This window comes from Crinia signifera, chromosome 19 (genome assembly GCF_055691185.1).
Source record: "Crinia signifera chromosome 19, ASM5569118v1, whole genome shotgun sequence".
Classification (NCBI taxonomy): domain Eukaryota; kingdom Metazoa; phylum Chordata; class Amphibia; order Anura; family Myobatrachidae; genus Crinia; species Crinia signifera.
In genome coordinates this window covers 130,567,171-130,701,897 of record NC_139226.1, presented here as the reverse complement: position 1 = coordinate 130,701,897, position 134,727 = coordinate 130,567,171, and the positions used below count along the sequence as shown (strand labels likewise).

Below are 134,727 nucleotides of genomic sequence, written 5' to 3'. Positions count from 1 at the left end.
TAAGTATACTTCCCTGGCCAATGTCAAGATTCAGGATGTTGGCATCAGTATTCATTCTGAAATAGTTGTGACAATTTAATTTATTGGTGCGATCAGTGGCATAACAAAGGCCTGCAGACCATCCGGTCACGGGGAGGCGCTGAGTGTGGGCGCTGGGGGTCTGTGGGGCTATTGATGCGCTGAACTGCCCTGCCGTACCCTGCTGCTTCCTACCGCCGAGACCTGCAGATCTACTTGTCTGCGGTCCCGGCTCTCCTCCTAGCTGGTCCCAGCTAATGACCCACACAAAATGAAAACAAGAAATATGTTCCTCCACCAGTGCGCTGAGCAGCCTTACTAGTGATGTATGAAGGGTATTCCCTTTAAAAAATAATGGTGCACAACAAGAATGTATACATAACTTTAGTTCAGGCGCTGGTTAGTTCAAGATCACTCACTCCTCCCATCAATGGTTATTAGGGCGGTATCATGTGAATAAAAAACTTAATATAGTGAAGTACAGTCAGACAACACTTTAATACATAAAATCACTGGTAAACCACAATTCGATTTCCAGTGAAAACAGGTATATTACACAGGTATTTTCTACAGGGCGTTCCCTGCAATACATAGATAAAATTTCCAAAGTGTGCATAAGACGGTCAGTGTCACAATTACCGGAATTGGTATCAGCAGTTCTTAAATGCGCAGGAGAAATTGTCCCAGGGCAACTCACTCCCAGTCAGCTTCCACCGTCCGGCACTTCATTCTCGATCCGTCTGTCTGCTCACACTGATGACCAACGCGTTTCGACTTCAATATGAGTCTTTTTCAAGGTCCAAATGTTTAGATGTCTTACCGCACTCCATGCGGCTATATAAAGGCTAAGAATTATTCCATAATTGACCTCCGGTGCGTCTCACCACGGAACTACATTACCCAAGGTCCTCTGAACCGGAAATGCTGTCGCATCTATCCCGAAACGTCACTTCCGGTCACGATGAAGTTGTATATCTTCTCCGGCATCTACCTCAGCCATTGAACTCAATATCCCATAATCCTCCACCTGGAGGTGTGTCCCTGTTGTCCCGTCACTTCAATCCTAATAGTCGCGACACTATAGGTACTTTCTGACGCGTTGCCATGACAACATATGCTGCAAATCCTATTCCTACAGTAAAACAGTCCTGTACATCTTTCTGCAGCTGTATGGTGTGGGGAAGGTTATAAAAACCACATATTAATTTCATTAAATCATCCTCATATTTATCAGGCAAATATAAAGTGACAATACTTTTAAAAACACTTAAAACAGTTAAAGTGCTCGTGCAAAAAATGTAAACATGCTTAATTAATAACTTAATCTTCCGACTCTAGATACTATGGTACCCAATCAAAACCTTATAAAAAGAATTTAATTTCGTAATCAGAATTCAGGCCCTTTCAACAAAAGGGAATAATCACAGATAAAGAGGCAGCATTTCTCATTAACAAAGAACCGGTGACACCGGTAATGTACATTTTACCGAAAATGCACAAAAATAGTGAAAATCCACCCGGACGACCGATAGTCGCCGGTGTGGATTCAGTGACAGCAAACCTTTCGGCTTTTATTGATTATGATTTACAACCGCTAGTGGGGAAAAACATCTCTCATCTCAAAGATACAAAAGACTTTATTCTTTATTTGAAGGAGTGGACTCCAGATATGTTCCTAGTGACCACGGATGTTCGTTCCTTATATCCGATCATCGAACACAAGGAGGGGATTAATGCGACAAAAAACTTTTTAAAACAAAGTAACCTTTCCAATGGATTACAAGAGTTCCTTATAGAAGGGGTTAAATTCATTCTCAATAACAATTATTTTATGTATGACGATACGTTTTACTTGCAGCAAAAAGGAACAGCCATGGGCACCAGGTTCGCTCCGAGTTATGCGAATATTTTTATGGGCCAATGGGAGATTGACAGTGTTTGGAATAACAACCCATTTGTGTGTCACTGGTGTCATGGCGGTGATATATAGATGATGTTATTTTTTATTTGGAAGGGAGAAGAATCTATTTTAAAGGAGTTTTATTCATTTTTAAATGCCAATCTTTTAAATATAGAACTTACTTTCGACAGCAGTAACTTGGAAGTGAACTTTTTGGACGTAACGGTATACATTTAAACAAAAAATTATACAAAGCCAACAGACTCTGGTTCCTTTATCCCTGCCTCGAGTTGTCACCATCCGGATTGGCTTAGGTCAATTCCGGGGGGGAAAGGGGGCAATTCAGGAGAATTAAAAGAAATTGTTTGGAACAAAATGTTTTTTTACAACAGGCTGAAAATCTACAAGAAAAGTTTTTATGTTCTAATTATAATGAAACACAAGTAGAGAAATATAAGAAAGAAGTGACCGCCATTCCCCAGGAGGCATTATTAAAACCCCCCAAAAAAAGTATAACAGAGAATAAATTTGAGTTCGCTTTTATTACAGCTTTTAATAGCCATTACAAACAAATGGAACACACTCTAAAAAAAACATTGGAATATTGTACGTAAGGATCCTGTCATAGGAAAATTATTACCCCCAATACCTAAGGTCATATATCGCCGTGCACCTAATTTAAGATCAAAATTAGTACATAGTGCACTTCCCCCCACTAAAACTTTGACAACAGTTAAATCAAAAGGTTTTTTTAGGTGTGGTTCCTGTATGGGATGCAAAAATGTATCAGGGTCATCGCAAAAACTTAATGAAATTGAGATAAATGGTCATTCTTTTAAAATATTGGATTTTATTACGTGCAATACTAAAAAGGTTGTATTCAATGTCAATGTGGGTTCTGGTACATTGGTCGAACCTCGAGACCACTAAAAGTTCGTTTAAGCGAGCATATTCGCAATATCAAGAAAGGGCTTGAGACCCATGCCTTACCAAATCATTTTAAAAAATGCCATTAAAGCGATATAACAAAAATTACCAAGTTTTGTGGTCTGAGATGGGTAAAGGGCCACTGGAGACAAAGGGATCTAACAACCCAGCTGGCAAAAACGGAAATGAAATTAATATATGAATTAGGTACTCTAATACCCAAGGGCCTGAATTCTGATTATGAAATTAAATGGTTTTTATAAGGTTTTGATTGGGTACCATAGTATCTACAGTCGGAAGATTAAGTTATTAATTAAGCATGTTTACATTTTTTGCACGAGCACTTTAACTGTTTTAAGTGTTTTTAAAAGTATTGTCACTTTATATTTGCCTGATAAATATGAGGATGATTTAATTAAATTAATATGTGTTTTTTATACCCTTCCCCACACCATACAGCTGCAGAAAGATGTACAGGACTGTTTTACCGTAGGAATAGGATTTGCAGCATATGTTGTCATGGCAACGCGTCAGAAAGTACCTATAGTGACGCGACTATTAGGATTGAAGTGACGGGACAACAGGGACACACCTCCAGGTGGAGGATTATGGGATATTGAGTTCAATGGCTGAGGTAGATGCCGGAGAAGATATACAACTTCATCGTGAACGGAAGTGACGTTTCGGGATAGATGCGACAGCATTTCCGGTTCAGAGGACCTTGGGTAATGTAGTTCCACGGTGAGACACACCGGAGGTCAATTATGGAATAATTCTTAGCCTTTATATAGTCGCATGGAGTGCGGTAAGACATCTAAACATTTGGACCTTGAAAAAGACTCATATTGAAGTCGAAACGCGTTGGTTATCAGTTTGAGCAGACAGACGAATCGAGAGTGACAGTGGAAGCTGACTGGGAGTGAGTTGCCCCGGGACAATTTCTCCTGTGCATTTAAGAACTGCTGATACCAGTTCTACCAATTCCGGTAATTGTGACACTGACCGTCTTATGCACACTTTGGAAATTTTATCTATGTATTGCAGGGAATGCCCTGTAGAAAATACCTGTGTAATATACCTGTTTTCACTGGAAATCGAATTGTGGTTTACCAGTAAATTTATGTATTAAAGTGTTGTCTGACTGTACTTCACTATATTAAGTTTTTTATTCACATGATACCGCCCTAATAACCATTGATGGGAGGAGTGAGTGATCTTGAACTAACCAGCGCCTGAACTAAAGTTATGTATACATTCTTGTTGTGCACCCACAAAAAATGGCTGCCCCTTACAGCAGACACTTTTTGAAGATGCTAGTTGAGGCAGCAGCCTCCTCTAGCATCCTCAAAAACGGTCTGCTGTTAGGGGCAGCCATTTTGTGAGGGTCATTTTTATTAGCAGGAGCTAGCCAGGAGCGCCGGGACCGCAGACAAGTAGCTGTACCAACAGCGGCAAGCAACTGGCTTTAATTTAGGGGAGGGGGGGGGGGGGGGGTGTACACTCCTCTGGGTGCTATTATTATATTAATGATGTAAAAAACACATCTATTGTCAAAATTTGCTATTTAAGCTGCTTACACATGATGTTCCCAACAATTTCCCTTGAACTGCCTGTCACTGGCTGACAAACGATTTATGGGAGCATGCATCCTTAACAATATAGTATATGACTAATTGTTATTGAGCATATCATGTAAAATATCTAATGTGTATGTAGCTTTAGGGGATGGGTTATAGGGCGACATCTAGTGGTAGTGACCTACACCTACCTTACTATCTGGCGAGACTTCAGTCAGAAGAACTGTGCATTACAAGGGTAATTTATTAATTACATTTTTAAAAAATTATTTTGTAGAGGGTTCATGTGCCAATATCATATACACAGAGAAGCGATACTGGTGGTATTAATGTATGCCTTAAGACATGATCAAAAGTTTTTCATTATTTTTTTTCTTTAAACGGACTCGTCCATACTTTACCATCCCAGTGGGCATAGAAGGAAAATATAAGTGTGTCGAGTACACCGGGGCACCGTACCCGAAGCCTAGTGAGGCCTGCAAGGGGATGTGGTACACTTACAATATAGTCTCCATGTCAACAGACACCCCAAAAAAGTGAATAAAACTCATGTTGACCTTAGCCCATGTCAACCCTTTTCATGTGTCCACCTTTTGACTGTCAAAATAATTACAAAGACCCCTTTCTAACTTGTGATCCATAGCTAGTGGGCATTAGTGGTTCCTAACTTCTTAGAACAGTGGAAGTGAGTAGAGTTCACAATCCTTGACTCATAGTCCTCATGGGTTGTTCCAGGGGTTTAAGGGTTGCAAAATTAACAGATGTTGGATGGTGGCTTCCATCAGCATCATATAAGGTGCCGCGTGTTTCCTACATCTCCAGAAACAAGTTTCAGCTGAGCTTCGCTTTTTAGGGACTCATACATACATGTACCTCTCTCATGGTATGATGTCTTTTAGATTAAATTGGTGGCACTTGTGCCCTTATTGACACATTCAAATAATATTCAGTCTCTCATACTACAGGGTTGGCTCTTGGTTGGAGTCTGTTAGAGGTCACTGAAAGGCCTTGGAATATGAGCCAAAGTTGTTGTCTATTGCGAAGGTGTCTGTATATGAGAAGACATCTGTTTCTCATGTGCCTTAAGATGTATACACACGCTTCAATTTGCTTTAGATTTGATTTTCCATTAGATCTTTGCATTCAATTTGGTATTAGATCTGTACTTTTGCATTAGATATCAAATTCGATTTACATTCAAGGTACAGTATACACATTCGATCTACTGGATCGAATTCGATATTTCCTTTTCAATATTAAGAAAACGGAAGCGCGCATCGAACCAAATGCAGATCAAAAGCGTCTTTAAAACCATTCGATTTCGATTCAATTTTGCTTCTATAAGCAAAATTGAATCGAAAACCTGTCAAAATCGAAGCGTGTGTACACCCTTTACTCGTGTCCTGCAAGATCTGCCTCATTGACACATAGAGCCCAATTCAGACCTGCTATCTGGGCTGATAGTGTTTGGAGCCCTGAGCATGGCTACAACTGCAGCTGAGCATGCAGGGGAAAAATCATTCACCAACAAATGATTTTGACCCTGGTCTGCAGCACTGAGGCCCTTATTCTAATCGGCACGGTACGGCCCGCGTGCGGCCGTACCGCCGATGTTTGTGGTCTGCACATGCGCAGAGGTCATTCTGCGCATGTGCAGCCCCCTTCGCCGCAGACGGATTTCGTCCGCCGCAAAGGGGGCGGATAGGGGCGTGAGAGGCATCATGCCCTCATTTCCCTATGTGTACGCCCCGCGTTTCATGGGCGTTCCCATGCAAACGCGGGGCGTATGCATGGTAATGAGGGCATGACGCCCTCATTACCATGACATGGGGGCGGAAAGCTGACGTCGCCGGATGTCAGCTTTCAGCCCCCATACAAGCTACCACACGGACGATTGTCCGTGTGGTCTTAGCTTGCGGGAGCTGCCGCGGCGTGCGGGCCTGCCTTCGATGGTCGTCGACCATCGAAGGCAGGGGGCAGCTCCCACCATGGTGGAGGCGTAGCCTCCACCATTTTTGTGCGGATCGCCAGCCGTCCGTGTATGGACGGCCGTGGCGATCCGTCTGGTGGGCGGCCCTTGGTTTGTGCGGTCGGAGCCCCGTGTGCGGCTCTGACCGCACCAACCAGAATAAGGGCCTGAGTGAGCCAGAACTTGCTCTGCGCTGCAACAGCCATGGGTAGGAGGCTGGTGATAACATCAGCAGCCCTCCCTCCCACCTAATGGCTGGGGAACGCCCAGAAAGTATCGGTGGCGTGCCCCCAAACAGCCACCTGTTGTCAATAAAACAGCAAGTGGCTTGTAAACACAGAGGGCTTGCACATGCGCAGTTCTCAGATTATTGCTTGGGCTGCTAGTGGGTTAGAATTGACCCCATCGAAGATTGTGTCAAATTGCGCATGAAGTTTGCAAGAGTCCCTCAATCTTTTCTTTCACCATCTTGGATGGCAGTAGCACCAGCATCTGCTACTTGCTTTCAGGGAGCCAACGATCGGCTCTAGAAGGAGCACATTTGTTCATGCTGTACATACCCTGCTCATTAGAATGGGCTGTCCAGTACGATCATTATCCTGGAGCCGGCTGGGGAAGAAGATCCCAGGCTGGTTGTCAGTGGAAACCATTCAAGCTGATGCCTTAGCTTAACCTGGGAATGTTTATTGCTGTTCTACATGGAGTGTCTGCATGGTGACCCGGGCTGGCTGCTTAGCCTACGGAGTGTTTACCTCTTGTTTGATTGCCCCGGGGAATTTATATAATTCTCTAAGTAGAAAGTCCACCTCCAAGTTAAGGACAACATAGCAGAGATTGCCAGGAGAGGAAGAATGCTTCTTTCCTGATGATGGCCAGACTTTAGCAGCCTCCATAACGGTTGAGGTAAGCAAACACAGTCACATTGTCAGGCTGGACTTAAACATGCTGGTCAAGGAGAAGATCCTGCACTTGAGTGAGCGTTCTGTACACTGCACTGTCCAATGACTGGTCACTGCTCCCCAATCACAGAGGCTGGCATCCACAGAGTTCCCAATCAAGAATCCAAAAAAGGATGATTCTTTTTCAAGTGTAACATAAGTAGCCAACCAAGAGAGGAATAGCCAAACCTCCAGTTAGAGGCCAATTGTTTGAGACTTTGTCAAATGCTGCTGCCCATTCCAACAGGACAGGAGTCAAAAGGGGCAGGACTTAAATTGGGCATACTCCACCCTGTCGAAGGTGGTGGTCATAAACCCAAAGTTGTTGAGTGGCTAAACAAAGCCAGCTGAAGTTTGTGCGTAACTCCGGAGACGGTGTCAAAAGCAGGTGGTCCACCGAGGAGAATCTAGGAGGACTCCTAGAGGTTTCATCCTCTAAGAAGGAGAATGTGAGAAGTTATTGCAGTTGATAAGCCAGCAGTGTGCTTGCAGGAAGGCAACAGCCAGCTGACATTTGTGCGTAAGTACCTCCAGAGACTATGCCAAAAGCACGTGGTCATCCAGGTATGACAGAGCTTTACCGCCATAACTGCCAATATTTTGGTAAAGATCCAAAAGGTCTGTAGAAAAAGGGAAGCACCTGAAATTGATAATTCAGCTGAAGGATAGCAAATCAGTGAGATTGCTGATGGTTTGGAGTTATAAGCACATGCAGGTATACATCATCAATGTCCAAAGATGCCCTAAAATATAAAGGCTTGAATGACAGGAAAATTGAGTGTAGAGTTTCCATGCAAAACCTGGGTACACAGATAAACCCGAAGAGTGTCTAGAGGTTGAGAATTGGTCGATAAGAACCATTCAGCTTCTGGATCAGGAAAATGGTAGAGTAGAAACCTGTTCTCTGAAGTGCTGGAAGAACCAGTATAATAATCCCACATTGTAGCAGAGATTGAATAGCTCCTTGGAGAACTACAACCTAAATTTGGTATGATGGAAAACCTGTACCCCCCAAAAAAACAACACAACCTATTGAGAACGTCTCAAAAGGTGAGAGCATACCCAGGCTTCATCGGTGGTCTAACTATGGGTATCGAAAAAGAGTATGCCTCCCACCTTGGAATCCTGCCCTTCCGTCAGGCGACAGGTTTGTCATCAGGTTTTCCCGCTGGACGTCTGGCAGCCAAAGCTTGTTTCATGCTCACAAATCTGCCAAAACTAGCTAGTCTGTCTTTGAAAACCTAAATTTAAGCTTTGCCCTAGTGGTAAAAAGGACTGAAAAGGAGGATGTCCAAGGCTTTGGAGGAGCAGCTGAGGCCAAAAAGACAGATATAGAAGAAGCAACCATAGCCTCAATCTTAACCGATTCTGCACCAAACAGTGTCACCTGCAAAAGTAAGAAGCGATTCCAGTGCCTTTCTCAAGTCTAAATCCATGCCCCAGGAATGTAGCCAGAGTACCCTCTAGACATTGGCTTAAGGACCAAGGTTGAGAACCTCTGCTCTAGGCTATCAGAAACTGCAGACACTTTAGAAGCAAGGAATCCGGTATCCAAAGATGAATCACCCTGATAAGCCACATATCGAATATGGGAAAAGTCTATGTGCTTTGGCTGCTAATGGTCTGTTGTCTTGTAACATTTACTGAAAGGCAGGAGATGTGCAAACTAAAATAGGAGTTGAATGTGTGTGTGTGTGTGTGTGTGGGGGGGGGGGGGGGGAGAACCTCCAGTGAGACTGCATAGTGGGTACCAGGCCAAGTCAGTTGTAACTACTGAGGAAAACGCATTGTTGAAGGCAGAATGGGAGCAGACAAGCAATTCACTAACTGCATCATAGCTCGCAATAAGGAACTTGGACCAGTGATGGTGTGGTGGTGGGTAACATTTAGCACACATACTGTCCTGCACAGGATCCTGAGGGGATAAACCCATCGAACAGCAATGCAATGTAACACCTCTTACAAATACAAGTAAGGTGAGGTACTAAAAAAAAAAAACAAGAAACAGTAGCAGGGATAGCTATAACTAGAGGTTAAGATGCAGAGACTAGAATCACGTCACATGCAATGCATATATATCTCAATGAGCACTAAATCAACTACTCAAGCCTCAAAGGCTGGTAGGATCACTGCTGGAAAACATGGCCCTGGGGAGATACAGGGAGGGATCACTCTCTGAGCTGGGGAGGGGCAATTAGGGGAAAACCTACCGTCTGTGCTTATATTGACCCAGGGCAAAATGGCCTTTATTAGGTGTCCCAGATACCAGTAAATGCTCTGGTGGCCTAATCAGAGCTGAGGACAAACTGGACACCCACATCAGTGCCTCCGGTGAGCACTGCACACAAATCAGTAAAGTCTACCAAATAAACAAGATTCCTCACAAGCAGGGAACCACCTTACCAGCCGCTCACTAGCCATATGCAGCCTGGGTCCCCAGAGAAGAATGCTAGTGGAGCTCAGCTGGCAACCGCCAAGATTACTGGACTGTTCACCAGTGTTACAGCACTAGTGCTGCATACTCGGAGTTAAAAGTTATTAAAAATAAAATCTTGGGGCTGCTGAAAATAGCACCCAGTCTAAAAGGTTTTTGCCGCACCAAAAATAAAAAACTTGCTGGCCAGTGCACAGTCTTCCCTAAACAACTACACCCCATGGTAATCTCTAGGAACCCTGAGGAACATATATTGGTGTATGGGATTTAACAAATAAGGTCCTCATTGCCTAAATAGAGTCAACTTGTACATATAACTATAAATCAATAGCATGGCTTTGGTACAGATTATTTTTCACATGGACCTCATACTTGTCCAAGCATTTGTTTTCATGGTACACCAAAGGCATCTACCCCAGCATAGAAAAACCAGTGTCAGACACTATGGCTTGATGAGCTTCATCATTGGTTGCAAATAGACTCTATGCCTATTTTTTCAATGGTCCAAAGAGAATAAAAGCAGTCTGTGCCAAATCAGGGTTGTAGAAAGGATGGTACAGCGCCTGCTAATGGTAACGTTGTGACATCTCACGTGTACATTTTGCAGAGTGGCCTGGCATTGTTGTGCATGAATGCGCCTGTTCACACCATACACCACCAAGTTGGAGATGAAGGTCCGTAAGTGATGCAGAAATCTAATCACATTACACCAGTGGTTCCCAAACAAGCTACCCCAGTCCAGGCCTTGTTGTGCAGATGGTATAGTCAAACTGATTGAGGTGATAAGTCATCTGTAGCTAAGTAAGGATATTCTTAAAATCTGTGCTGTTGCAGTGCCTTGAGGACCGCATTTGGGAACCACTGCACATTAGGTCCTACCATCTTACGCCTGATGTTGGGACAGAATGACAGGTGAGGCAAACTAATGGCAGTGAGGGGAAGCCGCAGCCTGCCTACCTACCTCAGCCTAGCTGGTAGTTTGTCTAGTCCAGTGGTAGCCAACCCTAGCCCTCGAGAGCTACCAACAGTTCACATTTTCCAGACAGCCTAGCTGCTGCACTCATTAATCAATGACACATTTTAAAAGGTACACAGATGGAGCTAATTAGCTCACTTGCGATTCTGTGAGGAGACCTGCAAAACATGCACTGTTGGTAGCTCTCGAGGACTAGGGTGGGCTACCCCAGGTCTAGTCTAAGCGGATACACCAATCACATGTTGTGTGTGGATTCTGCATTATACACTTTAATGCTTCATAAAATCATCAATTTTTAAAAGGAATAAATTAATATGCTGATCAGAACCAATAACAAAACAATACATTTGATTACCCAGTGAACAGTACATTTACATTGAGAAACCTCACTAAAGGCGTTTCTCAGCTGGTGCAGTATATGCTTCACACAACACTTTGCTGCTCCTCCATCTGTCTAAGCAGCAGTTCTTTACAGAGAATATTTTTTAACAAGAACGCTAGTATTAAGGCCCCAGGAGCACACAGATGGCAAGGAAGGAGGGTCCGCAGAGAATGAAGTCATTACACACATGACCTTATTAATAAAAAATAATAAAAAAACAGGCAAATACTATCCTTTGTTCTTAGGTTAATTTAATGGCCCCTACACACAGGGCAATCTCTGATTGGTCTGGTGGACATAAAGACAGATTGCTCTGGGGACCGCTGGCAGACCGTAGCTGAATCCCGAGTGTGACCCAGGATTACACTTGTATTCTTTTGTCCATTTGAACGGTTTTAGGTTATAATTCACTACCATACGATAATTACTCTCAATACACTCTGCATACATTACGTTATATGCCTGTATGTCTTTGCATTTCTGTTTGGAGGATTGTAATGGGTTTTTAATGAATTTTTTTGGGTGTGGATTCAATACTGTTTTACACTATAATACCCCATGTTCTCTACCCCCTCCCCCCCACATGTACTACCCATGTGGAATTTGGAATAGAGAACAAGATCCCTGTCTTGTATTGAGAGTACAATAGTAATTGCAAGGGTTAGTATTATTTCTTTATTTTTAGTGCTGAAGAATAATATTTGGTACTTATGTAGTATCTGGGCGCCCGAGTTTTTGATTGTATGCCTTAACTTAAAGCATACAATCAGATGCGATGGTCCCGATTTTTGCGGAAAAATCGCGTCTATCGCATGCAACCAAATCGCATGCGATGCAATGCGACCGACCCGATTTTTACATTGGATCCAATGTTAAATGGTCCATGAGAGCCGATTTTACATTGGGTCCAATGTGAAATGCCCCCCAGACCCCATTTTCTATTGTATACCCTCCCTGTTCATACCCCCAACTATCCAAGCGGGCATGGAGTTGATTTTATATAGTGTGGCGAGCGCAGCGAGCTCGAAGCGTGGCGAGCGGCCGCAGCATGTATTCCACGCCCGCTTGCCACGCTTCGGGCTCGCTGCACTCGTCACACTATATAAAATCAACTCCATGCCCATTTGGATAGTGGGGGTATGAACAGGGTGGGTATACAATAAAAAATGGGGTCTGGGGGGCATTTCACATTGGACCCAATGTAAAAATCGGCTCTCATGGACCATTTTACATTGGATCCAATGTAAAAATAGGGTCGGTCGCATTGCATCGCATGCGATTTGGTTGCATGCGATCGACGCGATTTTTCCGACCCGATCATAAAATCGGGCGCCCAGATAATACATAAGCACCGAATATTTTCACATCTGTCTTACACCTTTTCAGTTACTTTACCAGTAGTTGTGTGATAGATTTTAGTGGCGCTACACAAACCCCAATTGGCCAATACCATCCTACATTCAAATTAGAGTAGTGGAAATGTTAAGGTTTTCAATAAGAATCATTCTGGATCCAACAGGGTTTGTTAGAAGCCACTGACCGCCCTCATGACAACTGCCTGCTATAAAGGCTGAGTGTGTCCGAAGTTGCGATCGGATATGTGAGCAATACACTGCTACACACTGTTTGCACATCATTAGCTGGCCACTATGGCAGTCCACTACTGTAAATCAGGGGTAAATGTATGATGCTTGGAGAATGTTATGTGCAACGTATAATGCTCCAACCAATCAGCTTTTAACTGTCATATACACATCGCTCCATAACGAAACTAGATTCACGCCAATAGATGCGAGGGCTCCAATGACTTTACGTGGCACACCCCAGCCTATGAGTAAATAACTTCTCACATGGTCTGGATTCTACAACACACCAGACTGTGATGAATGCAAGGTGCTTGTGTGGGTTTAGTTCAGGTGGTAACAATATCAACAACATGAGCAGGTTACCATAAGTCTAACCGTTTCACATACAATGTCATGTTACAGTGGATGGCAATAGACAAGTGATCACATTTTACTTACACCTTAATACACACACTTCTGTATATAGATCATTCGTTAGGCTATAGTGAAAAGGCATTGTGCGTATTTTTTTTTTTTTTTTAAATAGATCGAAAATTCAAATGATACTTATTATATATGCACCTTAATACATGGTCAGGACCAGGTTTAGTGACCAAAAACATTCAAAACTAATCTACAACGGTCAGACACTACATAAAAAAAAAAAAAATGATTGAGTTGGATGGTGAGCCGCTTGGATGAATAATGTATTGCAGAACCTTTGTTGGTCTTTCTTTGCCATATTAATCTGGGGTGATCCCCTGCTGCTGTCTGACCTTCGCAATGCTTAGAACATGAGCAGAAGGGGGCATCTGCAACTTGTCCCCGTCACAGCAGTCTGCTAGAATCTCACCAAGGCGGTTATTATTAGCAGGAACAGTATACTATATTAAGAAACAAAAACTGCTGGAAGCACAGGAAATACGCAGTTTACATAAATAACTGAAGGTGTACGTTCAATAGAAGATTGAAAAGGTTACATTGAAAAAGGTTTATGATATAAAAAAAAATTTCTTCAATAATCCTCATGACCATAGTTACAAGTTACTAAACTGGACATGAATGGGTTTGACAGAAACAATGGCTTCTACACTTCGAAACCTGCGTAACAAGAAACCAGTCTGACCGCTCACTTGGCTACAGTAGACTGACGTGGTCACAAGTAGATGTTTTTAGCATTTGCAGGTAATTCTGTTGCTATGCAAAGCACCACCCTAAACATTAACATTTTGGAGATACTGCGGTAATTTGGAAGCCGCAGCGCTGTTCAGATGGAGTCACACTATGGAGATTCTTTCCAATCTGACTGGCTGGAATGAAAATCTGGCCATTTCTGGGAGCAATTGACAATTTACCGTTTGCTCCCAAGAACTGAAAATAGACAAAAAAATTTTAGTCAAATCTTTTTGATTAAACCAATTTATGAAAATGAACATTTTTTTCCCCCCAGCTTTTCGGAGCAAATGTATGATTGTAGGTTCTTCCCAGACATTACAATATTCATAGTGCATACGCACTGCATATTTTGCCCAGCGTGTATGCACAGCGATGATGGGGAAATCACCGGGTTGAAAAATCCCAGAGAACTTTCCCAGGGGAGGCAGGTTTTTATAGGACACTATGGAAAGCCATCCACCCTGAGAGTCATCTGTTGCCAAGACCAACAGATGAGCGGCAGCCACCGGCGATAATGCGGTAGCACGCATCACCGCTTACAGCTGGGCCATACACACTGGACTGCTTTTGAGCTGAGAGCAGCTCAATGGCAGAAAAAAGCTGCTTTCAGCTCAAAATTGCCCAGTATGGGTATACATTGGCTATATCCAGCTTAAGAAATTTGCTGGTTTGAGGAGATTTTAGTACAATATTTTACAATGCTGGTCCTCAGGAAAGCCTAACACTGCATGTTTTCCAGATTATCTAGCTAGAGCACAGGTGTTAGATATGCAATCAGTACAAATTAACCCCGAGGATGCCTTTAAAACATTGTGAAGCTTGGCACAAACTACAATTATTGGGCCAATTGTCCAATAATTGGTTGATCAGCTTTTGTCAGCTAGTCATAAGTTTTTTGGGTTATGGACCAGAAAAGACCACAAACACTCAGCTTCATATATAAAGTCATGGGGTAAAAAACAAAACAAAAACAGACATTGTCCTCGGGGTCCAGATATTGCGCAGTGTCAGCATTCTCAACACTCTGCCCATAATGCCTACATTTGAACCCGATTAGCTGTGCGGTGTAGCAGACAGTATAAAGAATTGCTTAGCATGTAGCTATGACTGTCCTTCCACTGGAAAAAAAAAAAAAATTGCTCTCATTGAACCTTACAGCTTGGGACATACTATTGATGCAGAGTTTCTAAAAAAAAAAAAAAAAAAAGTCTTACACTGCTCCACAGGGGAGAATTCAAGTGAGTCACCAGCCAGCCAGCGGCCACTAGATGGCGCCTGGAGTAAGTCCAGCATTGCTCTATTTGGGTGTGCTGACATCACGGTTATTTTTGTTCTGGTAAATGTATACAGAATTAGACATTTCTCAGATTGCCATTGTATTTTAAAATAAAAATCTTCCTATTGAAACTTTGTTAACAAAAAGCATAAAACAAACACAGACCATATTCAATTACCAAAATAAGAAACTTTCATTCATCATGTAATATAGGATTGGTTTACAAAAGGCTAAATGTGGACAGGCAGCAATGGGTGTTCAGTGTACATTTTCTGTTTAGTTTTATCCTCCGGGCTAAACGCTAGTGTACGAGGAGCTTTGTAAGGGTGGACGTAACATCTTCGTAACTTTTGCTCAGTTACAACTTCAGCACAACAGAAGGAAAACGGTCATAGCATAGTCACTTGTTGCATTTATTAAAAGGTTTATGGACATTTCTCAGTTTAAGCCTAAAGCCGACATTTAGTTTTAAATTGTGTCCAAATTATAGAAAAGAAAAAAAACAAATTATTAGCTTTACAAGGCAGTGACATTTCTTGCAATGGAATATGATTACATGTAAAATAAAATGACTGGTCATCTGATAAGTCAATTCTACTGTAAGTATCAGCGCACCAGGCACTGAATCAAAGTGTGACAGGTATCAGAATCCCCTAAACCAATGCCATTAAATGAGACACTAACCACAAGAAATAAACTCATGTCAAACTGCTTTATTACATCTTAAATAACAGTACATTTTAATATAGTATCTATCTTGCATCCAGCGTTCTTGTAGTACACGGACTTTAAAATTAAATACAAAAGGTGAGGGGGAAGAAGGGGGTGCAGAGAGCTCTACAGAGTAATTTATGCAAGAAGTGGGCGGGGCATCTCGTTCTCTGACAATTCCCGGCCTAATGCACAATTACAGTACTTTTGTATAGAAAGAAAAATAAAACAAAGCACCTACTGCTAAGGTTGAGTATCATTCATATACAATTAGGAAGAAGCTAATTAAATTATAGTAGGCTACTTTTTTTTACTGTACAGACCTGTGGAACAGTAGGGCAGTTCCTGCATATTAGTTTACAGATCTTTACAGCAATAAAGAAGCAATGCTCAGGAGGCAAAAGTAAACTGCAGGGAAAGTCGTTTTCGGAAGAGCAAAACAAAAAAATCAGATGCAAGATCCATTATCAACAAGAACAGGCTGAGAAGCATCAATTTAAACCAAGTTTAATTTCACATTTCCCAACCCTTCCTGTAAAAAAACAAAAAAATCATTTTCTATGCGATTGAGTAGGATGTTTTTTTTTTGTACATATTTGTTAAAAAAAAGTGAAGTAAGCTACCTTCTAGTGCTCACTATTTCGCACTGAACTTTGAAAGTGTATACAGAGTAGCCGTGAGTATATAAAATGACCGCACAACCGCAAATTTATTCTTAAACAAGTTTTCTTAAGGGGCGGGGGCAAAAAAAAAAAAAAAAAAAAAAAAAAAAAAACAAACACATCTAGGGACTCTCTATTTGCACATTATGAAGCAACTCTACAGCATGCAATCTTAGGAGGAAACCCATCCCTATGGCAAACACACCCCCCCTCCCCGCCAACATAATAAAAGCTTTCTTAAGTTTTAACTTAGAAAGTTCAAGATCATTATTTCCAAAAACATTTAAATTTGTACATCATTTCATACACATCTGACCGTATATCCAGCGAGTACAGACATGTACTTCTGTTCACGGCTGCTCCTAATCTATCAATATGGGACTAGGGTAGTGTTTATGAAAGATACCCTTTGATTTTTCAAAATCTATTCCCGGTTAACAGAACAAGTTTGCATGGAAACTGGAACTGGAATAATTCAGGTCTAGAGGAATAAAGGTTTTGACAGTGAAGTGAACGGACGTGAAGACAAGGGAAAAAAAAATTGATATATATATTAAAAAAAAAAAAAAACCTGTCAGGAGCATAAAGCACCAGTTAGACTAGAGCATCATCTATTTCACAGATCACGTGACCGGTGCTTCCCATTATTAGGCGTGTGTGTGTAAACCATTGCTCTGAAACCTTGCATACACTCAATACCTGTAAGAGTTAATGTCGTGGTACGTGTAGAGGGAGAAGGTGGGATAGTGTATATGCATTTTAGAACAGTTCATTGGTGTTATAGAGCACTGCACACTTAACCAAGAAGTCCTTACAACACTCAGTCAAATCTTTTTGCAGGGTCCAAATGCAGATTCTGAAGGCACTCCAGGTATTGTGTTACTACATTTCCACAAACAGATGGTGCTCAAAAGTAACTCAATTACTGGAGCTTCCTAGGGTCAACAGATTTTTAACATGACCATCACACGAGGGCAAGTGGATGGCTAATTCGCTCTTTAATGTTTGTATGGTTCTGTATCTGTGCAAAAGAATTTCACAAGACAACACAGGGATAGTTACAGCATAAAAAGTCCCTGACACAGATCTAACACATCCCACCTTCACTTAATGGATAATTGGAGGAAGAAATTAACATAAAAATAACCCACACACCTGTTAACTGTTCTTATTTTACAATCCTGGTACTGCTGCAGTTCTCACAACTGCTATAAACATCTGTTTTACAAAAAAAAAAAAAAAAAAAAAAAAATTATAATAAAGACCGACTCTGCTCCAGAAACCTTTGAACAATCATGAAATGGACTTAACGCTCAAAATAGCTACTTACTGGTTATGTCTTACTGCGCGCGCATAGTGTTTTGTATCATTATTCAAGACAAATGAAGGTGAAGAAACAATTTAGAAAGGAAAAAAAAAAAAAAGTTTATATATATGGAAAAAAAGAAAAATGGTCCCAAAAGGAATGCACAATTCTCGGTTTCAGAACCGCAAAACAATTCTTCCTATAGCAAATAATTGTGCTCTTGTTTTCAGCAAAAAAAATAAAATAAATGAGAGGAGAGGTTCTGCCCTTTGATGTACGGGAGTAGGGAGAGTGGGTGTCCACGTTAGTATGGTTGGATCGGATATGCTATGATTTAAAATTTCGAAGGTTGGAATGCTCTTCCAGTCATGGAGAAGTCAGCTGGGAATCTGCGGAGAGAGGGGGAAAAGGGAAAAATATAACACAAAACACTTCACACATAACAATGAGCAATCTTAAACTGCTTATCCTTAACTTAAAAATATTTAACTTTGTATATAGCCACCAATGGCACCAGATGTATCAAGCTTAAAAAAGTGATAAAGTGGAGTGTGATAAACTAGCCAATCAGCTCCTGTCTTTTTTAAACCCAGCCTGTTTCATGGCAGTTAGAGCTGATTGGCTGGATGTTTTTCACTCTCCAATTTATACATACATCTGGCCCAATGTCACTATAAGTATATATTCCAGATAATAGTTGATCACATGTAAGAAACTATTCAGGCTTCCAGAGTCTAGATCTGTGGTCTCACACTGCAATTTTTATTGGGGCTAAAATCATTGACGCAGATGGCATTTATATAATAGTCCACATCCAGAAGGAAGCTACTGTTTGGTGGACTGCACAAATGATCCAGGACCATCCTTCTGTGATTATAACGACAGACCTAAAAGAGGCTCTGCGAGGGATAGGCTCTCTGATTTTGCCAATAAATGGCTCTTTTCCTCAGCAGATTAATACCATAAAAATGGAAGACGCCAATTGCTGATACTCACAGACTTTAATTCCAAATCTTGAGGAAGCTGTCCCATGACCCTGTTGCCACTGCCATGCCATCATCTGTTACTCCCAAGCAACTTACACGATTATCGTGACCAGCTAGGACCCCTGGAAATGAAACAATGGAATAAAGGTCAGCATGGCCTGGCCTAAATTTTTTTTTACAGAGTTTGGGAAACTGTGGAACTAATTTACAATGCCATTATAATTATTTATTTACAGTTTGTTATATAGCGCAGCAGATTCCGTAGCGCTTTACAATAGCAGACAGTGATAAAACAAACTGGGTAACAGACAGACAGACTTGGAGGTAGGAGGGCCCTGCTGCAAGCTTACAATCTATAGCAGTGGTAGCCAACCCTAGCCTACGAGAGTTACCAACAGCGCACAGTTTCCAGACAACCTAGCTGCTGCACAGCTGCACTCATTGCTCACTGACACATGTTAAAAGATCCACAGATGGAGCTAATTAGCTCACTTGTGATTCTGTGAGGAGACCTGCAAAACATGCACTGTTGGTAGCTCTCGAGGACTAGGGTTCACTACCCCAGATCTATAGGGATATAGGGAGGAAACATAAGGACAGGCACCAGTAATAGCATAGCAGTCCCACCAAGTTACAAGTCCAGAAGGGAAGCTATATAATACATAAGTGCCTCAGAGGGTTATGTGTGTGGTATATAAATATGATAGGCTTGCCTGAAGAGGGGAGTTCTCAGGGAACACTTGAAAGTTTGGAGGCTAGTGGAGTTATTGGACTAAGGGCATTATAATGCTAACTCTATGCCACATTTAGGGGTGCATTGTGACAGCGAGCAGTGCTGCCTGCATTCAACTGACCCCCCCTGCATATGCCGATTCCCTCTCGCTCTATCTTTGGTGCGAGGGGGGGGGGGGGGGTGTGTGTGGGGGGAATCATCGTATGTGGCCACAGAAACAGCGAGACTCGCGGCTAAATGCGGCAGGCCTCGCTGTTTGGGGGAATCATTTCCCCGGAACATAGATTAGGGTGAGCAGGGGGGGGGGGGGGGGGGGTGGTGGTGGTGTTTTCAGGTCATAGTGTCGAACTGCATCAAACACCTTTCCCCACAGGCCTATAGCTGCAAGTGTAGCTGGAAGCCAGACCACTAGTAGTCCACTCAATCACAGGCAGTGTCATCAAGCATCACTCGGCTGCACACCTTACTGGGATGTGGGTAAAACTTACACTGTTCCAGAACAGCGGACTGTGCATACTACCTGTACTAGCATCACTCCAATACAGTCCAAAGATCAAAATTATACACTTCAGGCATTCTCCCATTTCCTGTTCATATTCTCCAATATATTACAGATATTGCCCCATGATATCTTGCGAAATCGGTAATCCCTGGTTGCTACATCTCAGGAATATTGACAGCTGAATAAATACCAGGCAGAGTACAACAAGGTTTATCTGTTCATAATGGCAAACTTATAAGTCGTCCCTTTCCGGAGACTCGGCAGAAGAAACGTAATAATGGTGGCGGTCTTTCTTTAAGGATAATGACACTTGGGCTTTGAGTATCTGCATTTTGGGCTTGATTTAGAGTTGATCGCAAATGCTAAATTTACGGCACTGCAGGTGGGGCAGATGTAATATGTGCTGAGAGTTAAATTTGGGGGAGTTTGGTTCTCTGCAGGGTAAATTCTGCCGGCTTATTTTTACAAGAACACAGAGCAGGTAGCAAGGGGCGCTGAAGTGAAATAGAGACTCAATGTACTTTAGTGGAATTTAGTAAAATTTAATGGTACACAAGAATAATTATTGGTTAATGCACACTCAAACCTAAAAAGTTTGCATATATTGACACAACCTATATATAAAAAGAAAAGAGCATAAAACTAATGAAAAAAATTATAAAAAAAAAAAAAAATGAAAATAAATGGAGATCAATATTAAAAAGAAATAAAAGTAAAAGTGAAAATAATGGGGGGGGGGGGGGGGGGGGGGAATGGGCAAGCAAATTAGCAGCACTGAGCTTGTCAGCCTGTGTTATGCTGGGTACACACCAGGACGACTAGGGCCCGATCTCCTCAATCTAGATCCAATTCCGACCAATTGGATGTAGATTGGGCCCTTTTTTTCCCTGTTCTGGTCCAATCCCGATCCGATGTGCGGCCCTGCCGGTCGTTATTCAGATCCTACCTGCTGCAGGTAGGATCTTAAGAACGACCATACAGCCGGGTGCGGGTCGCCATCGGATCCGCTCACGGTGCACATCGTGAGCGGGTCGTGCCCCCCTGCGTCACCGTGAGCGGGACGGACGAGACACTGACGACCCGCTCACGATGTGCATCGTGAGCAGGTCGTCGTGGTGTGTACCCTACATTAGGCGCAATATACCGTCCAATTGTGTAATAAATGTTACCCGCGTCCGGGTGTACAAGTGGGTTTATTAGCACATTAAGCTTTGCTTAGGGATATCCAGATTTAAAAAGATACAATTGTTGCTGAACCATTGGGCATATCCAGTAATTAATAGTCAGGGCCAGGTACCCAATGAATCGCACCGTATAGTATAACAGCAGTGAATTTGTATATTACCAATCCTTTGGACTGGGCAGACGCTGGTGGTGTGATGTATCCTCACTTGGACTGAAAGCACGGAGACCCAGTGCGGGTGATGCAGCTTTAATGCAGGTGGCGCCGCTGACACGGGTGAATCTCCGGCACGTCCGACAGCGTGTGGACAGTCTGACCTTGCTGTTCCCGGCGGCTCCTTGCCGTATGTACAACGTACCAAAAAGCCAACCTGTCTATCCAGATGGACACTAGCAGCACCAGCTCTCTCTGGCTTGCTTTCTTCAACACAGACTGAAATTTAGATTTCAGTTTGAACAAACCCCACCCAAAAATGCAACTCTGCACGTTCCATTTGCCCCACATGAAACACCCAGGTTTCCATACACTATTCAGTACACATAGCAGGCAATCTAAATGCTAGCAAGAGACTTCATAAAATAAAAAATAAATAAAAAATGAATAACCACCTGCTCTGTCAGCCTTAAGCGTGTCCCAGACATTGCAATTGAAGTCGTCATATCCGGCTAAGAGGAGACGTCCACTCTTGGAAAATGCTACTGAAGTGATGCCACAGATTATATTGTCATGGGAATAAATCATCAACTCCTGGTCTGCACGGAGGTCAAAAAGCCTGCAGGTGGCATCGTCTGAGCCAGTGGCAAAAGCATTGCCATTAGGGAAGAACTGCAAAAACAATGTTAAGACCAGGTTTAATAAAACAACGCCTCAAGACGTCACAGGTTACAAAAGGTATGCTAAAGTATACCAGAATATAGGGGTGTTAACCCTTTGTGTGCCAACATCTGTGAGCAATGAGCAAAATATCCGCTTAAAACTGCCGGCGTTGCTCACATTTGTTACATAAATTCAAATAAAGTGTGTCAAAATGATTTCCGGTCCAGTCGTGACTTTGTTCAGTCACGGATTTAGAAATAGTCATTACCATTTACCGAAGCCAACAAGTTTGTTGCATATAAAACAAGCTACATTTTTTTAAAATAAATCTATGGCCACATCCGGTCAGTTACTTAAACGGCGCACTGAGTACAATTATCTAGATTAGTCCGTAAGATCAGAAACGTCCAACACATGTAGGGAAGGAAAATAAATACGTACACAGATCGCATTAATATCAGACTCATGTCCGGTAAAAGTCTGTCGGCACATTCCTTCTCGGATATCCCAAAGTTTGGCTGAGGCATCGCAAGCCCCAGACACGAAGCATCTTGAATCTGGAGCAAGGGACAAGCTCATGACATCCCCAGTGTGTCCGGTGAAGGTGGTCGTCTGTTGGCCGGTTTCTATGTCCCAAAGAGCGCTGATCACGGGTGAAGAAAAATAAAAACCGCATGCATTAAGAAGAGTACATAGATACAGTATTATCATTTTCCTTGCCTGGAGGCAGATTTAAGCTCTACATGTGACTGAAGACAAGAACTGTAGTAAGGTCTTTATCACATTTCAAATACAAAAGCATTTGGAGAATGCAATCAGTTTTACTAGGATTTATAGGAATGTAACCTACAAACATTCCGGGAAACGCTGCCGAGTTCATCTTTCACACACGAAGATGTGAAGAGGACACAGTAAGTGTAAATAAATAAACAGTTATGATGGAGAATATACTAACCAAGTGGTATCTCCAGAGCTGGTAATAATTTGGTTATCATCCAGAAAGCGACAACAGGACAGGTAGCCTAAACAAGAAAAAAACAATTATCTTCAACTCTAGCTTCTTAGTTTTGGGGAGAGGTGTGGGGGTTATTCAATTGACGCAAAAAAGTGAAATGTTGTGGTGTTTACATTTTAAAACAAGCTCATATTGCACCCTTCACCTGGTCAATTTCCGTCCCCCCATGGGGAAGTGAACACTTGACAGCGATCCCGCTACCGCAAAGTGTGGCTACTTCTACACATTCTGCCGGGGAAATCTGTTCACCCTTAAGTGAATTACAATTCCCAGCTAGATCAATACCTGGGCCATAAAAGTACAAGCGGTTGCGGTCACTCACAGGTGATGTGCCCCCAAGATTTTTATAGGAACAGGGCACTACTTTGTTATAGAAAAAGAAAAAATTCCACCGAAAAGCAGGATCTAAAGTTCCATTTACACCGCGCTCTCTGTAAAGCATTAACGATGTAACAAAGCACACACAGCTCCAACCAGACTCACCTGTGTGACCGGCCAACTCACGGCTCACACGCACATTTCCTTCACGAGTTTTAAGGTTGTAAATTGAGCAAATGTTATCAAGACCACCACAAGCCACGTAGTTTCCAGATGGGGCATATGCGCATGTCATCACCCAGGAAGAACGCAAAGGAATCGCATGAACCTAAAACAAATCAAAAGTAGCATTGTAAGAAAGGGAAATATTTAAGCTTGTATCTGAATTCAAAAAATAAAATAAAAATGGAACATTTGAATCCTATTTTGTTTCACCGAAATTGTTTAATGACAAATATTATGAACGAGTCATTCATGGATTATACAGAACTATTTCTATTCACTGTAATGAGTTGCTCATATTGCTCCCCTTCCTTGCTTTGCTTAAGTAAAGTAGTAATTTCAACAGACTTAATAGGCACTTTTAAAGTCAGTCTACGAGGAGCAGGGAAACCACCAAAAATGAAGCTCAACAGGTTCTAGTTACAGGACACTCGATTCCTGACGTGTTGCCGGAAAGAGTAGAAGTAAAAATATCTGTAGTAAGTCACATCACAAGTATGCAATTGTTTTTGGTGTAGGTCAACTTGGTTCATACATCCAGAGCATAGAGAGCCATGCGAGGGGCCTGTGCAATTAGTGTCCACTACAACCTATGACAACATAGTCCCCAAAAAACGTGAAAAATTAATGTGGAAAATTAATCACGCTCCCATCGATCAAACACTTGACTTTCATTACTGTCATTAGGCATCTAACATGAATGGTTAGACTTAAGCCGCGTACACTGTCGATTCTAACAAGAGTGCATATTGGGTGGCTGTTGCCGGGAGCACGGTCCTGCAACCAGCCCTGCAATGGTCGCACATCAGCTTCCCCTGGCGATCAGCGACTTCCCCTGGCATTGAGTTTATCAGCGACCAGAAATAGAATGCTGAGCAATTTTATGCCAATTTTGCTCAGCAAACATATTGTTCCGTGTGTACGGAGCTTACGCCTGGTTGCCCAGAACATGGTCGATCTGCTATACAATAAAAATCAGACAACACTTGCACCATTTCAATAATGACAAGGCTCCGTCAAATTTAAATGTCGAGAATATTTATCGATCTCCTAATTTTTCTTTTCCCCGTTACAAGCTGGTTTGCTTGTTGTCACGTGCGGCTTTCCAGGCCTATTTCTTATTAAAGTAAAGCGTCAGAGGATGTTGTGGTGACTGTCACTACCTTCCCTTTTTTTCTGATCTGCTATACCATAAAATATTTTATTATGGGGAAAAACGATTATATGTTACAATTTGGAACATTGGGTTTAATAAAAGTGGAGTTACAAAACCAACTTTAGGCAGCTTTGGGATGCTCCCCTATGCAATCACTAATACAATTGCAGACACAGCAAAATCGAAGAACTTTCAGCGTCATATTCCACCTACTGTATGCAGCTTTAAGAGCTAAAATGTGCTGAGACAGGAAGAAGCTACAAACTACAAATGGAGGTCAGGAACTCTCACCAAGTAACCCAATCACTAAAGTCAGGAAGGGAATAAAAAAAGCAGATAATCTAGAAAGACTACATTAGAGCTGCTGCGGCCGTGGCTTCAGATTACAAGGGAGCCATTGTCTGCAGCAGCAGCTTCCTTTACATAGAGTGTGAACCAACACCAGTGAAGGCAGATAACCCCCAATACCGAACTATTAACCCATCTATAAAGAAATAGGAAAACCAGGATGACTTCTTTGCAGAGGAGACCGATTCTTTTACACCCCCATTATAAATTGATGTTTTGTGTTTCAGAGGAATGAGCGAGCACATCACTGTGCGCCAGAGTTTACACAGCCGCAGGTTTACTTTACCACACTGTTTCCTGTATCCTTCATAAATCCTGAGCCCTGCTGCAGCGAGAGCTGATGGAAGGCAGGCTGCTTCCAATTCTGCCAGAAGGCTCCACATGACATCAGTAGTTATCTCAACACTATGTCCTTCAATATAAACTGCCTCAATATATAGTATGCACATTTAAAGGGGAAGGTTCAAATGACTCAGATTAGCTCAGCTTTTGCCGCCACATTGCAAGTTCCAATGTTTATGATTGGCTATCGGCTGTCACGTGTTTTGGATAGCCGATAAAATTCCGCTTTGAGAACACAGTATATCTCAGTAACACGAACCCACTCATCTCCAGTTCAAATATAACCTATTTAATGGCAGCAATGTTAGTGGGCAACGCAAGGAACAAACATCTAATGAAAGATTTTACATTTGTAGAATATTTTTTATGTGCAATTAAGATTTCAAATGTTTTAGCTGAATGCCTGGATAATGCTGAAGCCAAGGTGGCACTTACTCTTTCCATAAGAATGTTATTTTCAATATATTGGGTGAGAATCTGTTTTTATTGCACCTGATCCAGTCTTAACGGGAGATATGGGGGAGGGGGGTATAAAAGGTGCCCAACAGAGCTCCGCTCGGACACACCTGCTCAGCATGACATGGCTCCCAGCCTCAACCTATATGGTGCTGAGGTAGTCCAAGGTCATTGTTTCAACACTCCTTTTAACCTCAAAGTGTGTTTTTTCCTCACATGTAGTGTCGGTACTTGTTTCCTAGCACTGCGCCCATCGCATGCCATCGCGTACCTTTAGTGGTATGCGATGCTTGTACAATTCATGCCAACAAACAAGATGCAATTTGATTTTTAATTGTACAAGCACCCATGCCATGAGATGTGTGCTTACAATGAGATGTAACCCCCAGTATCCATGCCATCCTGAAGCGGTACGCGTCCTCTGACTTTTTCATACCCCCCCTATCCACGTCGGCGTGGAGTTGATTCTAGATAGCGTGGCGAGCCCCACGAGGGGACGTGGAATACGAGCCCGAAGTATGGCCAGCGCAGTGAGGACGCGAAATACATGTAAAGTAATCCGTGTCCACTCGCGGGGCTCGCTGCGCTCACCACGCTTCGGGCTCATATTCTGCATCAGCTCGCCACCCGTCGGGCTTGGTGGCTCGCTGCGCTCGCCACACTATCTAAAATCAACTCCACGCCTACGTGGATAGGGGGAGTATGAAAAAGTCGGAGGACGCGTACCGCTGCGCTCGCCACGCTTTGGGATGCGGTGGATACTGGGGGTAACATCTCATTGTAAGCACCCATCACATCTCGTGGTGCTTGTACAATTAAAAAATCGAATTGCATCACATGCCGCAATATTCCAGGGGGATGCGATGAGATTTTTAGGAGCCCATACGATGGAAATCATGGGCTCCGTTCTAGGAAACAAGTACCGTACAGTCTAGTTATTTAATAGCCACATCTTATAATTTCTGGTTGTTATTTGCAGGTGCACACATCCTTAGCAGTGTAGAAATTGAGCATTATCTAGAATTGGGCACTAGCAGTAGCTCTGAACCATGACAACTAGTGGTGGAAACACAAAACAAATTCCTCTGAAGGCAGAAGGTACACAGCAATGTAAAATGCACCTGTTGTGGCTTTTTCAAAAAGGTAACACTTACAGCCCTACTAAAATCTACATAAAAAAAAATAGCATGGGCTCTGGAGAAAGCTATTTGTGAAAGCTGAAACTCTGTTGAGCCCATGCAAGAGGAAAGCTGTTGCTATCAAGCAAGTTCTCTGGCATGGATTATGCACCTTCCAGCTGTACAACCCACAAAAGGTGTGTGCATCAATTGGCAGCGACCAATATAGATGTCAGTGGGTTTGGTCAGCAGGGCACTCGTTATGAAATACTAGACAGACTGTGCTGCTCGGGATCAGATGCGGATTGACACGGATGTAACCTACCTGTATTTTTACTAGTCAAAATCAATAGCCAGAACACACCAGAACTCTCGCCCAACAAATAACAGCTGCCCGGTAAACGACAATGAATTTCCGATCTGTTTAATGCACAGGTGTTTGTAGAGAACACATTCTATATTTAGGCACGCCCATGACTTTTTACACTCAATATCCATAACTAAACCATTTTAAAAATGTTTAAGAAACCTGAACAACCTAATTGAAACTAAGCAAACAAATGACAAAACATGCTCATCAATAGCGAATTTCTGATGCAGCAGGAGAACGTCATTAGGGCACATTTCTGTGTGAAGGATGAACTAGGTTATATAGGCCACAGACTGGCTTCAGGTCACGCACCTTGTTTGTGGTGTAGCTGTCCCAGATGATAAGCTTGCCATCCTGGGAGGCACTAACTAGCAGCCTGTAGGGAACAGAAGAAAAAAACACAAGTCAAGAAATGCAACAGTAACTACAAGTCATTTCTTCTGAATTTTGTCAAACATGCAGCAGCCCCAATCCTTTGGGTAAATTGTATAATACCTTGAAATCTGAGTACATTAAATTAGCAGGGAAAAGCCATCTGATTGTTCATTGGTTAAGAAATATGTATACAACTTTTGTTGTTTGTTTCATACTACGTGGAGGTTGGCTTCAAAGTGCTAAAAATCCTGAGTGGGTTCCCAGGGACACGCTGCTCCGGCCAGGGAAGCAGAGCCCTGACACTTATGCCTCTCCCTCTTGTTCCATTTTTCCCTGCCACTTAGGAGTGCGTGAGCAGAAAAGCCGACATAATGGCATTCGTGCCCATCGACAGCAACAATTGAATTGCTCCTTTAAAACCTACCTAAATGCTCAGTGAAGTCAAATTCTTCATGAGAGGATAAATTCTACATATTTTCGTAACAGTTAACAAAATGGCCGGAGTATTAGTTTCCCAACTGAATCTGTTCCTATAAGCTATATATTACATGACACCTACCTGGAATCTGTGCCCCAGTGCATAGCATAGATTTTAGCAAGGTGACCCCGCAGCGTACGTCTAGTGCGCATCTGAATTCGTCCTACTGGATCAATATTGGCCGTGATCTAAAAAGGGATAAGACAGACATGATTCATTGGAGGGCATTGTACTATAGAAGTTTATTTGGTGAGATGCAAGATCTACAGAACAATGTTCATTACAGTTTTCACCCTACAATTTATGGAACTGCTTTAAAAAAAGGAAATGTAAATATAATACACAAAATATAGATTGTATTAACGCAGCTCTCCAAAGTGATAGATATTTACCTGAGCCAGAGTGGCATCTGCACATGCTTTCCTGGCATCCTGTAAAATAAGGAGTTCAACATTTTAAAATTCAATCAAATGCACAGTACATGGCGCGTCATTTTGTTTAAGGTTAATACATTTAAAAAGAACAAAAAGGGAAGAGCAGAAAATAACTTTAAAATCAAGAAGTTTAAGCTTGACACATCAAAACCTAAGAAGCCATTATTTTATCTCTAGTGTACACCAAAAGGACACCATTAAAAATAAATGTTCTGTACTATGTACAGCTCTATTAATGATGGCAAAGAGATGCATTTTACTTCTAAAATGCACATATTAGTCTTAGTACCGTAATACGCACACTACGCAAGTATAACAGACATGAATAAAAAAAAAAAAAAAAACGACGTTACAAACTTCGAAACAGCATATCCTTTCTAAATAATTCACCAAGGGGTTTACCATTACTGCCTCACAGCACTGAGGTCACAGGTCCGATTCCCACCACAGCCCTATATCTGTGGTATGTGCATATTCTCCCTATGTTTGTGAGGGTGTCCTATATAAATAACTAATACTCCTTTCATTTGATTTCACATTTGCTGGGTCGCTGACATCAGACAGGGAAGCGATGAGTCATCGGAGGAGGTGGCAGCGCTAGGAGTGGATGCAGCCTCCAATCGCTGCCGCCTCCACAGAGTCAACAAGACTCAGGTCACTTGTTCACACTGCAAAGCAACCCGGGAAATTTGGAAGGCCCATTCACATCGCACAGGAACCTGGGACGACCTGGCAACAACCAGAGTTAATTTTTCGATGTGAAAAGGGTATAAGATAAGATTACACACTTTGTGCCATTCAACTGTTTTCGCACCGGTAGCCACTAGATGGCGCTCAACATAGCTATTCAGATTAGCTCTGTTCAGGCACCTCTGACTGTAGGCATTACAGGGTGTTTAGCTGAAATATGCAAAAAGGTCATCCGTTAGATCACTGAAAGGATTTCTCGTGGCACGCCCATTAGTTTGGTCAGGTTTAGCAGCAGGTAAACCAGACCATCACAAAAAAAAAAAAAAAAAATGCTTTTGATAGGAGACCAGGCGTGATATGGCAGTTGAAAATGGCTCATTGTAGTGATCCCGCTAGTATGTGGGTAGGGCGCACGGGTAGCATGTGCGGTGTACACACTCAAAAGGTAATGTGGCTGACTGGGAGAGGGGGCATGGCACAGCTGGCATCACTATTGTGGGCTGGGCAGACCTATGTCTGAGGGTATGACCAACCAGTATGCAGTCACTGTATAGACCATATCTTAATCCGTGGTAGCCAACTCCAGTCCTTGAGAGCTACCAACCGTTCACATTTTCCAGACAACCTAGCTGCTGCACAGGTGCACTCATTACTCACTGACATTTTAAAAGATCCACAGGTGGGGCCAATTACTTCAATTGCGCTTCTGTGAGGAGATCTGGAAAACATTAACTGTTGGTAGCTCTCGGGGACTGGAGTTGGCTACCCCAGGTCTAGGTGGACCACTCATGGAGAACAGTGACTAGGTCGACACCTTGAAATAGTGACTAGACCCAGCTGAAGGCGTGCATCCTCCGTGTGTGTCTCCGGCATATTGTAACATGTTCAGCGAACCCAGATTATAGCTCTTATAAGGGCTTGCATCATTTGGTATCACTATTGTATTGAGCTCCTTGCAGCACAGCTGCTGACCATGCTGGCTTGGGGTGTTTAACCCTGGAAGCGGCAAAAAAAAGCGATAGTCACCACTAATAGCCACTATACTGCATTCACTCTGTGGCCAGTGTAATGGCAACAGTCTCCATGCTGACCTTATTGGTTTAGATTTGCAGTATCTTACCCACAGAGGTAGCGTGTGCAGGGAGCCATTATCAATGCTATAGTCAACTGCATCGCCATTAATCCTGAATTTAGCTTCATTCAAAAGCCCTGTCAGTCCTGCTTAAGCGGTGTCTATGTAGCGCCAGGCAGCAGAAATAGCCAAATATGCTATAACATTTCTTGCATTTTTTTTTATTCAAAATACCGTTCCTGTAACCCAGATTATTTTAATCAAGATCTGGCGATCTAAACCTGACCGTGTATTCTGCAAAATGTCAGAATGGCATGTGTTTAAATTGCAACTAATTATATCCTTCTATAAGAGATACATTTCTAACCAATTCTGCTTGATACAAATTTTTCCCCACACAACAGGGGAACATGAATAATATTTAAGTGTATCAATAAATACAAATATTGGGACCAATTATGTGATACAGTTTATACACATCTGAACATCATTTTTACTTAAAAAAAGGGAGCTAATCAACCGACAAACGGCTTCCGGCACAGGCTGTTTTTTTAACACGCACTATTGTCACTTGTTTGGTCTTATGTGTTTTCTTTAAGTTTCGCTCTTTTATGTGAAAACCAAGTTATATTTTATGACAAATGTCTCTTGTTGGTGCACCACACAGACAAAACGTCCTTCTTTCAAAATATAATGGAGCGAAAAGAAAAAAGTACGCGATTGGTTCCACCGGTTGCAGAAGACCAAGCGGTGGTCATCAGGCTGTGCTAATAGAGAGCAGCGCCACAATTTGGGCTACTGTCCAAATGGTTATGTTAACTCTGTTCTACAAGCCCTGCATTTGTTTGCATGACATCTCCTTCAAAGTGTTCTCCTGAGATTTCTATGGATAGGATAACAGAATAAACAATTGGAGCTAGAAGAGTTATTGTTAATCCAATCAGTGTTTAGGAAAAAGAGGAAAAGTGTGTGCCAATACCCACACAGGCTGGGAGAAGCTCACAACACAGATTCAGGACAGATACCACCTAGGGGCTATACACCATACAGATGCATCAGAGGATACAATACCCCTTTCACATTGCACCTCAGACACGGGTTATTGCTGATTTGGAGACATTTGGACCCAGGTTAAGGTGCGGCGTTAAAAGCACCACAGCAGATAACCCGAGTCAAAACATACAAGGTTGCAGAGGAAGCACAATAAAACTGCCGCTGCATCGTAACACTTCATATACAGATTCTATCACAAAGATCTACAAATGTCACCATGATTTCCATTAAGGGGGGTACCTGGAGATGGTATATGGGGGTGTGTGCTAGAGATACTATGAGAGTGCCCAGCAACAGTGGGAACTGACATTTTGGTTTACAGCCTTCTGGGGTGGTGTTCAGAAATGTACAAAAAGGGTCCCATTTGGGAGCCCAAACTGGACTATATACATTGTGGGCATTACTTTCATTCTAAAACTATGAGTGCCAAAACGTATGTATACCGCTCCATCTAAAATATAGGCACATAAATATTTTGATCTCTCTTCAAGTACTCAATGCCCAACAGTGACACCTGGGCCTCCACCTGTACACATCTATAGGATTCTTCTGAGATTGGTTTGTAATGGTTTGTAATTCTCTGTAACAGAATGGAAGAAGCAGCCCATCTGTGAGTCATCCATGAGGCCCATGCAGTTAACCAGGTAGCTCATAAGAGTTTAATGCCCCATAGACCAGGGGCAATAAAGAGATATCACACATTTTATTTTCCAGTGTGTATGAACCCAGCAACGGCCCATGGGAGCCCCCTCAGGGCGTTAGTGACCCCCTCCGTCATCTGAGCATGTAAAAACGAGGAGGTAGATCATTAACGAGAGCCATGTCCCCTGCAGCAGAATGTGTGTATGCACTTGCCGATGCCCCTTGTAATCGCATGATGTGTATGCTCCCTTAGGAGTTCTGGCTTAGCAACTCTGAATTCAGACCTAAAGCATACCTCTGTACCAGACCCAGCATTTGGTGTTATGCCACCGTTTAATTAGAGCTAAAACAAGCTGGCCTCCAATTTCTCACAGTACAACAGAAGCCGACTTTGAAGGAGGAGGAAGAAAAACGTACATAACTAATACATGTCAAAGCTTTGCAAAAACAGACCTCTTAACGGATACACTAAGCGAAAGACATCCAGGAAGTCTGGCCGTGGGCTGGAGCCAAGCTTTTGTCACTGTTTAAAGGAGTTGAGAATTAATGAACTATTCTCTCAAAAAAAAGGCTGATGTATACAGAAAGCAAGCCAGCAGCCCAGGACTTATGGAGCCATCTGCAGTAGTTACCCAGTAATACAGTGCCGCACGCTTGCCAGCACAGGCCTTCAGAGGTAACCGTCGTTGGGGATGACAAAATACGGGAATTGTTAAGTGATCTAACTTTGTATAGTTAAGTATCTAAAGAGCTCGTTTTGTAACTACCACCTGCTTGGTTTACAGACACGGGCAGTTATGGACCGTGGTTTTGCAATGTTACCTATGTATGCAAGTGTAATGGTAATCCACAACACAATGCACCAGTCTCATGCAATGTGACCAACGAGTTTCACGACAGTACTGTGACCCAAGAGGCAGGTTATCTAGATCTGACAGTGGTGCGATGTTTGCAGCATGCCTATTAGGATTGGTCGGGTTTGGTCACTATGAACGTCAAAACTCGACTTTAATTAGTACGATTAGCACTAACACACCAAAAACTTCCCTCATACCCCATCGAGATGTGAAGGAAACATTGCAATGTTATTATTTATCCCCGGCCATTATCTGTGGAGAGGCCTCGGATACTTTGCTTGTATATAGAAAGCACTCTGCTTTTATGAATGCTACTTCAGTACCTCTAGTCCAAATAACATCCTGACCATAAAGAAGTAGACTAGAATTTTAGGTTTAGTCTGTCCTCCAAAAGCACTTGCAAGGAAAAATGTTGAAATTTCACCTATGTCAGAGCTACAACATTGGTCTTAAAATCATTACCCTGCTCTAAAACAAGAAAGATGTTATACCACACAACCTATAAAATCTGCAATCAAGATGCTGTTTGACTCAAAGCTACAAGAACAGGACACATATACTGCACTTTGTGATGCGATGACAACCCTTCAGTCATGATTCTGGACAGCGTGTCAAAATGACATTTAAAATAAAACAAAAAACTTAGCATCTCTTATATTTGTTTCATAAGAAAAGAGTAAAGGGAGTTTATATTTTTTGCTGCCATGTAGTTTACAGAAGAGTCATTTCACAAACTGGCTACCGGCATCTCTGGGGAATGCGGGTGGGTGGGTTGTCTGCAGAAATCAAATCTACAATACACACTGTCAGACCTATAGAAACAAACCTAAATCATGCAGAACCTTCAATTCAGACTCTTAAATGTAGTACATTTCAGGACAGGGACTAGTAAGAGCCGCTACTTAAACTAAAGGTGCCCATACACTAGTAAGATTTATCTTCCGATCTGGCTGGTTGGAACAAAAACATGGTTATGGATGAGTGACAGTTTGTCAGTTTTCCAGCATTTCCAAGCAAATGGTCAACTGTCATTTGCTCTCATCCATAACCATGTTTTTGTTTCAACCAGCCAGATCTGAAGATAAATCTGCGTGTGTATGGCCACCTTAAAATTTTTGTAACAAGAATATATTAAATTAAAAAAATGGATTAAAAAAATGGATTAAAAAAAAAAAAAAAAATTAAAAAAAGGTATGAGCTTAATGGATATTCTCTATAGAACAGAGAACATTAATCTAAGGAAAGATCCCGTTAGAAAACACTAGGTATTCTTGGCTTTTGGAGTCGCCTATATCCTAGCCTTCTCGGTTTGTATCGGATGTGGAGCTCTCCTGAAATGAATGTACATTAACGTTACATTATACTCACTCTGATTTGGTTCTTGAGTTGCTCAGCCTCCTGGCGTAGCTGATCGAGTTCACTCATCTTTCCTCTCTAAAATGAATCTTCTCTACCACCAACAATCAGTTCTGTAAGGAGAAACCACATATAAAACTTGTCAGCAGGAAGGTTCTAGAGCCATAAACTACAGAAAAAAAAAAGGTATACTTTGATGAAGGAGTTGAGGATTTGTCTGACCCGCTTTAACCTTCCCTCATATGTAAGCTGCACAAGTTCAGCCAAGAACTGTGCATGGAAACTAGTGCTATGTAGTACATGCACCCTTTCACCCAAAACCTACACTGAATGAACTGATCTCAAACCCCCTCATTATGGCGCAAAGGCAAATCTCCCCATAGGACATCTGTTCAAGCAATTTTAGAAGATAAAACCAGGTAACATTTTGAGTCAGAAAATTAGACAGACAATATCCAATTCACACTGTTACAGAACCGCAGGATAACACGCCATTTCAAACCTCGATCCTCGAGGTGCGCTAACATTCCAGGGCTCAGAGGACATACATGCTTGCGCTCAGATGGTTAAAGAAAAATAAATGAGGAAGTAGTTCATGTGCTTAAGTATAACTATCCCTAAAACACCGGTGTGCCTCGAGAAGCATGGCTGGAAAACACTGGCCTAGGGCAATGCAAACCATTTCACCGCAACATACTAAGCAGCAACACTTTAATGTCATTCACAATTTGGCACCAAATCATCTTAAATGCATTCGCTTCCCGGAAAATAATTTCAAACTCCTGATGCAATAATGGGTGTTAAAAATAGAAAGGTTTTAACAGTTTGTCTCCCACGTTATACTTACAATTCACCTGAAAACCAGAACTGGATTGCAATTTGCAAACTTGGAAAGTCTTGGTACAAAGCGTGGCTATGTGTTTCTCCTACAGCTACATCCCTTTCACCCGTCCTCCGTGCAATGTCATCTTTAAGCCCCAATAGATCAGTTACTCATTCAAATCCGGTTAAGACAAAACCGGCTGAGAGTCTTAAATAGTCCACTATCCTTCTGACCCTAATCCAATGGTTGGTTTGCTTTAGGTGTAGTTTTCAGACCAAGGACAAAACTGCCAAAAGCGCACAAGCGGTGCGGCACTACGGGTGGAAACCCAGACTAATGTCTATTAAAATGATTCACACAGTAAAGAACTTCTGCCAACAATACAGGTTAGAATTGTAGTACATCCACGGAAGGGTTGAGTAAATCTTACAACAGCAGCAGATTGCGCAATTCCCTTTCAAGTCTGCTCAGGAGAGAGCTAGAAAGAATTTCTTGATGCAGGTAGTTAGATGTCTGCCTTCCATTCTAGACTAATATACTTAACTCATTAAAACCAGCGAGATAATTGTCTTAAGTGCATACTAATGACAAAACCCATTAGCTTGGATGTTTAAGCTATTAAAGCTTACCCCACTGTCTTGCTTTAACTACAACTGGCTGATGCCTCTCCAGAGCAGAAAAAGCATTGCGACACAATTTGGTAATTCGGCAAATCCTGCTCATTGCGTACACAGGTTAGCTACAAAACGTGGTTCGTATCCACAGCTAAAGCACACTACTATACAAACATTCTCCAGTAATAAGATGGTCTTTTCAAAGCAATCACTGCTAGGAACTTCTCACCTTCATACTCCTGTCTCACCTCTGTTATCCCTGCTCATATCAAATGCAGACCCAATTAGTAAAACGCACCCAAGTGCAAATCCCGTTAATCTTATTGACAATAATATTCCTCACAGCTAATACTCTTGGCAGAGAGCAGAATGGCAGTAGCTTCACATCCAAGCACTGTGTGCGTGTACTGCACAGTACTGTCCCAGCTGCCCTACACACAACAAAACAAACTTTATTTATATTGACTTGTTCATGCAGCACGGGGCACCAGTGTCAGAAAGACAAAACATAACTGCAACCATGAAAAGAAATACTGCTTTCACATCGACAAAATAACCCGGGTAATTGCCGGGATGCTGAATTGTCCATACAGGTCGAGGTACGGTGCAAAAGCACACCTAAATAACCTGTATCAACCGATTCACCCAGGTTATAAGTGTTAAACCGGTGTCTCCCTCTGTATAAGAAGTGACCTAGGTTTAATGTGAAAGCGACGGACATTAGAGGGCAAAGACTGAGCAATTCAATTATTGAACCATTTGGATAACTGTAGCTGCAGGGATGACATTATGACAATTGCATTCAACAGGAAAATAGATGCCCAAAACAATAGACTCTCCCCCAATATTACATGCAAGCTCCCACTGCAAACAGATGGGCATGACAGAAATAGCCGGGTCTTGCAGCTTTATGTACTACACATCTCTGATGCAGCAAAAAGAATCAGCAAGTCCAGAGTTGCCTTAAGTGTGGTATAGACTCTTGAAGGTAAAGGCAGTGAATAAGGGATTGAGGCACAATTGTGGTACAGAGTATGAAGTGCTGGGATAACCACGTGGATAGTGAGGATATGAAATTCACCATGTGATGTTTCAGAATTACATCTACAGAAACACTGCAGGATCGGTTGCAGACAAGCAGAGTTCTGTACAAGTGTAGCTGCTACCTCTACTACGCACAATGGTCCATTATTGTACATTATTCACCGGAATCTATGATGTTATCGTAGGCAGCTTCCATTCTTATCTCATTATATTCAAATAAAAATGGCTCTTTACAATCTAGCCTATGCGGTATGAATATGGTTTAACTTGAAGACCAATGCAGCAAAAAAAAAAAAAAAAGTAAGTATAAAGACACATATATACACATTTTATAGTAAATTCTAGAGTTCCCGCTAGGCTGTTTTAGCGGGGCACTGCGCCCTGCCCGATTTTTTAAAGGGCAAAATGCGCCCTGCTAAAACAGCCTGCCTTCCTCCCTGCAGGCCCGCCCCTTTTGGGCACACCCCTTTTGTGATGTAGGTGGCCCAGGACTGCCCAAAATAGTGACTTCGGCAGGCACGGTCCACCCCCTTTACAGCGGCGCCCTGCCCACCAAAGTTCCTAGAAGGAACACTAAATTAAATTATGTGTAATCAGTCCCCATTTTCACATTCTATATGCAAATTACCAGTTCACTTCTCTCAACTGCATAACAGCCTTTGAGATGAAATTTACAGCAAGGCCTAATATCAGTTGCTTCTTGATGCACACTATGGCCTTTGTTCAGATCTGATCGCAGTACAAATTTGTTTGGAAAATGGGCAAAACCATGTGCACTGCAGGTGGGGCAGATGTAACATGTGCAGAGAGTTACATTTGGGGGCGTTATTTTGTTTCTGTGCAGGGTAAATACTGGCTGCATTATTTTTAACCTGCAATTTAGATATCAGTTTCAACACACCCCACCCAAATTTAACTCTGCACGTTACATCTGGCCCACCTGCAGTGCGTATGGTTTGACCCATTTTCCAAACAAATTTGTACTGCAATCAGATCTGAATAAGGGCCTGTGAGCCATGTTTAAGTGATATAACACGCCGATCTCCCGTCTAAAGCGACGCACGTTTGAGGGCAATTTTTAATTGATGTTTTTGTTCACGCTGCTTAAGGTCAGGTTAGCCGCGCATATTTGGTATCACCCCAGCTAGGAACATGCCAAGGATTATGCTGCTTTAAAGAGGATTAAAAAAAAAAAAAAGTTTTATGCGTTACAACAAAAGAAGATTATACTTTCAATGAACCTTGGGGATAGGGAGTGTTTCATTAGATAACTCTTGTGGAGCAAAGTGCTATTCAATTAGGCCACAGTTTCTGCAAGTCACATTCACCCACAAGGGAAATAGGGTGTAATTTGCCATTACATCAGTTTAGATGGAATATCTGCTAATGAGTAAAGGCCCACACACTGGGTGATTTTGAGCTGAAAGCAGCTCAGTTCTGTCGTTTGAGCCGCTTTCAGCTCAAAAGCTGCACAGTGTGTACGGACTAGCGATGAGCACTGATGCGCGCTCCCGCATCAGCCCCAGCGGCCACCAATCTGCTGGTATTACCAGCAGATTAACAAAGGGTAGGATGGCTTTCCATAGTGCCCTGTTTGGAAAGCCATCCCATCCCCCCCCCTGGGGAAAACTGCTTAGATGGGCGAATATCGCTCAGTGGGTATGGACCTTATGTGCTCTACCAATTGATGGCATCTCAATGTAAATGCTTGCAATGTAAGAATAATACAGTAGCTCAACAACAGCTACACACTACAAACTACAAAACCTACCACATTACAGAGGACCCTTTATGTCTAATTTGTAATCATTGGGTGGTGATGCCCAGACAATAACTACCAGGGAGCACATTGATAGTGGGGAGTACCTGGTGTCAAACCATGTCTGATCTGGCCATTGTGGGGGAACTCTCCCATTAATCATTAATGGAAAACATCTTTCTTTGAAAGGCAGGGTAATCCAAAACACATGGAAAATTGAAATCTTAGCAGCAGAGCTATTCAATTGTTGCTCTATTCAGATGCGAACGGCTGCTGGTGCCAGCATTTCAGCTTACACCCATGTCATGTTTAACTGTTCTATGCAGCGAAATCAGCCGTTAATATAGTGTAGATAAAATTCTATACCGCGCCACAATCTCATAAAGCTGGGTACACACACACACAAAGATTTCTGTCCAAATCTAATAATGTATGGAAACATGAGAATCGAACACTTGCTTCCAAACACTGGAAAACAGACTATGATGTTATTAAGACAAATTGGTTAAATGCATTTGGGTTAATCCAAACATTTTCCAGCATTTGGGAGCTACTGGCTGATTAACGTAGGGGAGCACATGACACTTATCAGATTTTTGTTCTGACCTGATCGATTGGACAGAAATCTGTAGGTGTGTATCCAGCTTTAAACTTAGATGGAGATTGAGCATTATAATCCAGTTTAATTCCCACACAATAAGTAGCAAAAGGCCCTTCATTTTTAAGCAAGGACTCCCCCTTTCTAATGTGGACCACACTTAACTGAGGAAAACATTCCCATCCCTGGACTCTGTAGTGTGGTCTGGTGATCACACTGGACTTAAATATTACACATTGGTGATGCACATAGGTCTTGACATTTAGGCAACATCAGTTGCCAAAAGGTAACCATTGAGCATCCATGATTTGAGCTGTACCCACCTCTGCAGAAAAAGAATTTGGCAACCTGAAAAAGGAAGGAATCTGGTCTCCTGAAAAGATTGGTCAGACTATGGGGTGTATTCAATGTGGCTGGCGCAGGGGTTAAACGGTGGGGATCACCCAAAAAAGGGGGATCCTCGCCGATTAATGCCCGCACCGGCCACTCACCTTACTCAACATTACGGGGTAAGCTTCGCTGTCAGAGGACGGTGAGGACCCCACCCCCCCCCCCCCCCCCCCCAAAAAAAAACCCGGCAAGGTGCTAATGCAGGGAGCCCGCTACATTTAGCTGTAAGTCTCGCTGTTTTAGGAAGCGAGGGGGAAGCTGCGTGTGGAGGTCAGTTGAATACTAACCCTGCTCCCAGTCACAGCTCGCCCCCGGCATGGAATACTGCCCTATGAAGATCATGTAGCACAGCACACACAACATTGTGGCCAGACATACAAGCAATCAGGTCAGTAGCACAGGATATTCACAAGCATGACCTTTCTGTATGCAGTCTCTCGAAGTCGGTTAGAGAGCAAGTTTTCACTGCGGCTGAAAGAGGAAAAGGTGTGGTAAAATCAGCCTTGGGTGTGGGTTCCTCATGAGCACAAATATTTGCTGCACCAAGACAAATGGCAAAACTCTGTCCAAGCTAGTTTACTTGCAGTATATACAGCATTTTTTTTTTAGCAAAAGAAAACCATTTGGTCCATTATTTATTTAAATCATATGATGTAACCGTGCAGAGGACTGATCACAGAGTACAATGCAACCCCCCCCCCCCCCCTTTAAAAAAAAACAAAAAAAAAACATTATGCCAGTTTTAGGCTGATGCAGTTTCCCTTTTGTGAGAAGTACAAACTACATTGGTGGAAAATAGTCCAAAACAGCTGCATTTCCCATCATCAGGAGGATTGGCAAGTTATTCGCTGATTCGCATGTTTTCTGTCTGTGCCAATTTTTAACTCATACCACACCCGACACATACAATCACCGTTAAACCACCCAGCAGCTTCCCAGGTGGCAGAATGTCATTAGATACACCGCATGAGGTCCTTTCCCATAGGATGTATCACATGCGATCCAAGCAAGCTCCTATAAATCTATAAAACAGGACCTGCAATCTCCGGCTAAGTTCCAATGTGCACGGGAGCGCGTATTGGATCAAGCTGGAACACATGCAATTGACACTTCATCCGATTTAATGGACCTATACTTTAGAACTGGACGAAAAGTGCCAAAATTGCACAAGTGTATGGGCACCTTTACCCCAGTATTCATTCCAGCAGCTTCTGCCGTTAATTGAAATCGGCCGCTATCTGTCCACGGACATCGGTGTTTGACCTCAGAAGCAAGTTGGTTAAACCACTATGCTAGCCCTCAACTACAAAATGCTGAAACAAAACTGGACCGGAACAAGTAGAACTGAGACTACAAACAAAGATAGGAGTTCTAAAGCTACAAACCAGACTCGTCTCTTTAAAAATACTATATTACTTTGAATATTTTTGAATCTGTGATAATCTTGCAGTTCCCAAAATATTTATGCTGACTCATGTGCATATCGCTTCAAAATGTAAAAACAAGGTAAAACCAGAAAAACTGAAACCACCAAAAACTACACCTTAACCACAACATAAAGAAAAGCATGTTTGTTGCTTTAGAGTGGTAGAGGGGTGACTTTATATCACTTTCAGACAAATGTCCAGAAAAAGCTGAGATTTAGGGGCTATTCTGAGTGCCAGTTTGTTTTGCAGGTCCCAGTCTGACCCCACTAGCACAATAAACAGGCCGTTATTGCTTACACTTCCATAGCAAATAGTTGAAATAATCTTGATGTGGCTGTAGGGTGTTACCAATGCTTTCTGCAAAACAGAAGAGAATACACTGATCGTTTTAGCAGGTGCCGGATCACGCTCTGACAGTCGGTATTGGTGGTCGTTTCTCAGACATCGGAATCCCAACAGTGAGATCCTGACTGACTGGCTATTTTTCCTTGTGGGGGTCCGCTAACCCCATAGAGAGAATAGAACCTGCGGTGATCGCAGCGAGGGGGGGCTCCAATGAGTTGCGCCCCCCCCCCCCCTCCCGTCATACTACTGACAGTCAGCATACCCTTTATAGCCAGGTACCAGCCCCAAGGCAAATGAGCACATACAAGGCCAGATGGTCATCACACAACGGCTTCTTACGTCGGTCACTATGGACATCTGAATGACCCTGGTCAGACTACCCATCCTGATCACATCTACTTGGCTCACAGGTACAGCAATTCAAGGCTAATTAGTACTAAAACAGCAAACTTGGCCATCCTATAGCTAGGAAAGTGTTAAGTTGACCATAAACTGCAGCCTGCTATGTTCACAAGGCGCTTGCACTACCATGCGCACAAACCTGCTATAGGAAGCACTGCAATTACAGTAGAGAAAAGTAGGCGTCTTCGTTATTCTGGGTACAATATAAAGGAGATCTAAATCTTTATTATTCAGACACTGGGGGATCTGACAGATCAGCCTCTAACCAATTATAAGGCAGATCACAAAAAACAAAAAGGCAACATAAGTAGATGGTCATTTGAAAAGATTTTATTTTAAAAGTTTATATATCAGATATCAATTAATTTGCACTGTAGATATATGTTCACTATGACCAAAATAATTCTGGTTTACATGCGGCTTTCTTCCGATTTACAGGAAGGCCGGCACAATTCCTCAGCAATGATGCAATGTGATCATCCAGCTCAGCAGATTGCCTCAACCAGAATGCTCAAATATTCTCTGTCAAGTGTTGCCGTGCTCCATACAGAGAGAGACACACACACACACACTGTGCACAATGAACAATACACTTCTCAAGTCATCTGTGGAACTACACAACCAAGCATCACCAAACTGCTAGCAGACCAACCACTGGCTGTTTTACTTGGTCTCCTCACAATGTGATCAGCATTTCATTTAGTCAACCTGCACCTAAAAGGGGCAGATTCAAGTGATTCGGCGCCCCTTTATTGGCTACCGGCACGCAATGTAGGACTCGTATGGATGCTGGCGCAGTCATTCAAGCGTGTACTCCCCAGGGCTGGTAAGCTATAAATGTACAAGTCACGAATGAAGAGGACTTTTCACCCTTTAGTTTGGTCAGAATTAACTGCTAAACCAGATCTTAAGGCGGGGGAAAAAAACACACAACCATTTTAATATCGCCCCACTCACTATCTCCCATAACTTCAGATGGAAGATCTGGTGCAACAAACATCACCTCCAAAAACTGTTGGGGCCCTCTTCAAATCTTTTCTTACCGGTAGCCACTAGAGGTCACCCAATGGAGCTATACAAATGAATCTATGTTCAGACGCATCTGGTTGCCAGCAGATCTGCTCACAGCCGGGGGCTGGCGAGCTGAAAAATAAACGGTCTAAGCCAGTGTTTTTCAACCAGTGTGCCGTGGTACACTAGTGTGCCTTGAGCTGTTCTCAAGTGTGCCCCCACATCTAGAAATGCCCAAACCCATTTACAGCCACCACCAGTTCAAATGTTATTTACTGGTCTCTTCTTTTCATGTAAAGGGCCAATGTATTTTATTTTTGTTACCTGTGGGGACCAGTGTGATTGTTTTTAATGTGGGGGCCAATAGGTTTTTTTTTTCCCTGTGGTGGCCAATGTATTTTGCCCTGTGGGGATCTTAGGGTGTGCCTTGGCAATTTTAAAGTCTTATTAAGTGTGCCGCAAGGTAAAAAGGTTGAAAATCACTGGTCTAAGCACTTAAACTGGACTTTTCACAGTGCACCTATTGGTTTGGTTGGGTTTAGCCTGACCTTGAAGAGATAGTCAACTCATCAATTGCTTATCACCTCTTCTGTTGCTTTAGATGGATGCCATGTGACAATTGAGTACAGCCCTTAGAATTCTATAGATCGACTAATGCTGGGTACACACCAGGATGACTAGGGCCCGATCCCCTCAATCTAGATCCAATTCCGACCAATTGGATGTAGATTGTGTGGTGATTGGGCCCTTTTCTGTCCTGGTGTGGACCGATACCGATCCGCGGTCCCGCGGGTCGGTCGTTATTGAGATCCTACCTGCTGCAGGGAGGATCTGAATGACGACCATACAGCAGGGTGCGGGTCGCCATCAGATCGGACCCGCTCACAGTGCACATCGTGAGCGGGTCGCGCCCGTGTCACCGTGAGCGGGTCGGACGAGACACTGACGACCCGCTCACAATGTGCATCGTGAGCGGGTCGTCGTGGTGTGTACCCTACATAAGAGTGAAAGGGTGCAAAAATCTGTAAAAAAATGCATTAATTCTGGCAGCGGTCCCACACAGGGCAAAAATCACGTAACACAATAGGCTGTATAAACCAAAGTATAATACACTTGTACAATCTTATAAAGGACGATGACTGCATGGAAGTGTCCATTACACACTGTTCTTCTGCCAGGCCATATCCCTATGCACTTTGTCACAACTTCAGAGGGCCCTTGAAAGGTCTGTATACACACGGTGCGATTCCGTATCACTTTCGATTTGAACTATGTAGTCCAAATGGAAAGTGACCCTAAATCACAGTGTTAGCTGCATTCGAAGCAGATTCGTTCCTGATCCGCGGCATTGGGATCGAAAGCATTGCCATGCTGCTCAATGCAGCATCGCCCCCCGCACACCATCCTCCTGTTATCCATCCGTTTTGGCCAATGCGGACCGCCAATATCAAATCTGTATCGATGGCTGCCGGGTCAGTCCGTGTGTACACCCTATAAGAACTATGCAAAATAGTATCTGCAGGAGAAACACTGGGAGGTTTTAACTCTCCAGCCAAAATCTAGCCATGTACACAACCCTACAAGTTCCGACCTACAGGGCATGTAGGAATATGAAAAATGAGAGGGAATGCAGTCGAAATCTGGTTACTTTGAGGTGGACTTCAATGGGGCCTGAATCTAGATCGCTCAGGAAGTGCCAGTGATGTGCACCAGCAGTTAAGCATGGGAGATTTAAGGTAAGCAGGTTAATGCTGATGGCTATCGCCTGCTACACAAGACACAGGAGATGTTCAGCCTCTTGCTAAGCAATCTGACTAGATTATTTCCAGCAGGCTGGTAATACATCTCCCGGGCAGATCTGCGTATCACTATGGGCGACACACACACACACACACAATGTGTGTTTAATTTCTAAGTGATCTAGATAAATTAAGTTAAATTGCTTAGAAAATATCTCTATATTGCCAAGTGTACAGGCACCATTAGGGCCGATTCATTTGTTGTATTCCATGGCTACCACTAGGGGGCACAAATGAAGCAATTCAATTCTTGTTCCATTGAGAAGCCTGGCAGCTGCAGGGATTACATTTCTTCTTGCAGCCTCCTGAGGATCAAGAAAACAAAATCCTGCACTGTCAACATCCACACGAGTTTGGACACCCCAAGTATTTAAGAAGAATGTTGCAGTTTTACGCAGCTAAACACTTTGTTTGACCCGGACATGCACGAGTGCCCAAATAAATGCATCCTGACAATGTTTGGGGCGTCTATACTTTCCCATTTAGACAGAAAAAATAAACCGCGAAAACGGAATTCCTCAGAACAACATATCAGCGCAAAGCCAGTAAGTAATAGAACTGTATTTTTATATAACTACAAGTAAATGATTTAACGGAGACAAACGATTCTGATGTTTTCCTTCACCACCTTTACAAGCCGATCTCCAGAGATTTAACAAACGAAAACAAGGCTCTCCTGAGGACCTTGCCAATTAATCCAAGACCAAACACCTGGTTACCAACAACTAATCAGCAAAGTTGTTTATGCACCTTCTGGAAACTTCACACTACAGAGAATCCAGTCCACACAGTTCTCTGTATAAAAAGTAAATTTTATTCATATCCTGACCATCATTGCTCTTATTTAAGTCTTTGCCAGCAGCCACTAGAGGGCACCTAACTGAGGTATAGCTCTATTTGGGCAATCGAATTTAGGCTTGCATCCACCAGGCGGATCCAGCCTTAACAAGCGCGATAAAAATTCACCCTGTGATCTCCAGTTGCTATAGATGGGAGAAACCACAAAAACCTACCACTTGTCTGCCTCGATAATACCCCACAAAAACAATCTTTGGAACTTTTCCCACACTAATGGGTTATAAAACACAAAAAGCACCTCTATAGTCCTGGTGGGTAAGTGCGGTCAAATAGCTTATTTTTCCAATATGTTTTTTGTCACCTCAGGAGGCTGTACAAAAAAATGTGCCGAAAACTTCCCCTCCCAAACCTTCATTACCTGCTACTGCCAACATGCCTACCCAGCAGCTGGGACAGGGGTGTGCAAGCGTATACAGCAACTGCCTAAGCTGCAACTCCTCGCCGCCAATCAACCGTTACATAAATGATATTACTCACAGACCTGGCTAACTAAACACCGCTCATATGCAAATACACGTGGCATGCACTACACCACCTGTTACACAGAACGCAGGATGCCAGCACGACCAGGTACAGGCATTCAAAAAATCCAACACCCAAGCTTTTACTACGCAATATCTTCCTGATTCGGGTTTGCTCTGCTTCATGTTATCGAGACCAGCTTTTGTTGAATGAACACTCACTTTTGTCTGCGCACATGGAAGGGTCCCTGAATGTCAAATTTACTCTTATGTGAACAAAGCAAGCGTCTATAAATAACTATTCTGTAAAGTAGTTCACTGCTTTCCCTTGGGGTGATTAGAACAAAGGAATGTAGGGCACAAGTAGAAATTCCTCAATGAAGTCAATATAACTTTTTTTATTTCATACTCGCCAATGGCCCTAGATGTTGGTGATTCATTATACAGACCTGTAGCCTAAATGCTATTTGTGGATGCAGCCGCTTCACAAACATTAGAATTTGTGCCCGAGAGCATTACAACTGCCAGAGTGATTTTCAGTCATTGCTCTACATAGAAGACAAGTGCACAGCCTAAAATCCCACCACTGTTATTAAGACAACCAACCGGAAATGTTACCATATCTATATGTGCAATATAAATATGAGCTTTTAGATAAAGGTGGTACCAAAACAGAGCCCACTGACACAAATTGCAGTTTATGTGAGATCAGTGCTGATGAAAGGTGGTGAGAGCGCGACATTCATATTTTAATAGTTGCCCAGTTAGTTTGTTGGGTGCATTTGAGGGCAGAGATCTCCAATATAAAAGTTACGGGATATTGTTGGGTGCATTTCAATTGTTTTGATAATGCAAAGACAGACCAGGTTTAGCCATGTAAAATGGCTCAACCCAACTGGATTTAGAGGATGCCTGCTGGCAGCAATCACCCCAGACATACCCACTGCCTGTATTTACCTAAAGAAATGTTGCCGTGCTGATCTGTGGCGGGTTGCCCGAGAACTAAAAATGTGAAAATAACAATTGTTCTGGGGAGTAGATGGAATAATTCTTCATCCAGTCAAGTTGAATTATTACATTGGGGTATGAGAAAGGAAATCCACAATAAGCAATTACTTCATGACCCACGACTATACAGCTACGCATAATGAGCAAACCAATGACCGTGCCGGTAAGTCCCATTTAAGGCGCCAAAACAGATGGCTTTTTAAGCACTTTATTTAGGCACCCACTTTGGTGCGAGCAGAAATGCTGGCAACCTGGCAGCTGGTCATGCCCAAATGGAACACCTGAACTGTCACACCAGGCTCCATCTAGTGGGCTACAAGCAGGGGAAAACGATTGAACACCCAAGGTAGCAAGGAGCCAGACAAAAAAGGCATTCAAGGCCAAAAAGGATCATTTATAATGAAAACCATGTAAGTTTATGGTGTGAAGACCCACTGGAAAACAATCTATAGGCAAATAAGTGTTTCAATGTTAACACATAATGTAATATTTTCCTTTTCTGAGTTTTCCCATCCTGAAAGAAAAACCTTCTGAGAAGAAAAACAAGTGCCCAGGGGACCTTCTGATAGGTTGAGGTATTGTATGCAAATGAAGCTATAAGCGCATGATCCATATCTGTTTTTTTTGTGTTTCAATGGGCATATCGGGTGTCAAAATATCACGCTCCATATCATGTGACTGAATTGGCGGAATTACACAACTAAGATGGCACAGACATTCTCTGGGGGAAACCTTAATACAGGACTGAGACCAGCAAAAAAAGTGATAGAACTTCAGGAACTCTTTACATAAACGACTGTAGTAAAATGATAGCAGAACTCACATTAGCCGGTATGTTTGCATATTGCTATTTTGCATCTGAAGTCCCAATACATTCTGGGAAGACACATTCAGAAGCTGCACAGATGTTCCCTGAAGTAAGGGGTAACACATGGGGAGATAGATTTACTGCTGCAGTCTGCCTCACATGTCATTTACTCTTTGCATAGGTTTAATGTTCTACCACACCTTATCATGAGTCACATGTATCATGGAGGAAAACCATAAATAAAGAGGTGATCATCCTTCCTGGCATTTTGGGGTTAGATCTAGATCCCACAACGTTGCAGATCTTTTTCTACAGTTTTTATTTTAGCCACTTTCTTTTGTTTCAAACCTATCTTCATTAGAACACTGCATCCCTTTACTGTATGGTGTGCAAGGGGGAAATGTGTTATGCCCGCAAACTGCTATGTGGGAATGGCACATCGGTGAATTCAATTCCCGACTTCAATGCAAATACCTTATTGCGTGCACAAAAATAAATTATGGGCCATATTAAAGTGTCAAATCGCACCCGATCTCCCATCTAAATTGTCCCGAGATTGCAGGTCAATATGCAACAGATTTCACCTCAGCACCCCCGGGCAGGGTGTGCGGAAAATGCCGGCGACGGCATACAGACGCGCCCTAATGGAGCTACTATTGAATAGCTCCGTTGGGTGCTCTCATGGCAGCTAACACATTTTAATCTGACCTTTTGTAAGTACTCAGTGTATTTTTATTTATGCCTGAACCATTATGGTGCTTTTCCATCCTATGGGGAGTGCCTCTAGAATGGGCCAAGCAAGCACAATTCAGCATTGTAGCTTCACCCATTTTTAGTTGCAAACGGGAAAGGAGTGGCTGCATTTATCCATGTTCCACAGCACTTTGAGATTACAGCCACAGATAGTGCAGGCTGACAGGTTCTATTTTATGTAGGGGTAATGAGGCTTTAATGTGTGGCTATCTTATGCGTCTCCTGACTGGTTACTCTGTACCCATTTATATAACATGATGTCATGTGTGTGCACATTAATTCCAAATCTCCCTGTACTAAACAGGTTTATGCTGGTACTACATGAGATCAGTCCTGTCGAGTGCAACAATGTCCAATATATTGTGCTCCGGAAGCGTACAGGAGGCTCTTATTGTTACAATTATTGTTATTATTTCAGTTGTCTCCCCCCACGCCCCCTTTGCTACTACTAGATGGCACAAAATGGAGCAATTCAAATCATTGCACCAATTAGATCAGGGGTGGGGAATCCTTTTTGTGCCAAGGTCCATTTGTATGAGGAAAAAATCCTTCAGGGGCCATATGTAAAAATTTCTCTTAATTACGACATGCCAGATTTGTAAAGTATTACATTGGTGTAGTATTTGTATCAAGTACTCCTACAGTAGTAAAAAAAAAAAAAAAAAAAAAAAAAAATTCTATGCCATATTCAGAGTATAATATTTAGATCAGTAGGTTGGGAACTAGCGGGATCATTACTGTGAAACAACCAATGCCATCTAGTAGTGGCTATTGTGACTGCAGGCACCCTGCAATGGTGTTTGCCACAGTAAGGTCTGCCATATGGTTTTGAGGGGATATCAAAATCGAGATTATTAATTATCAAGATAGTAATACAAAAAGCCAAAAATCCAAGGATGGTAAGAATATAATCCAATTCAGAGGCTAAACCATGAGCCAGAATCCATATTACAGAATGACCTTTGTTATTTTCAGCAAAGCTTAGCAATTACATTAGCATAACACAGTATGGAGAGATTAGAACTTGCATACAAAACATCTGCTCATTTCATAGAAATCATGAAACATCTACCTTACACACAAGCACGTTACCAGAACGCAAAATCTGTAATTTCTAAGTTTAAATGGACAACTAAAAGGTTCAGAACACATTTTTAAAAAAGGGGCAAAGTTAGTTTTGTTATTTTGGGCACTTTACTGTAACGGGCACCTAACTGACAATTAAATTGCTGCACCGGCTCGGGTGCAACTGTCGCTGAAGTAAGGCTTAGGAAGCCCAAATTGCTGGGCTGTTCAATGATTTCTGAAAGGCTCTTCAGGAGGGTGTCAAAAAAATAATGGCCACCCATGTTATCCGCACTCATTGCCAGAGACAATAGAATAGTACAACAGGAACAGCGGCCGCACTTAAATAATTGAAATACCCCCTAAAATACCATTCCATTATCTTTTATACTGGGATAAAGAACATAACTGGAGAGCCAATAAGGTCACTAAGGAATCCACCCCCCCCCCCCCCCAAAACACATACAAAAACAGACCCTTTAGCCAAATACGCACTATAAGATTAAAAGCTCTATTAAAAATATTTATTTGTAGGATTGCCAAAAAAAAAAAAAAAATGACAGCAGCTTTAAAGCCTATGCCTACGGTGATGCATTATCGGTCCAGCAGAACTGAAAGCCCTACACAGACTAATATTAATAACACAAAAGTGGAGCTCAAGTGTACAAAATCCAGAGTTGGGAGGGTGGTCTTATACATAGCACCTAACCCATTTACAGTGTTGTGGCTGACTGGAAGTCCCATTCAGGAATGGCAACACAGGTCTCCTCCAAACAGCTCATATACTGTGCAGTCCTTTGCATGTGATATCACATGGAACCCCAGCCAAGCCTGCCCAACTACTAAGCAATCCTGCAGGCAGTGCGACTATTGGCCACAGGACCGCACATCGCATCAGATCCGCTGTTAATCACATGTAATTTGGAAGTTTTTCACACGATTGATCACCAAAATTGCATGAAAAAAGCCCAAATTGCATGTGAATTGCTGGAGCCTAGATATGCAATGTAAGCATCTAGTATTTAAGACCTTAAAACCACCACAGGGAAAACACAATATAAGTACCACCTCAAAGCAAAGCGCTGACCAATAAGCATTGCCCTCTTTCTTCACAACACTTGTATTGTCACTATATCATTTAATATTAAGAGGGAATGCAAATGTACTGGTATTGCTTAAATGCAATGGGGCAGATTTATTAAGCTTGGAGAAGAGATAAATTGGAGATAAAGCGGAGAAAAGGTAAAAAGGTAAAAGGAGATAAAGCACCAGCCAATCAGCTCCCAACTGTCTTTTTCAAACACAGCTGATTGGCTGGTGCTTTATCTCCTTTTACCTTTTCTCCGCTTTATCTCCAGTTTATCTCTTCTCCAAGCTTAATAAATCTGCCCCAATATTACTGTGATCCACACAATGAACAATTCAAAAACGGATATGCACATCTGATCTACCATTTAGTGACACCATTCGGGTGGGCCTTTTAATTACACCAAAATCCCAGATCCGACACGGTATTTGGAACACTGTTCCAATCTGAGTTGGACCCATGATTTGCCCCATTTACACTGCAGTGCGGTCCCAGAATATTCCCGGGCCAGCACAGTTTACACTACGCAGGGGTCAGCTCTTGATGACATTTCCATGTGCTGGGACCACTGATCGCCACGCTGGGGTCAAGCTCAGCACCAGGGTAAGCTACTGGGCTGCCTCTAGCCTCTGTGCACCCCTAGCCCCCGTCCACAAGGTGAATGGATGCCGTACACAAGCATCCATTCAGCTCCTCCCTGGCTCCACTGCTGTCTGCACAGTACAGCAGCGGAGGCTGTGCGCCAGCACCCAACCTTCATACTGATCGCAGGGTGCTGCAGTCGGGATGTTGGGCTCCCCCATTGGTGTAAACGGGACCCGGGTCGGACGAGTCCAGGAGTTATACATACGGATATGGGACATTTGCTTACAGAAAGGATACATTGGGTCTCTAATTTTACAATTAGAGTTTAGACATTACTAGCTCGGATACCTAAGCATCTAACAATGCACTACTAGTGCAGGGAACACTTGTGTCAGCTGTTCAACGGAACAGCTGATAGAGGCAGATTGATTAAGCTGGTGAAGAGATACAGAAGGTGATAACGCACCAGCAAAACAGCTATGTTACTAAAAACAGATATGTACATATAATATTGGAGCTCAAATAGACACATAAAAAATGTAGATAAAAAATAGACTTAAAGTGAATATAGGATCCTGAAGCAGAAAATAAGGGTATGACCTTTTCTGTGCTTCTTCCATCTTTGTTCCAGAGCAGAGCTAGCACCATTGTGGATGTGAACCCTGCCGTTTCCCCTGTTTTTGCCTATACACTGACCATTTCAGACAGAGGGTGATTCTCTCACTCCAAGCTGGGTATCACACTGGAACTTTCCACCACTGGTACACGCATTTCTACCTACCTTTGATAACTCACAGAGCATAATATATTAAACACTGAAATATTTCCTCGGCCCAACACAAGACACTAAGGCACTAAACCCCTAATTATGCTTCAGGATGCTATATTCACTTTAAGTCTATTATCTACACTATTTTATATGTTTTTATTTAAAGCTCAAATATTATATGTACACACACACACAGACACACATAGTGTTCCTTCTAGGAACCGGGGCAGGCAGGGCGCCGCTGCACGGGGGCATCGTCAAGGGGGCGGACCGGGACCGCCGACGTCACTGTTCTGGGGTGGTGCCGGGCCGCCGACGTCACAAAAGGGGTGGGCCCGGCCGTCGTCAAGAAAATGGGCGGGCCCAGCTGGCATCGTCATTGAAATGGGTGGGCATGGCCGCACCGAAGGCTCTCCGCTATATACTGCGGCGCCGGGCTTCCCCGGTATCACGCTAAGAGTAGGAGACAGGCTGTTTTAGCGGGGCGCTGCCAGAGGGGCAGGGCGCATTTTGCTATTTAAAAATCGAGCAGGGCGCAGCGCCCCGCTAAAACAGCCTAGCGGGAACACTAATACATATATCTCAGACGCACGGTGCCATACGGTACTTGTGTAGTTTCACGGCGCCACTTACTTTTTTTTAACAGTTTGTGGCGAGCGTAGAACCTGTGACAGTGCCGGCCGCACCATTCCCCCTCCTGTACACAGTCCTGCACGTGGAGCGGCGGCACACAAACACACAGAGTGGATACGCAAGATGACAACTCACCCCTGCTGGCTGCCACTGTATCAGATGGATCAGTTCCGCGGCGCAGCTATTTCAATCTCAAGGCTTCAATCGTAGCTCAAAGCTGGCAACCGATTGGCTGCCGAACCGCAAGCCAATCGAAGATCTCGTGGTTCAGCAGCCAATCGGGTGCCGCCAGTGAGCTCCGATTGAATCCTTGAGATTCGAAATAGCCGCGCTGCAGACCTGAAATCGGCAGCCATTGGGGGTGAGTTCATCTTGCGCTCTGTGTGCCGCCGCTCCACATGCAGTACCTTGTACAGGAGGGGGGAATGGTGCAGCCTGCACTGTCGTGGTGGAGGAGCAGTTCGAGGCAACCGCTGGAGTGATGCCTGGTGATCCCTGTGCCCCTGGGTCACCTGCACAAAGCGGCCACTCTCCCTCCTGAAGAGGGTCATATTCAGATGTATGCAGTGTGTTTGTACCACAGTTTATATCAGTTCTGTATATGGGTGTTTTGGGGGACTCAGTGGGGCTGTGTGTATATGGGTGTACCACAGTTTATATCAGTTCTGTATATGGGTGTTCTGGGGGACTCAGTGGGGCTGTGTGTATATGGGTGTTCTGAGGGACTCAGTGGTTCAGTGCTGTGTGTGTATCAGTGTCATGGGGGTACTCAGTGATTCAGTGCTGTGTGTGTGCGCATGTGTATCAGTGTGCCGGGGGGGGGGGGGGGGGGGGGCCTCAGACGTGCAGTGCCATGTGTGTATATCAGTGTGCTGGAGGGGGCTCAGTTTGGGGTGGGGGTTAGTTTGTCCGACGTCTGCATCTCCCGTTCATCCCGGCTCCTAGATTTTTTTTAAAATTTGTTGAGCCCTGCCTTAAACATTGTGTTAACTTTAGCAAAAAGAAGAAATTTTGTGAGAAACAGGTGTTAATATTGAGGGTAGTCTCAAACCCTGTATTAACAGACCCTTAGCGAGCACATACACATACAGAGATTTGTGCTAAGCAATTTTGCAAAAAAAATAAAACGCAGGGTGGTGGTTAAGAATGAGAGATCTCAATCAGTATCTCTCAATCTGTAGAGAGAGATTTGCAGTCACCTGCTAAGCAATTTGACTAGATTTTGATTGCATGCAATGACTTTGTTAGCAGGAGATAATTACATACACACGGCATACACACGGAGAGATCTGTGCTTACTTTCTAAGCAAACTGGTCAGATTGCTTAGAAGACAGCACAAAATCACTGTGTGTATGTCCTTAAGACCTATTCCCCTCAAAATTATTATGCAGCATATCAAAAAATCACTTCACTTAAAATGTGCACATATTTAACAGTCAAATCCCCGAAGTAACATTTGCAATTTTATTATCTTAAAACCAAGACTCTTCCTAAATGTACAATAACAATTCCTGACATCCTGCCTGACAGTTTAGCTTAGTAATTTAATATAAAGCATGATTTTTTTTTAGGCAAGTCTAGAATAATAAATGACCTATTTCCCTTAAGGACCACAAAGGAGTGGATTCAATAGTGCTAGATATGAATAGAGCAGAGGTGGTGGTCCTGGAGCCTGTCAACTATCATTGATGGTCAGGAAATTCCAGTTCTTGTGCCTTTAACCGCTTGAGTGGTATGCCAGGAAATGTTCCAGGCTCAGCTGCGCTGCCCTGGAAGATTACCGGGCATAACACTAATATCAAGGTGTGCGCCAGTGGTGCATCACCTGTCTGGGCACCTCTCTGCTCTCCTGCCATTAGTTGCAGGCGGCAGGGATGTTCAGGGCGGCTCGGGAGCGCTCAGCAGTTCAGGCGCCCGAGTCCTCCTGAGCAGCTGCAAACATCCAAGCCTGCCGCTTGTGGTCACTGCTGTAACTGGCGGCTGGGGCAGCAGCAAGGGAATGCTTGAGCAGAGGGTCCTACGTTCTGCAGGGTTCACAAATACAAGCTATAGTGCGTATTTTACCCGCAAACCCCGGTCCCCTGGGACGCGGTCAGCGCGGATTCCAGATTGGTCGGCGGGCAGTGTGTCAGGATGGACACAGGCTCCTGAGCGGGACGGTTACTGCAGATCTTGGCAGCGCAGCAGGATGATGGCGGGAACACGGAAGCATTGGGGTGAAAGGGGTCCGGGAACTGAAGAGGAAATAATAGTGTTCCCGCTAGGCTGTTTTAGCGGGGCGCTGCGCCCTGCCCGATTTTTACAGGGCAAAATGTGCCCTGCCCTGCTAGCAGCGCCCCGCTAAAACAGCGTGGTGCCTGCCCTGGCTGTGTGCACGTGGAAGCGCAGCGCCGCCTTAGACGGCGATTCCCAGTGCTTCCCCGGCAGCACGGTAACTTCGGCGGTGCCGGCCCCGCCTCCTTTAGTGACATTGCCGGCCCCTAACCTTTTCGCGACGTCGCGGCCCGGGCACGCCCCTTTGTGCCTACGCTGCCCGGGACCGGCCACAATTGTACCGTCAGCGGGCCCGGTCTGCCCCCCTTGCGCTGCGGCGCCCTGCCCGCCCTCATTTCTAGAGGGAACACTAAATAATGCGGCTTTGATACAGTAATGCTCCAGAAGGATTCCCTGCAGCTCCCGGCCCCCACCCCCCCGAGTGCCTGGCCTCCGCTGCCACAGCAGCACCCGTGGATGAGCTGTGCTCCCTGCCCGCAGCCAATCAGCCTCCCTTCAGCTGCCGGCTCTCACCTCCGGGTGCCTGGCCTCCGCTGCCACAGCAGCACCCAGGAATGAGCTGCGCTTCCTTGCAGTCAGCCTGTCCCCGCAGCTCCCGGCCCCCATCCCCCGGATGCCCAGCCTCTATGCAGGTCCCGCACCTCATTCCCCAGGTCCCAGGCCTCCACTGCAGCACCTGCTTCATGAACACTGGGGAAGAAGGCCAGCCAAGGAGACATCAGTCAGTCCCCTGCCCAACCCTCGCGGCAGCAGCAGCCAGGACTGCAGGGATGTGAACCAGCAGCTGGGCAAGCTCCTGTACTACCTTAGGACCCTGGAGTACACCCACCAGCACAGTTGATGGTAAGAGACCAGACTGGCATTTTTTTGGGGGGGAAATGGGGTTCATTACTACTAGTTTTAGCCCAGTCCTCTGGGTTTGCCCTGGTATAGCTCACACACAGGAATCCTGTGGGACTACACATCCCAGCAGGTAATGGTGCCCATACACTGCCTGCGGCGTCTCGCAGCAGTGTACGGACACCCAACAGAGTGCGAGCCGCCAGGACCTTCCCGGCGGCAGGGACGCATGCGATCCGTTGTGATGGATCGCATGCGTCCCTGCTTCCCGCCCGCCTCGCCGCCTGGAGGAACGGGTGGTCGGATGGCCTGCTGGTCCGACCACCTAGTCGGGTCCAATGCACACGGGACCGCACATCGGACCCGACGGCATGTCAGGGAGAGGTGATCTGGTTCAATTTAATGGGCCGATTGGTCGCAATTGGCCGAAATCGGACCAAATCGCTTTGATGTATGGGGGCCTTAAGAGTACTGGGGAATTACGGTGGGTGGCATAATATGTACTGGGCATTACGGTGTATGGCATGTTGTGTACTGGGCATAATGGTGTGTGGCATAATACTTATTGGGCATATCGATGTGTGGCATTTTACGCAATGGGCATATCGATGTGTGGCATAATGCAGGGCCCTCCTACCTCTGTCGGTTTGTTTCTACCCAGTTTTTTTAATCACTGTTGTTTCCAATTGTAAAGTGCAACGGAATCTGCTGCGCTATATAAGAAGCTGAATATGAATGAATAATGAGCATTATGGTGTGTGTAATCCTGTTGCAGTGTATTCAACGGGCTCTAGCTGGCGCAGTGTGTGGTGTAAGGTGAATTGGTACTATTATGTGGCCAAACCACTTTCCCACAAAGCCACTGTCCCAGTTTACAGATTATGTATTTTCTACTATAAATCGGTCTATCTTGCTTTATGTGAGTGCCCCCCGACCCACAATAGCCACAGCTAACCCTCAGCTCAGGGTATATGCCATGTGGGGTAGAGGAGGAGGCTTCTGTATGTGCCATACTGGGGGGAAGGGGAGAGGAGGCTTTATTCCGTTGGGACCCAGAAAAGGTCAGGTAGGACCCCAATTTTTGTAAGTGAGGGGTCCCAGGGACCAACTATTTTTGGGTGGTTTCGCGATCACTGGTTCTGTTGTGGGTTTTGCTGGGGTAGGTTTGTCCTGCTCCAGCAAAAGACCACTCAAGGTGTTAAAACAGACTTTTTTTTTTCGAGTTAAGTACCTGCCGCAATGCTAAAGGCAGAAAACAGCACAACAGCTTTGACATTTCTGCCCAGCGTGTATGCAAAGCGATGATGGGGAAAAATAAATAGCCATGCTGAAAACTCTCTCAGCGCATGCACACTGAGTGATTTTTGGCATATAAGCATTTTACTGGGGGTGGAAAGCTTTCCATATCTGAATATGGAAAGCCATCAACCTCGTCGCTCAGCAATTATGCAGGAACGCACATCAGCGCTCGTCACCGGACCATACACACTGGGTGGCTTTTGAGCTGCTTTCATCTCAAAATCGCTCAGTGTCTTTAGAGCAGTATTTCCAATGCTTTTTATAAGGCCTCGAGTAGTTTATAAAAAAAAAGTTGATCGCCACTTACTGTTGGCATGATCGTCAATCTTCTGCCTTAAATGCTAATTAAATGTAGGATACATGGGTTTATTTCAGGCCTATTCTCCTGCATTCTAATACATTGGACACTACATTTAGTTTTGGAAGGCAGTTTATATTCATCTTATCACAAATTACCAGCACAATATAATTTTTTTTTTTTATTAAAAAAAAAAAAAAATATAGCACTATAGTGAGGAAATAGCATAGAGTCCAAGTACAAAGACAGGACGCAAACCGGCCAAATGAAGCAAAAAAGGGTACACCCAATTCAAGCACTTTACATGCAACATGACTGCATTAAGAAAAGTCCTGCCGGTCATTACTTTATTGAGGCATATTCAATTAGCCATGCAGCTATTCAGTGTTGCTGAAGTGCCCAGAGCTATTCAATTGCAGCCCATGTGGTGTATTTCCTGCAAGTATCTGATTGTACCCTCATAGGTTACAAACAGAAAGTTGTGGTAATTAGGGGTTCTTACCTTTTACCATAGCAAGTTGACAATATAACGCTTAACCCATAAACCATTAAAACTCATTGGTGTTTACAACAGGAGGTAACAGGCTTGAATACCCCTCTGCATTAGACTGCAAAGATCTACTCCTGCTTTAGGTGCCGTGGCTCGTGGAATATTCCCATCGTATTTGTTGAAGTGCATTGAGTGCACATTTAATGATAAAGTAACATATCAGAACATGTACACAGTCCTAAGGGCAGTCAAGTGAGCTTGTGTGAAAAACATGGACAGCAATGGCCAATGATTAGCTTCCAGTTTCACAACACTGCTATTGGGTTCAATTCTCACTAAAGCCATGTGTCGAGTTTATCTGTGTTGTTTCCATCAGGAAATGAAGTTTTCTACTACAATCCAGAAGCATATGCTAGTACAGTGATGGCTAACCTTATCACTCCAGCAGTTGTGGAACTACAGATCCCAGAATGCCCTGCTACAGTTTTACTATTTGGCCATGCTAAAACTGATGCAGGGCATGCTGGGATGTGTAGTTCAACAGCTGGAGTGTCAAGGTTAGCAGTCACTTTGCTAGTATGTTAAAAGGCTGACAAAAAAAATATCCTAAATGTGTGCACACACATGTGGTAGGGAATACATGGCAAAGTCAATTGAGCATGATATGCCATCAGGCACCATTGCAATGCCTCACTGTACACCTACCATGCAACTACAGTAGCGCCGATACAGCAAGTGTTCTCTCGCACCTCACTGGGGTGCAAAGGAAGACGTGATGCGCCGTTCTAGAAGGGCACAACGCAACTAGGAATTGAATAACCCCCATAGGATTGTAGGCTCCACTAGGGAAGCAGGGACTGAAAGACTAAATATTAGTTAAAGCACTGCCATAACATTTGCGTGTTATATAAATAACATGTCTCCTAGGTAACAAATACTGCAGACTTCAGCATACTCAAAAGACGTTGCTTTGAGACTTGTGTTTCAGCTCACCACTTACAACAGAGTGTAAAAACTTAAGGGCCCCTTACACTTGTGAGCATTGGGTCTAACCAAGCCTCATGCACATAGGATAAATCTCAAGTCAATCAGAATGAATATATATATATATATATATATATATATATATATATATATATATATATATATATATATATATATATATATATATATATAGATTCAAGCTCATACTATCACAGAAAAACTCAATATTCTGCATAAGAATCAAAAAAACAATTTAGAAAGACCTGGGGACTGCATCCTTGCAATAGTTAAACATTAAAAAAATAAAGTTATGCCATGATCGTATGTATTAATAAACTACAGTTTAGAGAGATCATGGAATGAATCCTTGTTTTAAGGTTTCTACTTTGGGGAAGGAATAGTGCATTCAAAAAAGGTTTTGAAGTTTTCAACCACCATGAAAAAAAAAAAAAAGTCAACCTAAGTCACCGAAAGTGACAACTGACACACAGCTCAGTTCTAGCAAGCCAATTATTCAACGATTAGAAAAGAACGTATCCCACAGAGACAAAGGGAGAAAAAAAAAAATCAAAATACATGCATACACAATGGAGATAGATACACACACACACACACACACACACACACCTCCCACCATGAACAAGATTAAAAATAGGGAAATATATCAGGAAAAAAAAACAGTCAATCTGTTCTCAAACATGCCGGACCGAGACCAGTAATAAAAGCAGATGCAAGACCAAGATGTGAAACGAGGCTGCCTTGCCACACAAGGAAAAAAGGAGTTTAACATGTAGCACTGAAGTGCTGAGACGCCATCTTGTTGCAGTAACTGGGCCTAGGATCTGACACTTCCCATTCATTCACCACTTAAAAACAGCCACCTTCTAGTATTTCCCATGAACCACTCCCCTCCCCTGGTTCTCCCCCCCAGTCTCTCAGCTGCCAGATGTGCCCACAGATGAAACCTTGCACCCCTCTGAATTCCTTATCAAGGCGAATCTCTCGATAAGGATTACAGCTGCTGCTTCTTCCAGCGGTTATCAGCTGTCTCTGGGCCACATAATGACTGCAGATTACACAGGGCAGGATTTAACGGTTACAAGTCAGCTTCCCCATTCTACCATTTCCTGTGACTGACACACACAGCCTAAAAGGGAAGATAAGCAGAATGCACACACACACACAGCACTGACACCCCAGCACAGCCACTACACAAAGCAAGGCATGGCAAGGGTTAACACCCTGTGCAATCTGCTAGGCACTCAGCAATAACACACCAACCTTGGTTACATAAAGCCTCAAAAAATAATAATACTTCTCCCCAATACCCAGGAATAAGACACTGGCTGTCACAGCCTCCCCCCATCATCCTCCATGACATTCCTGCCTGGCAGGTCCCTCCCTTTCCCCTACTGCCTTCCCAGGGTAACAGCCACCATTATTTTGCACCCAGTGCAGAACGCCACCCAGACATGCAGGAGCCCGGGCATGCAGAGATTGCACACAGATCGCTAGGGAAGGAGTACTGCGGTGGGGGCCCCCTGCACTGTGCGATAGGGGCCCCCTCCCATCCCCCAGTGCCCTCCGATACACCCCCACCAGGGATCACGATGCTCTCAGACAAGCCCCCCCCCCCCCCCCAACCCGAGTGTAACCCCCGGCACCCCCGCCCGGGGCTTGGTGTACGGTGCATGGGGCAGGCTGCTGCCATAGGAAATGCATGGGGGCATCTGGAACATGCGGAGTAATAAGGGCGGAGAATGGGGCACCCTGCACCCGAGCGGCTGGGGTGAGGAGGTGGGAGAGCGGATGTACTGGGGGAGGGGGGGGGGTACAAATCTGGCACCGATCACTCGTCCACAAGGGTGGCTGAGGGTCGCCGGGTGGGTGAGGGGCGCCCAGAGACCGGGGAGGAAGAGGGGGGGGGGAGGGGGGTTCTCCTCACCTGCTGTCTGCCAAATGTGTGACCATCCACTCCGGGTAATGCCCGCCTCGGCCTCTCGTCGGTCCTGCCCCAGGGGCTGCAATCCGCTGGCACCGAGTCTTCCTTCCCTGAGAGGCCGTGTGCTCCGGTGCTGGGAGGTGAAGGGGAGGGGGGGGGACGGGGAGGATGGGGGGGAGCGGGAGACGTTCGGGGCGGTGACGGGAGGGCGGCGGCGGCCTCTGTCTCTCTCTCCCTCCTCGGTGGGGGGTCTCAGCGACTTGCTCCCCGCACTGTCGCCGTCTCCGAGCGCTCTAAAGCGGGAATGAAAACACACAACAACGCGCAGGAGCCGCCGTCCCCGTCAGATCCCCTCAGCCATCGAGCAGAGATGGGCGCGGTAACCCTGCGGACAGCGCCGGGAAACCCCACGCACGGACGGGCGGGGCTAATTGGAAAGGGGGCGGTGCCGGTGTGGAGACGTCACCGCGTTGCGCTGTGGCTGGAGCACGCTAGTGCCCTGACTGACTCGGGAGGGGGCGGGGCGCATGGGAGGAATGGCGGGGCGGGGGGAGGGAGCCTGGAACTGTATGAGCTCAATCAGTCATGGCTGCGGCTAATGTGCAGCACCAGCTCCATTCCCAGCTACATATGAGTGAGAGGAAGCTGGTATTAGCTACAACACATCACCACAAGCTGCACAGGACGTGCACTGCAGGGATTACACTGGTTCTGCCACCATGATTGTTATAATTAATGTTAACATATTAGCACTATATACATGAGTGGCCAATGCTGGGGGTCAGACGAGTCCAGTTACAAAAAATAAAGCTATTATATTCACACTAGGTGATTCATCGCGCCCTACGGGCGCTCTTCACACCGTCGTAAGGGGCTGCGCCCCCTTAATTTGTGAACGTTTGTATATGAGAAATATGGTTAGAATTGTATGAAAGATGCCCTGTATTGCAACTTAGGTGTCCGCGAATCGCGGGAGGGGGGGTCGCGGAGGGTGCCGCGAATTGCAGGAGGGGGGGTCGCGGGGGTTGCCGCGAATTGCAGGAGGGGGGGGTTGTGGGGGGGTGGATGCTGCGAATCGCGGGAGGGGAGGGATTGCAGAGAATCGCGGGAGGGGGGTCGCGGGGTGGGTTGCCGCAAATCGCGGGAGGGGGGTTACGGGGGCGGGGGTTGCGGCGAATCATGGTAGGGGGGGTCGCAGGGGGTGTGCCGTGAATCACGGGAGGGGGGGTCACGGGGTGGGGTGCCGAGAATCGCGGGGGGGTGTGTGTGTGCCGTGAATCGCGGGAGTGGGGGTTGTGGGGGGGGGGTGGGGGGGTGTGACGCAAATCGCCACAAGAAAAAATCAACACAGAAAGGTCAACACATGTAAATGTTGACATAAGTGTGGCACTTCATGGGTGTCCATGTTGACACATGAGAATGAATATGAAAATATTCAAAAAATGAAAAAAAAACTTCAAAAACTCATGTCAACCTTTTTCATTGTCGACCATAGCCATGTCAGTGTTTTCCATGTGCAATTTAATTCTGGAGCTGCCGCGAATCACGGGGGGTGCCGCAAATTGCGGGAGGGGGGGGTCGCGGGGTTGGGTGCCGCGAATCGTGGGAGGGCGGGGTTCACAGGGGTTCCGGTGGGGGGTTGCCGCGAATTGCGGGAGGTGGGGGGTCACGGGGGGTGCCGCGAATCGCGGGGGGGGGGTTTGCGGGGGGGTGCGACGCGAATCGCCACAAGAAAAAATCAACACAGAAAGGTCAACACATGTAAATGTTGACATAAGTGTGCCACTTCATTGGTGTCCATGTTGACACATGACAATGAATATGAAAACATTCAAAAAATGAAATAAATCTTCAAAAACTCATGTCAACCTTTTTCATTGTCGACCATAGCCGTGCCAGTGTTTTGCATGTGCCATTTAATCCTGGGGCTGCCGCGAATCGCGGGGGGTGCCGCGATTTGCGGGAGGGGGTGGGTTGCGGGGGGTGGGTGCCGCGAATCGCGGGAGAGCGGGGTTCATGGGGGTTCCGGCGGGGGGTTGCCGCGAATTGCGGGAGGGGGGGGGGTCGCGGGGGGGTGCCGGGGTGCCGCGAATCGCCGGAGGGGGGGTTGCGGGGGGTGTGACGCGAATCGCCACAAGCAAAAAATCAACACAGAAAGGTCAACACATGTAAATGTTGACATAAGTGTGCCACTTCATTGGTGTCCATGTCGACACATGAGAATGAATATGAAAATATTCAAAAAATGACAAAAAAACTTCAAAAACTCATGTCAACCTTTTTCATTGTCGACCATAGCCATGTCAGTGTTTTCCATGTGCAATTTAATTCTGGAGCTGCCGCGAATCACGGGGGGGTGCCGCGAATTGCGGGAGGGGGGGTCGCGGGGGTGGGTGCCGCGAATCGCGGGAGGGCGGGGTTCACAGGGGTTCCGGTGGGGGGTTGCCGCGAATTGCGGGAGGTGGGGGTCACGGGGGGTGCCGCGAATCGCGGGAGGGGGGGTTGCGGGGGGGTGTGACGCGAATCGCCACAAGAAAAAATCAACACAGAAAGGTCAACACATGTAAATGTTGACATAAGTGTGCCACTTCAATGGTGTCCATGTCGACACATGACAATGAATATGAAAAAATTAAAGAAATTAAAAATAAATCTTCAAAAACTCATGTCAACCTTTTTCATTGTCGACCATAGCCATGTCAGTGTTTTGCATGTGCCATTTAATCCTGGGGCTGCTGCGAATTGCGGGGGGGGGGGGGGGGGGGTGTGCCGCGAATCGCGGGAGGGGGGTCGCAGGGGGGGTGCCGCCAATCGTGCAAGGGGGTGTCGCGGGGGGTTCTTTTTGCCGCGAATCGCGGGAGGGAGGTCGCGGGGGGGGGGGTTTCCGCGAATCGGGGGGGTCACAGGGGAGGGTTTGCCGCGATTCGCGGGAGGGGGGGGTCGCGGGGTGGTGGTTATGCCGCGAATTGCGGGAGGGGTCGTGGGGGGGTTCTTTTTGCAGCAAATCGCGGGAGGGGGGGTCGCGGGGGAGCGGGTGTTTTTGCCGCGAATCGCGGGAGGGGGGGGCGCGCGGGGGGGGAGGTTTTGCCGCAAATCGCGGGAGGGGGGCGCTCACCTGGTGGCTGTGGAGTAGCAGTGCTGGGCAACATGGGAAGGCAGTGGGTGTCTGGCACTGTCTGTGGGCTCACTGGGCTGGTTCTCTGTCACATACCTCCCAACATGACCCTCTCCAGGAGGGACACAATGCTCTGTTTCTAGACTTCCCCTTAATGTATGATTGCCATCACCTGTTTTAAACAGGTTAATGTCTCAGAAAGGTGTTCAGCACAGATGAAGGCAATCACACATTAAGAGGAAAGTCCAGGAACAGAGCGTTATAGACACAGACACCCACTTTGAGTGACAGATGTAGCCAAATATATAGGAGATATCTATTAGTAAAATGGGTACTTGTTTAGTTTCACGGCGGCAGCGCGTCTGAGTCCCCTTGCGGGGATCGCTGCGCTCGCCCACGCTACGGGCTCGGTGGCTCACTACGCTCGCCACACTATCTAAAATCAACTCCATGCCAACGTGGATAGTGAGGGTATGAACTATCCATGTTGGCATGGCGTTTATTTAGTTTATTTTAGAAAGTTTGGCGAGCGCCGAACCCGGAAGTAGCGCGCGGCCATGCTGCCGCCGTAAAACTAAACAAGTACCATAAAATGTATTTATAAATCATCAGCATACCCTGCTGCACTTTATCTCTGAACTTGACCCCATGAGTTCAAGTCAAAATGGGGCAATTGGCCTGCTCAGACCTTCTCGCTCATCTGCAAACTTACAGATGACTGTGAGTAGTTATCCGCTGCCCAGGGAGAAAGAAAACCGCACTGTGTAACTCTGTGATTTGTGTAGATTTAACTATTTCGCTGTCCGCTGTCCTGTCCCACATCCATACGTAATTCACAAACCAATGATTTTTCCAGTCTGTGCAAACGTAAGTCTGACCCTTCCACAACTCTGTTGTTTTTCCTGGTTTTTCCAGAAAACAGCAGGTGTCCATTCCAAACGCAGACTTTGTGGCCATCAAATTGCGATGAAATATTTCCACTATTTACGTTCTATTCTGGCTCGCGCATGCACGCTACAATCCATATACATCGCAGTCATTCGTAATTAAACAAATTGCTAATTCTCACAGCAGCAATCAACTCTGAATCAGGCCCAATTCCTCCTATATAGGTCGCGTCTGTGATGCACTTACAGCAAGCAGGTAATGGGCCATACCTTGAAATTTCCCAATGGTCACACTGTAAAAAAAAAAAACAATCTGTAGCTGTGTATCTTTTGAGTTTTCCACCTTAAAGACACATTGATGTGCCATATGGTAGCGGAGAGTGCGCATACACAAGCTCCCGCAAACCATGCATAAGAACGGGGGAGCGCCGGCTGCTGGAGGCTGTGGAAGTCAGCGCTATGCATTGTGACAGTGGCAGTATATGCTACCTCCGGCAGGAAGGTAATGTAAGAGAACACATCTGTAGGTTAACAAGTTAAATTATACATCTTTCTTTGTATACACATTTTTTTGGGAGGGGCACTGGCGGATTTAGGGGGGGGGGCACCCTGTCATTTCTGACACAATTTTTTTTTTACTTTAAATGCCGCCAGCCGCCGCAAAGAATTAACAGCCGGGCAGATCGTCCTGCTGCCCGGCTGTATACAGTGTGCGCGTCAGGCTCAGCTGTGCAGCAGCCCATAGGTCCCTGGCGGCTCCCGAGTCCCGGCTATTTTAAAGCATATCTCGTGCTGATGCGACCGCTTGCTGGGACTGCGAGCCAATCAGAGCTCGCTCGCGGTCCGGCAGCCAATCAGGAGCCACCACTATGGTTTTCACTCATACTGCCTGTCAGGATTTGTTCTGCAGCATGTAGGTACTCACTGTGATGCTGCATTGCACTGTCCTAGAGGTGGTCTCAAGTGGCAATTTCTCAGCGTGTCGCACTTTTGGCTGGGTCCAGCTGTGGTGGTGACATCGGTGGCACAGATGTCCAGTGGCCTTTCTGCAAGCTCCAGTCACTGGCCCACCATTACTCCTATCGTCCGCCCCATGCCACCAGTGGCACTTTAAGAGAGGAGGAGGGCTGTGTGCAACCTCCTGTGCCTGGACCCCTCATCTCTGCAGGGAGTAGCAGGGTCTGAGCACAAGAGCACTCACAGTCTACTGGAAAAATGGTGCGGCGGCCATTTATACGTCGATTTCTGCACCAGAAGAACACGCCTTACACTCCAGTTCGAATGTGCAGATCGCCCGAAAAATTGCAAGGTGGTAGTTTTTCATATGTCCCTCATAGGCCACTCAGACCACCCCCCCCCCCCACATGCTCCTCATAGGCCACTTAGACCTCCCCATATGTTGCTCACGGGCCACCCAGTCCTCCCCATATGCCCCTCATAGGCCACTCCGGATGCCTCTTACACCTCACAAATACAATCCTCCCATATGTTCTTACAGGCCACTTAGATTTCAGCACATGCCCCTTAAGGTGCCCATACACGGTGCAAGGGTGCCGTGCGATGTGATGCTAGCTGCCACGGGCATCCCATCTAACTTTGATCGCATGCAATGCGATCTAGTTCAAAACGCACAAAAATATTGTACCGTGGATGGGCACCTTTACGGCTCCTACACTCACCACTTATGGTGCGTACACACGGATATATTTGGCAAAAGATCTGGGCTTTCCCGACCGATTGAAACTATCAATCGCTCAAATTGTTCCGTGTGTATGAATGATCTATTGGACGATGCGCGTACCCGCCGGTCGTTGGTAGAGGTCGATGATTTTTCCTGAATGCAGAAAGATCAGCGACCAATCATTAGCGATGTGTGCCAATCGTTTCATGTGTATGCAGGATGAACAATTTGGTAAGGCTGATTGACTGGCTCCCTCTCCCTCCACCATCGTTAAAGATCAATCGTTCATGTGTAATCATTTGCTCAATCGTTCATCATTTGACACCAAATCGTTTGTGCCTGAGTTCAGAGGAAATCTCTAACTAGATTGAATCATTGGCCAAATCTATCTGAGTGTATGCACCTTTACTCCAGATTTGTCTACAAATGCCTGCACAGCCAGAGTCCTCAGAGAATGGAGCGAGAGAACGTGAATGCCATGGACTCTACCCAACTGCTCTTATTGCTTCTTCTCTGTTTGGGTGTGCTGAGAGCACGCTCTGTTGTCAGATGAAGTCATGTGACATGGATGTTGGATGTTGCCAGTCTGTCTTATCCTGTTTATAACAAAACAGAAAATACAGTAATTCAGTTTGGTAGCATAAGGTTGAAGGCTGCAGGGGAAGGTTTGCCTGGGAACTGGCTGTCTATGGGCCGCCCAATACTCATCACTGGTGTATCTACATGCTGGGAACATTAGCCAGTGGGATCGTTGGAACAGACATTTCTTTTTGCAGGAGATCTGCTTACCTTTATTTACAGGATCAGGTCAATATTATGAAAAACAAAAAATATGCAAATTATTTTCTCTTAAATTAACAGCTTATTTAATATACAATGTCCCTATTTCAGAAGCTCACATTTGGGGCCTGATCAAATCCCCCAAGGCCATAAACTGCGAGCAGATGTGTGCGCTGACAGAGGAAAAAAATAATTTGATGGTCACTGCGAAATGGGGGCGGGTGCTGACGTCATGTGACCTCATCCGCCAGCCCCAAGCAGGCGGGGGGCACGCATACGTTCACTGGGGTCCGTCCAGCATTTCTCCTACCGTTTTTGTGGGCACGCCCATGAAATGCTAGGTGCCCTCCCCGGAAACTCCCCTGCCTGTCAATCAGGCACCAAGAGCCCCTTTGAATAAAAAAAATTGCCAAAGGCGCTCGCTATGGGCGTTTGCATATGTGCATTATCTTATCGCCTGTGCGCATGCACAGACCCCCCACCATCGATGATGGGGTTGTGCAAACAGGTCTGAATCGGCCCATTAGTTTCTCCTATCTGATCCTTGGGACTACTTTGGGCTAGAATGGGAGAACAGTAACATGCAACGGGGGAATATATACTAAAATGAGAGATTCAGAAATTGAGAGATTTGGTAAGAAATCTCCAGTTTTTTTAAAGCGGCAATCATTCACCCTGCAAAACCAAACTGGTTTTGCAGTGTAAATGATGCCGCTTTAAAAAAAAACCTGGAGATTTCTTACCAACTCTCTCACTTTCTGATTCTCTCATCCAATTAAATTTCACCCTATATGTCATAATCCCTTCTCGTCTACCAGTCACCTTCTCTCATCTACCTGCCACATTATACTGTTATGGCCTCTCATCTACCAGCCACATAATGCCATCACTTCCTCTCATCTACCAGCCACATAATGCCATCACCTCCTCTCATCTACCAACCACATGTTGTCATCACCTCCTCTCATCTACCAGCCACATAATGCCATCACCTCCTCTCATCTACCAACCACATGCGGTCATCACCTCATCTCATCTACCAGCCACATAATGCCATCACCTCCTCTCATCTACCAACCACATAATGCCATCACCTCCTCTCATCTACCAACCACACAATGCCATCACCTCCTCTCATCTACCAACCACATGCTGTCATGACCTCCTCTCATCTACCAGCCACATAATGCCATCACCTCCTCTCATCTACCAGCCACATAATGCCATCACCTCCTCTCATCTACCAACCACATGCGGTCATCACCTCATCTCATCTACCAGCCACATAATGCCATCACCTCCTCTCATCTACCAACCACATTATGCCATCACCTCCTCTCATCTACCAACCACATTATGCCATCACCTCCTCTCATCTACCAACCACATGCTGTAATCACCTGCTCTCGTCTACCAACCACATGCGGTAATCACCTCATCTCATCTACTAGCCACATAATGCCATCACCTCCTCTCATCTACCAACCACATTATGCCATCACATTATGCCATCACCCCCTCTAATCTACCATCCACATAATGCCATCACCTCCTCTAATCTACCAACCACATAATGCCATCACCCCCTCTCAGCTACCAGCCACATAATGCCATTACCTCCTCTCATCTACCAACCACATGCTGTTATAACCTCCTCTCATCTACCAGCACATAATGCCATCATCTCCTCTCATCTACCAGCCACATAATGCCATCACCTCCTCTCATCTACCAACCTCATACTGCCATCACCTCCTTTCATCTACCAGCGCATAATGCCATCACCTCCTCTCATCTACCAACCACATAATGCCATCACCTCCTCTCATCTACCAACCACATGCTGTCATCACCTCCTCTCATCTACCAACCACATAATGCCATCATCTCCTCTCATCTACCAACCACATACTGCCATCACCTCCTTTCATCTACCAGCGCATAATGCCATCACCTCCTCTCATCTACCAACCACATAATGCCATCACCTCCTCTCATCTACCAACCACATGCTGTCATCACCTCCTCTCATCTACCAGCCACATAATACCATCACCTCCTCTCATCTAACAACCACATAATGCCATCACCTACTCTCATCTACCAACCACATGCTGTCATCACCTCCTCTCATCTACCATCCACATGCTTTTATAACCTCTTCTCATCTACCAGCCACATAATGCCATCATCTCCTCTCATCTACCAGCCACATAATGCCATCATCTCCTCTCATCTACCAGCCACATAATGCCATCATCTCCTCTCATCTACCAGCCACATAATGCCATCACCTCCTCTCATCTACCAACCACATAATGCCATCACCTCCTCTCATCTACCAACCACATAATGCCATCACCTCCTCTCATCTACCAACCACATAATGCCATCACCTCCTCTCATCTACCAACCACATGCTGTCATGACCTCCTCTCATCTACCAGCCACATAATGCCATCACCTCCACTCATCTACCAGCCACATAATGCCATCACCTCCACTCATCTACCAGCCACATAATGCCATCATCTCCTCTCATCTATGAGCCACATAATGCCATCATCTCCTCTCATCTACCAGCCACATAATGCCATCACCTCCTCTCATCTACCAACCACATAATGCCATCACCTCCTCTCATCTACCAACCACATGCTGTCATCACCTCCTCTCATCTACCAGCCACATAATGCCATCACCTCCTCTCATCTACCAACCATATTATGCCATCACCTCCTCTCATCTACCAACCACATTATGCCATCACCTCCTCTCATCTACCAACCACATGCTGTAATCACCTGCTCTCGTCTACCAACCACATGCGGTAATCACCTCATCTCATCTACTAGCCACATAATGCCATCACCTCCTCTCATCTACCAACCACATTATGCCATCACATTATGCCATCACCCCCTCTAATCTACCATCCACATAATGCCATCACCTCCTCTCATCTACCAACCACATAATGCCATCACCCCCTCTCAGCTACCAGCCACATAATGCCATTACCTCCTCTCATCTACCAACCACATGCTGTTATAACCTCCTCTCATCTACCAGCACATAATGCCATCATCTCCTCTCATCTACCAGCCACATAATGCCATCACCTCCTCTCATCTACCAACCACATACTGCCATCACCTCCTTTCATCTACCAGCGCATAATGCCATCACCTCCTCTCATCTACCAACCACATAATGCCATCACCTCCTCTCATCTACCAACCACATGCTGTCATCACCTCCTCTCATCTACCAACCACATAATGCCATCATCTCCTCTCATCTACCAACCACATACTGCCATCACCTCCTTTCATCTACCAGCGCATAATGCCATCACCTCCTCTCATCTACCAACCACATAATGCCATCACCTCCTCTCATCTACCAACCACATGCTGTCATCACCTCCTCTCATCTACCAGCCACATGCTTTTATAACCTCTTCTCATCTACCAGCCACATAATGCCATCATCTCCTCTCATCTACCAGCCACATAATGCCATCATCTCCTCTCATCTACCAGCCACATAATGCCATCATCTCCTCTCATCTACCAGCCACATAATGCCATCACCTCCTCTCATCTACCAACCACATAATGCCATCACCTCCTCTCATCTACCAACCACATAATGCCATCACCTCCTCTCATCTACCAACCACATGCTGTCATGACCTCCTCTCATCTACCAGCCACATAATGCCATCACCTCCACTCATCTACCAGCCACATAATGCCATCACCTCCACTCATCTACCAGCCACATAATGCCATCATCTCCTCTCATCTATGAGCCACATAATGCCATCATCTCCTCTCATCTACCAGCCACATAATGCCATCACCTCCTCTCATCTACCAACCACATAATGCCATCACCTCCTCTCATCTACCAACCACATGCTGTCATCACCTCCTCTCATCTACCAGCCACATAATGCCATCACCTCCTCTCATCTACCAACCACATAATGCCATCACCTCCTCTCATCTACCAACCACATGCTGTCATCACCTCCTCTCATCTACCAACCACATGCTGTCATCACCTCCTCTCATCTACCAGCCACATAATGCCATCACCTCCTCTCTTCTACCAACCACATAATGCCATCACCTCCTCTCATCTACCAACCACATAATGCCATCACCTCCTCTCTTCTGCCAATCACATCCTGTCATCACCTCCTCTCATCTACCAACCACATAATGCCATCACCTCCTCTCATCTACCAACCACATAATGCCATCACCTCCTCTCATCTACCAACCACATTATGCCATCACCTCCTCTCATCTACCAGCGCATAATGCCATCACCCCCTCTCATCTACCAGCCACCTCCTCTTATCTACGAGCCACATAATGTCACTACCCCACCACCCCACATAATATCATCACATCCTTTCATGCTACACCAGCTTCCTCATGTCATCACCTTATTCCATCCCTTCTTCATGCCACCATTCCCTCCCATCCTTCATCAGTGTGGTAGAAATGACATAGGCAGTCCTAACCATGCTCCTTCTACTGCTGTCTTGAGCTGCAGGTCCCACAATTTCCATTTGAGCAGTGGAGCTGCACAATACAGTGCAAAATATATTGTTGTTGGACCGGCTCCACACAATAGATTGTGACCATGCATTTTTTCCCAATACATGACACTATTGCCCTAAATAATAGTTACTTTGCACATCAGGCACTCTGGTGAATCATTTATATTATAAATAGGTCTGCAGCTTGTATGACTTGCTGTTCTTGACTTAGCCTAAGTGACGGTTTCCCTTTATTCTACACACTCCATAGTGTTTGCATGTACAAATGCAGTCAGAATCTTAAACAAAAAAGGATAGCATTTATTTCCATACTATAATTTAAAACTAGTCTATTGTAACAAGCTGTACACAAGATTTACATTGTAAAGAGTATGCAAATTTAAACAAACATGTTTTCTGCAGCTGAAAATCACAGCTGTAACTAATTCTTGGAAATGAAATACAGACATCGATGGCAAAGGAACACAATTTAGTACAGCTACTTACATTGTTAGTAGATACCAGACAGGACATGGTAATGAAATTCTATGGTGTTAGATTGTAAAGTAATGACTGTTACTGTTATGTAACCAGGTGTGAAGTTACTAGAAGGCGACATTGTCAAGTTTGCGATGCATAATAAAAGACATGAAGATCTGTATGTGCTGCATTACATAACAATAGAAAAATATATGGGCATCGTTTCTACAAAACTCTGGCATTTTAATGTATGTTGAATTGAACATGTATGCGGAGTTGTCAAACATATTTCCATATACTGTATACATAGGTGTACACTTATACTTAGCAGTAGCTAAAGAGTGAGGCACATAAATGAGAAATTTGCTTTAACCGATTTGCACAATGCAATAATGTAATGATGGATATACATAAAATAGAGTGTACACTCTTTGTCGGTTCACTAGCATTGGATGGACTGTTGGGTTGGTTGAAGTGAGAGTAGAATGCAGGGCCGCCGACAGGGGGGGTGCTGTGGGTACAGCTGTCCCGGGCTCCGGCCTCTGGAGGGGCGAGTCGGGGTGGGGGCGCCCCTGTGCCCGGGGGGGGTACCTGCTGCGCTGTCTGGGGAGCGGGCAGTGGGGTCCGAGCTGGCATCTGACAGGAGCACGCAGGGGTGTCCGTCCGTGCCACGGGGGAACCTGCGGCACTGTGTATAAAGCTGGCGGCGGCATCCCTGCAGTGATTAAGAAATAACTAGCAATATCTGCCGGGCTATGCGGTGGCGCGGGAAGCGCTTCTGATTTTGAAAACACTGGCCACACGCTGATTGGCTGAATCTCAGCCAATCAGCGTGAGGCCAGTATTTTCACACCCAGCAGCGCTTCCCGCGCTGTCGCATTGCGCTAGTTATTTCCTATTCACTGCAGGGACCCCGCCGCCAGCTTTATACATAGCGCCGCAGGTACCCCCCGCGGCACGGACACCCCTGCCCGCTCCAGCACCTACGCTCACCGGCGCCCTAGGCAAATGCCTAGAGCTGCCTAGTGGTGGCGCCGGCCCTGCCTGCAGAGTGCGAGCATAGGACACAGAGGGGCTCGGTGCTCTGCAGGCTGCACTGTGCACTGCAGTGTGCGCTCCTGAGGAGACGTGAGATGCCTCAGCTAGGTAACTAAGTGTGAATGAAGGTCAGTTCCTGGGAAGGGGGTGTCAGTCCAGGGCCCCAAAATTACTAGTGGTGGCCCTGGTAGAATGTAGGAGGCCGGGGGTGTTATAGATCTCCTCCTCATGAGAGATCAGATGAGTTAAACACTGGAGCAGATGGGAGCTGAAGGTAACTATGGGCACATTTACTAAGATGGGAGTTGCCCATAGCAACCAATCAGATTCGACTTCTTATTTAGCACCTTCTAAATTCACACGTCCATTTATAGATGAGGCCGTGAAGGGCCTGTTTGTCCATTTGAATGAAAATAAGTTGATACTAAATTGGTAATATACAGGGTGAAATATAATAGGATGAGAGATTCAGAAAGTGAGAGATTTGGGAAGAAATCTCCAGGGGTTTTTTTTTTTTTAAAGCGGCAATCATTTACACTGCAAAAACAGTTGGATTTTGCAGTGTAAATGATTGCCGCTTTAAAAAAAAAAAACCTGGAGATTTCTTACCAAATCTCTCACTTTCTGATTCTCTCATCCTACTATATTTCACCCACAATGGCCCCTCTAATAATAACCCTGTGGATAATCAAGTCAGAATCCTTGTCAGTCACGGAACTATAGCAATGGCTGTGTAGCACAGCCGGTCAGATATTCTGGCGGATCGTGCTGCGTGATCCACTGTTCTGTTCTATGGTTTTGGAAAAATGGAACAACACTGGGTCCGTTTCAGACTCGTTCGGGTCCGAATTCTGCCCTGTTTTGGATGGTTGGGGGTCTGCACATGTGCAAACACCTTCGGCGAGTATCCCACTTCCTGAGGTGCTCGCACTGTGAGGGAAGGGGGCAGGCAGGGGACTGGAGAAAGAGAATGCCCAGGATTTTATGGGGTTTTGCACACAAGCGATCCTGAATCGGCTCCTAAATATGAACAATTTGAATTGGTCCTGGACCACAAATCCATGGCACCCCTGCAAGGGACCCGAGGCACCCCAGGATATCATGGGACACAGTTTGGGAATCACTGGTATAGTGCGATGATGTAATTGTTCATTAAAGACAGGGCCGGAGCTCCCATTAGGCAGCTGCTTATGGGCGGTGGGATCTGAGAGGGGGGAACGCAGTGGTTACCTGGTGGAAAATGGAGAAAATATTGATCAGAGGGGGGAACGCATTGGCTGCCTGGTGAAAAATGGAGAAAATACTGTTCTTGATCAGACCTAGACTCTTCAGTTCCCTCATGGAGCCTGTGGAGGCAAATCTAGTGCATCCGCACAGACCCATTGTGAAGGAGGGGTCAGAACAGGAGTCCAGCAGCAGGAGCTGAGGATTTCCTCATGACCAGATGAAAACAGTTAACATTCGGCCCGGAGGAAATGGCACGCTGCTGCCCGAGGGAGGACCAGGAGTAGAAGGTGGTGTAGGGAAGCCGAGAGGTATGCCGGGCCCCGGTAACATTTTGGAGGTGTAGAATCATCCTAGCATAAAGTGACAGTGATTCAACAAGAGCATATTTGTGTTAAATGTGCACTACCGTGTATACTCATTGGTCCAACTGCTCACAGCTCCATTCTGTAGCAATTTTAAAATTGTGAATACAAATGTTCAACAGTTTATTCAGCTGTCAGGCCAAGCTTGTCTTCTATATAAATGTTTAATAATTGTCCCCATTAATGTTGAATTCAGGCACCTGCACTATTTAGACTAATTGGCAACAGAAAGTCAGTGGCAAGGCATCACATGTAGTTAGTAACACTGATGATTCTTGATCTGTTATCTTGAACCTATAGCTAGCTCGTCTTGCTAGAAGGACCTAAATATCCCCAAATTTCCAAGTATATGCATTTCTTTACAGTGCATGCATGCCAAAACTGCATTTCAGTCCTGATGCATTTTCACCTCCCAAAAACAGTTTGTTTACAATATATGACCGATGGTTTTTTTTTTGTTGGTTTTTTTTTTTGGGGGGGGGGGGGGGGGGGCTGAAAAAGTGCCCATTTTTCGAGAAACACCTGGGATCCAGTATAACTTCCCAGAACCCATATGTGATCGGGAATCCGCGGGCGGATTATGAATCAGGTATCTGAGGCACCCAAGCATAATCTTTTTTAAAATGCTGTGTTATTGGGGCTAATTGGATAGCCCTGAGTGAATTGAGGCTGGAGAAAATAAATACAGGGTGAGGGGAAGCTGTAAAACACAAGATGGGGGAGGGGAATATAGGGGGTTATTCTGGTTCAAGAAAAGAAGTGGAGGTGACCTCGACCACACTGGGTGGGTCGGGGTGCAGGTGCGCCTGGCCGGAGCTGTGTATCCCTAGCTGCTGCTCTGAGACAGGGTAGTTAATCCTGTACTGAATATACAAAAAGAGGGAAGTGGGGTGGAGAGCTGCGCTTCAAAAATTAATGTAAATGTATATATATATATATACCTTGAAATGAAGAATCCTATAGATTAGGATAAAAAAAGGATGATGGATTGCTTGATCTAGTACAAAGAGAATTTATTATCTAAAATTAGCACATAGCCAAAATACAATTATAATCATAAAATGTATTACATATAAAAATTCATCTCACCAGACACAAATGGAATATAGGTATGGCCCGGAAAGTCCAGAAAGTCCTGTACAGGGCTGGGGTAGTGAAGCGTCCTGTATAAGGCTGGGAAATTATACCCAAGTGGAGCAGTAGGGAGGGAGGACCAGGTGACGGTGTAAGGAGTGGCTCAGGTTGACACGATATGCCGACTCCCTCCGCTAGATGTACTGAAGCGGGATGTGGTCCTCAACCTCTACCTTTCCTGCTATTAATTGTAATCCAATGTCGGGCCAGTTAGAGATGGTGATGTCAAACTGCGATTTTGTAGATGGCCCGATGGAATCCACAAGTAGTGGGGCTTGGTTTGTGTCCCTGTTATAGCAGATGGTGGGGAGGACTCGATGGTGCTGACCAGGAGCGGCCCAGAGTGGCACAAATAACCGTCTCCCTCCGCTGGATGTGGTAAAGCGGGATGTGGTCCTCAACCTCGACCTTGTTGCTAATACTGGGTGGTCCAATTGGACAAGGTGGTGAAAAGCAGCACAAATCAGCGCTTCCGGGTTCTTTGATACTACCAGTTGGAATTCTGGATGGAGATGAATAGCCTGTGTCCTGACCGGTTTCGCTGCTCCAGGCAGCTTTATCAGAGGATATATCGGAATATCGTGTCAACCTGAGCGACTCCTTACACCGTCACCTGGTCCTCCCTCCCTACTGCTCCACTTGGGTATAATTTCCCAGCCTTATACAGGACGCTTCACTACCCCAGCCCTGTACAGGACTTTCTGGACTTTCCGGGCCATACCTATATTCCATTTGTGTCTGGTGAGATGAATTTTTATATGTAATACATTTTATGATTATAATTGTATTTTGGCTATGTGCTAATTTTAGATAATAAATTCTCTTTGTACTAGATCAAGCAATCCATCATCCTCTTTTTTATCCTAATCTATAGGATTCTTCATTTCAAGGTATATATATATATATATATATATACATTTACATTAATTTTTGAAGCGCAGCTCTCCACCCCACTTCCCTCTTTTTGGTTATTCTGGTTCTCTTGCACAGACCATTCCTTCACACGGGGACCGATGTTTGGCATACATGCATGCATACATTTCATGTGCATACTCCGAGTATGTGTGGCAATGGCGAACAGACAGTTGATCCGATGCACGCACCCAAGACAGCGGGCGGGGGGGGCGCGGGGCAGTGACGTATAATCGCACCCATGGGTCAATAAGTTTGTGATGGCTCTTTTATCACTGCTGGGTGACAGGGGACAATAGCAGCTCCATAGTCTAGAAAATTGCAACCGCATTAGCGTACAGTAATGAATTAGGCCCTCAGTGCTAGACATAAGGGGGCCTGCGCGGAGCTCTCACACAGAACCTCTACTCTATTTAACCACCCTTGGGTGAGAGACACCCCCCAGCAATATTTTATGCCATAGAAAATGTATTTTCTAAACGTACATAATAATAATGAGAACAACAATAAGTAAATTTATAGAGTTTTTGGAGGGAAAATTAGTCACACAATTAGTACACAAATAACTATTACTCATTATTTATAATATATTATATTTATACAATTAAATACCTATTTCCATCTCATTTTACTTCCCATCAAACAGTACAAGGCAAACGCATATAATTAAGGTGATTGGTCTTTTTTTATGCCTGCAATTAAAAAAAATATATATTTTAGAGCAAATTCCCTGGCAAAAGATAGAAGTATAGTCAGATTATTGTTCTATTAGTTTAATGGCTGCTTAATTGAGAAAAGCGAAAATGATACCCAGGCTCTCCGTGCCAAAATAGGGGATTACCGGAGGTCAGGATAAGGCTTCTAGGGGCAAACAGAGAAATCTGCTGAAAATCCAATTAGATGTAGATCGGATTGCTCTGTTTCTGCCAGATTGCTATAAAATCTGCAAATGATCCCATATGTTCATTATTTGGGGTTTTTTGATCCTTTCTACTAAATTTACACCAGTTAGATTACATGCACTGATTCCATTTTCAGTTTTGTATCGGATTAGTGTTCAGCTTCCAGCACTAGAGAGGAGGTACGGTAAAATGTAAATAGTGTTTTAAAGGTTTGTCTCTGCTGTTTGGGCTAATGGTTGAGGCCCAGCTAAATTGATAAGTAATTGTAACAGGTTGATTGTCCAGGAATAATTAAAATTGGTCAGTATAATATAAGTAAAACTATTGTTTGTGGCTTTAGATGATAAAATATGTGGTCAAACAGAAGCTAATCCAATCCTTGACAACATAATTAACCTTAAGGAGGACATTAACACAATTTACGTAATTTCATATATTTTTTTTTTTTAAATATAAACTTTTGACCTAGGGTGCTGTGAATCAAATTCTGATACTTTAGGGTGCCGAAATTCCAAAAAGTTTGGGAACCACTGTTCTAAGGGCACAAAATCTTCTTTCCTCTAGTCTAAACTAATGCCCACATGTCCTAGAGTGAATAGGGTGCCTGATAGTTCAATATAACGGCCCCTGATATAATTGTACATGTTTAGCAAGTCTCCCCTCTTTCCTAGCGTAAATAATCCCAATTTGTTCAATCTGTCTTCAAAGCTTAAATTATCCAATCCCTTTATTAGCTTTGTTGCTCTTCTTTGGCCTTTTTCCAGTTCTGATGTCCTTTTAATAGTGCGGGGCCTAGAATTGTACTGCATAATTACATTGGAGTACCTTGTCTCCATTCCCCTTCTTATACATGCTAGTATCCGGTTTACCTTATTTGTTGCTGCATGACACTGTGGCAGATGTATTAAGCCTTAAAAAGAGATAAATTCAAGGGTGAAATAGAGAGATAAACGTCCAGCCAATCACCTGCTAACTGCCATGTTACAGGTGTTTGAAAAAAGTCAGTAAGGAGCTGATTGGCTGGACGTTTATCTATCTTTATCACCCTTGAATTTATCAATTTGGAGTCCTAGATCATTTTCCAATTCTGATACAGGTTGAGTATCCCTTATCCGAAATGCTCGGGACCACGAGCATTCCAGATAAGGGAATATTCCGGTTTTTGGAATAAATTTTTTTTAGCAATACTTACCTGCCCCTGGTGGATCCCCGATGGTCCCTCGGCGTCCATGGAGTCCTCCGGCGTCCACGGCAGGCCACCAGCACCGTCTCCGGCATCTCCAGCGGTCCCAGGAGTGCTTTGCACAAGTTCCCAGGCGCGCCGGTGACGTCACCGGCGCGCGCGCACACTCGCGCAAAGCACTCCTGGGACCGCTGAAGACGCCGGAGAGGATGCGGAAGGCCTGCTGTGGACGCCGGAGGACTTGGTAAGTATTAAAAGAGGGTTAGGGGGGGGAAAAGAAAAAAAATTGAGTTATTCCAAAAAAAACACGGTTTTTGGAATAATTTGGATACGGGATGCCCGGATACGGGATACCCGACCTGTATATCCAAAGCAACCCCACTTAGGTTATAACTACCACACTTGTTATGTCTCCAAGATGCATAACCTTGCTTTTATCAACATTGAACCTCATTTTCCATTTTTTTTTGCCCACTTTTCTAATTTCTTAAGACGTCCTTGATTGTTCTACTTACTCTGCACAGTTTTGTGTCATCAGCAAAGATGGAAACTTTGCTGAGTTTACCCACCCCAGTTTGATTCAATATATTTTGTTCTCCGTGGTGTTATGTGACAAAAGGTACGGATTTTGACAGGGTATGATGTATTTCTGTATGTACCATTGTACCTTTCACCACCCCACTACTGCCACTGTGACAAAATTGAAGAAGCATTTCTGACTAATGATCCAGTGTACTAAATCAATCCAATTAAGTAGGAGGCTCAGAACGATCACTGCAAATCCTCACCACCCATAGCATCTGAGAAAGGGAAAGTTCCTCTTTTAAGAAAAACAAAAACAAATTTTATTGAGTAAAGCACCACATACAGATAAAGCCAGCTTCATTTTTGCAGGGGCTGGTGAAACTATCACCAGCCCCAGCCCCCGCCAGCTGACAGCTCCCGCCAGGGTGCGCGCGCACGCCCCGTGGCAACAGAGCTCACCCAAGGTCCCCGCCGCCGGTCCCCCATGCCGCCCGACCCCCCCAAACCCGCTGCTGCCCCGCCACCGAGAGACTGGGATGCGTCCCAGTTTAATGGCATCCCTGTCCGCCGGCGCTCACCAGAGCGGAGTTTCTGCCGGGCTCCGAGCAAGAACAAGGGGCGCTACATCTGTACAATATCAATACATTAGTGAATGTACAAGAACAGAAGATGAAAATGATAGTACATCTGTTTGGCCATTGAATAACATCCAAACAACGAGTATTTGCAAAACAGATTATAAACATCCGTAATTAAGAATGAATAGATATATACAGTATATATTAATATCAATAAATAATATGTATTTGTTTTTAAAGCGAAAAAAAAATATACAGTATATTAAATGAACATCCGTATTTGTACAGCAGTAGCCATGTTGGACAATACAACCCAGCTTGTCAGGTCTCCTGTATAACTTGTTGGGATATGGAAGTTTAGATACTGGAAGATCTGTTAATATTCTCCGTTGCTCATTCCACTCTGTGTTTTTTAGAGCCTCGGAGAGCTTATGTTGGAGTTCCCTTGGTAAAATGGACAAATAACTTACCGTGTGTTAAAAAATCGAGAAGCTAATCGATCCTTGTTCAAAGAAGATTCAATCCAGTCCATATTGAAAATATGGTATACTGTAGTTTATTTTGGAACATCTGCAAAGAAGAAGTTTATATTCAGGGTGAAATTTAATAGGATGCGATTTTTAGGAAGTTTCTGAAATCGCAACTTTTTTTGGCTGAATTCAACTATTTAATGAGATACACATTTGCGGCAAAAAAGTGCAATATGGGGCCATATGGTGCCATTTTTAGTCATGAAAATGTGCGCGTTTTTGGACATGTGCGATTTTGTGTAGAAACAAAGTGAAAACAAAAAATGGCGTGGGGTCCCCCCTCCTGAGCATAACCAGCCTCGGGCTCAAAGAGTCGGTCCGGGTTTCATAAACTCACGGGGCAAACCAAGTAGAGGTCCACCCAGATTTTATAAAACCAGCACCAGGCACAAGGGCCAGTCATGGTTCCCAAAATACGGGGGACAAAAAGAGTAGGGGTCCCCCGTATTTCGAAAATCAGCACCGGGCCCAACCAGGCAGCAGGGTAATGCCACAGCCGGGGGGAAACTTTTTATATAAGTCCCCCCTGCCAAAGCCCATGCTGACCAGTCAGGGAGTTAATGCTTTGGACAGGGGGACTTGTATAAAAAGTTTTGGACAGAACCATGGACAGATTGCACTGATCTGTGAGGGGATGTGGTGCTATGTACCAGTGTCCATGTCTACTGTGTCAAAATTCGGGTCAAAAAAAGTGAAAACGCCATGTCGACCTTTTGACTGTCGTCCTTCCCCATGTCGACATAATGCTTGTGTCAACCTAATGACCTGCCGAACTAACCCATGTTGACCTTCAGTCATGTCAACCTTCCTGCATGTTGACCTTCAGTCATGTCGACCTTCATGCATGTTGACCTTCAGTCATGTCGACCTTCATGCATGTCGACCTAGTGTGTCGACAGGGCAGGCGACAGGGGGGGGTCAAAGGGGACACTCATACCGGGCCCCAACCAGTTGAGGGGCCCCAAGACTTTGAGGTACTCAGGGTCTGAGAGCATGGCTGCCTAATCACCTGTCTGGCTACCTGTACTAATGAGTTTAGTGATATCACACAACACACCAAACCACACAACGCACAATGCTGTGCCCTCCCATCTCTGCCCTCCCGTATTATATAGCATTGTACATATTAATTATCTATTTACTTCTAATAATAATAAAAAAAAAAAATTCAATATGCAATGTAAAAATAATCCGCGTTTGGTGTTCGGGGGCCCCCCGAGATATCAGTGTTCCGGGCCCCAAGATTTCTGTTGTCAGCCCTGGGCGTTGACCTAATGCTTGTGTACCTAGGTGCTGTCTATCCAATGATCCCACTCCGGGTGAAATTAGAATTTTGGCAGTAATTTGCCTCTTCTGCATATACATATTGTATAACATCTAGCCAGGGCAGCAGAGAGACTGTCCGGGCCCAGGGACTTTTTCGGGATATGCAACCTAATTGTAAGAAGGCGTTGCAGTGCCGGGTTAAGGTCTGTGGGGGCCCTGGACAACAAAATTGTGGGGGCCCCCACAGACACCATCCCCCACCCCCCACCCCCCGGCGAGGCTGGTACCTGGTCAGGCTGTTAGAGGGTCTCTGCAGAGGTCCAAGCAGTCAGCGCCGGGCCGGGGTCCCTGCAGTGTATGAGAAGTCAGCTTCCGGGTACCTGCAGCAGATGGGAACTAGTCGTGGTATTGGCTACTAGTTTCCATCCGCCGCATGGACCCCCACCGCTGACTTCCCATTCGCGGCAGGGACCCCGGCCGGCACTGACTGCCCGGACAGCTGCAAGGACCCCCTGCCCACCTGCCCTGCGCTACCCAAGCACGGGGCGACAGGAGCCCTACACTGGCAGCAGTGCTGGTGTGGGGGCCCCCAAATGTGTGCATGGCCACTGAGGCGTGGCCATGCACACTTACAAAACAGAATGAAGAGAAGAAACATAACACTTTGAGCATCTCGCTGGCCACATTACATCCCAGCACACAGCAACATGGGGTGAGAAAAAAGAGTTGCTGCATCCAGGTAATGGGGGCCACACTGGATCTGGGAAATTAGTATCACCTAACCTCTTCTCTCAGAACCACTGTATCCAGCACCTGGGGCATGTGACCCCCTAGCCGCCCCCCCCCCCCTAACAATACTATTCATGTTCCAGACAAATCTGGAGGTGGTGTGTGTCCAATGCTCACCTTATATATTTGTTTTTGTGTTTGTAATGTAATATATGTTCTGTAAACATTTAACCATTCTTAGCATCAGGGATTAATGATACTTCATTTACCAGTGGCGTAACTATAGCTCCGCAGCCCCCGCGGTGGCGGGGGGGCGCAGAGAAATTGGGGGCGCCGCCGGGGGGGCTGCGAGGCTATAGTTACCCATGGTCTGCGTCTCGCCCGGCTCTCTGTCGGGACCTTCCTGACGTCACGGTCCCGGCCGGCTCCTGCTGCAATGAAAACTGACAATTAGAAAATGGCTGCCCCCATACTGCAGACAGTTTTCTGTCTGCAGTATGGGGGCAGCCATTTTCTAAGAGTCCGTTTTCATTGTAGCAGCAGGAGCCGGCCGGGACCGTGACGTCAGGAAGGTCCCGACAGAGAGCCGGGCGAGACGCAGACCGCGGGTAAGAAGGGGGGGCAGGTTAGTTGTGTGTGTGTGTGTGTGTGTGTGTGTGGGGGGGGGGCCAAATAAACGTGCGGCGGGGGGGCGCTAAATAGTTAGTTACGCCCCTGTCATTTACACAGATGGGATATTAAAATGTGGCTGGGGATGCAGTCAAAATCCTGACAAACACAATCTGGACAGGGTCAAAATCCCAATTAGGTCAAATTACCGACAATGACAACATCCCGACAAGGACAAAATACCGACAAGGACAAAATACCGACATTTAAAATCCCGACAAGGTCAAAATACCGACATACAGAATGTAAAGGTGAAAAAGTCAACATGACTTTTGGTCGACAGGTCGCGAGGTCGACATGGGTTTTTTCACTGTTTTTTGACCCGACATGTGCCGACATGCCCTACCATCCACTAGGGCGTGGTGGGAGAATAGTGTGCCGAGCGCAGTGAGGCACCGTGCCCAAAGCATCGCGAGCGAAGCGAGGGGCTGCAGTTCACTTCCAACTGTGTCCATGTCGACTGTGTCGAAAATCTGGTTAAAAAAACAGTGAAAAACCCATGTCGACCTCGCGACCTGTCGACTGAAAGTCATATTGACTTTTTCACCTGTACATTCTATATGTCGGTATTTTGACCTTGTCGGGATTTTAAATGTCGGTATTTTGTCCTTGTTGGGATTTTAAATGTTGGGATTTTGTCCTTGTCGGGATTTTGTCCTTGTCGGTATTTTGACCCATTCGGAATTTTGACCCTGTCGGGATTTTAACCGTCGGAATTTCATACCGAATCCTGTGGCTGATACTATAAAATGGGGAGGTTGGTTGGGGTTTGGAGCCATCACAGAAAACAGTATAAAAATAGGAACCAATGTTTAGAAATAGACCTCAGGTATGTTTGCAGTTCAAAAGAATATCAACGTTTTGCAGCACCATAAAAATCTTGCTGCTCAGTCCGACGTTTGATATGAATTGACCAATAAGAACACTGTGAAATCACAAGACCACATCATTAGCATTAACCTAGAAATGGAAAGGAAATCACATCAGCAAATCTGCATACATTGCTTGTTTAGTAATGGTACTGTTTAATTTAGTGGGTTTGCAAAAAAGCTCTGAACTACGGCCATTACACTGACTTTTAATGACTTTTGTATATCTCAGTAACTTCTCAGTAATCAGCTATTTCCCTCAAACCAAGGCAGTGAGGGGAAAAAAATATCACTGATATATGTATTAAGTATAAGTAATAAGGATTCTGTACTATATAGTAATTATATATTTTTTGTTGAGCTGTGTCACCGCGTTCAAAATGATTGGTCCAGACTATGAAATTATTAATGTGTGCCGACTCCAGCACTTTAGGAGTGGCCTTTGGCTGGTGGGCGGGACTAACCCGGCATGTGGGAGGAGCCGCAAATGTAAACAATCATTCGGGCCTCTCTCACAGGGGTACTGCCAGGCGGAGAAGACATCCATCGATCCTGGAGGTGTTGTGAGTATAATTTCCATCAACAGGTACTCATTTGGATTTTACATGGAGAAGAAGACAGGCCTTTGTAGGAATCCATAGGTAATGTATGTGTGAATGAATGTAGTGTGTAATAAAGTTATACTGTTCCTGTGTGTTTGTGTTTTATTTCACTATTTGTCATGTTGTGCAACTACAAGACCCAGCGGGCCCCTTAATTCCCCACATGCTGGGACTTGAGGTTCTCCAAGTGCCTGCATGAGATGTAGGTTTGCTGGGACTTGTAGTTGCACAACATTACACAATAGTTTCATACAATATTAACCATTTATCAGCCCGGTGCCCACCACCCAATGGGCATCGAGGACAGCCCCGGGCTTTAGCCTGGGCAAGGGTCACTTTGGAGGGGGGACCTCTTTATTGTTTGCTGTTTGGGCCTGGTGCTGGTTGCCAAAATATGGGGGACCCTTACTTATTTTGTCCCCCATATTTTGGGAACCAGGACAAGCCGTTGAGCCTGGGGTTGGTTTTAGAAATCTTGGAGAACCCCTATGTTTTTTGACCCCATAAATTCCAAAATGAGGACCAGTTCATTGAACCTGGGGCTGGCTATGCTCAGGAGAGAGGACACCATGCCGGTTTTTTACACATTTTTTGGGACAGAACCCTGCACAGATTGCAATGGTCTGAATGGTATTCAGTGCAGCCGGGAACCTTGTCAGCAATCTCCATAGGAGGTTACTTCCCTAAAATGTGGAAAATATGATGTTTATCAAAATTAATTAGAAATTCCACGAGGAAGAACTTTGCTGGTAATTACATCCAAAAATTACATAAGCATCTGTAATGGTGGATTCCAGCAGGGACAAATTAATATTTTGTGAAGAAGAAGATGTACACACTGATTGGGGTGAGGAATTGAATGATGACAACTTCTTGCCTATGTAGAGCACTTTGTGCAAGGAGAGATTATGGCCAGCGATGTTAACTGCCCATTGGCAGCTTGTTTTGTGGGGGCCCAAACAAACCAATCACTTAGCCACAAGTGCGGCTGTCTCTGTTGCTGAAGTGATTGGTTTGCTAAACTGTGCATGCCCTGTTTAATACATACAACATAAGGGAGGGTGGGAGGAAAGAACCAAGGACAATTCCATCCTGCACCTCTGCATTATGGGCTGTTTGGAACATCTCTTCATAGTTTATGAAACTGCCACCCTGCCTGGGTGAAAATAACATTGTTGTGAGGTGGTCGAAATCGACTGGAAACGAGTGAAAATTAACCCTTTGAGTACCAACATCTCTGCAAGAGATGCGCAAAATATTGGCTAAAAATGCCAGCGTCGCTCACATTTGTTGATTTAAACTTAAATAAAAAATGTTGTGTAAAAAAAATATATTTATTTCTTATATAGTATATTTGGATTGTGGGAGGAAAACGGAGTACCCAAAGGAAACCCTTGCAAGTACAGGGAGAATATACAAACTCCTCACAGTTAGAGCCATGGTGGGAATCGAACCCATGACCTCAGTGCTGTGAGGCAGTAATGTAAGGCGCCTATTGAGTTATTGTGCTAGACTTTTCCTTCTAACTTAAACATTGGTTACCCCTAGAAATAATCACACTGACACATGACCTGAAATAAAACACACGGACACATGACCTGAAATAACCACACGGACAACCACTTCGTAAGTTTAAAAAGGTCAACAGTATTTATTGTTGGTATGACCCTATTGTAAAGGGATGGTTTGGAGAGCGCTTGGAGACCAGCTAAGTCACAAACGTTAACAATGGCAGCGACTACAACGCCCCAACTTGTAACCAGGGCGATGAGCCGCCCCCATTGGATTCAAAGCACAGCCCGCACTGTGACAGTCTTACCGCACCTCCTATTGCATGGTGAGGACAGTTCTAGTAAGTGGCCATTGTCCCCCCTCGGGGGCAGGACTCACCAGCCTTCCTGGCAGAGGGTGGCAATACCGCACAGTGACCTCCTGTACTTCAAACTTGACCGCTGATCGAGAGCGCCCTTCCGCCACAGCTAGGTTAAAAAATTACCACTTAAAGGCAATTACTGCAGAACCGTAGCCCGCCAACCCTAACAATAGACCAAAGCAAACTAAGGGAAAACTAAACAAACCCCTACCCAAAACAACTAAACAGGTCCTGAAGAAGGACCTCCATGCCTGATTATTACAAGTGGACACCATCATTTCTGTAGAAAGATGGGGACTCCAGCACTAAAGATGGGTGCCTAACTGCAATCCCTCCCATGGACGTGACCACTTTGGAGACCGCAAAGTTTACTTTGCGCCTGATCTTTTCCAAAGACTTGGGGTTCCAGCAGCCTCTCCAATTAAAACGAGGCACTATGTCGGACCAAACGATCCGCAACTCAGGCCAATGGCCATCCAGTGTCTTGAGGTCGGCCTCAATCCTCAAAATAAGGCCTATGCTGGTACCCTGACCCAAGTCGTTCCCGCCCAAGTGGATCACTAGAACATCCGGGCGACCCCACCTACGTTCTTTGTCTGACAACAATGATAACAAACCATCCCACCGGAGGTCCCTGACACCAAACCAACGCACTGCCTTTGCCCCTAGTGCTACCCTGGCCCTGCCAGCTAACTGGTGCTTGGATGCCCAGAAAATAAAGGAATGTCCGATGAACCAGACAGTGGCATGAGTCGTTGAAGGGGGGGAAAGGGCTGAAAAAGAAAAACCCTGACTTGTTAGCATCGAAAAACTTAAACTGTACGGTAACACAACTTAAGGGTTAGAACAGATAATGCACAACATAAATTAGTAGGACCCAAGTGAAGAGGAAAACCTAAAAAAAACCACCGGAGGACTTGAGGGGGGAAGCCAATTGTAATTAGCCCACTATCGGAGGAAAAAGTAAAAAATTCCCTTCACACCCTCGATTTCGGAACGCTGTCGTTCCAAAACTGAGTGTAAACAGCGTTTTTGGATCCTGCACAACGGGCGCGTGCTAAACCTTATCTAAACGAATATTAGATTTATAAGCGGAGGACTTCCAGCGGCCGAGTTCTTGTATGGCATTCACTGGAAGACCCGCCGCTGCTGCGTTGGTGGCCGCACCAATACGGAACGAATGCGTCCCGTAGTCGGCGACCTCCAAACCCAACGCAGCCACACAGCGCTTAAACACGCAGTGAACTGGAAGCGCGTCAAGGCGATGCATCCGCATGCGCAAGGAACTGTGCTGGGGCGGTAGGCCTCTGAGGCAGGTATGCCATGGCCAGACGCACGGGGCATATATCCCCTTCCGGCTGGGACTTTAGGGTAACCCAGTGGCCTCTGCCCAACTGATCGGTCTTAGACCGGCGGATTTTACAAAGGACTAGACCTTCCTGGAAGACCATGTCTTCATACCGCAAACCAGAATCAGTGGCTCTCTTATTGGCCGCAACCTGCTTACCCTAAAAGCCCCGAAAAAATGCAAAAGAGAACGCCACTCGAAAGAGCGACGCCTCCTCAGCGCTGTGAGGCAGTAATGTAACCATTACACCATCTGTACTGCCCCGTATTTTTAACACATGGAGGGGATAGAACCCATGACCTCAGTGCTGTGAGGCAGTAATGTAACCATTACACCATCCGTACTGCCCCGTATATATAACACATGGTGGGGATAGAACCCATGACCTCAGTGCTGTGAGGCAGTGATGCTAACCATTACACCATCCGTACTGCCCCGTATATATAACACATGGAGGGAATAGAACCCATGACCTCAGTGCTGTGAGGCAGTAATGTAACCATTACCCATGACCTCATGACCCATGACCTCAGCGCTGTGAGGCAGTAATGTAACCATTACACCTTCCGTACTGCCCCGTATATATAACACATGGAGGGGATAGAACCCATGACCTCAGTGCTGTGAGGCAGTAATGCTAACCATTACACCATCCGTACATTACAGGTCATTATGAAGAATAAATATGTTTGCATGGCAATTTTCACACCAATTTTGTAAAATTCACTTGGCACTGAAAGGGATAAGGCTATTGAGGTTAATAATACCGTAGGAAAAAAAAACTGGTAAAAATGATTTTATTTTAGCTGTTTTTAGGATGAAAAAGGAAAATAAAAAAAGATCCAAAAGCCAAAACCAACAGGGCAGTTTTGGCAAAACAAAGCACAGATCAAAAACCGGAGGGAAACAGAGATCCAAAACCAATTTACGGAGGCCGGTGCACATCCTTACTAATTGCTATAGCGTATACCTGTATGTGTTATGTATATCTGTACTGTCACTGTTTAACTGTTACCTAAATGACTGTTGCACAGCAATCCAAATCTAATTCCTAGTATACGCAAGTACAGTGGCAGTGGCGTAGCTACAGGGGTCGCAGCGGTCGCACCTGCGACCGGGCCCCTGAGCCAGGGCCCAGCCCCCGCCACTGTCCGGCCGTCCTGGATGAGGGTAGTGAACAGTAGCACCCGTTTCCAGTGGTGCTTTGCGGGCCCGGTCAGCGTGCGTCGCGCTGACGTCACGCGGCTCTGGCACGTACCCTCCCGTACTCCTCTGTTGGCGTATGGTCTGCTGAGGCGCCATGGATTAGGAGGACCTCCCACACTCCTCCGCGGGCGCATACTCTGCAGAGTATACAAAGCGCCGTGGAGCAGAAGGACTGTGGAGCACCTGCGGCGGCTGGCGGGAGTCTGGACACAGTGAGAGGGGAGCAGTGAGCAGAACACAGAGTGAGTGGGCAATTGCATATATATAAATGTTGGAGGCTTCACCTTAAACTGTCATTTTATCTTGCCTGCACCTTTGTGAAGGATAACACATTAGTTACAGACAGTGTCATGGGGATCTCACATGGAACTTGGAAGAGACTAGTTACATACCTCCCAACTTTTGAAGTTGGGAGGTCGGGACGTTCGCGCGGCGAAGCCGCGCGCGTTCCCGAAAAGGGGGCGTGGCCTCGAGAAAAGGGGGCGTGGCCTCGAGAAAAGGGGGCGTGGCCTCACAGGGTGACGCAAAATCCGTCCACGCCCCCGTTTTCGCCGCTCGTCGTCGCTGAATAGACGCTGTGCGCATGTGCACAGCGTCTATTCTCGGCAAGCTGGGGGGGCTCCCAACTGCGTGGTTTATATCTCCCAACCGTCTCGGGAAGCCGGGACTGCGGTAAGCAGTACCGGGACGACGGGACATCGGCCGTAAATCGTGAATGTCCCGCCGAATCCGGGACGGTTGGGAGGTATGTAGTTAGTGGTAACAATGCATGCACTGGACATTCTAATGGGAGTAATTGCTTGTTGCCACTATCATTGCATGCAGTGCTGCGATGTCACTGCAGACTGTCCTTCCCCATTAGGATTGCATTTTGAAAAGATTGAAAGCCAGGAAACTGCTAACCTGGGCCTCTCCAGTTTTATCATCTTTGTTCTTTTAATATTTTATTTAAATAAACTACTATCCTATGTTTAAATGTTAGTTCTATTATTAACATAATATACTTGATGTATTAAAATATAAACAGACCGAGATTTTAATTTTGTTGTATGTAGGGGGGCCCCAAGCTGACCTTTCGCACCAGGGCCCATGAACCCTTAGCTACACCCCTGTACAGAGGCGTAACTATAGTACCGCAGACCCCGCGAGCGTTATTGTAACGCCCCCCTGCCTCTCCCCCTCCTGGGTGCAGCATCGCTGGGGATGTGGTACCGCGTACCTGTACAGTGTGAAGCGCCAGCACCACAGTGTCGGGGAACCGAAGCGCTGAGAACGGACACTGTGGACGGACAGCGGTGGCCGAGGCCGCTGATTGGCTGAGAGAGAGCTCAGTCTCAGCCAATCAGTGGCCTATCTAATTTTCAAACTCTGCCGTCGCTGTCTGTCCGCAGTGTCCACTCTCAGCGCTTTAGTTCCTGGACACTGCGGTGCTGGCGCTTCACACAGCACCCTTCAGTTCCTGCCGCCACCGCACCCACAGCACCAGGCCTCCCCCTGCCTGTTTCTGTCCCAGCCACAGGAAGGGGGGGGGGGGGGGGGGGTGGCTGAAATTTTCCCAGCGGGTGGGGGGCGCATCATTTGTCGTCACGCTACTGCGCAAGTATACCTGGTCAATAAAACTGACTTTGAATAATTCTATCACAGAACACAGGACACATGTGCTCGCCATGCTTCGGGCACGGTGCCTAGCTCCGCTTGGAACACTATTGGATTCTTCCTCTATGCCAACATGGATGGTGAAGTATGACAACGTCCCCAAAAATTTGAAAAATTGTGGAAAAACCGACCTTTTGACCTTTTGAATGTCAACCTTTTGACAATGTCAAACTTTGTACACTGTTGACCTTTTCGAATGTCAGCATTTTGACCATGTCGACCTATTGCATGTCAACCTTTGCTGTCGACCGACTGACTGTCTATCTAGGGATGGCCATCGGTGCCTTTGCCATCGATGGCAAAAGCGCAAATGGCCATCGATAGTGTACAACTATTCAATGGGTGACCATCGATAGTTTTATATAGATCAATGTTCCTCTATTATGTTTGAGTGATTAGCATGTGGGCCAATCAAAACACGTGGGCGGGGGTTCGTAGGTGTCCGGGGGTGGAGCTACTGTATGATCCATGTTCCGACAAAACACACATAATTTTTGCTGTGCCATCGATGAGGGAAACCATCTGGTTCTCCCCCATCGATGGCAAAAGTATTCGACATCGGCCATAAACTATCAATGATTTCGAATCATCAATGGTCAATGGCCATCCCCTGACAACCTATTATGATGATACTGAGCCTAAAACCGCATCGTAGTCGGGTCAGTGGTTTCCGAGTTCATCATCATCAAACAGACAATCAGACATTTCCATTCTACATAGATGATAGATAGCGTATCTTATCCTCGTGGCATGGCGTCCTACTCCTACAGGAATGACTCAGCCAGCCGAAAGATTTCATTTATACCAAGGGAAATATTTGTTATGTATATTTATGTGACTGAAGCATATGCTGCTTCTTGTTAAAAGAGGTGTTTGTTAGCAAGCAAACATGATTATTCTTTTAGTTTCATTCATCCATCCATAGTTCATTCAAGGCAATGACAATAAAGAATGGCACTGCAGTTTCTTACGTCTAGATTGCCTTTATGAAGGATCCTGCAAGGAGACCTGAGGTTCAATGAAGAAAGTCTTTAAGCCACAGCCCTCAGCAATCTGGCAAAGGTGTACAGCTAAGAATAGTCTAGGAATTGCATACACAGTCACAAGTTTTAAAGAGTCGTTCTTAGAAACTAAAGGCATAACTATCATATGTGCAGGGGGTGCAGCTGCTATGGGGTCCAGAGATGAACAAGATCCACCTTCCTTGTGTGAGTTACATGTGTTACATACATTTATCACTATTGCTTGGTGTACCCCCCCTTCCTCACCCTATAATTCATATTATGTCACATGAGGGCCCCAATTCACGCTACTACACATAAAATTAGTCTTCCTCTTTTTACTGAAATTGGCCATCTCTCTTTTTCTAAATTTACTATCCCCCCCCCCCCCCCAAAAAAAAGTTTGACAACCATACAGTATGAAGGTGTTGTAGTACATTGAGGTTTGTCCATCATTATTACCTTCCACGTACTTAGGGGGAAATTTACTAAGATCCCCGATTACGGGCGATCACGAGTACAAACTGCTATGACTGGGATCGGCCGTAATTAGAATGAGAATACAGAATAAGGAGCCGTATTCTCAGGATTCGTATTTTCCGATGGTAAAGTTATTCGAATTTGGCTGCCAAGTTTTTGCGGCATTTAAATACAAATGAGCAAGAAGCCTGCAGAGATCAGTCAGATTCTCTATGTGGAAATAATAAAAATAATTTAATAGAAACAACCTGGAGTCCCCTCTCCCTACGGGCATAACTAGCCCACGGCTTTTTGAGTCAATACTGGTTGCAGAAATGCAGGAGAAAAAAGTCACTGGGCCCCCCTTTATTTTTATAACCAGCGGTGGGCTCTTGGCCTGGTCCTAAATCCCACAATATGGAGGACAAAAGGATTAGGGGTCCCCCGTATTTTGGAAACCAGCACCGGACTCAAACAGCCATCAGGGTAGTGCTACAGCCGGGGGACACTTATTACAAATCAAAGCATAACATCTGTGGCTGGTCACCCCAGGCCGGGTCGCTGGGGAAGTAGGGACCCCTTCAGGGCACCCCTGGCCTGGGCTGAAGACCGAAGCTGTCCCTGGTGCCCGTCCCTGGACACAGCAAGCCTCCCCCGCATGCAGGGACTTAGAGAACCAGCATTAATGGTCCCGCTGGGACTTATAGGGGTTTATTCTAGTTCATTCTTTCTGACAAAATCCTTCTTAGATGGACAAAACCATGTGCACTGCAGGGGGGCAGATGTAACATGTGCAGAGAGAATTAGATTTGGGTGAGTTATTTTGTTTCTGTGCAGGGAAAATACTGACTGCATGATTTTACACTTCAATATAGATCTCACTTTGAAGAAAAACCCCACCCAAATCTAATTCTCTCTGCACAAGTTACATCTGCCCCACCCGCAGTGCACATGGTTTTGTCCATCTAAGAAGGATTTTGTCAGAAAGAATGGACTAGAATAACCCCCATAGTCCCACTACAGAACCAATACCACAAAGAATAGACACCAACACTGAATAAAGTACTGTACAATTTTATTACACACTCCAGACATCAATACTCAACTATCTTGAGCCTGCAGCTTTAGTCCACTTGTCCATTAGAAAGTCCAGAAAGGTAGTTCAGTTCATATAGACAAACACACAAACCCCGTCCATACAAACTGAAGGAAGAGCAAATGCCAGGTCACCGCATGATTCCTGTATCTGCAGGACCTGGCAGCCAATCAGGGAGCAGCTCTCTCCTAATTGGCTAAGCTCCACTGACCTGTGAGTTAGGTGGAGCTCTCTTTCTATTTATAACAGGGAGGGATTCCTCGCTCTAAATAGGTGGGAACTTTGTGGTTTACTAAACCACAAAGGTTATTTAGTGTTTAGTGTTTGGTCTGACCTAATTAACTTTTGTGGTTTAGGAAACTTTTTGTGGCTAGAGCCAGTATTGGCTCTAGCCACTACCCCTTCTATTGACAAAGTCATCTCCAATACACAAATCCATTTTGAAATGTTTTGTATTCCTTGGCTCCCACTTCCCATTTCTTCAAGTGGTTCCCTCAGTCTTCATTTGTAGCAGAGTGTATGGGCATCGCCAACAATAGCAGTACTTTAGGCCTGTTACGCAGTTCTCCAAGTCTTACCCTGAATCTCCAGAAGATGATCCTTTAGCTCAGCGGTTCTCAAACTGTGGGTCCTATCCCCAAAGTGGGTCCAGACCTTCTCAGCATGGGGTCGCGTCTCCATGTTGCTGACCATCAGGCTGATGACTTTTCTCATCTTAGTGATTCGTATATGGCTGGTATTTTATCTCTCTCCAAGTCTTAGTACATATCTTCCTTTATGTTTTTGTTAACAGAACTATCTGCCAGCATCAGCTTGGTTTTATAATTCACCTTTCACATCGCAAACATGGGTCTGGCTCATTCAGATCAAACCTGGGTCACCCATTATACAGAGGGAGGCCCGGGTTTAACCCTTCCTATAACCCGGGTTGAAATGCCGGATTGGTCGCCCCCGGGTTATTCGCATACCCTCCAACTGTACCGATTTAGCCGGTACAGTACCGTTTTTTAATGGTCTGTACCGGCTAAATCAGACTGTACCGAATGTACCGCTTTTTGATAGGCAGCTCCTCCGTCTCTGGGAACTGTAGTTTTCTTCTATTACACTGCTGGCTGCTCTTTGTGTGAGAGTGGCCTGATAGACTACATTTCCCAGGTAGCACTGCAGGGGGACTCAGCGGGACGGCCGTCCTCCCCTTGCATAGTGATTTCTGCCCCGGAACCCCTGCACCACGTCTCCATTTCCAGGGGAGGGCAAAATGTGCGCACACCACAGCGCAAAAGGGGATCGCCGATACAGGGCTGATAGCCGGCTGAGGAGGGTAAAGGAAGTGGGGTGGGCGCTGCTTACATGATACCCGGCTCATCCTGGGGCCCCGGGTACATGGTATGAATGACGCCAGTCCACATTCGGAAAGGGGACGTGGCCACACCCCCTTTTCCGCTGACACGCCCATTTGGCCACGCCCCTTTTCGGATGTGCACCGATTTCTACCCTCCAGATGTTAGAGGGTATGTATTCGGTGTGGTGCATTTACAGCAACTTCGACCTGGGTCACCACCTCGCCAACCTAGGTCCAACCTGGGTTATTTGTGCAATGTGAAATGGTTGAAGAGATAAATGTAATACAGGAATGACGTTTTATAATTGTATTTTATTGGAGCTTTTGAAATAGTGTCTTTAAGAGTGTACTGCTTATGAGCCACTTGAACTTGGACTGAAAATCTGCTGCATGTTACAGTACAAAGAACTATGATAGTACTACAAAGTAACCAGGGCTATGGATATAAATAGTAAACCTCAGGGTTCTGTTGGCGTTATTAATAGCTTATTATCAGGTGTTGACAGCTTTTATCCGTTTTACTTACATTTACACAGTTATGTAAGATAGCAAACTCAGAGGAGGGAGAAGGACATTTCTAAAATCTAAGTCCTATTCCTACTAAACACTTGCTCATCATCCAACCAGATTTATATGGTCTGAATCTGGTTCACTCGCAAAAGCAAATTCTCTCTTTAATGGACAAAACCATGTGCACTGCAGGTGGGGCAGATGTAACATGCGCAGAGAGATGGGTGGGTGGGGTTTGTACTTAAAAAATGTTATATCTATTTTGCAGTGTAAAAATAAAGCAGCCAGTATTTACCCTGCACAGAAACAAAATAACTCACCCAAATCTAACTCTCTCTCTGCACATATTACATCTGCCCCACCTGCAGTGCAGCATGATTTTGTCAATTAGAGAGAGAATTTGCTTTTGTGAGTTATCCAGAATCAGGCCCTTAGTGTGAACAAGGGTGGTATGGGAATCCATTCTGCGAATACCTGCTCTAATTTAATGCGATGTGCGTCCCCGCGGGTACAATATTGTATAGCACAAAAAGTATCTGCAGGCAGTTCTTTTTTGTGCTACATCGCATCGCATCAGTTTTGTAGTGCATGGGATGCGATGCCATGTCCATTAGGTAACTATAAACTCCAAAAATAAAAAAGAGGCTAAAATCACATCGCATCGCACCCGCACATTACATCGCATCCCCCTACAAGCGCCAAAATCGTACTGCACAAATGAAGTTCAAAACGCACAATGTGTATGGGCACCTTAAGGGAACCAGTAACACAATTTCAATGATGTCACACCACCACAATAAGATACATTAACCAATAAAGCATTGCAACATTTAAAAACAAATCTACGGTAAAACATTGCAACACAGCGAAAATAAAAGATCGTCACTATAGCAGAGGACCTGCAAAATTTACATATCATTTATAAAAAATATTCTAAAATAAAATTCTGTAATTAAGATACCTTGGGCCCTGACAGTCCTCAGATTATGGCCTCCCATTGCACATTGCTTTCTGCCCGATTGTCCTCTGAAATACAGTCGGCGCCGCTTAGCTCTTCGGCATCCTCTGGAATACCTTAAGGGCAGGGCTATTTTTCAGCAGGCTCCAGCAGGAACTGAGGCCCTTATTCTAGTTCACTCTTTCTGACAAAATATTTCTTAGATGGACAAAACCATGTGCACTGCAGGTGAGGCAGGTGTTAAACCCCACCCAAATCTAATTATCGCTGCACAAGTAACACCTGCCTCACCTGCAGTGCACATGGTTTTGTCCATCTAAGAAATATTTTGTCAGAAAGAGTGAACTAGAATAAGGGCCTCAGTTCCTGCTGGAGCCTGCTTGCAGAGAAAAGTGTTGTATATCTCAGGCGCATCAGTGATTTCAGCCCAGGCTAACACAAAAAATGAACCCTCACCAGATGGGTTCGTGAAATAGCAGGAATACAAAATTACAAATTACAATTACAAAATACACAAAAATGGTTCTGACAGTGATATTCAATACCAAGTCGCCCTAAAAACGTGGAAAAAGAAAACAGACCATTGTGCAAATATTGCCATTCACAATAACCAATTTGTTTGCTATTTAGTCAAACTCACATGGAGCTGTATTTTTGATAGCATGTAAGAAGGGTCTTTTTTGAGGTCAAAGCAGAATTCAGATGGATCCTGAAAGAGCTTTAAAAAAACGGAATCTAGTGCAACATTGTATAAAAAAGTTGACATACAATTTATTGGACAAACTCACAATGATTGAAGATAAAATCGCATGTAACCCATACACGGGTAAACAGGACTCTCAGAGGACCATCAATAATGGCAGGAGAAGCATTAAATCCCCGTTATATCCTTAAGGAGTCCGGTCGACATCAGTGGTTCAGCTTTAGCGCGCTTTCGGGCTCAAGTGGCCCTTCATCAGAAGCATACTCACTGTTGTCGAGTGGGCTTCTTATAAGCCCAGCATATCAAACATAATTGCTAACAGCCGCAAGTTCCGGGACTTCGTAACCCGGAAGTGCGTCAGATCCACATCTTAGATGTTCCGCTGTTAGGTAACCCGGAAATACGGCAGGTGTAGCTGCAGAGGTGTAGCGTGTCACTTCTATTGAGTTCCCGGGCAAGGTTCTTGACGTTTTTCAGTCCCATATCAACAACAAACCATTTGATCCTTGTGGAACGCAAACTCCGTTCTTTAATGGAACGCACCTCCATTTTGGTTTAATGTCCAAACGATAGAGTCCACATGAAACAATGAATTAAAATTACAATGGATTAGGCACTAGTAAAATACAATATAGTAGATAATATGTATGCTTAAAATATACATATAAAATACATATAAGAAATACACATATAAAAAGGTGGGTATATAATAAAAGGAAAATTGGAGGGTCACAGGTCAGATAAAGAATTTCTCACAAAAACCATTTAAGTTCGAATTCGCCGTTAAGGCCATGGGGAACTAAAGTTTTTAGTCTATGGATCTAAGACATTTCCGCCTTGGCTAGGCGGACGTCCACATTATTACACTTCCAATCAGGATTAATCTGTTGGATTCCCCAAAATGCCCTTATTTGGCATGGATTAGAATGATGTATTTTGGTAAAATGTGCTGACACTGTGTGCCCCTCCAGATTCTTCCTTATGTTGTAAACATGTTCTGTGGTCCTGGTCTTAAGGCATCTGGAAGTCTTGCCTATATAGACCAGGCCGCAGTTACACTCAAGTGCATACACAATATTCTTTGGGCGGTATTCAATGAGACTGATTCGCCAGGTTTTTATGGCGATTTTGTGCTGTAAGGCGAATTTCTGACAAAAACGGTGAATCACCCAATTCAATGACCAGATGGCGAATACATTTCAAGGTTTTTTTCGCCATGATTCACCGAGTAGCAATCGCTATCTTTTTATGGTGAAGTGGAAGGTGAACTTTTAAAATAAAGTGTTTTGTTTTTTTACAATTGGTGTCAAAAAATCTGGAATTTTATTCTGAGGAGGGGCATGCTATTTTTATTCATGTGCTGTAAGCACATGAATATATATTTAATAAAAAAAAATATATATATATATATATATATATTTTTTTTTTACATAGACCAGCCAGCAGGGGGCCGGAGCCGAGCCGCTCATTAGATATTCATATATTCACTTCACCCGATCATTACATATGCATGATCGGGTGTAGTGAATATACCCGGTCCCCTGCTGGCACCCCCGGGGGGCAGCCTGTGCTGCCTGGCTCCCGGGGAGCCCACCTCCCCCCCCACATACGTTCTGGGGAAGGCAGGGAGACTTCCATCTCCCTGCCTGCCACCGTCCTCACGCTCCCTGCGACGTCCGCCGCAGGAGCTCAAATTCGCCAGTCAGGGGCAGCGAGCCCCTGACTCGTTGAATACCGGAGCCGGCAAGGCTCCGGAACGCAGCGAGCAGTGGCGAATGTGCAGCGAATCCTAAACAGGATTCGCTGCACGTCGCCAGTATTCACATTGAATACCGCCCTTCGAGTTGCAGGTTATGAATTATTTTATGGGATATTTGATTCCCTTCAATTCAAATGATTTTATTTTGCTGGGTCCTTTCGTTGTTCTGCACATAAGGCAGAGGCCACATCGGTGAAATCCCTGGCTTCTTAAGCTGTTTCATTTAGGTGTCTCAAGGGCACTTTTCACCAAAGAGTCTTTAATCGTTCGGGATCTTCTATAAATGAATTTGGGTTTCGTTGGAAGGTGTGCCCCCAAAACTGGGTCACTTTTCAGGATTCTCCAATTCTTCCTAAAAATATTTTCTATTTCTCTATGTTGGTGGTTGAATTGGCTAATAAATTACCATTGGTGGTCATTATTATCATTTTTCTCCTTCCTATTATTTTTCAATAATTCTGTTGTTTCAATAGACATAACCCTGGATTTGGCACTGTCTAATTTTTCTTTAGTATACCCTTTTTCTAAGAAACAGTTGGTCATGTCATCCATCTGATCATGCAGGACTGTTTGTTCAGTACAGGTCCTCTTAACACGTAGGAACTGACTGTAAGAATCTCAGCCAATCAGCGTGTGGCAAGTGTTTTCAAACCCAGCAGCGCTTCCCGCGCCGCCGCCCAGCAGATAGCGCTAGTTATTTTCAAGACACTGCAGGGGCCCCGCCAGCTTAATACACAGCGCCGCAGGGACCCCTCTTACCGCGGCTTGCAGACAGCACCGCAGGTTCCCCCGCGCCGCATGGATCCTCCTGCCAGCTCTAGTCTGAATCTGCACCACCGCTCACCTCCAACCGGGGGGAGGGGGGGGGGGTGAACTGCCACCCTCCAGTGGCTGGCACCCTAGGCAAATGCCTAAAGCTGCCTAGTGGTGGTGCCGGCCCTGTATGGTCCCCCCGCAGTGCCACTCACCCCACCGGTGATACGCACATCTGTGGAAATGCATATATAAAAATGTGCAGCTGTCCAACTGTTTGAGACCCTTTTACATTCTCAGACAATTTTCTTAGCGAGGACTTCCACAACTTAGTAACCCCTGGGCATAATGCTGACTACTTATCTATAACCCCAAACATTTAAGTGTCAAATCCATCACTCATGCACCCAAACTCCATCTGATCCACCACACTATCACCCCTGCCTATGCTTTGTATTAAATCTTACATCTTGGAATTTGGGTCTATGTGGAACGGTTGTTACTGTATAAGAGGTAATGGATTAAGAATGCTATAACTAATTGTACAAAATATTCATATTATGTTTGATGATTTTGGAGAAAGGAGATGCAGCAGATACTTCGGGAGGCGGGGCAAGGCTCTTATGTCATAAGGGCCCCTTCTCCCATTGTAACAAAATGCTGTTTATACATTTAAGCCACACCCCTTCTTACAGGCCAGCAGCTCCGGTATTATCTCTCCATCCTGCTCTCTACACAGTAGGAAGAAGACAGGTTGAGGCTTCCGGAAGAGGAAAGGTGCGTACACATTGGGCGTTGTAGCCCATGAACGATGTCATAAAATGGTTGGCCGATAAATTGCTGAGTGCATACACAATGAGTGATTTTCTCCCGGCCCAATGATATTCGCCCAACCCAGCGAGGCTATGGAAAGTGGTTCACTGGTCCTGTAATAACGGAATCGGTACATCTGTCAGAATGAACTTAGGTCTACAGTCATTAGGTCGACCCCACTAGGTCGACTGGCAGGAAGGTCGACCTGACTTAAGGTCGACATGGGCCAAGGTCGACATGACTTAAGGTCGAATTTGCATAAAGGTCGACATGAGGAAGGTCGACTGGTCATAAGGTCGACATCGTTTTTTCACTGTTTTTTGATCCGAATGTCGACACAGTCGACATGGACACAGTTGGCAATGAGAATCGGACGCTCGCAATGCTTCGGGCACGGTGCCTCGCTGCGCTCGGCACACTATTTTATTCTCCCACCACGCCCTAGTGCAGGGGTGGGGAACCTCAGGCCCTGGGGCCGTATGCGGCCCCCGTAGCCGGTTTGAGTGGCCCTCCCACCCGTTCCCAGGAGTCAAGTACAGGGGAATTCTCGCAAGAAGTAGGTAGTTCTTGCGAGATTCCTCTTAATTAACAGCAGCCAGAGACTGTCAGTCCTATTCAGTGGCAGCCGCCAGAGCGTCAAATGGCTGCAGCAGGACAATTTGTAAGAGAAATTTTTACATATGGCCCCCAAAGGATTTTTTCCCCATACAAACGGCCCTTGGCACAAAAAAGGTTCCTCACCCCTGCCCTAGTGGATGGTAGGGCATGAAATACCGCCTGTCGGCACATGTCGGCTCAAAAAACAGTGAAAAACCCCATGTCGACCTTATGACCAGTCGACCTTCCTCATGTCAACCTTTATGCAATTTCAACCTTAAGTCATGTCGACCTTGGCCCATGTCGACCTTAAGTCAGGTCGACCTTCCTGCCAGTCGACCTAGTGGGGTCGACCTAATGACTGTAGACCTAAGTTCATTCTAATAGATGACCGCTTCCCGTAATCAGAGCCGGATTAACAATGGGCCTGATGGAGCTACAGCTCCAGGCCCACTCTCTAAATAGGCCCATTTTGTAGCTGAGGGTCAGGGCTTTCCAACAAGCCCAGCCCCGCGTCTCTAGCCCCCTGGGAACCGGAGATACTGCCAGGCAAAACTGGAACGTTTTCCCCATAGGATAACATGAGACCCAAAAATTCTGACTCCCACCTGGTTCCAACGGCATCACAGAAGCTCAAGGTCTATCTCAATACAATACAAAAAAATGGAGTTTAGGATATGACCTGTGATGGCGCGCTGCTGCCTGTGAGATGTACTTTCCCTGGTTATCACCCAATAACCATAAATTACCACAAATACAACAAGATGGGATTTCCAAGTCCTTGGCGCAACACTTGAATCAAGTAAGTTTGGAGATCTTTTTTCCAGGAATTTTTCTTATTTTTCCAAGATATTCTCAATAGTACATAAAAGAAGAGGGGAATCACTGATTAGAAAAGTCTCTACCCCAAATTTATGGGAACAACAATGAAGAGGATATAAGTGTAGGCGTACCCCTACTCACGGTAAGTAAGGTGATGTAAAGGCCCGTAGCGGTTTCTTTGTGATTCTTCTCTGTTTTCTCTGTCGAGGTTTATTTTTGTTTGTTCTCCGTTCAAGACGTAGAAGTGAAAATAAAAAGGAGGGATTAGTGGATGATTCTTATAGTATGAAAAGCACCCCGTGTGAATTCTGATATAACAGAGGTGTGACTATCGTACCTTACTCACCCCAAAATAGAGTAAGATACACATATAAAGGTATCTTTATAGAAGGATAAACCAATGGTTACAACAGAAGACGGATATGCGTACCGCACTCACGTAGGTAGGTGCGGGGTATATGCCCGTAGCGTTTTCTTTATTCGAAGTTCTGTTGCTCCGTAGAAGGTGGTGTCTCTCCCAAATGGATAATTGGGAGTAAATATGAAAAAGGGAAGGATTAGTAAATAAATCGATAGGTGAATTTTATCATGTGATGAGCACCCTGTGCAGATTCTGACGTAAGCAATATGTGGCTATCGTACCTTACTCACCCCAAGGTAGAATAAGATACACATACAAAGGTTTCTTTGTGAATAAATTCTTAACCAATGGCTATAATAGAAGACGGATATGCGTACCGCACTCACGTAAGTTGGTGCGGGGTATGTACCCGTAGCGTTTTCTTTATGTAGGGTTATGTTGATCCGTGAAGCGTGGTATATTCTCCCGAATAAATAATTGGGAGTGGAAATATGAAAAAAGGGGAAGGGTCAGTAAATAAATCAATGATTTATTTACTGACCCTTCCCCTTTTTTCATATTTCCACTCCCAATTATTTATTCGGGAGAATATACCACGCTTCACGGATCAACATAACCCTACATAAAGAAAACGCTACGGGTACATACCCCGCACCAACTTACGTGAGTGCGGTACGCATATCCGTCTTCTATTATAGCCATTGGTTAAGAATTTATTCACAAAGAAACCTTTGTATGTGTATCTTATTCTACCTTGGGGTGAGTAAGGTACGATAGCCACATATTGCTTACGTCAGAATCTGCACAGGGTGCTCATCACATGATAAAATTCACCTATCGATTTATTTACTAATCCTTCCCTTTTTCATATTTACTCCCAATTATCCATTTGGGAGAGACACCACCTTCTACGGAGCAACAGAACTTCGAATAAAGAAAACGCTACGGGCATATACCCCGCACCTACCTACGTGAGTGCGGTACGCATATCCGTCTTCTGTTGTAACCATTGGTTTATCCTTCTATAAAGATACCTTTATATGTGTATCTTACTCTATTTTGGGGTGAGTAAGGTACGATAGTCACACCTCTGTTATATCAGAATTCACACGGGGTGCTTTTCATACTATAAGAATCATCCACTAATCCCTCCTTTTTATTTTCACTTCTACGTCTTGAACGGAGAACAAACAAAAATAAACCTCGACAGAGAAAACAGAGAAGAATCACAAAGAAACCGCTACGGGCCTTTACATCACCTTACTTACCGTGAGTAGGGGTACGCCTACACTTACAGTATATCCTCTTCATTGTTGTTCCCATAAATTTGGGGTACAGACTTTTCTAATCAGTGATTCCCCTCTTCTTTTATGTACTATTGAGAATATCTTGGAAAAATAAGAAAAATTCCTGGAAAAAAGATCTCCAAACTTACTTGATTCAAGTGTTGCTCCAAGGACTTGGAAATCCCATCTTGTTGTATTCAAGGTCTATCTCAGTCTAACCCAAATTGCTAGGCCTTCAATCTGATACCAGGCTGGTCCATATGGGTTCATTGGTTCTAGAGATATTTCGTGTAAACTGATTATTATTTTTTTTTTCATTTTTGAAATGTAATTTCATGGTTGTTCATGTTGTTTGAGGACAGATTTCTCTGGAACCAAATGGCCCAGTTTCACAGGACCAAATTAATTTGAAAATAATTCAAATCCCTTGTGTAAATGGGTCAGTTGGTTCCGAAGATATAGCTGGTTGTTTAAAGGGGGAGGGTAGTTTTCTCTCCTCCTCACGCCAGAAAATGCAGGAACTAGGCTGGTGTAAAAGGGGCCAATCCGGGAATGTCCCTGCATGATCCTGGGTCAATATTCCTGGGTAAATCCCTGCATTTTCTGGTGTGAAAGGGGTATTATATCAAATAGCTGGGACCTACATTGCTCTGAATACAGCCGGGCAGCCCCCTGCTCTCTGTCCGGCTGTCAATGGCTGTCATTTCTGCCTGGCGGCGGCTGTCCCTCAGTTACCACAAGCATGTATTCCCCCTTGGCAATGAGCATGTAATCCCACATGGCAATGAGCATGGAAACTCTGGCAATGAGCATGGAACCCCTGGCAATGAGTATATAGGTAAGCAGCACTTATGTAGCATAATTTTTAATAGGCATTATGGTGTTTGTCTTAATACGTAATGGACATTATGGTGTGTGGCTAAACATGTAATGGATATTATGGTGTACATTTTTAATGCACACCTTTGGCGCGCAATGCCCGTTTATGAATCATATTGTGCATTATTGCTCAATCTGTTTGGTATAGTGTGTATTTTGGCTCAATCCATGTGGCAGAATGTGAATTTTTGCCTTAATCTGTGTGGCATAACGTGAATTTTGACTCAATCCGTGAACCATAGTGTGAATTTTGGCTCAGTCAGTGTGAATTTTTTTCTCATTCCATGTGGCATAATGTGTAAGAGTATAAAGGGGTGTGTACAGTATAAAGGGGTTACTATTGTGTTGCATGATTTGTCTAAGGGATATATGGGGTCCGGTATGATATGCTGGCGGTCGAAATACCGACGCCGGACTCCCGACCGCCGCAATGGCGACAAGGGGGGGGGGGGCTGTGGATCGCTCCCCCTTTCGGGTTCATTGCATTCGCCAAGCAGAGGGCATGGTGCCTTGCTACGCTCGGCACACTATTTTATTCTAACTGGAGTGCCGCCTCACCCCGCAAGTATCTTAGGACATCGGCATCCTGCGGGTGCACCTTTGGATATCTCCCTGCATTTTTCCTATGTCAGCCCCCTGCTTTTTCCAGGCATATATAATTAGTTGAAAGTATTTACAAAAATAGAGACACACCCATGAGCAGACCACCCAACCAGAACACTGGTCACGCCCCCCACATTATTAGGTGCTGGCCACAACCCCTATTATTGCGCATAATAGGCCCTTGATCATTTTCAGCTCCAGGCCCATTTAGACCTTAATCTGGCTCTGCCCGTAATAACTAGGAGATTTTGAGCTCAATCTATATAATCATCTATATATTTATATATGGGACTGGTTGTTACTGGAGGAATTGCAGGCAGGTAGAGAGACTCATCACTGAGTTTAGTCGACAGACTCAATTTTGAACCAAACTGGTGTTGTGGTACCATGAGAGAGACAGAATCAGGTGATTGAAAAACAGAGAGCGCAGTTGTCACAGTATAAAAATGTATTAATAACACATAGATAGATATATATTAAATATAACAATTCACTAAGCACTGACATCTGTTGGGCACACTAATTCAAAAAGCTTTAGAGACAATGGGTGAGATTTAATAGGATGAGATATTCAGAAAGTGAGAGATTTGGGAAGAAATCTCCAGGTTTTTTAAAGCGGCAATCATTTACACTCCAAAAGCTGTTTGAATTTGCAGTGAAAATGATTGCCGCTTTAAAAAAACTGGAGATTTCTTCCCAAATCTCTCACTTTCTGAATCTCTCATCCTATTAAATCTCACCCAATGTTTCATGTAAATTGCCCTAAAGCTAAGTATCACTAATGGAACCAGGTTCTCACCAATGATGATCAGAGCTCAACAGTTCTCTTGTAAACTTGGTATCAATTTTGATTTTTATGTAAAGCAGCACAAATGTTCCAGATGGAATAGGGTTGCCTCCAGAGTCTGCCATGTACACACCAGGCAATTTTCCTATTTTGTGTATCCACAATATGTTGGAAGTTTTATAATCCAAATGCCTTTTGGAGTGCAGCTGCCAGGGGGAGTGATAAAGAGCTGGACAGGGGCTGAGGGACCTGCCGTCCGTAGGTAACCGTACCTCAGCCGGTGTTCTCAAGGCTACTGTACAACGCTTGAATGTGGATCAGCGCTTGAGGTGCCTCGGGGCCCGTTCCTGTTGCCCGATGGTTTTTGTAGTCAGCTTTGCGACTCTGTATAAGCAGCTGTCTTTAGGCCGAGATGTATATGAGCTGTATCTCCAGGCTATCACTGCATACGGGGGACAGTGTCTGCGTCTCCCGCAGGAGCAATGAGGTCGTCCGGAGGGGTATGCTGGCAGTTGTAAGGTCACGGTCAGACTTGGGGGCAGCTGGAGCGGCTTTGGATAGTAGTTAGAGATAAATGTCCCGCAGTGTCAGTGTTTAGGAATAGAGACTCTTGATGTGTTTCTCCGGTGTAGCAAAATACCGGTTTCCTCAGAAGAATCAGGTGAGCAGAGGATTAGCCAAAGTCAGGACCAGGAAATCACCAGGAGCAGTAGCAGGGGAGTAGGGATGCCAATCCCGGGGCATTTTTTCAATCCTGGGATTCCCGGGATCCCGGGATTGGCATCCCTACCTGGGATCATAATCCAATAGACATCCCCACACCGGCCGACCCGCACAATTACTTACATTAGCGAGCGGGCGGGCGGCTGGGAGTGGGTTTGGAGGTGCACGGTGCCTCCCGGCAAGTGCACCTCCTCAGCAGACAGCAGGCGGAGGCAGACAGGCAGGCGGGCGGACGGAGGAGAAGAGGCAGGCGGGTGGAAGAGAAGAGTGGGCGACAGCGAGTGATGACGGTGTGGCCTGCGCAGCGTGACCTCTACTGTCACGCTATGCGAGCCGCACGCCGGGGTTGGGATTCGGGAACAGCAGGGCAGCGTCTGAGCATACGCAGTCTAATCCCGAAATTGAATTTCCGGGATTGAATTCTCCAATCCTGGGATTGAAATCCCAGACTTTTTGAGGCCAAATCCTGGGATCCCGCCGATCCCGATCCCGGGATTGGCCTCCCTACAGGGGAGTAATCCTCAGACATACTGGGTCAGAACACAGATAATCACACTGACAATGAAGTACAGGTATGGGGCCTGATACTCTGGCTATGAACATCTCCCAAAGACTTCCATTTATAGAAAAAGGATTGAAATGAAATCACATTTGACACCTTTCTCTTTCCATTGTTTTGCAGAGCGGTGCCAGTGCCGATGTCATGCAGCAGCTGCCTCTGCAACCAGTGCCACAGAGCACCAGCTGAGAGAGAGGAGATGCCAGCTCCTTGGAGAAGGACTACCAGTAATGAGGGTGTCTTTTCTGCCAGCTATGGAAAAGTCACGGCTCCGGGAGACCGCTGCCAATGGGATCGGTAAGTAGCAACCAGGCTTTGGTGGATTTTCCATATTTACAGCACACAGTAGAAAATGAAAGGTGCGCTGTGTATAGCACATTGGCACCAAATGCACCATGTTATTAAATAAGCCATTATATGGCTGATGACAGTAATTAGGGTGTGAATTCCCATCCCATTGTATTTAACAGTAACACTTGTATCTATGAAAACCAGTTCCTGAATCCCTTATATAGAGGGTTATTCAGTTTTACTGGGCAGATGATAATCTATATACTATGCATGCATATGACTTGTTGCACGTTAAGTAAAGCAAATGAATTAACAGAAAGCCGTGCCCACTGATTTGTCGGCTTGCACAGGGCGGGATTTAACTCCGTCGGGCAGTGGTTACCTGGGCCCTTATTCTGATCTGTGCGGCCAGATCAGAATATGCGGCCAGGACCGTGCAGGCGAATCCCCGCCTTCCATACGGATCGCCACCTCCGTCCGTACGCGGATATGTGGCGATCCGCATGAAAGTGGACGGGGATACGCCTCCTCCATCTTGGGAGCAGCCCCTGCATTCGATGGTCGCCGACCATCGAATGCAGGGCCGCACGCTCCACCAGCTCCCGACACCCTAGACCACACGGACACTTGTCCGTATGAAATCATGTATGGGGGCGGGCAGCTGACATCCGGCGATGTCAGATGCCCGCCCCCTACACATGCGTCACGGCTTTATTACCATGCATACGCCCAGCGTTTGCATGGGAACGCCCATGAAACGCGGGGCGTATGCATAGGGTAATGAGGCTAAGTAGCCCCTCACGCCCCTCTCCGCCCCCTGTGCGGCGTCTAAAAAAAACGTACGGCGAAACCGCTTGCACATGCGCAGAGTGACATCGGCGGTACGACCGCAAGCGGCAAACACCGCACCAACCAGAATAAGGGCCCTGATGCTAATTATCGGATAACCGATCAGTTCTGAATAACCCCCATAGTACAGTCTGATCTTTATCTTTATTTCAGACGGTGACATAAACTTGGAGAGCTGCACATTGCCTCTGTCTAGAAATGTCTACAAATGGCACTGACTGGACTGTAGGAGTTTAGCAGATTGAAGACTTAACCCTTCCAAACGGAAACTGTGATTAACTGTAAAACAAACTTGGAACTCTCAGTGCTCTGCGGTATATCTCGCACTGTTCTCCCTGGCCTCCAATTAGCTGTAAGCAAGGTAACTCTGGATACCGGCAGAAGGAACCTCAGGAGACTTCAGGGCTTCTTGTCTTTAAAAACAACACAATTATCAGTTCAAGTGATTGTGGAGAATCATAGTAACTGTCTAGATGAACGTAATCAGCAGATGGTAAAAACCTATTTAGGCACTACATGTCCCTGGTAAAGGATGCTGGGCACTGGTAGGGCAATGTTCTAAGTCCTTTGAGATATGATTATATGATCGTTGTGGCTGTATTAGGCTCATGGTAGCTGGAATGCTATGTTATTACATTGTGTGTGGGCATTTCGGTACACTACAAAGAATAATAACACTTTTTAAGGAGGGCCATCTGTAGAAATGGCCCTGGCAGATGTTGATTATGCTGATGTGTTGTGTTGTGATAAAAAATATATATATATAAAAATATATATATATATATATATATATATATATACAGATACAAGGGCTCAACATGTGGTCACAGGCAGGACCGCCGACAGGGGGGTGCCAGGGGTACAGCTGTCCTGGGCCCTGGCAGCTGCCCACAGTGACACTGCACCCCTCGCACTCGCACCCGCACAATGCCACCCGGCGGCCAGGCACGCACAATACTCAGTGTAGCCTGCAGAGCACCGAGCTTAGGATACAGAGGGGCTCGGCACTCTGCAGGCTGCACTGTGCATGGAGTGCTCCGTCCGAGTCCCAACGCCCGGAGGGAGAAGATGCTGCGCTGCCAACGCTGCCACCACAGGTAAGTAATAGTAAATGGGGGTGGGGAGTAGGGGAGGCTGGGTGCGGCACGCGAGGGGGGGGGGTGCCGGTGTGCGCGAGGGGGCCGGGCTGAAAGTCAGTCCAGCGGGCCCCAACATTACTAGTGGCGGCCCTGGACCCCGACCTGTGATTGGCAAGTGCAGTTTGCACCCCATTCGTGCGATGGTACCCTGAGGAAGTCTAACAGATGAAAAATTTTGGGTGATTCCTGACTACCTCTCCTCCTCACAAGTTAAGTTTGGATCTAATTATTTTAGCCTGTGCCCCTATCTTAGCTTTTTAGGAGTTGGAGTTGGAGACTTACTCTGGCTGTTGCAGCAGCTTCTGCCCTGCTGTGGTTGGGCGGGGTAGGTGGATAGTTGGAGACTTGCTCTGGCTGATGCCAGAGCAAGCCCGGAGAGGAGACTTTCCTTACCCGTTCGGGGGGGGGGGGCATTGACTGTGACGTCATTAAGCCAGCCCCGCCCCCATTACGGGAAATAGCCTAAATCTCTTATCTCCATGGAGGGGGCGGGGCTAAAATGACACAAGTGTGTCATTTTAGCTCTGCCCCCTCCTCTGAGACCCGCGGATTGCGGTCATTTAAATGCAGCGATCGGGGGGCTCAGTGGGGGTCCCCCTGATTCTGGGAGGGTTGCCCACCCTTCCGGGGGGCCGGGAGGGGGACCCGATTTTCGGGAGACTCCCGGTAATTCCGGGAGGGTCGGCAACCCTTAACTAGTATAAAATAAATAGACCAGCCTGTGTATGCTAGAACATAACTTCTTAACCTTATGCTTTTCCCCTTCAAAGAACTTTTCTGTGAGGTAATTTCCTGCTTGTGAAATGCTTTTTCTGTTTTTGTTGCATTTTAATTGCTAAGGTTACAGATGGCAAAACTCTGCTATTAAATAAACATATATTTCTGCTTTGATACATTATCATTCTTCCTCACAATCAAATTAATCTCATTTTATCTGCTGTGAAATCAGACAGGAAAGGTGTTGCATATGTATGTATGTTTGCTTCGCCGTTAATCAGACTGTAGTCATTAGATCAACAAGACAGATGAGTATCTCCTGCAAACGATCTGAAACGTTCATACAAATTGTTTTGTTTTTGTCAAAATCTATCAGCAGTGTGAACAATATTGTCTATATACAGGGTCGGACTGTTCCGCAGGCGTACAGGGGAAAACTTTACTATACCGTTTTATCAAGGGGCCCAAGACCATGTACTCATGTTAGCCAAACCAAAGTTTGATATGAATTGACCAATAAGAACACTGAAATCACAAGACCACATCATTAGCATTAACCTAGAAAAGGAACGGAAATCACATCAGCAAATCTGCATACATTGCTTGTCCGGTAATGCTACTGCTTAATGCTTTAGGCAGCTGCTTAGGGTGCTGCTGGGATCTAGGGGTGCGACACTGAGTCTGCTCATTACAAAATTCAGGATATCTATGGGGAGTTTGTTCTTGTACTTAAAACAAGTGGCGGCTGTGGAACTTCTAGGACTCCACCTCCACACCTTCACTGGAAAGTGGGTATTGGCGGCAGTGTGTGTGTATATGGGGGGGAGGGGTTGATTGAAGATCTTCCTAGGGTGCTGAGAAGCCTTTCTTCGGCCCTGCTCTGGATGGATAGAGCACAGCCCCTGGATGAGCTTCACGCAATGTGACACTGGTGTGAAGCAAATGGCAACATTCAATTTGGGGAGGAACAGCAAGAGTCCAGTGCTGGGTGCCTTGTTTGTGGATCCGAGTCAGACGAAAAAACCTGAACCTTGATGTATGTATCATATATATATATATTGAGAGAGCGAGAGAGGGGGATCAGAGGGCTCAACAATATCGTACTACCTTATATAGGAATACCTTACAGGAAATAATAATTTCTTAATAAAACAAAGTCATAAAATCCATATTTTTTTAATCGCAACAGTTTAAAAACCCAATCCATAAAGGTTCATTATCCTTCTTGGTACATTCAATGGGGGGGGAGGGGGCATTCTGGATGACAGGCAAAGCTGTGAAATTCGCAGGCTTGTGTGTCATTTTAACGCCGCCCACACAAATGGCTGCCGCCCCCCCCCCCACGCCGAATATCATCAATATCATGGTCGCCGACTATCGAATGATTTTGCAGGCGATCACAGATGTAAGACACCTCTCTGGTCACTCACCATTGCTCCCCTTCGCGAACATGCAGGGGACTGTGGTGATCACAATCACCCCAAATATACGGTTCCATTTGTAGATGGATAAGTTGTGACAATATTCAACTTGAAGTAGTTTAAAGAACTTGATTACAAATGCGTTTCGTCCTAAGACATCCTCAGGGGTAAATGTACACTAATTATACATTTAGCATAATTTGTACCACACACTGCCATACATGGTAATCATCATCATCAATGGCTGCCAGGCTGTGTGTGGTATAGCCATTGATAATGTGACGTCCAGGCAACTATTATTGTCAGTATTTCAGATGATATACAGTAGTGACAGTCTGTACATATTTTTCCCCCTAGATTAGCAAAGAAACTCGGCGCTGCAGAGGCAGTACAGGCTGCGCACTACCGAGATGGCGCAGCAACTAGTCAAATCTACTGAAGAAGCGGGCGGACTTGGAGGCGGAGCCTGGGGGAAGCATGTTATGCACATGGGCCTGACGCCCTGCACTGGGTCAGGTCCTTGTACACTACTGCACTGGGTCAGGTACACAGCCCACACTGCACTGGGTCACGACCGGTAAGAGCTGATTGGCTGGCTGTTTATCACTCTCTATTTTATCACTTTTTGAAGCTTGATACTGGCCCTATATCTGTTTCCCACAAAATATAACTTTACACTTGTGCTTTTTAATGCACCCTTTAGAAATGTTTCATTGTCTTTTATAATCATTTACCTTTAGTCTAACGTGACTTAAAATGTACAGTCCCTTTTAGGGACTCTGTTACAGTCACATACCAGCAAGTTAGCTGTTAGGGTAAACGGTTCACAGAATAGGATTGATTTCAATAAGCTTCACCACTATATTCCTTTTATTTTGTTTTAAATAATTGTTAGTTAATGCATACCTTCTGGTTTTCACACTATGGTCCTTATTCTGATTGAGTCGGACGGCTGCGTGTTCGGTCGGACGGGCGATGTTTGGTGTTTGCGCATGTGCAGAGGCGTATCTGCACATGTGCGAACGCCGCGCACTTCCGAATATGGCGTGAATTCCATGCAGAAAATTATCGTACGGACCCATCCGAACAGGGGGTGGAGAGGGGCGTGAAGGACGGTTTGGGCTCATTACCATATGCGTATGCCCCGCGTTTCATGGGCGTTCCAATGAAAATGCTGGGCGTACTATGGTAATCCGGCCATGACGCACGAGTGGGGGTGGACATATGACATAGCCGGATGTCAGCTGCCCGCCCATATCCCTGCTTTCATACAGAAAAATGTCCGAGTGGTCTGGAGCACTCGGTTCAGCATTCGATGGTCGGTGACCTTTGGAGGATGGGGGAGGTTCCCACAGATGGGGGAGGTGTTCACATGAAACATCCACTCACGGTCCGTTCGCTAGGCGTCTTACCACATTTGGATGGTGTGAGCGATCTGTACAGTAGGCGGAGCTAAGAAGACTGTGGCTGCCCGAAAATACGCATCCGTCTGAGTCAACTAGAATAAGGGCCTATGTTTAGAAATAAAAGGGTTACACTGAAAATATTTGATCAATTTTTATTTGATCAATATTTGATCAATCCGCTAAAAATGTCCCTCCAATAATGGCCGCCGCCTTGGAGAAGACAAATGCTAGAGGTCCTATGGGACAGATAGATAGATGCTAGAGGTCCTACTGGGTAGTTAAAAAAATGATATAGTCCCTGGCAATAGGCCTGCAACCCCCTGGTGATGAGCATGTAACCCACTAGTAAGAAGCAAGTAACTACTGGCAATGAATAAGAAACCCTTGAAACGAGCATAAAACCACAGGCTATGAGCATGTAACCCCTGGCAATAAGCATTAAACCTCTTGCAATGAGCATGTAACCCACTGGTAAGAAGCAAATAATTACTGACAATGAATAAGAAACCCTTGGAAACGAGCATAAAACCACAGGCAATGAACATGTAACCCCTGGCAATAAGCATGATTACCCTGGCAATGAGCATGAAACCACTGGCAACGAGCATTTAGGTAAAATAAATTATATTAAATGTTTTGGGGTTGGGGGGCGCCACTGCCCACACCCCTTGCTTCTGGCTAGAAGGGTACCAGTATTTCTGCCGCAGTGCTGCTGCACTTCTCAATACTAGGAGGCCATGCGTCGTCATCATGTCATGCATATAGTAGGCTGGACAACACCCGGTGATACTGTGGCATGTGCACAAGGGTTTGTTGCATTATATAACGGATGCCCAAGATTCAATTTTAAACACAGTTGTTAAATCAGCTTTGTCTGTTACATGTCCCTTCAACCACATTACTTCAAACCAGTTTTATCGGTGCAATAGAAGATTTATAATTCTGCGCTGTTCATGGTAATCACCTATTTTGTTTACATCATGATTGTGATTGCGTCATTTTCACAACTTTATTCCCACTGAAGGATTTTGGAAGACACGGGCGACTTCTGTCTTACCCACCCTTTAAAATATCATTGTGTGATCATGTAACACAGACCTGTATCATCGGAAAGCTCTCAAAGGACATATCGCCTCATTATGTAATGTATAAGAAAAAACCAAACAGTCACCTTAGTGATACAGAGTACACAATGGATGCCCACAGGATTATAAAGCAAATCAGTCAGCTGATGAACACAGATGTACAGTTATATCAGAAGTGCAATAACACAAGTACCTGGTTCCAAAACACTGATTTGACGGTTTCTGAACAGAATGTCTTTGACAGTATGTACAGTAATTACGGCTATGCTTTACTGTTGGCGGGTGGCACACGGTTATGTATGTTAATTGTGCTCTTCGGAGGAAACGATCAACGCTACATTATACAGATCAATGTGTCTTGTGGTGCTATTGTCTGTGCATGTAACCGTAGACTATAAATAAGCCGGGGTTAGTAACATCAACAATAAAACTGGGAGTTAAAGATTTTTTTTTTCTTTCAAGTGACAAAGTTCAGCTCACAGTGGTGAGTGCGGAAGTATTGCCTGGTGATATGAGCAAAACATAATGAATCATTACCTCTCATTGGTTTACATTTTATCTCTTCCTGTGCTCTACTGATAAAACCAGGACAGCACTTACTTTGTGCTTCATCTTCTACAGGTTTTTTTCTTTCTTAAAGGGGTTTTATCACTGTCTAACAAATACATATTTCAGGATATTTGTGTGCAATACACATGATTTATATATTATCTACAAAGTGGTCAATTAAAAAAATGTGGAGTCCGTAGAGACGAACATTTTCAAGCTGGTCGTTAGCATAGGATTATAGAATGCAACTGCTACAGTGACACCTCTAGGATAGAAGAACATATGGCAACTCTTTAAGACTAAAACAATAGAAAACTGCATTATATAAGTACATTTTACATGTACCTGTCACCTAAACGTAGTAGCCTAGTAGTTGGCAGGCATCTAGTGACATCCCTAAGGCACACTTATTGCATAGTTGCCGAATTTTAGGCTTCCCTCTCTGGGAGAGGGCAGCCAGCTCTGTGAAGCAGGGGGCGGGGTCATCGCCGGGAGGTGAAAAGGGGCAGTTCGGGGGCAGAGCCATGGGGGTGTACTGCTCTACTGGGGGCGTGTCTAGAGCAATCGTGGTATTTTAGCCCCGCCCCCCCCGCCGTGCAATGCCAGTATTTCAGGCATTGCACTGCGGGGGCGGGGGTCATAGTGGGGGCGGGGGTCATAGTGATCTCCATGCACGGCTCCAAGCATCACTATCGCCCGGCGAATAAGATCCAGCATGCTGGATAAATCTAATTAATAACTTGTTAGGGCCAGTGTTCTCACCAGAGAACACTGGCCCTGGCAGATCGCTCAGCACACAGCGCTGTGTGCTGGGCAATCTTGACGAGCGATCCTGAACGATCTACATTGCTAAGATCGCTCAGCAACATTTCCCCGTGTGTAGGCCCCTTAAGTCTGACCTAATGTGTCACAACTAATCTTCCTGGTACCTCATAGGGTTGTGCATCGCGCACTTTTAGTGTTTTGTGTTTTGGGTCTGTATCTCCTGCCGTATGTTGGGTCTGGATCTGTTCCAAAACACAGCCCTTCCCTGTTTTGTGCTTTGTGTTTCGGATCTGTATTTTGTCATTTTAGTCCATAAAAAACACTAAAATCGCAGATTTTTATTTTTTTTTGTTCCTAGGCTATTATTAACCTCAATAACATCAATTTCCACTCATTTCCAGTCTATCCTGAACACCTCACACTGCACAATGTGGTTTTTAGGCCAAAAGGTTGCACCGAGGTAGCTGGATGACTATGATAAGCGATATAAGTGGGCGGCACAAACACTGGACTGATACGGCACACTTAGCATCACCCCTGGACTGATACAGCACACTTAGCATCACCCCTGGACTAATACAGCACACTTAGCATCACCCCTGGACTGATACGGCACATTTAGCATCACCCCTGGACTGATACGGCACACTTAGCATCACCCCTGGACTGATACAGCACACTTAGCATCACCCCTGGACTAATACAGCACACTTAGCATCACCCCTGGACTGATACGGCACACTTAGCATCACCCCTGGACTGATACAGCATACTTAGCATCACCCCTGGACTGATACGGAACACTTGGCAGCACCCCATGAATTATTCGGCAGAATTGGTTCACCCCAGGAATTATATGGCAGATTTGGCTCACCCCAGGAATTATATGGCACAGATGGTGGCACCTTTGGCCTAATACAGCACACATGGTGGCACGGAATTATACGGCACAGATGGTGGAACCCCTGGACTGATACAGCACACATGGCGGCACACATGGCATTATACGGCACAGATGGCGGAACCCCTGGACTGATACAGCACACATGGAATTATACGGCACACACGGTGACACTCCTGCAGTGAAAAAAATAAATATTTTAATTAATAAAAGTGCAGCACCCCTGCATTGATATGGCAGACTTAGCAGCACCCCATGAATTATACTGCAGACTTGTCTCACCCGAGTAATTATGCAGCACAGATGGTGGCACCCCTGACCAGATACAGCACACATGGAATTGTATGGCACACATGGTGACACTCCTGCAGTAATAAGTAGAAGAAAAACTTTTTATTCTTAAAATAATGGGCCACTGGGCAACACAGCTGGACTGATACGGCACACTGGGCAGCACAGCTGGACTGTTATGGGACACTGGGCAGCACAGTTGGACTGTTATGGGACACTGGGCAACACAGCTGGACTGATACGGCACACTGGACAGCACAGCTGCACTGATATGGGCCACTGGGCAACACAGCTGGACTGATATGGCACACTAGGCAGCTCAGCTGGACTCATATGGGACATTGGGCAGCACAGCTGGACTGATACAGCACACTGGGCAGCACAGCTGGACTCATATGGGACACTGGACAGCACAGCTGGACTGATACAGCACACTGGGCAGCACAGCTGGACTCATATGGGACACTGGGCAGCACAGCTGGAATGATGCCATAGAGCCCTGCAGTAAAAACAAAATTACTTTTTTTTTTTCCAGATAGCTCCTGGAATAGGTGTGCGCTATATAAGAAACTGTTAATAATAAATAAATAGCTCCACTTTGGCGGGGTGGGTGAGTGTGTGTGTGTGTGGCCGCCACTGACCTTCTCCATGGGGAGAAGGGGGGGGGGGGGGGGTCTGCGCGCCTACCACTGTAGAGAATGGGGGGGGGGGGGGGGGGGGCAGGTAGTGTGAAGATGAGCAGTTTACTTTTTCTTAAAGAAAGTGGGCTGCCAACTGCTTTACTACTACTCCCTCGCTTCTTTCCAACTCGGTGCCACCCTCCAGTGGCCGGTGCCCACAGGCAATTGCCTAAAGCTGCCTAGTGGTGGCGCTGGCCCTGCCCCTCGTGCATTTGAGCACACACCCACTAAATCCGTGCTTTACAGTTTTGTGGTGGCACCTGAAATGTATATGTAGAATTTCAACAGCTCATCTTTTTCTCATCATGCCAATTGTATGTTGCTTTGCAGTGATGAGGTTGTGCTGGATCAATGGGGGTCTCTAGGCTACAAACCTATTCTTGTTAGTCACTACTTAGGACCATTCATATTGGAGCACTTATTCAGACTTCTCATACCTGTTGAAGGTGCAAAGTTAAGGCAGATTGTCCTCCAAGCCTAGATCATAGCAGTTTGCTACCATTGCATGCCAAGTGTGCATGGAGGCTTATACCACAAGCTCCCTCCCTGGTGCTACTCCAGCCTGTTAACACTATGGGGGAAATTACTAAAATGTGAGTTCTGTTTCACATGGGATGTTGCTATGGGCTATGAGCACACGGCCGGGTGCTCGCACAGCAGCAGCATGCCCGTGCCCCCACAGTGCTGTTCGGCCCCCGCAGCTCCTCCTGCGGCAGGCTGCCAGAAGCCCGGGAGGGGGGGGGAGAGAGAACGGGCAAAGCACTCCCCCCGTGCACAAGAAGGGGAGACACCAGGGAGCACAGCCGGGGAGCGAAGACCTCCCCCACCCCAGTTTCAGCCCTGCACTGACATCACTGTCCCCGCTGCTCAGCTGCAACCCCGGGTACTCCCTGGCAGGTAACTAACCTGCCAGTGAGTTGTGTTGGTCATGGGCCCTTGGAATCCTGGGCACCTTGGGCAACTGCCCATTAAACGGGAAAACAATTGAATAAAGCAGCTGATAAAAGTTGTGATTGTATCTAAACGGAGACACTTTTTGTGATTGTGACATTGTGATCTCCAGCCATTTTAGAGAGTGGGGGGGGGGGGTCTTTCAAGATTTTGCTATGGGGCCCACAAAGTTCTAGTTATGCCCCTGCCACCATATATGTTTCTCCCCCAACAAATCTTGGACTCACCTTCAAGGCATTTATTGTCAATATGTTTGTATCTTCTGAACACACCATTTGAACAACGGACCATTTTGTTCCTTTATCCAGGCTATCCCAAAGCTAATTTCATTGCTTTTTACTTACTCTGCACGTTTTTAGACTTTATGATCTAACTTCAAACATAATTTCTGATAGAGAATATGAGTTCATTGCTCATTTCTGAAGATCCTTCTTTCCCTGCTGGGTATCAAAGTGAGTCTGTTTTCTGATAAATTCTAGGATCGCCTGAATTTTCATCTGCAATATGGTGGCTCAGTAAATTACGATCATTGTTGCTAGTTGGGTACTGTGTACTATTGTACTGTGGTGCATCTGGGGGTGGGGTTTCTGTAGAGAAGAGAATTGGTGGAGGAAATTGGGTGTGTTGTTTGTATTAGTACAAGGTGATTGACCTCAAGGTGGGCCCAACTGAAGACAACTCTTTTGTTCAATTATAATGATTAGAACCAAACTTTTTTTTAAATTAGTTTAAAATAATAGACAGTGATATAACATCAAACAACATATTAAATCAACAATTTTTTTTTTTTTTGTGTTGGCCTGAGACAAATTCATCAAAAGAAACAACACATAAATGACAAGAAAATGTATATCAGTGTTCCTATAATCTTGTATAGTGTGTTCTTGTAAGGATTGCCTTGTTCTTATCGTATATCTAATGGTGAAATGGGTCAATAATGGAGGTACAATAATGCCCCTTTCAGGCCGCACTTTTTACCCGTTATTTTGCCATTTTTTTACAGTTTTAAAAACGGTAATTTGTGCAGTCTGAAAGGTGCAGAGTGAATTTACCGGTTCTATTGAACTGGTGTTTCTAAACGGTAATAAAGCAGGGTCCTACACGATTCAGACCCAGTTTTTTTTCATCCACTGTTTTCTATGGGTTAAAACAGGTTCAGTGTTGTGAAGGGACAAAAACTGCATTGAAATACCGTTTAACGACGTGCGGGTGAATGGGGTTTTAGCTGGCAGACTCGTTTTTAGAAACGTTTTAAATACCTGGTAAAAGCCAGTTTTGCGGTCTGAAAAGGAGCAAAAGGGGATAGTTAGTAGTATTATATCAATAGAGTAACAATAATGTATGGCAGTATATGAGCTTGTGATTTAATATTTACTTAATGTTGCTAATGTGTTAGGTGTGGGAACACAGCACATGGATAAGATGTATACTATTCAGAAAAACAGTTAGAAAATGCCTTGTATATAAACTACTCAAGTCTTTAATGGAAACAATGTTGTTTAATAACGTGTGTAATTTTTCCTTTATACTTCTGTATCTTAAACAAAGAAACATAGAATTTGACGGCAGATAAGAACCACTTGGCCCATCTAGTCTGCCCTTTTTTAAACATGTTACCTCAAACCATATTTGATCCTTATTGTTTTGTGAGGATATCAATATGCCTATCCCAAGCATGTTTACATTGTACTACTGTATTTGTCTCTACCACCTCTGATGGTAGGCTATTCCACTTATCTACTACTCTTTCTGTGAAGTAATTCTTCCTCACATTTCCCCTGTACCTTCCTCCCTCTAGTGTCAGTGCATGTCCTCGTGTTCTGCTGCTCCTCTTCCTGTGAAGAATGTCTCCCACCTGTACCTTTCTCCCCCTAGTGTCAGTGCATGTCCTCGTGTTCTGCTGCTCCTCTTCCTGTGAAGAATGTCTCCCACCTGTACCTTCCTCCCTCTAGTTTCAGTGCATGTCCTCGTGTTCTGCTGCTCCTCTTCCTGTGAAGAATGTCTCCCACCTGGACCTTGTTATAACCCTTGATATATGTGAATGTTTCTATGATGTCCCCCCTTTCCCTTCTCTGCTCCAAAGTATACATATTAAGATCTTTTAGTCTTTCCTGGTATGTTTTGTGATGTAGGCCATGCACCATTTTAGTTGCCCTTCTTTGTACAGTCTCTCATGTATTTATATCCTTCTGGAGATATGGCCTCCAGAACTGAACACAATACTCTAGGTGAGGTCGTACCAATGACCTATACAGTGGCATTATTACTGCTTTCTTTCTACTGCTGATACCTCTCCCTATGCAACCAAGCATCTGACTTGCCTTCTTCATTGCTTTGTTACATTGCCTACCTGCCTTTAAGTCCCCTGAAATAGTGACACCTAGATCCCTCTCTTCCTCAGTAGTTTCCATTATAGTGCCATTTATACTATATTTAGTTTTTGGATTTCTGAGACCCAAGTGCATGATTTGGCATTTATTGGCATTAAACTGTAGTTGCCATTCTCTTGACCATTCCTTACTGTATTTATTAAATGGCAGTGAGTGTGGAATATCCATAGAGATGGTAAATGTCTCTGCTACTCAGTCCAACGCAGTTCTCCCAACTTGTTTCTGCTGTATCTCCTACCTGTTCTGACCTTGGCTACGTCATTGGAAATTCTCTGCCTGATACCTGTCCTGATCTTCACTAAGCTAACAGAAAAGCTGCTTTCTGCAGCCTTTTCCAACCTTGGCTACGTCCCTGGTGCTCCGCTGTCTGTTGCTTATAATGACCTTGGCTACGTTCCCAGCAAGGCAGTGCCAGTCCAGACCTCATATGCGGTCTACTTTCTGCTAATCCCCATGTTCCTACATAAGCTGGCACCTAGATAAGTCACTGCTGCTCTTATCTTCAAAACCTGTGGGCATTTTAATATGGGAATGCTAACTTGCTCATGCACATGTTACTAATGCCCCACTTGCAATGCAATTTGGTTTTGCCCATTAGAGAAAGATTTTGCTTTTGCGATCAATGGTGAATCAGGCTCTTAGGATGGTGCAAGTTCAACTGATGATAATGGTGACAAGTATCTAACTAGGCATATGAATCAGGGAACACCATAGAGTGAACATCTGCAGCTCCATCGGACATCTGTTCAACCATAGAGTTGGTCGGTATATTCAACAGTATTTGGCTGGCCATGGTGTCAGAAGAACTGGGTCTTCCGATGCAGTCCCTGACACCAGCATATCCCGGACGTAACAAGCCACACAACCTGTCACTGCACCGGAAGGCCTACCAGAATTGCTTTGATCTCCATGCAGTTCTGACCTGTGTCAATGGTATTAACAATTGAGATGCTTATACATAAATAAAACTTTGGGTGATTGTGTCCACCTGATCGCTGGGCTACAAATCTTCGGATTTGGTAGAATTGCTCTTAGGGATTTGGTAACCCGCTGTGCATTCTGGGCTGCAGTCTCTGGTGGCACAGAACATCAAGCTGTGTTTCCTTCTTTGTCTAGCATGAGGAGACGGGCTATCCCACCGACTGCAGTGCCCGCAACATCTATTGAACTGTTCTGCACATGGGATACGGTCGAATTATCGACCACACTTAGGTCGGCAGTCATGAGGTCGACACCGTTGGGTCAACAGGGGGGAAGGTCGACAGGTGTCTAGGTCAAAATAGGTGAAGGTCGACATAGGACAAGGTCGACATGGGTTTAGGTCGACTTAGCGTTAGGTATCCATGTATTCTGCTACTAGGCAGGAGTACAACCGTGAGTGGTTACAAACCTCCTGACAGATCACATACGATAGTGCAGAGCTGTCTTGTGTGAGCATTCCTAAGCCTGACGTCACGAGAAGCTTTGTTAAACAGCTGCATTTCCCTTCCATTATTATCTTGGGTTCCTCTCACATAAGTGATACTGCTTTCACATTGCAGAAATGGGTAATGACACGGTATTCTTAAATGGGACTTTAAAACGGGTCTGAGCCTTGAGACCTTTCACATTGCAGGTGAAAACCGTTTTATAAATCATTTAATACCATTCAAACATTCAACCCGTTTAACCCCCAAGGGACACGTTTCAAGCCATTGAAATAGAGCCATTCACACTGCCAACAAACGGCTTTAAAACGTGTAGGACTCTGCTTTTTAACCATGTTGAAATACCAGTTATCTTTAACCGGTAAATCAACTTTGGCACTTTCACATTGCAGCCTTAAATGTTTTAAAATGGGGAAAAAACGGCAATATACCGTTTTAAAAGTGCGATGTGAAAGGGGTATGATTTGTAGGATTACACAGACAATAATGTGGAGGAAAAGGCACAAACTAAAAATACAGCTGCAAAATGCAGCAAAAGCCCAGTGACACATGGACGACAATATTATTATTAATAGTAGTAATAGTAGTAGTTGTAGTAGCATCATGATTTCCTATTTATAATATAACAACATACTATGCTGCAGTCTACATTGAGGGGCATTCCCATGTTTTATGGTAATATTTTACGCTTTGCCTTTGATTAGTATTTGGTTTTTAACTTAGTTCTAAATTATTTTAATTTCCTATATGCCTAAATCATGGTTGCCTACTTTTAAAGTCTTCTCTCCGGGAGGAGCCCAGAGAGGAGACTGTCAGCAGCACTTCAAGGGCTGGGTCCCAATGTAGACATCATCAAGACACGCCGCCCATTAGGCAAATCCAGCAATTCGTGGGTCTTTTGGGAGGGGGCAGGGCTAAAGGATGCAATTAGCCCCACCCCTCCCCCCAAAGTCTATGAATCATGGGAAATGAACACTGCCGCGGGGGAGATGGGGTCAGGACGGGGGTGATCGGTATCTGGGGGGTCGTGGCGGTAGCCGATTTCCGTGAGCCTCCCGGCCATTCAGCGAGGGTAGGCAACCCTGGCCTAAATACAAGATGTGCACCTGGTTAGCTTTAGGTTTAGCTGTTTTCAATTCATGAGATCACTTCCTGTTGTGTAACTACTGTATGCACATTGCAGGGAATGCTGGGACATTTATAATAAATGTAACCTCACTTCTCTGGTCGTGATATAGTTACACCCTAAGTGTCTCCACCTAAGCTGAGTTTATTTAGTGTCACTTAGGAAACACTAATAATATATATATATGGGGCTTATTCCCAGCTGAAGAACGGATGCTCCAAGGGGAGTAACATCTCGCCCTCTTTCGCAAATGTTTTTATGTTCCAGGAAGAAAAATCAATGTTTTTTAACGATCCAATGGTCTCAATGCATAATGTTGTACATGAGATTCATAGATGATGTCTTCCTTTTATGGACAGGGGGCAAGGACGCTTTAATCAGTGGCGTAGCCACCGTGAGGCAGACCCCGCGGTGGCTTGGAGGAGCGGGGTCTGTGGTGGGCGCCGAAGGAGCAGCAGATGATGTGAGTGACCCCCTGATGCCCGGCTCTCTCTCCATGTAACCCGGCCGCTGCTGCACGGTGCTCCCTCCCCGCTGCCTGGCGCTCCTTCCAGGTAATTCGGCCGCTGTTGCGCAGTGCTCACTCCCCGCTGCCTGTCACTCCTTCCAGGTAACACGAGCCGCAGCTGCCCGGCGCTCCCTCCCTGCTGCTGGGCGCTCCCTCCCTGCTGCCCGGCGCTCAATAACGGGTTGGTGCCATCATGTGCCCCCCGGCCAGTGCATTAATGCAGCACTGGGGCCACCGCTGCCCCCCTCAATTACATCCAGCTCCTAACCCTTATATCCTGCAGAGTCTTATATTGCTGCTGCGGCAGATACACACCATGCTCCTTCAAGTCAAGGTCTCCATCAAGCCCTGAGTCCCCACAGCTGGTCCCTGCTCATTAAGTGCAAGTAGGCTGATAAGCATACCTACTGAGGTCTAGCTGTGTGTTCTGACCCTTCTGTGTTCTGTCCTTATGTCCCCCCCACACTTTTTTTCTTCTGTACCTGCCACACCCCCCCTTCTGCATTCATCACATGTGTCACCCCCACCCCTCCTGTGTTCTGTGCCTATATCACTTAACCTTGTGTTCTGTCCCTTTGTCACCTCCTCTCTGTTCTTTCCCAGCCGCCATTGTCACCCCCCTGTGTAAGGGGGAGGGGGCGCGCAGGAAACTCTTTTGGCTTGGGGGAGCAAATTTTATAGTTACGCCACTGGCTTTAATATCCTTGTTGACAAGACTAAACGAGAAGGATTCCCCTATCAAAATTACACATCAACTTTCAACAGATTGCATAAATTATTTGGATGTTCAGATCTGAGTTAAACAAGGCAAACTACACTCGACGGACATAAATACACTGTTACTGTACAACAGTCACCATCCAAGATCTTTGGTGAAGGGCCTTCCTAGATCGCAATTAATCCAGGTGGCGAGAATTAACAGTGATACAACACAGTTGCCAACTGAATTGGACAAGATGGCCTCCAGATTTGCCGCAAGAGGATATGACCGTAAGGAGCTGGAAAAGCACAAACAAGAGATTCTGAAAATTCCCACAAGTCAACTCCTAGATACTAGACCGAAAGAACCAAAAGCAGTCATTCCCTGGATCTCAAAGTTTAATACCTCAAGCGCAGTTATCCCGTGAGCAACGAGAGCCTTGTGGCCTATAGTTTCTACAGACAAAAATCTACCCTGCTATAAGGTCACACCTATGGTATTCTACAGTAGGGGCAAAAATATGAAAGATTATTTAGTACATACTGACATTACCAACTTCAATAAAGAGCCAGTGCAACCAACTTTTTGACCAAAAGACCAGGATGCTACCGTTGTCTAAAATGTACCACGTGTAGCCATATGATAGTTGGAAATATGTTTGAAAACACTTCAGGCAACAAGACTTTCAAGATCAGACATGTTTTAAATTTTTATAATAACGCCAGAATAGTCTTATGATTATTTTACTATAGCAGCTTTGAATCCTGCTTTTAAGTATTCACTATGTTTTGCTTTGTTTTTACAGCCGCTACCCTCCCGCCGAGCACGGCGCAGATCTGACTCGCATTACAAGCTGAGAGCGGGTATCTAGACAACAGAGACGCTGATACACAGCACTCCTATATGCCTCCCGCACGGCCCGGTGCCTAGCAACAGAGACGTTTGTACTGCGTCCTGACGCCCGGCGCCCAGAGGTGACGTCAGACGCCGCCAGTGGCCTGGCAGGGAGGGGCGACTGCACTGTTCCCACCAGTATTTAAGGTATGTTTGTTTAATTTATCACTTGTACATCTTGAAAAAGGACACCAGTTCTTCACTAAAGAAGTGCACAGACAATTGACTATTTGCGTCTATTGGACCTGATGAAAAGACCCTAGTGGTCTTGAAACGTTGTCCTATGTTTTTTCATGCACTAAGATAAATTGAATTTTCTACAAATCCGTGGAGTGCCGCCTTTCTATCTCATTGCCCGTTGGGGATTAGCGGTGGGTGCTTCTGCTTATATATATTACTTTGTTATAACCCTACTTATTTCTTTCCTTTTTTTTATAGGTCTCTAACCTGAGGAAATGTAGAACTGACCTTATAATCAGTTTTACTGTAGATATTTGCAGGAATTACAATCAAAAATAATATATGCACACATTACTATATTCTAAACACTACCCATAAGGCTTATACAGAATATGAATTGCATGTAGTACAAAAACAGTACAAAAACAGTACAAAACAATACAAAACCAGACAGCAGACACAAGTATGCTTCCATCTACAAGCCTACAGGCACGTCAGCTTGTTACCCCACAGCCGCATCGGAGAGAGTTCCCGGGATTGAAATCACCAGCGGTGAGTCATCATCCATTTCCACTGATGCTCCCACTGCTAGCGGTCAGAGAGTCCAGATTCCGACCAGCACACACACATCGCTCTAGTTGTGCTGCCGGCACGGAGACTCCGGGACCCATCAGACCGACTACCATAACGCTGAAGCTCCCGCAGTCAACAGTTAGAGCACAGTGATCATCATTATTGTTATAGTAAAATATCTATAACTTAACCTACATACATTATTACAAAATGTATTAACCCAAAGGCGCAGTGCTCTTTATTTGTTTCTTTGTGTACTATATTGGAATGGCCCAATATAGTACACCCCTTCCTCCCCCTTGTCTCCCCTTCCTATTAGATTGTAAGCTCCTCCGAGCAGGGCCCTCTTCCCTCATGTTGTCAAAGCCCTCTTCTCCTCACATATCACTCACAGCTCTCCTATACTCCAACACTCAGTGACCATCTTCGTCCGCATACTCATCTCCATCATTGGCCTCAAGCCTCTAGTTGTATGTTGATTGAGTCCTCACTACTTATAGTTAAGCTGTAATGTGTATTGAGCTGTGGCGCTCTTCATTTGTACTGTATTTTTGTTATTTATTCAATGCTATGCCAAGCTTTGTCTCCCTGTACTGTTCCTTTGTACGGCGCTGCGAAACACTTGTGGCGCCTTATAAATAAAATTATAATAAATAATAATAATAATAATGGCCAATACCATTGAATACGAGACCACAGCTTCCTCCCCCAACTCATTCCTTAATCTATATACAGGTATATTCTATCATCTATAATCTATATACAGGCTCTGTCATTCTTACAGAGCCCTTCATGAGTACACATCTCCAGTAAGTGAGAATTGTACCCCGAATCACTCAGATTCTGTGCAGAATACACCTGTATCTTAATCAAGCATAGAGACAATATATCCTACTAGGAATATTATCTGGCTTTAAGATAAGTTGTCTGATTTAAACCAAGAAATGGTGATGTCTACAGACTCTTAACCTGTTAAGGCAAGACCATGTATGAATATTGAGAGGCTCACACACGGACTCAACATCTGTATGCAATTAGCCTGAGTCACTATGTATAGAGTTTGTGACATTTAATGTAACAGAGTTTGTGACATTTAATGATCAAATTGAACCTACCTATTGCGGATTTACTCCATCTACGAAATCTGTTGAAAGTAACTTCTGTGAAAGCTGTAGAAAAGTAATCTTTTACACAATCTGCGAACCCCTGATGAAGTCCCGTGTGGGGACGAAATGCCTTGGGAATATTTGTTTGCTATCTTGAAATATCTGAACCTTTTAATGGTCTGATCCAACCACCAATACCGAGTGAAAAAAGAGACTTTTAATAAACGTTTGAAAATTCATGGACTTTACTTTATTTACTTTAAGAAAGTTTAAGGATTACTTGAAGGCTTGTTTGACCTAATCTGTAAGGTCACCTTAAAGGGCGCTATCTTACAATTGTTTCCCACATCCTATCCATCCCCCATCCAACAGGGGAATTTGTAAGCCAGGCAGCCCAACTAAAATATCCAAAGTTCTGTGGGACGAAACTAGAGTATGTACTCTATATACAGGTATATGTGGAAGATTTTCTATGACAACATAAGGTTCGGACTTCCATTTAGGAGCTATTTTCTGATGCTTTGGACATCCCAATCTCCGTATAAGGCACCTGTCTCCCACTTCAAGAGCCTGCTCTTTTACTTTCAAATCATATAGAATCTTATTATGATCACCAGCTTTCTTAGCAGCTACTTGAGCTAGTTTATGAGCATCATGGAGATCTTGTCGTAACTGTCATATATACTGAGTGTAAGTTAGTCCTTTAGGCCTCCAGAGGGAAGACCCAATGAAATATCAATGGGAAATCGTGCTTTCCTCCCAAAAATTAATTCATACGGGGAATAACTAGTTGACTCATTTTTAGTTCAGTTATATGCATGGACTAAATAACATATTTTTTTATTCCAATGACTTTTGTACTTAGGATCTAAGGTACCCATCATTATTAAGCAATGTATGATTAAACCTCTCAGGCTGGGGGTTTCCTTGAAGGTGATAAGGAGTGGTTCGGGATTTTTTTATGCCGCAAACCAAAGTTCATGGATAATTTTTCCCTCTAAATCCCTACCCTGATCGGAATGTAATCGAGCCGGCAGCCCATCATGGACAAAGAATCTTTCCCAGTGTCTTTCCTACAGTCAATGCTCTTTGATCTGGGGTTACATAGGCTTTCAAATAACGCGTGAAGTGTTCCGTCACAACTAAAATATGGCACTGTTTTCCCAGTGTCGTTTCTAGTGACAGACAGTCGATGCACACTAATTCCATTGGCCCATCACTAGATAAATTTACAAGAGCAGCAGAATTAGTTGGGGTTGTCTTTCTTACAATGCAGTTCCCACAAGTTTTGCAGTAATGTTCAACCTGTGTTTTCATGAGGGGCCAATAAAAACGATTGGAAATCAATCCAAAAGATTTTTCCATTCCCAAATGTCCATGCCGGTCATGCAATGAATGAAAAATGTGGACCGGTATGACTCCGGGGCAACCAATTGCATTTTATATTGCCCATTCATCCCCATTGTTTTTCTAAATAGGACTCCATTTCTCAAAAGGAGCTGATTTTTCTGCTTCAACGGTAGTTTAGCCACAATGGTTAAGGGTGGTGCATCATTGTTTCCAGTAGACTTTGTCAACAATAGGCAAATGGTAGTGACTTTTCTGAGGCTCCATGGCTACTTACACACTCAGTAGTTGTTATAAAATAACTTTTAATGTTTCAACACATTCCTTTAATAATACTGCCCCGGTACCTCTATCCACTCTTACTGCTTCGGGCAACCTAGATAGTGAATCCGCATCAACGTTATTTATTCCTGGACGATACCTAATGTCAAAAGACAAAGCAGCCAACCACCGGTGTCCAGTGGCATCCAGTCTTGCGGTGGTTTGGACATATGTTAGGGGATTATTGTCCGTGAATACCTTAAATTGAGCACCATAAAGATAAACGTGGAATCTATCAACAATGGCCCATTTGAGTGCCAAGAATTATATTTTATGCACATGATAATTTTGTTCACTAGAGGACAATCCTCGACTAATATTAGAAATAGGTCTTCATTTATCTTGGTGACTTTGGTATAACACTGCCCAAAGACCTTCAAATGATGCATCCACGTGCAGCATATAGGGCAAAGTAGGATCAGCATAAGCAAGAACTGGAGAATTGGTAAGACTCCATTTGAGTTTGACGAATGCTTCCTCACACTGTTGAGTCCACCGTTCTCTGAATGGTTCAAATGGTTTGAAATATGTTATATTTTTACATTTCCTTGGAGGAGTGGACTTATTAACTGGGGGATAGCCTCTTGTCAACTCAGTAAGCGGATGGCATATGGCAAAATACTGCAGTACAAAACCTTGGTAATACCCACAAAATCCCAGAAATTAGCGTAATTCTTTTAATTTAGTGGATCGAGGCCAAAGTTGTACCACCTCGACTTTGGAGGGGTCAGTGGAAACACCCTGCCAGCTCACTAGATGGTCTAAATAGGTAACGTTCAATTGGCAAAATATACATTTATCTAATGAGAGTTTAAGGCCTTTTTTTTTTATAATCTGTCCTGTACTTTAAGGAGTCTAAAGTTGTGTTCTTCCAGAGAGGCCCCAAACACAATGATGTCATCAAGATATACCAACACTCCACGGTAGTTCATGTCACCAACCATTTGCTCCATAGTGCGTTGAAAAGTTGCTGGAGCACTCTTTATTCCTTGTAGCATTTTTAAGAACTCAAAGAAGCCCAAAGGACAGATGAAGGCAGTTTTTTTCAGCTGTTTCATGGGGATTTGATAATACCCACTGCGCAAGTCAAGTACCGTGAACCAGGTACTCCCATTCAGACAATCGAATGCCTCATCTACCTTGGAAACAGTGTACTGGTCCGTCATAGTACGCTGGTTGAGAGTCCTGTAATCGATGCAAATTTTACCATTCTTTTTCCTTGCCACTACTATAGGAGAAGCATATGGGCTTTCAGAGTGCGGTATTACTTCAGCATCCAATAGCGTTGCCTTACATCATCAAAATCTGCTGGAGCCAATCTCCTGGAACTCTCGCTGAACGGAGTATCTTTGTTTAACTTTTTGTTATGTTCTACTCCCTTTGCTTTTCCCAAGTTCCATTCCGCCACAGAAAATACCTTTTTTCAATTGATTAATTCATCACACAAAGTATCCCTGTCTTTCTCTTCGATATCAGTACCGTGGAAGCAGGGAATTAAACTCTCATGAGTAATAGATGATACAGTGGATCCAACACATATTGTTGATCAGAAGGCATAGAAGCTTTCAGAGTTATACACAACGATTGTGCTTCCTGAATCCTTTCTAGACACCAATTGGTTAATATTTTGAATAGGTGAGCATTTGTCCCTATGATTACAGGTACAGTACAACAGCTTTTTCCCCAGGGGACTCGGGACATACCAAGGCTATCATGGGTAACACTTCTTTACTACCAATAAGCGCCTCTGGGAATTCAATGTTTATGACAATGTATTCTAAATAAGGGTATTGGTTTTCTCTCAACATCCAGATAACGAATCCCTCTAATGGTCGAATTGGTACATAAGAAAGATATTGTTGGTACCATTGTTCAAAGATGAAAGATACTTGTGACCCACTATCTAGCACTATCCCCCTTCCGCCTGCCCATGTTCTTCTCTTTGAGAGCAATTTACAGCACGATGACCAATTTGCCCACATCTAAAACAGCCTCTAGAGGAGGAACGCTGTCTGAGTCCAGCCAGTCAGGATCCCGACGTCGAGCTAATGACTGTCAGGGCCCCGACTGTCGGAACCCTGTACCGCACCCCCGCAATGCACCCTGGGACCCACTGCAATGCACCCCTGGGAACAGGTGCAGAAGGCCCAGAATAGATTCTTCTTTCCACCTGTGCGGTCCAAATAGATTCTCATCGCCTGTCAAGGGGAAGGAAGCGAGGAGCTGCCCAAACTCTTAAAAAAAACGGTAAAATGGGTACACTTTGATTTAGTCGGTACAGACCTTTAAAAACCGGTACTGTTCCGGCTAAATCAGTACAGTTGGAGGGTATATATATATATATATATATATATATATATATATATATATGGAGAGAATATTGAAAAACTGCGCCCATCTGTCAGCCAAAAGAATACCAGTTGGAGAGTCCACTGTTTGTCAAAGCAGGGAATAATAGCACCAAAGTCCAATAAGACTTGCAGCTGCTTCTTTCTCTATTTTGGAGGTCCCTGGAATCCACAGGGCAGGAGATCTAGAGAGAGGCAGAAAGAAGGCGCTTCATGGTGCAGTATTTTAGATATGAAATTTATTTTAAAAATAGCAATCCAGGGTACAGTTTAACATGAACTCGTACCATATGTTAAAACTCTGTGGACTGGGTACCACACGGCATGTTTTTTTTAAAACCAAAGGCATAAACTGCTCACACTGTACCGGGACCTTGGTGACACTCGAAACGCAGCAGAGCTGGCTTGCAGGGAAGTGTACGAAGGAGAACCACGTCCAGGACACCAGTGACCAGAGTAGAAGGAGCGTCGTAAGCCACGCCCTGACGCGTTTCGTCACTGCGGACTTCGTCAGAGGGCGTGGCTACTACATACGCTCGTGTAGATTATAAAGGGCTATCCCCGTCAATCAAAGAGCGAGTAAGAGCGCGTTATAGGACACCGCTAGTGAGAGGGCGGGTAAATGCATCATACGTCATCCAATAGATGCAGGAGGGGAAGGTGAGTATAACGTGCGTCACCTGAATGGCTTAACGGGGCGGTCTCAAACGAGCCCGAGCCTGTCCCTGGCCTCTATTGGCTCGTGCTCGTTTGAGACCGCCCCGTTAAGCCATTCTAAATGGGGCAATATCTAAAATACTGCACCATGAAGCGCCTTCTTTCTGCCTCTCTCTAGATATATATATATATATATATATATATATATATATATATAAAGGCACTTACCCCCCACCACGTGAGGAATTGGAGCCGGCACACAGAGTTGAAGAATAGGTGATTTAATATATTAGCAACATGTAGACAGTAAGAGCTGTATTACCTGACAGCTGTTTCAACTGCTCACAGGCAGTGATGAAAACTGCATGTGAGCAGTTGAAATGGCTGTCAGGTAATACAGCTGTTACTGTCTACATGTTGCTGATACAAAAAATCGCCTATTCTTCAACTTTGTGTGCCGGCTCCAATTCCTCACGTGGTGGGGGGTAAGTGCTTTTATCATCAACCTTTATGTGCCTGGCACCGGGACTGTGTTTTACTTTGTGGAGTGCCCACCTGTGACCCCTGCATATATATATATATATATATATATATATATATATATATATCTAGGAAAGGACAGAGAGAAGGCGCTTCATGGTGCAATATCACATGTAAAATTTATTACTCTATTTTTTTATTCTATGACAGGGTATTAACTTATTAACTTATATTTCAAGGTACTTATATTTCATCTCTGTATGATAAAAATCCAGGTTACATAAATCAAAAAAATTATTGTATAATGTGGCAAGCAGTCTGTCTCCAAAATGTAAAGTTAATTGCTAAAAGCATGTCTTATGTGGACTGAAAACACTGAAGGATGTATTACCAAAACAAGGAACCTGGAGGAAGTGCATGAGTACAAACAAACCTTAATAAGTGCTTTTGCTAACTCTGGAACCCGATCTGCTAGAAGCGATGGTTGCGTTACCACAGCAGCAATAGTCAGGTGTATTACTACTCCTACCACACAGAGCAGGAAGGGTGTTGTACACAGCAACTGCAGTGTTAAAGACAAACAGAACTCTATGCATTCAAATGACACAACCAAAAACAAATATGCAAACAGCTGCAGTCTGTAGTATTGTCACTTCTCCAAAACCTAGAAACACAACCATTTATTTCATTTACAATTTCAGACTCTCAGGTCAAACGATCAATAGATACTAGGGACGTGCACCGGGCACTTTTTTTTGTGTTTTGTGAAATGCATTTTGGATCTGTATCTCAGGCAGTTTTTTGGATCTGGATCTGTTCCAAAACACCACCATTTCCATGTTTCGTGTTTTGGGTTCTGATTTATTTTTTTTAAAAAGCATAAAAACTTAAAATCACAGAATTTTTTTTTGGGGGGGGGGGGGGGGGGGGTTGCTCCTACGTTCTTATTAATATAATTAATTTCCACTCATTTCCAGTCTATTCTGAACTCCTCACACCTTACAATATTGCAGGCTTGCCTACCCTCCCGGAATGTCCGGGAGCCTCCCAAAAATTGGGTCCTTCTCCCGGCCTTCCGGGAAGGTGGGCAAGTCTTCCGCTTTCTGGTGATAGCCTCCGCTCTCCCCTTGCCCGCTGGTTTAATTACCATAAATCGCGGGTCTGCGGTGAGGGGATTGGCTTAAATGATGTGATTGCTGCATTTTGCGTCATTTAAGCCCCGCCCCCTCTCCACAGCCCACAAATCACGGCATTTTTCGACATGGGGGCGGGGCCAAGTGATATCAGCTTTGCCCCCGCCCCCCTGACGTGTTGCCTCTCTGGGCTTCTCCCGGAGAGGTGAAATCTAAAGTAGGCAAGTATGTAATATTGTTTTTAAGGCAAAAGGTTGCACCGAGGTAGCTGGATAACTATGCTAAGCCACACAAGTGGGCAGCACAAACACGTGGCACATCTAGGAATGGCACTGCAGCAGCAGACAGGATGGCAGTTTGAAAAACTAGGCCCCAAAAAGCACATAATGGCAAAAAAAGAGGTGCAAGATGGAATTGTCCTTGGGCCCACCCACGCACCCTTATGTTGCGTAAATAGGACATGCACACTTTAACAAACCAATCAATTCAGCGAAAAAGGATTATTATTAAGTCAGTAATCCTTATTGTAAAAAAAAAAAAATAATAGTATTTTTTGGAGCACCGATGTGCGGTGTGCATGAGGTGAGTCTTGTAGTACCCTGTACCAGCTTACAGTCACACAGCAGCAGAGCAGCAGACACAGATTACTAATATTAATCTATGAGGCACAGGCACAGATTACAGGTTAAACGTACTACAAAATATCACAGGCACAGACTCTGGTATACTAGTACTAGTAGTGCCACAGACAGTCACAGGACTGGACTACAGAAGAAGTGTACTGTACAGTACACTGAGTGACTGTATATGTGCCACCTAGTAGTTCATAGTTACTAGTTGGTAGTAGGGACTGGAGGACAGGTAAATCAATCTATATGAGGCACAGGCAGGGCCGGCCCCACCACTAGGCAGGTCTAGGCATTTGCCTAGGGAGCCGGCCACTGGAGGGCGGTAGTGAGCTGGAAAGCTTCCACAGCAGCAGCAGCAGGAGAGGTGCAGGAGAGCCGGAGGAAGCAGATGTTCGGTGAGTGAACACTCCCCCCCCCCCCAGCAGCACGGCGGCCACATCGCGCACCCCCCCTTCACCCCAAGCTGCCAGGTTGCCAATGCCCCCCCCCCCCGCCGGCCTGGAGGCCACATCACGGACCCCCCCCCCCAGCGGCCAGGTAGCCACATTGCGAACCCCTCCCCCCCGGTGGCCACATCGCAGGCACCCGCCCCCCGTGGAGCGGTTGAGCTCCGGGGCACCCATCCCGCCTGGGGCGCTCCGGTGCCTAGCACCGGCCCTGGGCACAGGCATAGACTACAGGATAAATAATATACAGCACAGCCTCTGTCAGTGGCCTACCACACTACATTAACACAGTCAGACTGTGGTAGTTAAAAGTTTAAACTACTACACCACGCAGGTTGTCAGCTTGTCACTATCAGCAGTGCAGTAATTAAAACAACCACACCACGCAGGTTGCAGCGGGGCGGGAGAGTGAGCACGCGGGCGGGTGCCAGGGAAGACAGCCAGACACATGTACACTGTTCAATCTCCGTTCTTATATAGTGATAGTGTCTGGATCTCGCGAGATTCGACAGCGGGATCTCGCGAGCACTGAAAAGTCACACTCCGGGTCTAGGCCTGAACAGACTCGAGAGCGCGTTTGGATTGGAATG

At 45.0% G+C, this 134,727-nt stretch overlaps 1 protein-coding gene across 1 annotated transcript; it reads right to left on the bottom strand.

Annotated features, from left to right (window-relative positions):
• Positions 1 to 15,831: 15,831 nt before the first annotated feature.
• Positions 15,832 to 61,120, bottom strand: GNB1 (G protein subunit beta 1). The gene is made up of 11 exons (XM_083163348.1): positions 60,710 to 61,120; positions 34,352 to 34,452; positions 28,628 to 28,666; positions 28,317 to 28,423; positions 27,695 to 27,758; positions 23,536 to 23,698; positions 22,993 to 23,059; positions 22,479 to 22,680; positions 21,830 to 22,046; positions 18,814 to 18,925; positions 15,832 to 18,206 (listed from the first exon to the last, which is right to left on the bottom strand). Exons 2-10 carry the CDS (start codon positions 34,406 to 34,408, stop codon positions 18,819 to 18,821), a joined length of 1,023 nt encoding a protein of 340 aa, XP_083019474.1. The 5' UTR covers positions 34,409 to 34,452; positions 60,710 to 61,120; the 3' UTR covers positions 15,832 to 18,206; positions 18,814 to 18,818.
• Between the last annotated feature and the right edge of the window lie 73,607 nt (positions 61,121 to 134,727).

Coding starts and splice junctions, on each gene's coding strand:
- GNB1 (XM_083163348.1), bottom strand. CDS start 34,408: ATGAGTGAACTCGATCAGCTACGCCAGGAGGCTGAGCAACTCAAGAAC. Junction 27,759..28,316: donor CACTGGGGCACAGATTCCAG/GTAGGTGTCATG, acceptor TGTTCCCTACAG/GCTGCTAGTTAGTGCCTCCC. Junction 22,047..22,478: donor CTGATATTAATGCGATCTGT/GTACGTATTTAT, acceptor TTGTTTTTGCAG/TTCTTCCCTAATGGCAATGC.